Source organism: Bos mutus, chromosome 1 (assembly GCF_027580195.1).
Source record: "Bos mutus isolate GX-2022 chromosome 1, NWIPB_WYAK_1.1, whole genome shotgun sequence".
In the NCBI taxonomy this organism is placed as follows: Eukaryota; Metazoa; Chordata; class Mammalia; order Artiodactyla; family Bovidae; genus Bos; species Bos mutus.
Window position 1 is genome coordinate 79,060,300 of NC_091617.1, and position 144,179 is coordinate 79,204,478.

Consider the following 144,179-nt stretch of genomic DNA (forward strand, 5'->3'; position numbering starts at 1 on the left):
ACTGTCAGTTTCATCAGGACAGAGAACCGTGTCTGTTTCATTCAGTGTATCCATGGTCTTTGGAGCAGGGAGTGGTGCAAAATAGGCTGTCAGTGCATATCTATCAAATAAATAAACCCTGTGGGACCACAAAAGGGAGATATTATCCCCATTCTAGATTTAAGGCCCAGAGATTCGCAGTTAATAAGTGGCAGAGCCAGAGCCAGGCAGAGCCTCCTAACCTAAGGTCATTGCTAGTCATTTGGTCCCTTGATGCTTCTAGGTCACTAGCCTAAGGAAGTAAAGAACACTAAAGCCATGAGTATGTGTAACAGCCATCCAGTGCACAGAACAGGCAGCAAAGGTTTTCCAGCACAGAGAAAGATATTCAAAGAAAACTCAGGACAGAGATGTGGGCATATAGCTGACAAAAAGCTCCACGCCCTCCTTGTGCAGAACAAAGTGTGTTCCAGCAGGCAGAAACATGTGCAGCTCTTCAGCATCCCCTGGAGCAGAGCTCCAGAATACAGCCTTTCTGCAGGGCTCAAGTGCTCATAAGAAACCCACATCCAAACACACCTTAGTTATATCTAACTGATGCTTCATGGTCCACTATTTCGTTTTTAGCTATTAGCCATAGTAAGGCTCAGGATTCATCACTCCTTCTATTTCTTCTCTAGGGAAAATAACCAAGAGTTTAGTCTAACCACAAATCAGAAAGCAATACACATAGCTGCCCATGCTCAGTTGTTAAGTTGTGTCTGACTCTTTGTAACTCCATGGACTGGAGACAGCCAGGCTTCTCTGTCCATGGGATTTTCCAGGCAAGAATACTGAAATGGGTTGCCATTTCCTCTCCAGGGATTATCTCAACACAGGGATCAAACTCACGTCTCCCGCATCTTCTGCGTTGTCAGGCAGATTCGTTTCCACTGAGCCACCTGGGAAGCCCAGGACAGCTGACCACTGAGAGTGAATACATGACCTTAGGTTCTTAAGGCTGAGAATTCTGAGTGGTTCACAGCCTGGGTCCCTAGAAACAAGGTCTGAGAAGCTGCTGAAATAACATGTGTGTCATGAGTGTTCTCGGAGAAGGCAATTGGAGAAGTGTTCTCGGAGAAGTGTTCTTGGCTGGAGAATCCCAGGGATGTGGGAGCCTGGTGGGCTGCCGTCTCTGGGGTCGCACAGAGTCGCACACGACCGAAGCGACTTAGCAGCAGCAGCAGCATGAGTGTTCTGGAGGACAGCATCCATGGCTTCCATCAGATCCTCACAGAGTTCTCTGATTTCAATCCAGCCACTGGGAATCTGGAGTTACCTCCCGACTTCCCAGCTTTGCTCAAAGGCCCAGGGATGGGACATAGGTCCCTAGCAAGTTATCCCAACCATTTCTTTTCAATTTCCATTGCCCAGGTGATCAATACCTGGCCCCACAGAGACTGAGGTGTGGGCTGATTTTCCCACTAGGACCTGAACAAAATATCTCCCTCCAGTATCTAGCCCATGTTGTCAGAACCAGGGCTGCAACAGCAATGCCAGGACAACTTTCAGCAGGTATCAGGGGCTGCTTTTCAAAAGTGTGTATTTAAAGACAGCTAATGACAAGTTTCCCCAAAGTGAGGTATTTATATGCTGCTCATATATCTCAGAAGAGCCTCTTACATGGAAGCCACATCTGGAGCTGGTGGCGTCCATCAGGCCCAAGTCTAATGGACTGCCCCCAAACAAGATTTCAGATATGGAGGCAAGACCCAAGTTTGTGGGGGGAAAAAAAAAAAAAGAGATCCTCTCCTGCCATCTGGTGGCTAATGCTAATTATGCACCTTTTTACAACATGTATGTATATCAAGTTCAGTCTCAGATATTTTCAAGGGTTTCAGAACTGGACCTAGTATAAACTCCTCCCTTTACTTACATGAAGTTGCAGCTCAGGAATTGTATAAGCACGTGTCACACATCTTATCAGTGGCAGAGCCCAAACTGAGGCTTAAGCCTTCTTGCTGTCCTTCAGGAGCTCTTTCACACCCTGTGCCGTGTTTTGTGTTTAATCTTTCCTATCTTTTTGCCCTTTTCCTAGGACAGGCACTTTCCATCTGGAAACAAGGTCCGGTCTGGTTGCACCCCTCCATGCTTCCACAGCTCCCCGCACTTCCCTCTATAACAGATTCTCTCTCTACCCAGGGTCTCTCCATCGACTTTCCTATGTCCTTTACTCAACAAGAAACCCGTGAGAGCAGAGACGGTTCACAGCCTAGAGCCTAGCAGATATAAACTGATGAGAGAAGTCACCTGTCATCTTGCTCACCAGGTGGGCAGCACAGTCTGTGTCTGAACCAGGAGCATTTTCACCACACGTCTCACCACAGCCACTGTCTTCCTGTTCTCTGCTATGGAACCCCATGCTTCTGGGGTCCTGGAGAGAGCAGGTGTGGGTCCCTTATTGAAGAGCTCCAGGGGGTAGGAGGCCCAGCCAGGACAATACTGAGTTGGGGGAGGCTTACACCTGGGTGCCCAAAGGGCAAAAAGAGAATGTGGTACGGCTATCAGGCTCAGGGTAGTTTCGGTGAAGAATGTTCAGGGAAGTTTCTGGGACTTGAAGGTGAATTCAGGAGAACCTTGGTGGAGAGCAGCAAAACAACCAGGCCCAGAGGTGGAGCAGGCAGGTGTGTTAAGGGTACATCTAGGGTATGGAGAACTCTCGAGAGTTGTGGGGAGAAGAAGCCTAAGCCAAGAGCTGCACCAGGGCCAAATGACAAAGGCCTTAATGCCAGGATCTGGGAGCTTAGCCTCAGTTTCTGGGGAGAGAAGGCCATGCAAGACTTTAAGGAGAACAGTGAGATGGGGACTGGACAGCAGTGGGGCCGATGAGTCAGGAAACACTGGACTAAAAAGTGGGGCCCAGTGGACGTCCATAGAGCTCGTTGTTCTCACACTTCATCATGCTTTCGAATTCCCAGGACAGACAGCTTGAATGCAGATTCCCAGGTCCTCTGCAGAGGTTCTGATTCAGTAGGTCTGTGCATTTGCACTTTCAGCAAGAAGCAAACTTTTTGAGTGTTTCTGATACATATGACTTGAGGGCACACTTGAGGTATCACAGAGGAGAATGAGAGGAGAGAGCAGAGGACAACGGGCAACACGCAGAGGATGGGCAGTGAAGCTGGTGGTGGAGGGAAAGCAATTTGGCAACAGAAAGTGGAAGGGAGAAACGGAAGGAAGACTACTTTACGGAGGGGAGACTATTCCTTCCCAAATATAGGCAAGGGACTTGACACAGTAGGGGAAGGAAAGAGTGGAACAAATGAAGAAAGTGGCATCCACATACCATGTGTAAAGCAGCCCAACCTGGTGCTCTATGATGACCTAGAGGGAAGGAATAAGGGGAAGGGAGGGAGGTGATATATGTATAGTTATGGCTGATTTGCATTGTTGTATGGCAGAAACCAACATAACATTGTAAAGCAATTTTCCTCCAATTAAAAAATTAAAAAATAAAATAAGGACCAGTCACACATACAAAAAAAAGAAAAAAAGTAGAGACTATTCCTCAAAACAAACTCAACATGAAAGTTAAATTAGGTATGAATAGATAATGGGTTGATGGGATTTGGACAACTACACAGTCATTACTGACTCTATCCAGCAGTGGTCTATTGAACAGGGGGGACAAAAGCCAGACAACACAGGGTAGGAAGTCCCTGCAGGAGAGAAGCACCAGTACTCAGGGGATTTTCCTTCTGGAAGCTTGACTAGGAAAGAAAATGAGAAGGGGAATGGAGGCTGGGTGGGAAGGGACTGATGGTGTGGAGGCATTTTGGTTTTAGATGGGAAAAACTGGGATATTTTTCCATGCGCTGGAGGATGCATGGGCTGACATCAGAGCAGAGGGTCCAGGAGAGAGAGGTGGGGCTCCCAGAGCGCAGGCAGGATTGGGGAGCTGTCCTGAGCCCCCAGAGGCAGGACCCTCCTTTCTTGAGGTAGATGATAAGAGGAAGAGCGTGAATGCAAATAGGCTTGCAGGTTGACTAAATTAAGGGACAAAAGAAAACAAATAGTGTAAATATGTAAACTTACCTTGTCAAAATTTGAGTTGATAAATAAATCTGGGAGAAATAGAGAGTTCATTAAATAACTGGATTAAGAGTTAAAAAAATGTTGAGTCTCAAATGAAGACCTAAAAACTGACTTTAACCATGCAAATATAAATTCTGCACTTGGTTTAAAAATTAGCTTCTGAAAATACAAAAGGGTAACTTAACCTAATGGCAGCCAACTATTTTTAAAAACTAATAATTGATGATATTCTCCATTTAACTAAAAAGGATTATGAAGCTTTTAAAAGCTAAGAATTTGAGGTTATCACTGTAGGATCCAGGAATTTGCAGAATTCTAGATTAAGGCTGTTACTCCATCCCTTTCTAAAGGAATGAAAGTGAGAAAGAGTGGGTGGTGTGATTGTTGAGACAACTTAATCTATACTCTGCTTTACATTTAAGTCATTCATTTGCAAACTTTTATCTTTTAACTGTAACTGGAAACTAGTTCATTGTGTTCTATCTCAAATCTAATCACACTGATCTCACCAAATGAAACTCACAAATCTCCCTGACCACTTAGGAAGTCCTTCTAAGGCTAAAGAATCCTAAATCTCCACCCCTCGGATGCTCTGATGGCCTGGGTCTTGGGAGTGAGATGGGAAGCTCTCCATGAATCATTCTCATGATCCGTTAGGTTTGGAAGTCACTGAACTTATTAGGAAATCTTTGGGGGTGTCTGGTTGCCACACTAAGCTACTAAGGAGAAACAGAACTTTTTTCCTTGTGTTTTGCAAGTACTCAGAGCTATCATATTATGCCTTTGGAGAGTATGACAAATTACATACGTGAAACTATGGCTAATTATGGTCTACATCAAATCTAGTCAATCCTAAAGGAAATCAATCCTGAATGTTCATTGGAAGGACTGATGCTGAAACTGAAGCTCCAATACTTTGGCCACCTGATGCGAAAAACTGACTCATTGGGAAAGACCCTGATGCTGGGAAAGATCGAAGGCAGGAGGAGAAGGGGATAACACAGGATGAGATGGCTGGATGGCATCACTGACTCAATGGACATGAGTTTGAGCAAGCTTCGGGAGTTGGTGATGGACAGGGAAGCTTGTCGTGCTACAGTCCATTGGGTCGCAAAGAATCAGACACCACTGAGCAACTGAACTGAACTGAATGGCATTTGTTGGTGTTGCATAATGTTAGAAGACTTGCTCAGGCTTATAAACTCCTTAAAAAAGTTTTAGTGTTCAATATAAGCCTAATCACTCTATATCTAATCTTTTCATATGACTAGTATTCATAAGTAGTATATTTATGTGCAATGATGCTATGGAAGATATGAAGAGAGACTAATAAGGCAATAAGAGGTGGTCCAGAACTAACTCATCATGCCTAAAAAACAACACAATTGAATAAATCATGTATCATCTTTATCCTTCAGGTTTAATTTTATTAGTTGTCACATCTCTTTGAGTTATAATGTACATATTGTAAAGTTCACTCATGTTAGTGTACAATTGGATGAGTTTTAGCTCATTTACGGGGCTGAATAACATTCATCAAGTTTTAGAATACTGCTGTCACTCCACAAAGTTCCCACACACAGCCCTACAGCCCAGGAAAACCTATGATCTGCTCTCCGTCTCTAAGGTTTTGCCTTTTATAGAAATGTTATGTAAATGGAAACACAAAGTATTTAGTTTTCATGTTTGTCTTCTTTCACTTCACATAATGTTCATGAGGGTTCATCCTTGTGGTTAACATACACGCATAGTTCACTACTTACTTTTAGCCCTTAATATTTCAGTTTCTGATCCATTTTTAATTCACTTTTGTGTGTCATGTGAAGTAGCTGTAAGTGTACAGATGCATATATATATGTATGTATTTTTGAATATGGATAGCCAATTGTGCCACCACTGCCTAAAAAACCTGTTCTTATTTGTTGAATTGCCTTGGCACCTTGGGTGGAAATCACTTGACCGTAAATGTGTAGGTTTATTTCTGGATTCTCTCTGGTTTCCACTGATGAACATGTTAGTGCTTGCAGGAAGGGTAAGCATTGATTCGTGAAAACTTTGTTTCAGTTTTGTATACTAAGTTACCCTGGGAAATGTATTTCTTACTAAGGATTGTGGTAAAAATATTATCCAGGCATTTCCAGATAATATTCACAGTAAGACACAAAAAAAGGGTCCTAGAATAGTCTATCGGGATGCGTAAGGATGGTGGAACATGAGTATAGCCTCATACTTTGCAAAAGGGGAAACTGAGGCTGGAAGGGAGGAAGTAACTTACCTAAAGTTACAGCAGAATGCAACCCAGGTGCTCTTCCTGATGCCCCCATCTTTCCAATGCATCGGCTTTTCCTCCCTGTTCTTCAGCAACTCCTTAAGCTGTTTCCACCCCATCCTCCACTGAGGCTGTTCCAGCAGCAGCTGGCTGGGCCCACGTGGGCGTACAGCTGGACAAGAGTCTCCCTCTCCTCGGCCTCCTCTCTGAGACTTGCCAGTCTCCTCAAGGGCTGAGTTGCCTGCAGGATGGCCCTAGATGACTTGCCCCCGGTTCTCCTGCCCCTCCCTCTTCGGGGAGAGTAGAATTGGCTTTTCTTCAGGGACTCTTCTCAGAACAGAAAGAAGAAAGTCATGCCACCGACGTCAAATGGCTCTTACACAACAGCAGCATCTTGCTGAGTATTGTGCAAATAACTCCAGAACATATGGATTGAATTTCCCTTCACTTATTCAGGAATGTAATAAGTCATTGCCATGGAGGAAAGCTGCCACTGGGCCCTGACATTCAGAACACTTGAAAGAGTCATCTCCCCATGCCAGGGACCTCTTAGTCTGGAGCTCTCCCATCCATCTCAAGTTCAAAGGGCTCCTACCCTCAGCAAGGCACTGGCTGGGTGGGTCGCAGAAGCAGTGTCCCAGGCATACTGCTGCCACCCTCCTTCATAGGAAGGCTATGCTTCTAACCACATGAACTGGGCAGAACGTCTGCTCATTAGTTCATTCATCCATCCATTCATTCAACTGTACTTATTGAGCCCTGTGGGAGCAGGGGGAGTAAGAATATCAGAGTGAACAAGAAAGCACAGCCCTGTTCTGGTGTCCAGTGAAAGAACTTTTTTAGAACTCTAGGCTTTTGAATGGGAGTGAGTTCCCTTCAGAGGTTGATAGAAACTCAAGCATCAGATGAAGAATTGGGTGGCTGAGCTCTGAGATTCCCCCCAAAGGTTTCATGAACTTTTAAGTTCTTGGAATGCTGTCACTGCTCCCTTGCTACCAGTGTCCCTTTGGATGGCACCTGCAGAAGCTTAGACCCAGAGATTTTTGTTGGAAGGCATGAGTGGTCTCTGGAGAAGCAATAGAGGATCCAGGAAAATCAGATACCTGTTTTTCCTGCTGAGAAAACTCTTTCCTTTCTTATTTCTTTTTATATCCTGTCTTCTTTATCTACTCAGAAGAAATTTGAAAACTTTATCCTCTTTAACCACAGTTTGGGAGGTTCTGACTGTGCTCGGGAAGCAGAGCTGAATAGTCAGGTCCTCAGCTTCCTTTCAGAGAAGGCAATGGCACCCCACTCCAGTACTCTTGCCTGGGAAATCCTGTGTGTAGAGGAGCCTGGTAGGCTGCAGTCCATGGGGTCGCGAAGAATCGGACACGACTGAGCGACTTCACTTTCCCTTTTTACTTTCATGCATTGGAGAAGAAAATGGCAACCCACTCCAGTGTTCTTGCCTGGAGAATCCCAGGGATGGGGGAGCCTGGTGGGCTGCCGTCTATGGGGTTACACAGAGTCGGACATGACTGAAGCGACTTGGCAGCAGCAGCAGCAGCTTCCTTTTGCCTCATTTCCCTAGAACAGTAATTTTCATACTTTTGCTGCCTTGGAATTACCTGGGGAGCTTCTTACACAGAGCGCTGGGCCCTGCCCCTAGAGTTCCCTGATCTCTGTTCGTTTCCAAGGCAAACCATTCAATATCACAGTAATCCAAGCCTATGCCCCAACCAGTAATGATGAAGAAGCTGAAGTTGAATGGTTCTATTAAGACCTACAAGACCTTTTAGAACTAACACCCAAAAAAGATGTCCTTTTCATTATAGGGGACTGGAATGCAAAAGTAGGAAGTAAAGAAACACCTGGAGTAAAAGGCAAATTTGGCCTTGGAATACGGAATGAAGGGCCAAGGCTAATAGAGTTTTGCCAAGAGAACACACTGGTCATAGCAAACACCCTCGTCCAACAACACAAGAGAAGATTCTACACATGGACATCACCAGATGGTCAACACCAAAATCTGATTGATTATATTCTTTGCAGCCAAAGATGGAGAAGCTCTATAGAGTCAGCAAAAACAAGACTGGGAGCTGACTGTGGATCAGATCATGAACGCCTTATTGCCAAATTCAGACTTAAATTGAAGAAAGTGGGGAAAATCACTGGAGAAGGCAGCGGCACCCCACTCCAGTACTCTTGCCTGGAAAATCCCATGGATGGAGGAGCCTGGTAGGCTATAGTCCATGGGGTCGCGAAGAGTCAGACGCGACTGAGCAACTTCACTTTCACGCATTGGAGAAGGAAATGGCAACCCACTCCAGTGTTCTTGCCTGGAGAATGCCAGGGACGGAGCAGCCTGGTGGGCTGCTGTCTATGGGGTCACACAGAGTCGGACACAACTGAAATAATTTAGCAGTAGCAGCAGCAACAGAGAAAATCACTAGACCATTCAGGTGTGACCTAAATCAAATCCCTTATGATTATACAGTGGAAGTGAGAAATAGATTTAAGGGCCTAGATCTGATAGAGTGCCTGATGAACGGAGGTTCTTGACATTGTACAGGAGACAGTGATCAAGACCATCCCCATGGAAAAGAAATGCAAAAAAGCAAAATGGCTGTCTGGGAAGGCCTTACAAATAGCAGTGAAAAGAAGAGAAGCGAAAAGCAAAGGAGAAAAGGAAAGATATAAGCATCTGAATACAGAGTTCCAAAGAATAACAAGAAGAGATAAGAAAGCCTTCCTCAGCGATCAATGCAAAGAAATAGAGGAAAACAACAGAAAAGGAAAGACTAGAGATCTCTTCAAGAAAATTAGAGATACCAAGGGAACATTTCATGCAAAGATGGGCTCAATAAAAGACAAAAATTGTATGGACCTAACAGAAGCAGAAAATATTAAGAAGAGGTGAGAATACACAGAATAACTATACAAAAAGATCTTCACTACCCAGATAATCACGATGGTGTGATCACTGACCTAGAGCCAGACATCCTGGAATGTGAAATCAAGTGGGCCTTAGAAAGCGTCACTATGAACAAAGCTAGTGGAGGTGATGGAATTCCAGTTGAGCTATTTCAACTGCTGAAAGATGATGCTGTGAAAGTGCTGCACTCAATATGCCAGCAAATTTGGAAAACTCAGCAGTGGCCACAGGACTGGAAAAGGTCAGTTTTCATTCCAATCCCAAAGAAAGGCAATGCCAAAGAATGCTCAAACTACCACACAATTGCACTCATCTCACATGCTAGTAAAGTAATGTTCAAAATTCTGCAAGCCAGGCTTCAGCAATACATGAACCATGAACTTCCAGATGTTCAAGCTGGTTTTAGAAAAGGCAGAGGAACCAGAGATCAAATTGCCAACATCTGTTGGATCATGGAAAAAGCAAGAGAGTTCCAGAAAAACATCTATTTCTTCTTTATTGACTATGCCAAAGCCTTTGACTGTGTGGATCACAATAAACTATGGAAAATTCTGAAAGAGATGGGAATACCAGACCACCTGACCTGCCTCTTGAGGAATCTGTATGCAGGTCAGGAAGCAACAGTTAGAACTGGACATGGAACAACAGACTGGTTCCAAATGGGAAAAGGAATACGTCAAGGCTGTATATTGTCACCCTGCTTATTTAACTTATATGCAGAGTACATCTGGAGAAGGCAATGGCACCCCACTCCAGCACTCTTGCCTGGAAAATCCCATGGACAGAGGAGCCTGGTAGGCTGCAGTCCAGGGGGTTGCTAAGAGTCAGACACAACTGAGCGACTTTACTTTCACTTTTCACTTTCATGCATTGGAGAAGAAAATGGCAACCCACTCCAGTGTTTTTGCCTGGAGAATCCCAGGGACAGGGGAGCCTGGTGGGCTGCTGTCTACAGGATCACACAGAGTCAGACACGATAGAACGACTGAATTGAACCAAACTGAACTGAGGCCTAGTGCCTTCAGGGAATGTGGGTCTTCAGCAAGTCCTCAGATAATACTACTGCTGGCATGGGTTCTCTGCAAACCCAGAAGATGGCTACAGGCCCCATGTTCCAGAAAAAAAAAAAAAAAAATGCAGATTTGCCAAGGAGCTTGGCCCTGAGGCCTGAAGCCAAAGAGGAGAAAGAGATGCGGGCTGGGAGGAGGGTGACAGATGGGAGGGAGTCTGACAGAGATCAGAGCAGGGACCGGCCCTGCAAGAGAAGGTCACTCTAACTTTTCCTTTTTTTCTCCCTTCCCACTTGAAATGAAGCACTGCCCTCCAGCCCCTCTGCCCTCACTCCCACCCCTGGGAAGTAACCAGAATCAGGTGAGGATAGACCCAGGCTGAAGTTCTGAAGTTCTCCCTGGCAGAGGAAGGGAAAGGAGCCCTGGGGGAGGACCTCCAAAGCCCAAGACTCACAAGCTGGGAGGGGAGTGGAATGGAGTCCATTCCAGAATGGTTTGTTGGGGGCACGTTCCTGGTGGGTGGAGGACTACAGAAGTGGGAGCTTGCCTGTGGCTGTGCTTATGTTTGCCAAGACCCACATGTGCTGCAATGAAAAGTGAGGTGGGAGATGAAGAAGAATAGCTAACTTTTATTTAGTACTTAAGTAAGCGTCAGGCGCTGAGTAAGCACCTGAAGTAGGTATTATCCCCGTGCTCACATAGTGGATGCTCCCCAGTTACACAGACACCTGCCCCAACTGACACCTGATATCAGACAGTGCTCTCTGCATGGTCACGACCTGGGCCCTGCACTCCTACAAGCCATGAGACTTTGACCCAATCAATTTTTCTGAGTCCCGGTGTCTCTGCCAGTGTTAAAAAAAAAAAAAAAAAAAGTCAATATTGAGTGCTTCCAAAGGATGTTAGGACACAGATAAACAGCAAGATGAAACAATAAGGTGAGATTCAGTTAGCTGTGCTGTGTATATCTCAGCCCTCCACCTAACAGTTAGTAGCAATGACCCCACTGCTGGCCTCTGACATTAACTTAGAGGCCTTACATTTGGTTCTGGGCATCACCGGGTTAACATTTCATCTTGTTTTAAATAAAACCATTACTCACCAGTGTAACTAAAGTTTTATTATTACTAATTCCAAAACCATTACACTATGGAGCCAGAGTTTAAAAAGAATTTAATTGAAGACCAAAACATGCCCAGTAGCATTGCCTATTTTGTAAATAATTTCTGTTCCAAATCCTAACTTGGTGCAGCTTTTTTGGTATATTTCAGTTTTCAGTGTGTGATATAAAATGTTTTCATTGTATCTCCATGCAGAATCCTGAAACGTTCAGAAAAGTATTAACAGCAACAACAATAATTATCTTTCTCACTTTTGTAGCACCAAATGGTAGGCTGAACGACCACTCATGTCTTTTTGTTATAGATGAGGAAACAGGCCCAGGCAAGTAACATGGGATGCTCAGGTTCTTTGATCTGAATCCATCCATTCAGGTAGCATGTGTGCAGACCCAGTGTTCTTTGTCCATGCTATTTCCACAGAACATTTGAAAAAAGAACATGCTGCCCCACCCAACACTATTAGCGAGGCTGTCTTTTCATCTAAATGTGCGCAACCATCCATAGGGAAATGCCCTCTTAGAACCAACACCCATTCCAACCCCCAGCTGCTAATTTTATGGAGCCATTTCTCAGGCTCTGGGAATGATTTTGGGTGGCTTTGATCAGTAAGCTATGTCCTGGAGTTTTGTTGGTTGTGTTCTGTGTAAGTGTCTCTGGGGAGCTGTATGGTTTCACAGGGTCCCAGGAGTTTCCTGCTAAGACCATTGTCCTGGAAAAAGTCTGGAATGACTCTCAAGTGACTTAAGTTTTTTTCTCAGGACTACAAGCATGAAGCATTTCCTGGAGTGTATACTCATGTGTCCTTTATTTTCTTGATAGACAGCAGAATCTTGTCTACCTTGTTAAGATTAGAGACTCCGGAGTTGTGTAAATGTCGCTTTGTTGCTTGTTGGGTATATGACATTGGAAACCTTAAATTTTTCTGAGCCTCAGTCTCCAAGTCTGTATAATGCAAATAATAATGATGTTTAACTCAGAAGATTGTTGGCATAACCTAAGTGCTTGATATATGTATACTGTCATGTTAATTATGCCTTTCTTTGCACTCAAATTAATACAGACTCTTTTGCTTCCGTGAGAATATCTTTTTGAAACAAAAGAAGGGTAAAGACCTTTCCAGATACACAACTTTAAAGAACTGGAGGATAAATCCATTAAAAATATGCAATAGAGATATGTTGGGGGAAAAAAAATCAATGAAATCAAGAGCAGCCTCTCCGAGAAGGTGATAAAGTTGACAAACTTCTATCAAAACTGATCAGCACAAAAAGAGAGAAGATGCAAATTACCAAATTCAGGAATAAGAGAGGTGACATTACTAAAGATTTTATAAGTAGTAAAAGTACAATAAAGCAATACTACAGTAAACAATGTTACGCCATTAAGCAGAAACCAGCACAATATTGTAACGTAATTAACTTCCAATTAAAAATAAATTTAAAAAAAGACAGCATAGATAAAATGTACAAATTCCTTGAAAAACACAAAAATTTACTCAAGATGAAACAGATAACTTGTACAACCTTTTATCTGTTAAATAAGTGGAATTTGTAGTTAAAATTATCTCCCCACAGAGAAGAAGGGGGGGAAAGTCAAGCCTATATAATTTCACTGTATTAAGAAATGCTTAAGAAAGAAAGAATGCCAATTCTATACAAACTCTTCCATAAAATTGAAGAGAAGGGAATGCTTCTCAACTCATCCTTTGAAGCCAATGTTATAAGAAAACTTCATACCAGTATGCCTCAAAACCATATATAAAAAATTATTGACAAAATTTTATAAAATTGAATTCAACAATCTACAAAAAGATTAATATATCATAACCAAGTAGAGTTAATGCAAGATTAACTTTCTGGAAAAGTTGAGAAAATAAATCAATGTAATTTACCATATTTTTAAAGTGGTAAATTTTTAATACTGACATTTTAAATATTAACAAACGAAAAATCATATGATTATGTCAATAAAAGTAGAAAATGGAATTCCCTGGAGGTCCAGTGGTTAGGACTCTGTGCTTCCACTACCTGGTCGGGGACTGAGATCGCACAAGCCGTGTGGCATGGCCAAAATAAATAAATAAATAAAGGCAGAAAAAAATAACTGATAAAACCCAACAGCCATTCCTGGTATAAATTCTTAGCAAACTAAGAATAGATGGGAACTTCCTCAATCTGATAAATGACAACTACAAAAACCCCACAGTTAGCAAATAACGTAATGGCAAAGACTGAATGCTTTCTCCATAAGATCAAGAATAAAACTTTTATGTTAGTCTCCACTTCTATGCAATATTACACTTTTGGTTCCTGCCAGTGCAACAAAGCAAGGAAAAGAAAAGAAGTAAAACCGTCTTTATTCTTTTGATGATATGATCATCTATGTAAAAAATCTGATGGGATCTTAAAAAAAGTTATCATAACTAAAATGTAAATTCAGTAAGATTGCAGACAGACAGAAAGAAATCACTTATATTTCTATATTAGCAATGAGCAATCAGAAATCAAAAGTGTCATATGCAATGAAATCAAAATTTATGAAAGACCTAGAGATAAATATGACAATAGGTAGATAAGAACTATTCACTAAAAACAACAAATCATTACTGAGAGAAATTTTAAAGAACTTTATAAGTTAAGAGATATATGGTGTTCACTTAAGAATACTGAATGTTCTTAATATGAATACTTAATTATTCTTAAGATGCCAATTCTTCCCCAAACTGATGTTTAGATTCAACAGAATTCCAATCAAAATCACAGCAGGCTTTCTGGTAGGAATTAACAAACTCTTTCTAAAACAACTTTGAAAAAGAACAATGCAGGAGAGCTAACACTACATATTTCTAGTTTTTTCTAAAGCTACAGTAATTAAGACAATGTGGTACTGGCATACAGATCCACAAATAGATGAACAGAACAGATTGAGAAACCAGATACAAATTCACACTTAAGGACAACTGACAAAGGTGTAAAAGCAAATCAGTGGAGAAAGGATGGTCCTTTTAACAAGTGATGCTGAAACAATTGGATATCTATATGCTAAAAAATGAGCTTCAGTCCAAAAATTGTGCAATGTACAAAAATCAGCTCCATATGGATCATAGACCAAACTGTAAATCATAGTATCATAGGCCTAATGTGAATCTAAATCTAAAAATTTTAGAAGAAATAAAATTTTTTAAAAAAAGGAAAAACTATTGTGACCTTGGTGTTACAGACTGAACATTTGTATCCCCCAAAATTCGTATATTGAAGCCCTGTTCCTCGATAAGATAGTTTGGAGGTGGAAACTGGGAAGTAATTAAGGTTGGAGGAGATCATGAGGGTGGTGCCCATGATTAGATTAGCGTCATTATAAGAAAAGACACCCTTTCCCTCTCCCATATGAGGACACCACAGGAAGGCAGTCTGCAAACCAGGAAAAGGGTTCTCACCAGAAACCCAGTCTGTGGCACCTTGCTTTTCAGCTTCCCAGCCTCCAAAACTGAAAAATAAATGTCAAAAATAAATGTCTGTTGTTTAAACCCCCAGTACATGGTATTTTATTATTGTGAATACTTGGGTTAAGCAAAGATTTTCTTGATACAACACCAAAAGCATGATCTATAGAAGAAAAAAATTGATCTTGTACTTCATCAAAATTAAAAACTTTTCCTCTGCAAAAAACATTAAAGTAATGAAAAGACAAGCCGTGGACGAGGGAGAAATATTTGCAAATTACGCATCTCATATACAGTGGTGTGCTTAGACTCTTCATCATGTCAGACTCTTTATGACCCCATGGACTGTAGCCAGCCAGGCTCCTCTGTCCATGGGATTTTCCAGGCAAGAATACTGGGGTGGGTTGCCATTTCCTCCTCCAGGGTATCTTCCTGACACAGGGAGCAAACCCATGGCTCTTGTGTCTCCTGCATTGGCAGGCAAATTCTTTACTACTAGTGTCACCTAGGAAGTCCCATATACAGTGGATTCATATATAAATAAATCAATAATTAGAAAAAAAAAACACAAAAAATTTCTAAAAAGGCAAAAGGTTTGAACAATTTACCAAAAATGATACATGAATGAAAACACTTAAAAATGCTCAAAATCATTCATCATTAGGGGAATGCAAATTAAAATTCAATGAGATACCTCTACATATATATGATAATGGTTAAAGTTTTTCAAAAATAGAACTTACCAAGTTTGGGGACAAGTATGGCACAACTGGAATGCTCATTCACTATTGATGGTAATGTAAAATTGTACAACCACTTTGGAGAAGTGTTTGGTAGTGTATTAAAACATTAGACATACACCAACAATCTGATCTAGCCATCCCATTCCTAGAGATGGACCAAATAAAAATGGAAGCATCTTTCCAAATAAAGACACATACATGAATGTTTATAGAAGCTTTATTTGTAATAGCTGAAACCTGGTAATAATCCAGGTGTCCATGAACAGATGAATAAGCGAATCATGACATATGAAGTAATTACATGTGTAACAACATGAGGGAATCTCAAAATAATTATGCTAAGTGAGAGAAGCCAGACAAAAATGAATATATGCTATGTGATTCCATTGGCTTAAATCTCTAGAAAGTGCAAATGAACCTGTATTGACAGAAAAATAATCAATTATTTGCTAAGGAAGCAGGAGCAAAGTTGAGTGGGTAATTCTGAGTAAGAACATTTCCTTTTCTCTGTTTCCTATTCTCTAACAATATCTCATTGTAGAGGTTGAAGTAAATAATGCATATCACACCTAGAACGGAGCTAAGTCTCAGTAGTATTACTCATCCTGCATACTCCCTTCATCACTGAGTCTTACTTCAATTTTTGCCATTACTGTAGCTCTTGTTTTCCTTTCGGCCTGTTGAAAGCCTACTCATCTTTTCAGGCCCATCCTGAAGGCCACTTTCTTTGTATACCTTTCATGGTCCTTACTCTTACTTTCTAATTATATTAATAACAACTACTATTGGTTGAATCTCCACAAAGGGCCAGGAGCTTTGCAGGTGATTTATAAACATTACCAAAGATTGGTTTCTCTCATAGCTCAGTTGGTAAAGAATCCGCCTGCAATGCAGGAGACCCAGGTTTGATTCCTGGGTCGGGAAGATCCACTGGAGAAAGGATAGGCTACCCAGTCCAGTATTCTGGCCTGGAGAATTCCGTAAGAGTCGGACACCACTAAGCGAATTTCACTTTCACATCACCAAGGATTAATCACCAGTCTTATAAATATCTAGATACAGGAAAACTTTATACTTTTCTCCAGAGAAGGTCAACTTTTCTTAGAATCCCAAAGGTATCACTCATTTAAAAGACTTTAAGAACAACTGTTTCCTTGAAACAAGATGTGAAAAAAAGTGCTCTCATTTCTCCCATCTTGTGGGGAAAAACAAAACAACTCAGGCCCAGAGAGTTACCACAGCTTACCCAAATACCCTCACTGTCCTGATGAGTGCAGCACTGAGTATCATGTTAACTATCAGGGTCTGCTGGCATGTCTTCAGAAGAGGCATACTTCACAGTCCTATATGGTAAAGACACACACAGAGCTCGTGCCCCTTCCTGCTTCAGCCCCTTCATCTAGGGCCTGAAAATATTTTGAAGCCCACCACTTAAAAATCATTATCTGAGAGATGGCCAGCTTTCTTGCAATGCTTTTTTGTGTGTGTGAAGTACTTTTAGTCTTAAAATCCTGCTTTTAAAAATTCATTATGGTTCAGGTTCACTGTTTTGTGACAACTGAACATTTAAATTAGCACTGCGGTTTGGCCAGAGAACGCTGATGGCCCCAAGGCCCATGTGCTCCAAATGCCCCTGGGCTTCAGCCAAGCTGTGCTCTGGGCTGGGTCTGGCCAGGAGGTCTTTTCAGCTCTTTTCCAAACAGCTTTAGTTCCATTAAATTTTTCCTAGCCTGGGAGTGGCTGACAATCAGACAGCCTGGGTTTTTTAGGTATTATAGTTCCTGATTATCCTCCAATCTCTTGTGAACTCATTACTGCTATCAAATATGAATTTAAAAACAAAACAAAACGCTACCTGATCAGGTCATTCTCTGTTTAAAAATCTTGCCTTTCTGTGGCCTAAAATGTCAGTGTTCCTCAACCCTTTCAAGATTTTGGATGGGATCAAGTCTGGGAGCTGTGGCAGAAATTTGAATTTGTCAAGCTCCCCATGTGACTCTCGGACTTATCCAGAGTTGAGAAAATCCTCAGCCTGCCTAGTAGGTTTTCTGCATCTAGTGTGGCATGCAAGGCCCCTTACACCCTGACCCCCACTCACCTTCTACCTCTCTTCCCCCATCTCAGTAAGTGGCAACAACACAATCTTGAGTCAGAATTCTGGGAGTTGTCTTTGCTGTCTTCCTTTCCCTGAATTTCTCACTCTCAATTTACAGCCAGGTTCAGGCTTTTCTGAAAGACAAAATATATTTTGTCTTTATCCTCTGGGTTCCATGTTCACCACCACCAGTCCAATCCATCCAGGCATTCTCTCCCCTAACCTGGGCTTTATTCATAAAAATATAAATAAATAAACAAATGTTATATTTTAGTGTTGCATTGCTACAAAGATAATTGGATTCTTTATTATATATCCATTATCATTTTATTTTTTAATTCTGATTTTAAAAGAAATTAAAACATTTTCATGGGCCCCAGGCTCTGTGCCCAGAGTGCCTAATGGTCCTAAGTACTGCAACAGGCTCCAAACTGGCCTCCAAATCCATTTCCCTCACAATACCCAGAGTCCTCTTTTACCCTTAAAATTCCCTGCTTAAACAGCCTTGATCAGTCACTAAAAGTTTTGCTTATTATAAATATGAATAAAGCCTCTCACCACATCCTCCACACAAGTAACTAGTTATTTTTTATTTATTTCCTTCCACTTTTGTCAGTTATATATGGAAAATATATGCAAAATATCTATGAAATGAGCAAAATGTGTATTTCGTGTTGAACCTATTGCTTTTTCATTAAATAAATTGTATCCTAATGCATATACCATTCTTCAACCTGCCCATTTCACTCAACAGTAAATCTTAGAGATAAATCCAGGTTGATGCATATATCAATAGATCTTCCGTATCCCTTCTTATTGTTGTTTCGTGTTCCATAGTATGACTATATTATATTTAGCCATTATTCCATGGAAGCCCATTTTTCACCTTGACAAATAATGCTACAATAAATATGTTTGCAAATAGAAGTTTCTCTGAGACAGGTATCTCGAGGTAAGATTATTGGTTTGTAGGATATGCCCATTTTTCTTTTGTTAATATCCCCAGATTGTATTCCAAGTAGCCAGGCCACTTTATGTTCTGACAAGCATGATATGCGTGTACTTGAAAGTGTTGAAAGTGTTAGTTGCTCAGTCATGTCCAATTCTTTGTGAACCCAGGGGCTTTGTGACTCCATGATCACCAGACCAGTCCATGGAATTCTCCAGGCAAGAATACTGGAGAGGTTGCCATTTCCTTCTCCAGGGGATCTTCCCAAACCAGGGATCGAACCCAGATCTCCTACACTGCAGATGGATTCTTTATCATCTGAGACACCAGGGTTCTAGTGTGCTTATTTCTCCACAATTTCACCAACGCTAACCAGCTCCAACATCCTCCAGTAACTCTTTCTGAAAGGGCCTGCAAATGGTAGGCTTTTTAGAGTCTGAAAATGTCTTCATTATTTCAGCTTCATGTATATAATTCTTAGTAAAAAAATGATAAATTTAAAGGTATTTTCTTTTTTCACATTTGGATATTCTCTATTTCCCTTTTGTTTCCACGTGGCTGGTGAAAATGTATGAATGATAATCTAATTTAATTTTTTTCTCTTAAAAATTGGTAATTTTAAGATTCTAATTTTATTCTTAATACATTGACCTTTCATGACAAGGAATCTAGGTCTAATTTTATGTAAATATCTCACCTGGGCCTTGGTAGATCTTTTCAGTCTGAGAATTCTTATCTTTTCTCAATTCTGGGAAAATTAAGGCCAATATATCATCAAAGATTGTTTCACATTCCCCCTCTTTATTTCATTTTTAAAGAAAATTCTAGTAGACATATGTAAGAACTTCAGAATCTATATCCCTTTATTTTTTTCTATACTTCTGATCTCTTTATCTGAGAGAATTCTTCAGCTTGATTTTTCAAATCATTAATTAATTTTTCATTTGCAGCCATTCAGCTATTTATACTTACAATTGCATCTTATTTTTTAATTTCAATAAACATTTAATAAATGTAAATTGTTACTTTAATTTCATTAATTGTCCAGTGCTTCTTTTTTGCATTTCAACCTGTTCGTATTTCAAATCTTTCTCCTTTTCTCATAGATGATATCCCCTCCTTTAACTTTCTGGAGACAGTTATTTTAAAATTCTGTTCTTGTGGTTCTATTGACTCTATTTCCTTCCATGAAATCCTTTTCTTGTTGAGTTTAGTATCACTTTTCCATATATAGGCTTTGAGAAATATTTGTTGACTATTGTTTGGCAATTTTTCTGTGTTGGTGATTCTCTCTCCTTTCCCAGTGACTTTACATACAGTCTTGTCAGCCCCAGCGGGACTATGAAGACCTCCCACATGGTCAAGATGGGTTCCCACTGTGGGAAACTCACTGCCATAACTTCTCATCTACCGCCTTCCTTTTATGGACTTTCCCACTTCCTCATCCACAGGTCATTCCTTTTCTTGCCTCTGAGTGCAGCTGTTCACATTTCTATATCTTTATTATTTCTATGAACTGGGTTATAAAAATGGGGAGTTTCCACACATGTGATGTCCAAGTAGGGTAGTCCATCATTGAGAAATCACCAGCTCCTCACTAGCAAACTTGTACTCATCCTATTGATTTTAAATAACAGTTCACCATGACTTTGCTGACCACTCTGCATAAATTAAGCCCTTCTATTAGCCTCTCTCATAGCTCTCTTTCTGTGTAGCAGTCATCATAATTTATAATTATAGACTTAATTATATGTTTACCTGTCCTGATATCTTTCTAAAATTTTATTTAGACATCTATACATTCAATAAGCATTTATTGAGTTGAAAGTACAAAGGATATTGTTCAGACCCTCAAATTATTGTGATGAAAGAATGACACAAATCAACAAAAAAATTGCTCTATAATTTGACACATGCAATTTAAAGTAAAATTTAAAGTTTAAGTGTAAGGAACAAAGGTAGTGTTTACTTCCATGCTGAATGATTGGGGAAAATTTTCCAGAGAAGCTGATGTTTAAGAAAGATTTCAAATGATAAATAAGAGGAAGTTCTATAGACAAATGAGGAAGAAAACAGCATTAAAGACCAATAGAACCAAGTATGTAAGTGCCTACAGACATGAGAGAGCATGATAAAATCTGGAATATGAAACTAGTTTGGTACCAGTTCTAGACAGTAAAGTATGATGTGTAGGCGTGCTGGTTCTGGGGGAAAATACAGAGGTGAAAGAATAAACCCATATAAGAGTATTGTGTCAGTCAGAGCAGGCTAAATTATCTACAGTAACAAACAATACCAAGAGCTCAGTGGCTTCACACAACAGTTTCTTTCTCGCTTAGGCAGTCTGCTGTGGATCCAGGCCATTCTCCAGGCAGCTGTCCTCCACATGTTGGCTCAGCACTGTAGGCTACTTCAGTTTCACGGCAGCATTAGACTTTAAGGCTCAAAGGCTATTCTAAGGTATTTTTATTTTATTCTCTAGGCAAAGGAAGGATCTGAAAGGTCTATCAAAGGGAGAGAATTAATGAGACTTATATACTTAGAAGAGTGGTACTAAAGGTAAAGAAACCAATGAGAAGTTATTGAAATAATCCAATGAAAACTAATGAATCATTCCACTAGTGCAAGGGCAATGGGGAATGGATGTTATGCATAATGATGGATTTAAAGATACTTATATGTAAACAATAGGAGTTATTGATTGATGGCAGATGAGAAGAAAAGGAAAAAATAAGTCAGTGATGACACTCAAATATCTGGCTTGAATTTCTGATTTGCTAGTAGTTCATGAACATTGTTCATATGAGAAAATGAGCAGGTTGGATATAGAAAATGACTTCTGCCTAATGGAACCTTGAGATGGAGATGAGAATAGACATTTTACTTAAGCATGAGGAACTATGGAAAGACATTTAGACTAAAGAAGTAGTAGATTTGCTAGTGATCAGTATGTAATGATTTTTAAAACTATAGTGGGATGTATGAAAAATATTTGAGAAGACTGGTTACAATTGAGCTTCTGAGTTTCATTGTTTTAGGAGAGCCATCAAGCCCCTGAAATTATATCCCAAATTTGAAGAATAGTGCCTATTAAGTGTTTCTTGGAAGAAAACTCATTCCACAAATGTTTATTAAGGTCCTATTTTGTGCAAGCCAAGGGCATTATTCTTGGTACTGGGAATAGAGCAGTAAACAAAAAACATACAAAAATACTTGTCCACTCATAGACAGTGTTATTCTAATGGGGTAGAGAACAAGCAACAAACCAATGAAAACTTAAAATAAATACCATCTTAGCTGGTGGCTAGTGCCACAAAGACAAATGAAGCAGAATATGGGGAGAGCAAATGGGGGTGAGAATAGAAGTAATAGAGTGGCCAGGAAGGACCTCACTAATAAGGTGACATTTTTAGAAAGAATTGAAGGAGTGAGGGAATGAATTATGTGGTCTTGTTGGGGATATTCAAAACAGAAGGATCTGGCTTTCATTAGATTCTCAATGATTTACCAGAAATATTAAGAATCATTCCTCTTAAGTAAGAAGAGAGTCGAGAAACTGGTTAAAAAAAAAAGAATCCACTAAGGAGTGATGGTGCTTGTTTGTGGAATGCAGAAAAGATATAAAGCCAAGAGAATCTGATAGACTAGAATTGGAATGGTGTAAGAGGGCTAGCTATCCTGATGAGGTTGAATTCTAGAGTTATTGAAGAAGTCAGACTTAGAAAGATGGGAGACAGTGGTCAGGGAATGGGGTATCACAAGAGTGAGATTTCAGACATAGATATGGCTATAAGTAGAGTAGCTGGCTATGGTGAAATGGAAGAAATCATCATTAAACTAGGTCAAGCAATGAGAGACCACTGTCACTCAGGATGTCAGGAGGAATCGGGAAGGAGAGGTGAGCATAGTGTCACACGCCTAAGTTATGAATGAAAGGAACAGAGGATAGGATAAAGAAATTGGAAGATGACAGTAGTAGAGATGAGTAGAGTGTGCCAGAATGATAGAAAAGCAGGGGAATTTAGAAGGAGTTTGGAAAAGTAATGGTCATGAAACAGCACTAGAGAGTTAGGGAGGTGATAATCCTGAACCCCCTGACCTTTCACAAGGTCTGACCCCTGCTATTCATTTGCTTCTTAAGGCCTAATTAATCCTGTCTGATGGTTGTATCTTCTTGATCCATGTGGTCTTAGCATCTGAGGAACTTCTGGGGGAGGGGAGACCTAAAATGAGTGAAGAGCAACTATGATTTTTATCAAACATATTTAGGTGAGCAAAGGTAAGGCAAGTATAGATGGTGTATTAGCTTCCTAGGGCTGCCATACTGAAATACAGACTGGTCACTCAAGTAAAAGACATTCATTTTCTCACAGTTATAGAGGCCAGAAGTCTAAGATCAAGGTGTTGGCAGCTTTAATTTCTTTTGAGAGCCTTTTCCTTGGCTTGCAGATGGCTGCCTTCTTACTGCATTCCCTCATGGTCCCCCTACTGTCTGTGTTGTCTGTATCCTAAACTCTTCTTCTTACATTAATAATTAGATTAGGCCCATTCATCCCTATTTTAACTTGATCACTTATTTAAAGCTCCTGTCTTCAAATATGTTCATATTTTAAGATACTGGGAGTTAAGGCTTCAATATATGATTTTGGGGAGGAAATAATTCAGCCCATAACAGATGGTCTATTTTTCATGTACCTAACCCTAGGACACATCACCCCTCCTAGGACTGGCAGAAGACAAAAAAAAAGAAAATGTCCTCAGGCCCAACTTCTGCCTCACTTCTTGCTACACAAGGAAAATAAACTCTGTTTCAGCACTAGTCAAGGTTTCTCTTATCACCTACCAAACAAAACCTTAACTGACCCAGTGTTTGTTAATTCCGTGTATGTGATGCTTGAAATTAGCTTGACACAGGACGGGGAAGCCTGGTGAGCTGCCGTCTATGGGGTCGCACAGAGTCGGACACGACTGAAGCGACTTAGCAGCAGCAGCAGCATGGTAGTATGGGCTTACTTACGCTTTGGGAGAACTTCTATTACACAGTCTGTATTAGTTTGCCCAGCTTCCATGACAAAGGATCAGAGACTAGGTAGTTTAAACAGCAAAAATATATTTTCTCACAGTTTGGGAGACTAGAAATTCAAGCTCAAGGTGTTGGCAGGTATTTTAAGGAAGTTCAAGATCAAGGTTGTTCTTCTGAGACCTCTCTCCTTGGCTCACAGATGGCTGTCTCTTCACCCCATCTTTCCTCTGTGTTGTCTGTATCTTAATCTCCTCCTCTTATAAGGATACCAGTCATACTGGATTAGAGCCCACCCTAACAACCTCCAGTTTAATCACCTCTTTAAAGATCCTGTCTCCAAACAAATTCTGAGATACTGGGGGTTACGGCTTCAGTATATGAATTTTGGAGGAGCACAATTCAGCCCATAATAGAGCCTAGTTTATTTTTTGCATATAAATTATTTTTCCCTCCCCTAAAATCTTGCAGTCACATGACAGCATGGCTCATGAATGCTCAAAATCCACAGGCAGAATCAGGGGTCTACAGATGAGGAGTAAGAGAGCTGGATTTAGGGTCAGGAGTCCAAGGCTCTAGATGTTGATCATCCTCTTGTTGGCATACTTAGTCTCTCTGAACCTCATCTGGAAAAACATGTCAACATTACATGTACTGATGTACATGAAGGTATCTGGCAGATACTAAGAATATTACATCAAATCTAAGATGTCATTAATTATGACACACCATTATGTGTACCCAAAATGGGACACTTGTGCATGGGAGCTTTTAAAATTATAGATTCAAAAGCCCCTCCCAAGATTCATTGAATTTAATCTTCTGAGACGAAGCTCAGGCATTGTTATTTTTTTAATTTCCCATATTAGTCTGATGATCTGATAGTTTCTGAAGTCAGGGTTTCCAGCATTCTGTCAGTCAGTGTATTAAATAACCCAAAATTTAATTCTAAGGTATAATCTTTGGGGTCATTTATCAGTTTTTAGATATTCTATAGGAAGCCTGGATTTCACATTTGGTCAATAAAAACTTTTGCCCAAATATTTTACTTTTTCCAACGCATTCATGGAATTCCAGAAAGTCTGTGCTGAAGAGTTGTATATAATAAACACTTTGGTAGAACATGTAAACAAAGCCCTGTTCTAGTTGTAGGAATGCTGTAGTATTTACTCTGTTAGTAGTAGGTTTCTGATCCGTTTCCCTTACTATAAACGGGATGTTGAGCCAACATCCGTCATTCTACACTTTTATGATTCTAACTGACATACTGTTAGTTTCTTATATGTAAGTATGTGAACCTTTTCATCAACATTTTTTAAAACAAGTTGAATCTTCTTAGAAATTATCTTTCTAAATACCTATGATTGGATCCTGAGTGATGTGATATTATAACCACAGATAAAAGCAAGTGTCAAGATTAGAAGGCCACTCTGGGCTCTTTGACTTTTAACAGATTATTAGCAATTCACCTCACCACCCCCACTGCAATTTCATTCCATAGTCCTCACACACATTTACATGTGCTCTGTGCTCCCAATGGACTCCTACCCCCTGAGTTTATAGTAGAGCAAACTGATGTCCCTCCTTCCCCTCCTGCAGCAGAGAAAATAGGTGACTTGCCCAAGGTCACATATGAGTTACCCATGTTTGAGTCTATTCCTAGACCACTGTCTTTTCCATTCCTCCCACTCTTCATGATTTATTCATGTCGCTCCAGGACGTTCTTATCAAAAGATCAGGACGGTATCACCAGTGCAGCCCCACACAATGGGAAATTGCCCTGAATCCAGGCCAGATCAGTCCTGAGCCACGCAGTTTTCATGCAGATTCCATCTGAGCCTTGGCTAACTCCCAAGGAAGCACATATCAGCTCTGCTGTATATTGGCAGAACTTTGGCTCAGAACATATTTCAAATGCCTCCCATTGAGCGTTGGCAGCCTTAAAAAAAAAACATAGGAAATTATTCTGGGACGCTCAGTGGCTCTGTGACACTTTACAAGGAGAAGCTGATGGCTTTCCCTCCCAAACTCTCCCCTCTCTGCCCAGAACAAATGACTGCATTTCCCTGGATATGCCCTAAATTAGGAGAGGGCCAGCTCATCTGCAGCACTAATGGAGGGAATGTCTTTAGTGGGCAGGGCCCTCTGCATGGCGCAGGGTGCTTTGTGCCAAGTTCTTCCTCTCTTGGTTTTAAAATGCTTGTATATTCCAAGAGAAATGCAGTCCATGTGTTTCTGATTCATTTACACTTAAATCATTAAAATGTTGGTGAGAGTTATTTGATGTCTGAGGAGCCTGTGAGTCTTCTTAATGGGACTTTTACAGATTTTTTTTTTTTCTCTTGCCTAAACCAGAAAGCAGTATTTTGCAAAAACAGTGCCTAGGTTCAAACATTTCCTCATCGCATATACTTGCACCCACAATATCAAACACAGCTTCTTAATAATGCCCAGCTTAGCGAAGTTGACCTTTAAAGGTGATAAAACAGAGCAACTGGAGAAAAAATGGAACAAGGAGAACTTCAGTAAGATTCAAGGCACTGTTCCCCCAAATGTGCCAAAGCAGTGTTATCAGAGTATGGAGAATGCATGTGTTTGCCGCCTTGCTTGGAATGGGTGGGAGCCATCTCTTGAGTACACTGAACAGCTAAAAAAGCATAAGAATAATTTCCTTTAAGTCTCATAGCAAACCCCATTTTCCAGATGAGGAAATAGGATCAGAGATGTTCTTGAGTCCAAAGTACACAGTTCGCTTGAATAGAAAGGAAAGATTATAGCTAACTCTGAGTCTAATTGCTCTTTTCAAAAAATGCCTCAAATTGAGTTTCTCTGTGAATGTGGTATGTATTTGTAATGCCATATGCACTATAATATGTTAGTGAGAAGCAGCACAACATAGTGGATACCAGCTCAGATTTTTCCCCATCACTTTCTAGCTGTGTGATCTTGGGTAACTTACTTAAACTCTCTGAGCAGTTTCTTCATCTGGAAGCAGGAATAATATTACTTACTCAGCTCTGCAAAATGTAAAGACAATCAAAAGCAGTTAACTCATTACTAGACCAGTACCTGACACATAGTGCTCAGTAAATGTTAATTGTTAGCTGTGACAGCAGTAGGAGTAATAAGAGGCTGGATAATCTAGGCAAGTTATGGACCTCTCTTGCCTCAGTTTTCTTGTCTGTAAAATGGGTATGATAGTGTGACCCTCTCAAGTTTGTGGAAATAATTGAGATGACGTTTGCACCCAGCCCTGTGCCTAACACAGAAAAGGTCCTCAGTGAACTGTACTTTTTATAACCAGACATCCTTCTCCTTGTTCAGGACTGGTGGTCATGGTTGTGGAGAAAGGAAATTTCCTTCTTCAGCTCGGCTGAGATCCGGTGCTGCTTTTCTTCACAATCCCTGGGTCTAGCCACGTACACAGGCCCAGGTCTCTTCACAGCCATGGGGTGTGAGGCTCTTTGACTGCGGTGGGTCCTCCCTGGGCGGTAACAGGCCCCTGCTCAGCCTGAGTTGGTAAAAAACTCAAGCCTCACTTTCAAGTGGTGAGGAACAACTAGCCAAGTGAAGGACTGGCTGCTAGCTCACAAGCCCGGCCAGCTGCTCAGTTCACCAAAAAGCCTGTGGTTGTTTGTAGACAGACAAGCTTTGGGATTTGGATCTTTTTTTCCTGCCTAGTGTAGGATACTAGAATTGCCTTCTTAGTATTGTCCTTGGTTAACTGACGTCCTTTTGCCAGTGTCCTGAAGACGAGCAGAGAATTATAGCCATCTGGCAAGGGAGACTAGGGAGAGCTGACGTTGTCCCTCTCCACTGTCTACACACACACACACACACACACACACACACACACACGGTGATACAAATACCTATTTGAGCTGCTCAGTGATTCTCTCCCGGGAGCTGGAAGCAGCCGTACAGGATGAAGGAGGGAACTGGAGGAGGAGATCTTGTAAGGAAGAAGACGGATTCTGTTCTGTCAGGTTCCTCTGAGTGTGTGTAAGAGCAAGTCAGAGGAGAGAGAGAGAGAGGAGAAGGCAGAGGGAGAGAGGGGGAGAGGGGATCTGTTGCAGGCAGGGGAAGGCGTGACCTGAATGGAGAATGCCAGCCAATTCCAGAGTCACACAGGGACCTCAGAACAAAGATAAGGCTGATACCACACTGGGGACGAGCTCGCGGACGAGCCAGGCCAAGGGGACCAGGCAGCCAGGAGCACTCAAGGCAGGAAAATGAGGTGAGTGCCAGGGCAGAAGTGGGCATGGGGTGGGTGGGGGGAGGCTTTCAGGGACCAGACGCCAAGTAGCTCTGGAAGGTCTGACCTTGTCTCTGGGCAGACTCACCTGCGTGTCCTATGGTTGGTGCAGGGGCTCCTCATCAGTTCTTGGGGCTCTAAGAAGGGAGCCAGGCTGGGGCCTTGCCTGGGACTCCAGAGACTTGCAACTTGAAACGGGAGGCTGTGGCTGTGTGCAAATGCCGCCGGTGCCGCTGGAGCTCAGATTTCTCCTCTGCCAACGCAGGGTGCTGCCCGCCGGCCAATGTGACTTTTCTCCTGTTGCCTACAAGGTTGAGTTTTTGTTTTCCTCCTTTGAAAAGAGCACTGGTTTCTCTCTTCCAACACTCTGTGAGTTAAATATGTGTTTGTGTGTTTATTTGTTCTGACCGGAAAAGAAACCAGATTCCCATTGCTCAGCTCTGTGGCTTCTTAAACCTTCAGAAGTTTGCTAGTTTAAACCTCAGTTTAAAAAAGCAAAAACCTGTCCACATTTTACAGTCCCCTATAAATTTCTGCATTTCTCACTGAAATCAGAGGCCGCCAGTAGCATGAATCAGGCTATGAATTGCACCAAATGACTCTTAAAGGGATATTTCAAATTTAAAAAAAAAAAGTCTTCCTGATTCTGAACCTAAGATTTTAAATTGCAATTGTTTCCAAGCTCTTCAATATTTCCAATGTCTCAGCCTATACTTAGTTACTAGCTGCTTGTTACCAGACATTTCTTGTAAGTTTTCCTCTCTAAGTGTCAAAATCCAGCCACCATAATTATTTTTACTACTTATAAGTGCTAATACTGTTAAAAATACAAAAAAGAAAAAACGAACACTCCAGAGATGTGTTAAGTCTCTGAACACCTCTTTTCCCGTTAATTTTACTCTCAATTGGAAAAGGGTTTCTATTTGTTTCTCTTCTGCAGTCACCTAGCAACTTTTCAGGGTCTGGGGCCAATGAGGGGCTTCAGGCTGTGTTAACTCTTTGAACTCAGATTACCTGTGGTTTAGAGAGATAATCAGGTCTTTAAGGTTAATCCAATCACTAGGTTCTTTTTAAATCCATTGTAATGTTAAACCTGCCGTCTAACTTCATTTTCCTTTCTCCTAAGAGATGAGATTTATGCCCATCTACATGGAATGACAATTTGACTCATCTGTCCACTATTCAAGTCTTCACCCTACCACCCAGGACCCCAGCCATACAAACTACAGGGTCGATGACCAGTTCTGTCTTGGCATTTGCTCATCCCTCAACTCTTTTATTTCCCCTATTTCTAGAGTAGTGGTCCCCAGTCTTTTTGGTACCAGGGACTGGTTTCATGTAAGAAAATTTTCCAGGGATGGAGGGAAGAAGGGAGGGGTTCAGGCAGTAATGCAAGCTACAGGGAGCGACAGATGAAGCTTTGCCCACTGGTCTGCTGCTCACCTCCAGCTGCACAGCCCGGTTCCTAATGGGCGGCAGACTGTACCAGTCCTCGGCCGGCCCACGGATTGGGGACCACTGTTCTACAAGACTTGATCACTCAAGCTTGCTCAAACATCACCTCCTCTTCCCTGCTCAGCTTCCCCAGAGTCAGCATCTTATCCTTTGTGCTTTTTCTGTCCTTGGGAGTTATCTCTCTTAATATTATCATGTTGAAATGTCCACCTCCTCCTCCAAGACTGAATATTCCTTAAGGAATAGGATCTGTGGCTTGTTCACCTTTGTATGCCTCGTACCTAGCATAATGTCTGTTTCATACATACGATCATTTCTTTGCATACAATCTATACTGGCTGAATTGAATTCAGTTGTTCAATAGCAAAACTTCTCCTGGAAAAGTGCTCCACTACATTCATGCATTGGAGAAGGAAATGGCAACCCACTCCAGTGTTCTTGCCTGGAGAATCCCAGGGACGGGGGAGCCTGGTGGGCTGCCATCTATGGGGTCGCACAGAGTCGGACACAACTGAAGTGACTTAGCAGCAGCAGAAGTCTCCAAAAGGTCTTGCCTCATACAAGCACAACACTGTTTGCAAAGCACTTGTATAGTCACTGTTGCATCTGGTCTTCAGATTTTGGATGAGGTAAGGGTTTATGGAGACATGAGGATAAGAGTTAAGCAACTTGCCCAAAGCCGCACTGATGATCTTGAAAAAGCCGAGACCCAAATTTGGATCTTTGGGCTCCAAGTTTAGGATTTCTTTCTATAATACTGTGCCAGACTCTCAACCAAGTATATTATTGTACATCAGCAGCTCTCAACCCTAGCTGCACATTAGAACAATTTATAGTACTTTAAAAAAAATGCCAATGACCAGGCCTCACTCCAGACCAATTAAACTAAAATCTGACCAATTAAACTAAATACTTTTGTATTAGTTTTTTTTTTTTTTTTTAATTTTCAAATAAAGCTATGGGTTTTTGAAATTATTTTTCACAGGATTAATTGCTTTGGCCAGATGCCTAGGCATGATATGGGCATGGACCCAGCTTCCTCTGTGAGCTTTTGTTATTGCTTTTTTCTGTGGAAGCTAACTCACCATATGGCATTGGGCGTGACATGTCACCTCTTGGGGTATCCTTTTTGTCCTCTGTCAAGTAAGACTGTCAAAGAGATCTACACAAACCTTTTCAACTCTTCTATCCCAAAACAGTCTTGGTGTTGCGTAGGCTGAAGTGAGGAGTGAATGGAAAGGATAGAAAGTGCTACTCGTTCCACAACCATGGCTATATGCCGGCATTTTTTATGCATTCCTCAGAGCCTGTGCCTACAGTAGGGCTTATGAAATCCCGGCTTTATATATTACTTGTGACATTTCAAGCAAACGTAACTAAACTTTTTGATTAGTCGGAGAATAGATAGCAGGTGTCAGAATTTGTACAGCCGGTGCCTGGTGGATAAGAAGCCAAAAACACTCAGAGAGCGTGATGGGAAATGGAAGCCGCCACTTACATTCTTTGATTTGCAGCCCCGCAAGCAAGCAAGTGAGCATATGCTCAGGCTTATTATGTGAAAAGAGAGATTTGTTTCATATGTTTGAAACTGTTTTGAAATGCAAACAAAATAGAACAGAGTGCTTCACAGGCCTTCCTCCTACGCTGACCAGTTGCCTACTACACGTGGTCTGAGGCCTCTGAGGATAGATGGAGCCATCCGCCTGGGCCAGCCCATGACAGAACTAGCAGCAGGAAGCTCAGGGTCTTCTCCATGTGGTTTGAAAAAAGCAGAAGTGGAGAAAGCTGACCTTTCAGCCTTGCATAATCAGAGTGTTGCTATTGCAGGGAAGTCCAGTTTGGGAACCAAAGCTCATTCCTAACCCCTGCTTTTCGGGAAGCAGCCTGATGGGGTAATAGTAACTAATGTTTAACTAGGGCTGGACAGCTGACAAAGTACTTACTCTCCAATCCTCCTTTATTGTGACAGCAGCCTTGGGGGGTGTCATTACTATGACACTTAATGAATGAAGAGGTTGAGAGGGAGAACTTACATGACTTCCCTGAGATGGGTTAGATGAATGAAATAAAAGTCTGGACTGGAATCCAGCTCTTCCAACCCAAGACTAGTGCCCACCCCTGCTCAAGAGGCACTTAACCAGAATTTCCAGTGCAGGTTGGAAATATCAGTATATTTCCTCATTTCAAAGTGGGGCTGCCTGACCCCTGCAAGCCAGAGTTTTCAAACTTACCTTTCCTACTACTTCATCAGGGAGCTTGGACCCATGCCTGCCTTTCTCTCTGCCTTGGAGGCCCTTCCTCCACAGACTGGTTTATAACAATACTGACCCTGGCAAGTGGATGAAAACATTTTGTCTCCTCAGTTGCAGCTCATGTGTTGCTGTTGTAGGGGCCTTGGAAAAAAATATACCTCTATTTTTCTTAATTGAAAAAATAGCACAATTTGAACATTTTACATACACAAAAGTAAAATTGAAAGCACTCATTTTTATTGAGTGTAGTTTTATATTACCACTTCAGAGATAACCACTGTTAATACCCCGGTGATACCCTTCTAGGCCTTTTTGCACTTACGTATTTACCTTTTATGTAAATATTATATAAAACAGCTAGATAATTTCATTGCAGTTATCTCATTGTGTTCATACACTCAAAAATTCATATATGTGCATGTAGACACATATATGCATCTTTTTAATGAGCAGGGAGGGGTAGGTTGGGAGAAACAACTTTCCGATTAGCCAAATTCTAACTATTAATGTTAAAATGCTGGTATAGTTCCCCAGAACTTACTTTTTAGACTATATATTAATAAGGCTCTGGCCCCACATTCATGCTTTAGCTCATTCATTCATTCATTATCTATTATATACCAGGCTTTATATTGGGCCCTTTACATACATTATCATTAATATTCATGTGAGCTCTGTAAATTAAAGACTATAATCTTCACTTTACATTTGAGGAAACCTGAACTCAGAGACTAATTCCCCAAGATTTCACAGCCAGTAAGGAAGTGAACTGGGATTTGAACCCAAATACACCTAACTTCAGAGCCGTGCCTAAAGCATTGCTCTAATTGGAAGCATGTACAGGGAGCTGCAATCTGGAGTGAAGGATATTCCATGGTATCCTGGGAAGCTTTGAGCTGGATGGTGGAGGATAAATGAGATGACCAGGTGAGGAATGAGTGGGGCATGTGTGATGGCGTTGAGGCCCAGATGGGTGTGGCGTGCTTCCAGAATGATCTGCCTCAGGCTGGTATGAGATGAAGCTGGACAGGCAAATCAGTGCTAGATCAAAAAGGGCTCATCAGCCAGCCCAGTAGCAGATGCTTTGCCCCGCAGGCACAGTGAAGCCACATGGACACGTCTGTGTTTTAGAAAATCAAATTTGGCAGAAGATTGCTAAATGGTATGAAATGGGGGCCAAGGAAATCAGTTAGGATTCAGTAGCAATAGTCCAGATAAGAACGTTTAAATTAATTGACTGAGGAGAAACAGAGGGTTTCCAAAACATAGGAATCAGAATAAATAAGATTTAGGGGAGAAATTGACAAGCCAGGTTTGAGATGTTTGAGTTCAAGGTCCTCGAGTCTTGCAGGGGAACAATCTATTGGATGCCTTGGTTGTACTGTACATTGACCATTAGGTTTTTGGCAAGCCTTGGACATTCTGCCTCATTATTGAATCAGCCACTTGGGTGTGTTCTGTAAGTTTTAGTTGAATTTCCCATGCCCCTTATGCAACTCTTAACAGTCTGTTATCTTGGATTCCTACAACTGGAAATAGATTGTAAGTTTTTTATCCTTTTATAAGAACACTTGTCAAAGGAGGGGGGAAACAACTTGTTTTGGTAATTTCTTCTTAATTCAAAATTTTATATTTATTGATTAATTTTGTCAAATCTGTTTAAGATACTGCAGATCCCATCATTGAGTACAAGCCTTATCTCAATATTTCCATGTTACTATTACTTACTTTTTAGGAAACTGAATCAAGAGTTTATGATTCTTAAATTAAGCTGAGCTGAAGAAATTATATCAGCTTTTACCTAACTATGACATTTATACTTTAAACCAAAAAACAATATGTCTCAGAGTCCCAAATATGATATTTTCTGGGAAAGTTTAATACTATTATTGAATCTTTAAGAGAGTACAACTGGGAGTAACCTTAGAAATCAAGTTACTATTCTCCAGTATTATACAGTGGATAAGCAAGGCCCGTAAGGGAAAAATCATTACAGCAGGTCAGTGATGTGCTGGGAACTTTGTCTCCTGGCTGCTGATTTAGTTAAATGACAAGGACCGTTACCCGAGTGTGATGAATCCATTCATGTCTTTCAGGTGGCTCCTTCTCTCTCATGCTCTGTGCTTCTCCTTGTTGAAGGCCTCAGCCCACATTGTGGAGCTTAACAACATGTTTGGCCAGATCCAGTCTCCTGGCTATCCAGACGCCTATCCAAGTGATTCAGAGGTGACTTGGAATATCACTGTCCCAGAGGGATTTCGAATCAAGCTTTACTTCATGCACTTCAACTTGGAATCCTCCTACCTTTGTGAATACGACTATGTGAAGGTGAGATCCTGATGTTCCCTTGCCGTGGCCGGTTCTCTACTGGAGAATCTGCTGGGAGTTAGAGGAACCTAGATGAATTAGATCATGTGTTTGCCCCGCAGGCTGGCAGTCCAGTGAGGGAGACATACAGTATCATAACATGATAAATGAAGGTTGCGGGTGGTACACTAGGAGCAGGTTGAGTAGGAAGACCTAGAAAAGATCTTAAGGGAAGATGAAGTTGGCAACGTGTTACTCAAATACAGCCTTCCCTTTGCCTTTCTGTTCTCAAAGTCGAACATTTCTGCTAACTTCTGCTCCAATGTCACCTTTAATTCAACAAGCAAAAGAGACTCCAGAGTCAGCTATCATTATATCCAAAGCTGAGGCATTAGAAAGCATTGTCCAGTTCCCTAGGTAATGATCAAGGTAATAGAAGTGTAGAGTATGCCACAGGGGAAATAAGAGGTGAGGCTGGAAGGTTGGATTGGAGTGAGGTCCTGAAGGGCTTTGAATGTAATGCTAAAAAGTTTGGATTTTATTAACAAAGAGTTTGGGCAACAGTAAGGGGTCATCACAGAAAATGGAAGTGACAATGGATGTAAAAAACAAAGGAAAGAGGAGCAGGAAATGATTACAGCATCAAACAACAATTTCTCAGAATTTAGAAAGAATCCACAAGCAATGCCATAGATATGAAGCTGTTTTCTTTTAAAAGTGGAGCTAAGAAAGGTCAAAGTACTTCTGAGAAATGACACATATTACAGTTGTATCTGGTTCAAAAAGAGGTGAAGACCTAAGAACCTACTTATAACCTCTCTCTGGCTTCTTGGAAGAAGCTCTTATTAAACCACTCTAGCATAAATTTCCTATATTTTTGGTTAGTATAGTTTCATTTTTCTACAGCTGTAATTCAGTAAGAATTAACCTGGTATTAACCAGAATGTTTGATCATCAGCAAAGAAGTGAGTTGGCAAGGTGCTTACACTTATAATCTCATTCAACCTTTAAAACAATCCTATGAGATAGGTTTACTATCCCATTTAGAGGCAAAGACACAACCCCAAGAAGGTGAAGCAACTCACCCAAGATTGTACAGCTAGTAAATGATGGATCAAGATTCCAAATCCATGTCTTATGACTTTCATTCTTTTGGCTCCTCCAAACTGCTCACAAGCTGTACTCCACTGAGCCCTAGGATACTGCAGAGGCTGACAAGAGCACTGGGGTGGGGGCCGGGAAAGCCTGGTAACTGGGGCTGTGAACTCCTACCCTGATTAACTCATTTTGAATGGTGAGTGTTGCTGATTACATATGTTGGATATGCATCAAGTATCCCATTTAAAGCAAATTTTCTGTGACTAAAAACTTTCTAAAATTGGTCCTCCATGGCACAGTTTTTCAATTTTAGCACTATTGACATTTTGAGCCAGATAAGTATTTGCCGAAGAAAGCTATTCTGCAAATTATAGGATGTTTAGCAGCATCCCTGGCTTCACTTACTGGATGTCAATAGCACTCACATTCCAGTTGTGACAACCAAAAATGTCTCCAGCAGTTATCAATAGCCCCAGAGGAGCAAAAACTCCACATGTGAGAACCATTGCTCTCTCTCTGCTGCTGCCCATCTTTGAATGTCCTGTGCTAGGAACTGTGAGAATTTAAGGACCTAGAAATCTAGTCCATTACCAAAAGAGATGAGCCTAGAAAAAGAGCCATTGCACAAGGTGGAAAAGAGTAATGATGATAAAAGACTGACAAAGAAAGAATGAGAAATGTTGAAACTATCTGCTCTCAGAGATGATGTGGCCTGGTAATCTAGATCAAATACAGTTTCTATAAATTCATTACAAATGGAGCCAACTTCTCAGAGTCACAAGGAGCAAACAGGGAGTATTCACCAAGGCCCTAAGTGTTCATCATCGTAAATTGAAATTTCTAACAAACAGGCTAGTTATGTCTTCTAAGATATAATCTAGCCTCTGGAAGAACCAAACTCCAGGATCCCAGATGTATTATGGGTAAGGGGCATTTGGTTAGCAGAATCCCCCAGCCCATTCCCCTAGCTAATGCTGGCTGTACCACCATTGTATTCTCAGATATTTAGGTTGGAAAGTGAACTTAGCAGAAGGAAAATGACCAAACATTGCTTAATACAAGAGTAAATTCCATGGATTTAGACAAGGCTAGATGTGAACTTCCTAACTGCTTTTTATCTACTTTCAAACATGTCAAACATCTAGAAATTTTGCCAGTGGAAACATTTGCCTTTATTAGTAATTGAGGCTTCAAGACCACAGAAAATTGCAATTTTTTTTTTCTTTAGCTATGACAATGACTTTGTTTTTCATTATTTCCCATCCCTCCACTGCAAGAATTCACTCTCAATTCATTTGCAATTGTTTTTTTTTTTTTCTAACAAGTTTTCCTATTATTGAGACAGAGGTCAAGTCTGACCTTGTTAGGACACCTCTGGGGCTTCCCTGGTGGCTCAGCTTGTAAAGAATCTGCCTTCAGTACAGGAGGCCTGGGTTTGATCTCTGGATTGGCAAAACCCCTGGAGGAGGGCATGGCAACACACTCCAGTATTCTTACCTGGAGAATCCTCATGGACAGAGGAGCCTGGTGGCCTATAGTCCGTGGGGCCGCAAAGAGTAGAACACAACTGAGTGACTAAGCACAGCACGGCACAGGACTCCACTACCAAGATGATAAACACACAACAGAGGACGCAGCCCATTCCTTTGCTCCCAAATAAGTGGATTCTCCTGACAAGATAGATTAAGGGGTTGACATTGGCTATTTTGTAATGGAAACACACACACACACACTGTACTTTTCAAGGGCCACAACAGAATATGAAGACCTCTTCTGACCCTGAATTAGGGACACTGGAATACATAGATGCCCAAAGCTTGGCTTTTCTGGCTGGAGAATATTTTGGAGACTAATTGATGATTTCTATCCAGGGTGATATGACACCTTCCTGAAAATTCAAGGACATGGGACTAGGCCCTCTGGAAGGCAGCATGCTCTGGGTCCTTGCCTGGAGTTTGGGAACTTCCTGTTCTGGTCCCAGATCTGCCACTAACTCCCGAATGATTTGGAGTGGACAAGACAATAATTTAGCACTCTCTGCTCCAAAATTAGACCTCTGAGCATAGCAAAGAATCAGTCTGGGTGAGACAACACAGAGTTTGAGCCACCTATCTGAAGTGCCCGACAGTTTTCCCAATTCCTTTAGAAGGGATTAACATATTGGACAGAGAGGTATTTCTTTCCTCGGGCTTACACAGCTCTCTTCCTTCCAGAATGCTGTCCAGCATCATCACTGGCCCCTCTTCAGAGGTTTTAGCAGCCATGGGGCCTGAGTAGGCCTTCCTACTGCACCCTGATCGGCTGTCAACTGATGCTCACATGGAGACAGGCCCAGTGCCCTTGCTCACACGCCCCTGGCAGAGTTCCCCTCCTAGACTCAAGAACTTATGGAAAGTCAGACTGCAGAGGGCCACTGGAGACCCACCTAGACCCACGTTGTTGTTATTGTTTTTCAAATACTTTCTGCCCCATGGACGTTTTTCTCCTTAGAAATCCTCTAGTAGTCCTGATTCAGGAAACAGAAGTGGGGCTGTTGGGGCTGAAGATGGCTCAGAAGCTCACTCTGCTCACTTAGTCTTCTTGGTCCCCCTGAAGGTCACAGCTTGTAGGAATTACAGTCTGTATGCATGCATGGGCACATGCTAGATTGCTTCAGTTGTATCAGACTCTTTGCAACTCTATAGATTGTAGCCCTCCAGGCTCTTCTGTCCATGGGATTTCCCAGGCAAGAATACTGGGGTGGGTTGTCCTGCCCTCCTCTAGGGGATCTTCCCAACTCAGGGATTGACCCCTCGTCTCTTCATCTCCTGCACCAGCAGGCAGGTGCTCTACGACTCGCACCACCTGAAAGTCAAAGTGAAGCTCGCTCAGTTGCGTCTGACTCTTTGAGACCTCGACTATACAGTCCATGGAATTCTCCAGGCCAGAATACTGGAGTGGGTAGCCTTCCCCTTCTCCAGGGGATCTTCCCAACCCAGGGATCAGACCCAGGTCTCCCGTATTGTGGGTAGATTCTTTACCAGCTAAGCCACAAGGGAAATCCAAGAATACTTGAGTGGGTAGCTCATCCCTTCTCCAGTGGATCTTCCCAACTCAGAAACTGAATCAGGGTCTCCTGCATTGCAGGTGGATTCTTTACCAACTGAATTATCAGGGAAGCCCAACTGGGAAGCCCCAATTACAGCTTAAATACTCCCTAAGTTCTCAATTCAGGTACAAGACTAGTATTTCCATCTGAGAACTCAGAAGCTTTCAAACCCAGAAGTCTTCCACATATAGTTGAACCCAATTGAATTTTTCAAATTGCATTCTCTCCCTAACCCTCTGCCCCCAGGATATGTGGATTTTCTGGCTATGAATGAGAAAGAGGCTCTTCCCTTCTCATCTGAATGAAGCGTGAGCCTACTGGTTATATCACCCTCAGATAAGTCAATACGGCTTTACAAACTTCTGTTCTTTCATTTGTTCCATGAGGAGTAAGATGAGATGATCCCTAAAGTCCTTAAAATTCCAGAATTTTAATCTTAATTCTCCTTTCCAGGGCTTTCCAGATGACCTCACTAAATCCTCATTATCCTAGGTAGGATAATGCCAGAAAATAATAATATGGTACAACAGCCACTTCTCCAAGTTCCTTGGCCATAAGCACTCTGGTAAGAGACCACAGTCTGCTGGAGTTGCCTTAGTGACACATCATTTAAAGAGAACTTGTAAATATATCATTCTAGTGCTGTTCTTTTTCCACGGAACTGTGAATATCACACATTTCCTTCCAGTGAGATAATACTCCTGTCCTGGGGATCTTTCACTCTGTGACTGAATTCCCCTGGCAGGCCTGGGAGTGGAAGTAAAGGACCCTCCAGTTCACAGGAATCCTTTCTTCCCAGCCACAGTTCCACAGACTGCCCTTCCCATCCTGGCCCATCAGGGTCATGATGACGGAATTGCTGACACTGCACATCAGCAGCTTGAAGAAGAGCAGGACCCCAAGGCTGTGGTCCAGATACTCTCACTTTATGAAAATTCCTCTCCAGCCTAATCTCCCACAGTCCTTGGTCTTCAAGGCTCATGAGCATCTGCACGATAGTATTTGCCTCCTTGGAATGTGGCTGCAATGTATGGACTCCTGCAGTGCACAAACAAGCGTAGGAGTCCCATCTGGTTAATGCCACAGGCAAGGGGCAGAGCACAGACATGGGCCAGGGAACAGGAGGCCTGGATTCTTGTGGCCATTCTCTATAACTAAGAAACCCTGGGCAAGGGATTCCTCTCTCACATAAAGGAGTTAAGCCAGATGGTCTCTAAGGCTCATCTAGCCCTGATAGTCTATGTATCAAAGACCCCAGGAATCATGGTTCAACTTCATGATCATCACACTGAAGCCCAGGGAAGGGCAATTCTTGGGCCAAGGTCACACTACGACCAGAATTTATATCTCAAAACATTCAGTCTTTTTTTCCTTTAAAAATATTAAGTCATAGTGAAATCCCCCATCATATGGATGCTTAGGCTTTTAAGTGTAATGTAACGCAAGTGTTGTATGGATGTGAGAGTTGGACTATAAAGAAAGCTGAGTGCCAAAGAATTGATGCTTTTGAACTGTGGTGTTGGAAAAGACTCTTGAGAGTCCCTTGGACTGCAAGGAGATCCAAGCAGTCCATCCTAAAGGAAATCAGTCCTGAATATTCATTGGAAGGACTGATGCTGAAGCTGAAACTCCAATACTTTGGCCACCTGATGTGAAGAGCTGACTCATTTGAAAAGACCCTGACGCTGGGAAAGATTGAGGGCAGGAGGAGAAGGGGATGACAGAGGATGAGATGGTTGGATGGCATCACCGACTCAAGGGACATGAGTTTGGGTAGGCTCCGGGAGTTGGTGATGGACAGGGAGGCCTGGAATGCTGCAGTTCATGGGGTCGCAAAGAGTCGGACACGACTGAGCGACTGAATGGAACTGAAGGCAAATATTGTCTATAATCAAACTTAATCTCTTAAATACAGTAGGGCACTGTCTTTTAGAATGTCCAGAAGAGACTTTTTTTTTTCAGAAATGCAACCAATTATGGTTCCTTTAATTGAGCATCAGGTGAAGTAACTGATTTGTGCTGAGAAAGGAGCCCTGGAGCTATACTTACTACAAAAGGTACTCAGAAATCAGAACCACCAAGGGAACAGCAGATTGACACATCCTATTTTCGAGTTCACTTCATGGCATCTGTTCATTGGAAAAGGAGATAATAAAAACCTACATTTGGCTTTTATTCTCTTTCTCTCTTTTTCCTTCTCTTGTTGAATGCATACAACTCAACTGGCAACTGTTAAATGCTCTTATGATGTAACACCATTTTTCTCCTCTTAATCCTATATTCTTGATATATTCAACATTTTTTCCCCATTCTCTTCACTTTAGCCCCTTGTTCCAATTCTTGTTCTTCTCACCTAGTTTATTATAATAGCCTCCTAAATGTCTACCAGCAGTCAATCTCTCCCCATCCAATCCTCCGCTACATGTGTCCAGAGAAATGTTCTTAAATACCGCTTTGATTTTGCCACCCTCAAAACCTTTCAACGGTTCCCCACTGTCTATAGAATGAAGTCCAAGAATTCTATTGAAATCCTACTGTAAGTTGGACACTGCACCAAAGACGGGGCCCATGAAGATGAGTAAAACAGTACCTGCCCTACAGGAACTCACAGTTTCATAGTATTTCATGAGACAAGTATATAATTAATAAGCTAAAGCCAGGAAGAGGAACACAAGAGTATGAGGCAGTATATATGCTGTAAAGTGGTCATTTCTGGAGGTTCAAAAAAGGCTTTGGAAATGGTTGATGTTTGAGATAAGTCTTGAAGGATAAATAGGAATTTAACAATTTCTATTTAACAATTCTCTAAATACCTTGATCTCCCTAAGCATTGGTTTTTTGATTATACCAAAAAAAAAAAAAAGACTTAATAATACAGTACCTTCCTCAAAGGTTATATGAGGATTTAAGTGAAATGATGGCTCTGAGTGGAATCAATACTGTGAAAAGGCAAACATGTTCAATGGTTTGGAGATCAGGGCCTAGAACCAGTCAGACCTAGAGTCAGGTCCCATCTCCACTGCTGCTGCTGCTGCTGCTAAGTCGCTTCAGTTGTGTCCGACTCTGTGCGACCCCAGAGACGGCAGCCCACCAGGCTCCCCCGTCCCTGGGATTCTCCAGGCAAGAACACTGGAGCGGGTTGCCATTTCCTATCTCCACTACTTATGGTAAAATAGGGATAACAATAATGCCTGTCTCCTGGGCTTATTATTGTGAACGCCAAGTGAGGTAGATGCTGTATTTGCATGTGTCCAATGCCTATGTAATGAGCTCAGTAAGTACTGTTTCAGTGGTGATGATGGCAAGGGTGTGAGTACTGAAGCACCAGCTGATACTATCGGATGCTCAGTGAGTGTCAGTTTCCTCATCTCCTCTAACACTAACTGGTTGCCTATGACCTTGCTCAAGTCACTGAGTTTCTCAGTTTATGGGAAAGTACTTTGAACAGACTGATCAAATGCAAGAGGCTGTTTATTTCTTCTGTGTGTTCACCTTGTAGTAACACAAGTTTATGGCAACGTCAACTAAAAAATATAATTACAACCTGAAAACAGGGAGCTATTTTCTTTGGTGGGAATGTTTAGGACTCCAAGCTCGGGAGGCAGCGTCTCAGTAGCTCTGAGAAAACTGTTCCAAGGAGGCCAGAGGGGGAGTCCAACTATATACTGGTTTACAACAAACGGAGCAGGCAATCTGAACATCAAAGATCAGATTTCAAGTTAAGGAATTTAGTGTTCTATATATGGGAAGATACAAGCCTCTGGGCTCAGTGAATTCATTCCTTTCATATGCACCTCTGCTCTGGGGGGAGGGGGGGGCGCAAACCCTGTTTTCTTGTTCACCTTAAGGAGTGGCAGATGGCTGCTTCTTGCCTTCCCCCAACTCCTTAGCAATCACGGTAGAGGGTTGACAGCATCTGTTGGATGCCAGTTTTGGGAGCCCTCATTCACATTTGGAGGCCAGAAATCAACAATGGCTATGATATTTCCTGTTTATTGATATGGCAGGAGATATTTTCATTTCACAGCACTTTCTAATCTATTACTTTATTTGATGCTCATGGACTAGGGAGAGTCAGAATTATTATACCTAATTTACAGGAAAGGAAGCTGAGCATCAAGAGCTTAAGTGCATTCGTCTAGAACTTTATAGCAAAGCCAGATCTCAATCCCTGGTCTTCTTACTCCCAAGTTAAGATTGGGTCTCTCTGTTTGGACTTTCTCAGAACAGGTTTTATCCTGAACGGAGTATCAGGATTTTTATATGCTTCCTGGGTTACAAGAGAAATTTAGTAAAATTTTGTAAAACTGTGGGACCTTGAGGGTCCCTATGTTGTCCAGGTTTTGTTAAAGAACTTTTTCTCTTATCCTGACTTTGTGAGGAAAAAAATATATATATTTTTTTGGAAAAAAATATTTTATAAAAATAAGAGGAAATGGACTCTGTGCTATGAAGGATGGAAAGTGCTTGATTTATTTGTTTGTGGTACACAAGTTCTAACAGTAAACTCAAGGTCATTGCATGGACTGTCAGCCTCATGAGCTCAGGGCCTGTGTCTGTGTTTGTTTCTTGTAGTGAACACAGTCCTGGGGGGCAGAACAGGAAAAAGCATGGGTCTCCTGGTGGTGAGCATAAAGGAAAGGGCTCTGGTTTAGAGGTGAGCCACTGACTCCTGCCAAGACATTGGCAAGTCACCTGTCTGTTCTCAGCCTCAGTTTCTCCATCTGCTCAATGAGGAAATTGGACTGGCTGGCCTCTCCCAGTCCTTCCAGTCCTGATTCTCCTTTCACAAGCCTCGCTGGGTCAGTCTACACCCTGCTGTATAATTGAGAGATAAGTCCCTCTCATGGCCCTGCTTCAAGACTGACTCCTCTGACCCCCAGCTCCTAATTTCTGTGCAGTGCTCTGTGTTTACTCTGAACATGCCCTCGACCTTCAACTACTGATGCAGCTCTGCTCATTGTCTGGGAGTAGATAGGAGGCCTTGCCCCTGAAGGAAAAGAAGAATGAGCAAATGTTTCTCATGAGTTTCAATGGTATTCCCTAGTGGAATTCCTCCACTCCAGAGATGCCCGGTTCCCAAATCCATTCTAGTTGATTCAGAAGAATCAGGAAGTGAAAATGAGCTTCAGAAACAGTGTGACAAAGTCTTATTTTATGCAGGAGATACAAGCAGCACAGCTTTGGGAGTGATGAAAAACAGGAGTATGGTCCCGGCTCTGAGGCAGAAAATGTGGGCAAGAGTGAGGTGGAATGCTCTGGAGTGCCCTGGTGTGCAAATCTGTGAGTGTAAGTGTACACAGGCTGCTCTCAGACACACCTTAGTAAAAAGCAGAGGGTGAGTTTACTTTGGGGTGCTCATACAAGAAAAAGGGAAGTATTCATTTATTCAATAAATCTTCACTGAATGCCTACCATTTACTAGCACTTGGAGTATAGCAGTAATTAAGACAGAAATGTTTATTGGCACTGCTTACATTACACTGGGGGGAACAGACAATAAACACTAAACACAATCCAAAGCTAATTATATAGTGAGTAGTAAGATATGGAAAAGGAAATGGCAACCCACTCTAATATTCTTGCCTGGGAAATTCCATGGACAGAGGAGCCTGGCGAGCTATATAGTCTATGGGGTTGCAAAGAGTTGGACCTTAATTAGCAATTAAACCACCACCACCAGTAAGGTAATAGGCAAATAAATGAAATAGAGCAGGGTAAAGAAGGGTGAGTGTTACGACTGAAATGTGTTGGTCAAGGCAGTCCTAGATGAAAGGGTGATATTTGAGCAAAGACGAAGAAACTGAGGAAGTCAGCCATGTGGCTTTCAGGGAAAAGCTCTCAACCAGAGAACAGCCAGGGCTTTAGAGGGAAAATGCCTAGTGTATTTGAGGAATGGCAAGGAAGGCTGGCTTCCCTGATATCTCAGTTGGTAAAGAATCTGCCTGCAATGCAGGAGACCCCAGTTCAATTCCTGGGTCGGGAAGATATACTGGAGAAGGGATAGGCTACCCACTCCAGTATTCTTGGGCTTCCCTTGTGGCTCAGCTGGTAAAGAATCCACCTGCAATGTGGGAGACCTGGGTTCGATCCCTGGGTTGGGAAGATCCCCCGGAGAAGGGAAAGACTACCCACTCCAGTATTCTGGCCTGGAGAATTCCATGGACTGTATAGTCCATGGGGTCTCAAAGAGTTGGACACAACCGAGTGACTTTCACTTTCAAGGAAGGTTGTGTGGCTGGAGCACAAGGGAGAGGGGTAGAAGATGAAGACAGAGGTACACCTGGGAGCTGGATCGCCTCGGGGCCTGGGAAATAAGGGCCCTGCTGAATGCTCACAGGCAATGGCAGACTTTAGCTGCTTTTCTGCCCATGTGCCATTTGACCTCCTGACTCTTAGAGGATAGAACGAAGTTCCACCTAGTAGTATGTTTGTGAAAACTGAGCTGGAACCCAGCAGTGTACTTATCATAATCAGCAACTGAGTCTGGACTGGGGGGTGGACTGGGAGGGCAGACAGGAGCCTGCTCTTCACCACTCCAATATTCTAGAAGTTAGTAAACTCAACTGCAGAGATAATGGTAAAATTTTAGAATTGTTAGGAGGTGATGAGTTTGAGTCTGAGTGAACTCCGGGAGTTGGTGATGGACAGGGAGGCCTGGCATGCTGCAATTCATTGGGTCACAAAGAGTCGGAGACGACTGAGCGACTGAACTGAATTGATGAGTTTTTACATAATTTATTTCTTTTTAATATAATTTTTTTAACTGTAAGTTTATAAAACTGGATCTTTCATAATGGCTGTGTCTAACAAAAGCATAGCAAAAATCCCTGAGAAGTGACAGCTGGTCCCTATAGGTTGATATGAGCCAGCTTCAGGGCACGTGCTGGGGAGAGGTTGAAATAACACATATGAGTGGTAGGGTGGTGGCCAGAACCCAGGTCTTTAGGTCCCTATTCCAGGGACCTTAAAATTTTCCCTGCGAAGATTTGAGGATGTACTTTCAGGCGGGTGCAGGGCAGAGTCCTGGGCGATGTCCCTCTAATGAGCGACACACCAGCTTACACATTCCTGGAAAGTGCCTGGTGACGCTGGCCCGCGGCAGGTCCCTTCTCTCTGCTAGGCACTTACTTAATCACTGCTTTCACCCCAGTGCTGACTGCGACTGACTTGGAGCCAGGCTGCCTCTGCCATAGAAGAACACAACAAGGCTTTGTTTTTGCCTGTCCCCAGGCTATTTTCCTGCCCCTGAACCACTTGGGGCTCAGCCTCCCAGTCCCAAAGGAGATTTGCATGTGAATAGGCCTGTCTCTGAAGTCACAGAAGGGGTGTGTGGAGAGTCTAAGCCATTCACAGGCCAATGAGAGTAAAGTCCTTCCTGGCCCCCCTTCCCAGCCATGACTCCCAGACGATTCGGCCCACACCCCCAGCCCTGCCACACTGAGATGCTGGGCACCGCCAGTTTCCCACCTGCGGGATGCCTGCTTCCCACGCTGGAGGTTACCCCTCCCCAGCCAGCTCTTTCTTCTCCCCATGCTCTGCTGCCTGGAGACCATCTCCTTTTCTGCCCAGGGCCCTCCTGGCAAATGGGCAATCCTTCCTGGTAGCAGTGGGATTCCTGGATTCTAAGGACCTGCCAGCGTGTCTAGGCCCTCACACTGTTAGTGGCGTCCAGTACTGATGTCCAGTAATTGTATGTGCACAATACATACCTTGCTAGGGTTAGGGGGTTCCCCTATCTCCATTAAGAGGTTCTTACTTGAACTAACAAATATATAAGAACACTTTACTGGGACTCTCAATAGAGCTGGGCCTTGACAGTGGCTTCACCATTATGTGGCCATGTGACTTTCAACCAGGTACTTCACTTCTTTGAGCTCAGTTTCCTCATCTAAGAGAGGAAAAAGATAGCTTTAAAATCCTTTCTATCTCTGATCTGCTATGGTCTTGTAATTCCAGTTATTGAACCAGGGCTGACTCATGTCAGGACATTTAGGTTTTGTCTTAGGTCTGCTATTCCCAGGCTATGTGAACTTGGAGATTCATATCACCAGTCTGGTTCGGAAACTACAATCTACCTGAAGTACATTCATTACAAGACTACCTAAAGATGGTTGAAAATACCCTGTCAACTGGAAATCCACATGGAAAGTGGGGGTGGATTATTTCTATTGAGATCCAACCAGTCCATTCTAAAGGAGATCAGCCCTGGGTGTTCTTTGGAAGGAATGATGCTAAAGCTGAAACTCCAGTACTTTGGCCACCTCATGTGAAGAGTTGACTCATTGGAAAAGACTCTGATGCTGGGAGGGATTGGGGGCAGGAGGAGAAGGGGACGGCAGAGGATGAGATGGCTGGATGGCATCACCGACTCGATGGACGTGAGTCTGAGCGAACTCTGGGAGATGGTGATGGACAGGGAGGCCTGGCGTGCTGCGATTCATGGGGCTGCAAAGAGTCGGACACGACTGAGCGACTGAACTGAACTGAGCTACTACTATTACTGCTAGTGGGCTTCCCCAATAGCTCAGCAGGTAAAGAATCTGCCTAGACATGCAGGAGACATAGGAGATGTGGGTTTGATCCCTGGGTCAGGAAAATCCCCTGGAGGAGGAAATGGTAACCCCCTCCAGTATTCTTGCTGGGATAATCCCATAGACAGAAGAACCTGTTGGGCTACAGTCCACAGAGTTTCGAAGAGTTGGACACAACTAAAGGACTAAGCCCGCACTACTAGTTTAATTATTATTAATATAAAATATAATAATATATAAATATAATAAAATATAAACTATAATAATATAAAATATGTAATTATTAAGTACTTTAATTATTATTATCATTACTATTTTATAGCCAAATGACTTGGTCAGGACTGAAGTAACAACCTACAGCCCCTCTCAAATATGGCCAACTTGAGTCTTAACCACACCAGCTGTGCTATTTTTACTTACGTGGCTTTCAAGAACTTCTGAAATACAACACATACACACATCTCCTTTTTTTTTTTTTTTTAGTCCCAGGTTCTTGTCTAGCATCTGGTATTTTTAATTTGCTCCTTCTCATGGTCTTTGGGCTTCTCTGGTGGCTCAGTTGGTTAAGAATCTGCCTGTAGTACAGGAGACCTGGGTTCGATCCCTGGGTTGGGAAGATCCCCTGGAGAAAGGAAAGGTTATCCACTCCAGTATTCCAGCCTGGAGAATTCCATGAACTGTATAGTTCATGGGGTCACAAAGAGTCGGACATGACTGGGTGACTTTCACTTTCACTTTCATGATCTTTAACTGCAGTTTGGGCAGCTGAGTAAAGCAGTAACATTGGGCTGTTGCCCCTGGCTCAGTCCTTGGAATCAGGAGTTCTGGGTCCAGGACTGTCACTGAAACACTGGCCTAAATTCACACACCTAGAGAAATCCTTTGAAACCCAGGACAGTAAGGGGGAGGTCTCTAGACTTAATATTATTCTCTTGTGGATATAAGCTGTCAGAGATCCTTTAAATTACTCTGGTCCTCTCGTATAAAATTAGGAAAATATCTTCACTGTGCCACCCACCTCCCAGGACCATTAGGAAGCTTGTAAAGTACAGAGAGTCAAAGAGACCTAAGGTGCCACCTGTCAGATGAGGAGGCCGTGTGGTGAGGGCTCCCTCGGTTCCCTTCCCACCCCATTAACCTGTGATCTGGGGGCCTCATAAAAAGAGAGGTCTGTGTTGCTAGCTCCAGCGAGGTTAGGAATGAAGGAGTGGAACCAGAAAACAAGGCATCCAGGAATGGTTCCAATCTCTTAATTCTTCTTCAAATGTGTGAAATTACCCACACTCCACTTATCTGGGAGCCCAGAAAGATGTCACCTCAGTTGGCTCAGTCTTAGTGCTCCTGTTTTTCTCTCTGATTTACTGAGTGCTGACTATATTTCAGATAACTATCTACATAGTTTACATATACGTTCACCAAGTCCTCTGATTTACAAATACTATTATTTTCACTATTTTACAAATGAGAAAAACCTATTTACAGAGCATTTCCAATTTGTAGGGCTGTCATAATAAATTACCATTAACCTATTGGTTATATCATTCATAAATAAATAAATATATAGAGATTTCTTCTGTCACAGTTCTGGAGGCCAGAAGTCTGAAATTAAGGTGTCAGTGGAGCCATGTGACCTCTGAAGGTAACAGCACACTCTGAATATCTGCCTAAATTAAGCCTGAATAGCTCTTCAAGGGCCCAGAGAAGATGTCAAAGGGGCTCAAGGATGTAGCTTGGGAACATTGACAAGCAAATTTCTGAGGTATTTGGACTTATACCACAGCCTTTTTGAAAAAAAAAAAAATGAGGTAGAGTTGATATACAGTTGTAGTTCAGTCACTCACTCATGTCCCAACTCTTTGTGACCCCAAAAACTGCAGCACGCCAGGCCTCCCTGTCCTTCACCATCTCCTAGAGCTTGCTCAATTCATGTCCATTGCGTCAGTGATGCCTTCCAACCGCCTCATCCTCTGTCACCCTGTTCTCCTCCTGCTTTCCCAGCATCAGGGTCTTTTCCAATGAGTTGGCTCTTCCCATCAGGTGGCCAAAGTATTGGAGCTTCAGCTTCAGCATCAGTCCTTCCAATGAATATTTAGGGTTGATTTCCTTTAGGATTAACTGGTTTGATCTCTTGCAGTCCAAGGGACTCTCAAGAATCTTCTCCAACACCATGGTTCAAAAGCATCAGTTCTTTGGCATTCAACCTTCTTTATACATTATTATGTAAGTTACAGGGGTACAACATGGTGATTCACAATTTTTTAAAGTTAAATTCCACTTATAGTTATCATTAAACATTAGCTATATTCCCTGTGTTGTACAGTGTATGCTTGTAGCTTACTTATTTATACATAATAGCTCCTTCCTCTTAATTCCCTACTCCTATCTTGTCCCCACCCTCTCCTCTCTCTACTGGTACCCACTGGTTAGTTCTCTGTATCTGTGAGTCTGTTTCTTTTTTGTTATATTCGTCAATTCATATTATTTTTTAGATTCCACATATAAGGGATATCACATAGTAGTGGACAGCCATTTTTGTTCACCTTGTGTTTTGTGTGTGTGTGTGTGTATATGAAGAAAGCCCTGCTTTTTTTTTTTTTTTTAATTTTATTTTATTTTTAAACTTTACAATATTGTATTGGTTCTGCCATATATCAAAATGAATCCGCCACAGGTATACATGTGTTCCCCATCCTGAACCTTCCTCCCTCCTCCCTCCCCATACCATTCCTCTGGGTCGTCCCAGTGCACCAGCCCCAAGCATCCAGTATCGTGCATCGAACCTGGACTGGCAACTCGTTTCATACATGATAGTATACATATTTCAATGCCATTCTCCCAAATCATCTCACCCTCTCCCTCTCCCACAGAGTCCAAAAGACTGTTCTATACATCAATGTCTCTTTTGCTGTCTCGTTTACATGGTTATCGTTACCATCTTTTCTAAATTCCATATATATGCGTTAGTATACCGTATTGGTGTTTTTCTTTCTGGCTTACTTCACTCTGTATAATAGGCTCCAGTTTCATCCACCTCATTAGAACTGATTCAAATGTATTCTTTTTAATGGCTGAGTAATACTCCATTGTGTATATGTACCACTGCTTTCTTATCCATTCATCTGCTGATGGACATCTAGGTTGCTTCCATGTCCTGGCTATTATAAACGGTGCTGCGACGAACACTGGGGTACGTGTGTCTCTTTCCCTTCTGGTTTCCTCAATGTGTATGCCCAGCAGTGGGATTGCTGGATCATAAGGCAGTTCTATTTCCAGTTTTTTAAGGAATCTCCACACTGTTCTCCATAGTGGCTGTATTAGTTTGCATTCCCACCAACAGTGTAAGAGGGTTCCCTTTTCTCCACATCCTCTCCAGCATTTATTGCTTGTAGACTTTTGGATCGCAGCCATTCTGACTGGTGTAAAATGGTACCTCATAGTGGTTTTGATTTGCATTTCTCTGATAATGAGTGATATTGAGCATCTTTTCATGTGTTTGTTAGCCATCTGTATGTCTTCTTTGGAGAAATGTCTATTTAGTTCTTTGGCCCATTTTTTGATTGGGTCATTTATTTTTCTGGAATTTAGGTGTAGGAGTTGCTTGTATATTTTTGAGATTAGTTGTTTGTCAGTTGCTTCATTTGCTATTATTTTCTCCCATTCTGAAGGCTGTCTTTTCACCTTGCTTATAGTTTCCTTTGTTGTGCAGAAGCTTTTAAGTTTAATTAGGTCCCATTTATTTATTTTTGCTTTTATTTCCAATATTCTGGGAGGTGGGTCATAGAGGATCCTGCTGTGATGTATGTTGGAGAGTGTTTTGCCTATGTTCTCCTCTAGGAGTTTTATAGTTTCTGGTCTTACATTTAGATCTTTAATCCATTTTGAGTTTTTTTTGTGTGTATGGTGTTAGAAAGTGGTCTAGTTTCATTCTTTTACAAGTGGTTGACCAGATTTCCCAGCACCACTTGTTAAAGAGATTGTCTTTAATCCATTGTATATTCTTGCCTCCTTTGTCAAAGATAAGGTGTCCATATGTGCGTGGATTTATCTCTGGGCTTTCTATTTTGTTCCATTGATCTATATTTCTGTCTTTGTGCCAGTACCATACTGTCTTCATGACTGTGGCTTTGTAGTAGAGCCTGAAGTCAGGCAGGTTGATTCCTCCAGTTCCATTCTTCTTTCTCAAGATAGCTTTGGCTATTCGAGGTTTTTTGTATTTCCATACAAATTGTGAAATTATTTGCTCTAGCTCTGTGAAGAATACCGTTGGTAGCTTGATAGGGATTGCATTGAATCTATAAATTGCTTTGGGTAGTATACTCATTTTCACTATATTGATTCTTCCAATCCATGAACATGGTATATTTCTCCATCTATTAGTGTCCTCTTTGATTTCTTTCACCAGTTTTAAAGGAGCAGGAGACATCACTGATTGGGTAATCAGAAAGCTGCAGTGTGAAACTGAAGCCACCGCTCACTAGATAATGGCTTTGATTGAGTCACTGAAATCATCTCAGCTTCAAGTTTGTCACTAGGTGGATGTCGATGCATTGATCGTCTCTGATGGGATCGTTTTATGGACATGTGGAAAGAAGCCATAGCTGTCCTCTTACAGAAAGTTCACCAAGTTTTCTGCTGCCCTGCCTTAGCTTTGCCTAGGAGGTTTGTGCTATTTCTACTAAGATGGACAGCTCATAGAAAGCAGGCTCTGGTTTCTCCTCCTTCAATCTCTCTTTCCTGCTCCCTGTCCTCAAGAACCCCTTTCCTATATCAGGTAGTGGTGGGTAGGGAGGGGCAGCTGAGACTCCAAATGCCCTCAGAACTTTGCTACTCCCTCTACCTAGATGTCCTCCCTTCTGCCCCCTTCCCAGCCCTCCACCTATGATTTCTACCTGCCTACGTCCTACTCACCTTTTGGTCCCAGCTCAGAGACCATTCTCTTCTTCCTGTTTTCTGATTCCCTAGGCTGGAAATATTTTCCCATTTATAACCTGAGGAACTTCCTAGCTTTCATTGCAATAACTATAATCTGGTAATTCCCTAACACAGACACATGTGAGTACTTATTCTCCTACTAAGTTTTATATTCCCAGAGGCAGGGGGCTTGCTTATTAAACACATGCAACAAATTAGTAGTTTTTGGCATCCTTCATGTTATAATGAGGACAGAACTTGGTATATAAATATTTGTTGAGATGAAAGAAAGCAAATTGAGGACATGCATCCATATGTTAGTGCCGAAAATCACAATAGGACACGGCTGAAAGGACATGGCTGCCCATAATAAGTAGAAAAATAAAAGAGTCTGTGATCCCCAGCCAAATGGTTTTCTACTATTATGAATTTTTTGTTTTCATTTGATAAGGTATTTCCCCCCATCATGTTAATACAATGACCCTAGTACAGGGACAGTCCAAACAGAAGCCAGGGCTCAATCCTCCATCTGTACTCAGAAGTCAATGGGTTTTGTAGAATTTTACAGTCATAGCAAGGGCTGCAAATATTAAGTAGGGCCAGTGACCCCTCTGTTTAGGTTACGACCAGAGCTGTCACTGAGCCACATCCTCTCTGGGAGACAGTCCATGCATGCCAGATAAAGTTTCAAGAGGCCCTTGAGCCAAAAAGTTGTTTGGCAAAGTGCCTGTGTCATTTGCCTTGCAGTCTCTGGATTGGTGGGCTCCTTTCTCCAGGGTCAGAACTGTTCCAAAAGCAAATCTGGTATCAGGAAATGCTCGTGGTTATCTCTCTACTCTTGAGCAAGTCATTGCCCTTCTCTGGACCTCAGTTTCCTCTAGAAGGAGGGGATTGAAACAGCTCTTAAAGGTCCCTCCCTCCAGCTCCATTTGGAGCTACAGGCTGAATTCCCAGGGCCCTGGGGCCTTCTCTTTCCTGCTTCTAAAGGTCTATCAGACTCAGATTTTCCCATGGGTCTCAGCTGGGGCATGCTTACCTGTCCTCTGAAATAGTGAGGCACTACAGGTGAGGATTGTTTATCTGCCATCATAAACTTAGGTATCCTTAAGCCTGGAAGTTACAAGAAGGGAGGCTGTTTATCGTAGACCTTCATTAGGTCTCTCCTTGATCCAAAAGATCTCTGGTTGGTTTCACTTGAAAGTCTCATGCTACAGGTACTACAGAACCCTGGAGACCTCGGGGTTAACAAACGAGGAATGAGGCTGTCGTGTCTAGAAATGCTGATGCTCAAGGCTTGACTCTTCATTAGTAATTGCTTCTAGAACACATGGTATAGACCACAAACAAGTTCAAGTTCTTAAGTAGGAAGCACTCTCTGTGTTGAAACTCCTCCTCACCATTCTCTAGCTCAACGAATCCCAACTTTTTTGACACCAGGGACTGGTTTTGTGGAAGATAATTTTTCCACAGACCGGGGGTGGGAGATGGTTTCAGGATGATTCAAGTGCATTACATTTATTATGCACTCTGTTTCTATTATTATTATATCATCTCCACCTCGGATCATCAGGCATTAAGATCCCAGAGGCTGGGGACCCCTGCTCTAGTTGGTTTATTTAATGTATGGATATAATGCCTTGTTAGAATACTAGCATGTCAGGACTGGAAGAGAACGTAGAACTCAGCTTGTTCAAACCCCTAGTTTACCAGGTAGATAATTGAGGAGTCAGGAGTCAGCCATATACCACTTTTTGGTGGAGTCAGAAATAGGGGTCCGGACCTCTAACAGCCAGGTCCATACATTTCGCTCCAATGCAGAGGTCACCGAGATAGTGCATTTCAGCTCATGTGGTTACTCATAGAAGAAGCCTCCTCCCAGACCCTCACTCTTTATGTATTTAGTCTTATTCTCATAAAATTCTAATGATAGCAGCTTAATGAATTTCTGCTGCTGCTGCTGCTGCTAAGTCACTTCAGTTGTGTCCGACTCTGTGTGACCCCATAGACGGCAGCCCACCAGGCTCCCCTGTCCCTGGGATTCGCCAGGCAAGAACACTGGAGTGGGTTGCCATTTCCTTCTCCAATGCATGAAAGTGAAAAGTGAAAGTGAAGTCGCTCAGTTGTGTCCGACTCTTCGCGACCCCATGGACTGCAGCCCACCAGGCTCCTCCGTCCATGGGGTTCCCCAGGCAAGAGTACTGGAGTGGGGTGCCATTGCCTTCTCTGAATGAATTTCTACCTGAATTTAAAACAGTAAATAAAACCCTGTCTACATAAAGAAGATATAAGAATTGCAAAGGCTTTATAGTCTGGGGGCTTTCAATGCAGGGCAAGCAACATTACAAAACCCAATATCCCCAAGAAACTTGATGTTTATAATACTGTCCTTGGATCACCAAAAAGGATTAGTATATTTTCCTGAGAAAGCAGGCATTTGAATAAAGCGCTTTGAAAAGCATTACACTCACAAACACCCCAGTTTTTAAAAAAATCATAGGTAAAACTTCAGCTACCTGGAAAACTCAGATCATCAAAACAACAAAGCAGCTGAGATATTCAAGAAAGTGACATTTCAGCTGTGTGTAGGTTGGAACACTCTACAGCAATAAGGCTGGTGTGAGTTTGGCTAGTATCTGCAGAGTAGAGGAAAACATAGCAAAGCCATGATCTCATCTTCTGTTTACACTTCAATTCCCAAAGTTAGTGATTAATTGTCCTCATGTTTTGTTGCCAGGGCAAATTGTTTTCCTTTAAAGCTCCCACTTATTTTAAATAAATAAATCATTAGTTTCAAAACAGAAGTGTCAAATGTCAAGATACTTCTGACACACTAAGCTAATGAACAAAACAATTCATTAGAAGCTACTAGAGATAGGCAGCCTTTGAGAACTTTCCTTTAAAGGCTTTGAAAGGCAGCAGACATCATTCTTGGTCAGATTTTTCTCATGCATCTTGGCTAAAACATCAATCTGGAGGATGCAGATAGAAATGCTTCAGACGCTTTACCGACTGAGCCACGAGGGAAGTCCTAAAAGGATCGAGATAGGTATAAATGATAGAATGGTAGGTAAGCAAAGTATGGTAGTCATAAAAACATACCAGCCAGCTACAACACTGCTTCCCAAACCGAACACACAAAATCTGCTTTAGACAACCAGTTTAGAATCTCTCCTTGGGTCTCTGAATCTACCCAGGGCCCCCGGCTCTTGCAAAATAGGGAATTCTTTAGCAAATAGGCAATTTTTGCAGCTGAGTCTTAAAAAAATGCAACTATTTTGGGGTGATTCCAGTAGTTTCTGTATTAGTAAGACTACCTATTAAATATAGTTCTGATTACGTGACTTGCCTTTTTGTTGTTTAGTCGCTAAGCCGTGCCCGACTCTTTTGCAATCCCGTGGACTGTAGCCCACTAGGCTCCTCTGTCCATGGGATTTCAAGTCACTTGTTACATGATTCAAGGTCAATAATAATCTAGTTTCAACCTATGCCTCCAAATACATCTTTTCCTACAATCCCCACAGAATTTCTGGCTTCTCATTATTCTCAGAATAGGTCTTGCACTTTTAGTTCTGGCTGACAAATATTTATTGGATAACTGCTATATTCTAGGTCCTATTCCATGCACTGAAGATATAACTGTAAAGAAAAGAATCTGAAAAAGAATATGTATGTGTGTGTAACTGAATCACTTTACACCTGAAACTAACACATTGTAACTAAACACATGGTTTATTTACAATGTTTATTTACAATTTACATTTTTAAAAATTCCAATTCTGATATAGATAATGTATCATTTAAAAAATAAAGCTCAAATATACCAATAATAAAGTAATTAATTAACTAAAAGTCTCACCTTCCTGTAGCTTATATTCCAATGGTGATCTTTTGCCTCCTTCTGAGTACATCCTTCACAAGACACTTGTCACACTGTATGATAGCTCTGTCTGTTTTCCGCCATCTGAACACTGCTTCCCCATGGGCATGTGTGTGCTCAGTCGCTTAGATGTGTCCAGCTTTTTGTGACCCCATGAACTATATCCTGCCAGGCTCCTCTGTCCATGGAATTTTCCAGGAAAGAATACTGGAGTGGGTTGCCATTTCCTACTCCAGAGGATCCTCCTGACCCAGGGATTGAACCCAAGCATCTGTGTGTCTTGCATTGCCAGGTGGGTTCTTTACTACTGAGAGACCTGGGAAGCCCTTCCGCATGCACAGCTCAATGGCTTAGTCATCTCCCATCATCCCCATCCCACGCTTTGTTCCGTGGTTGGCACACACTGAATTCTCAATGAATGACTTATATTGTGTATAGTTTCTTTTCCTGGAAATGTAAGTTCCTGTTGTATCTAGAATCCATCTGTGAAATCTAACTCTTCTGTTTTATTAAATATGAAAATTTATTTTAACATTGAATTTTTTTTTAACAAATAAGCCATTTTGTTGCCAACAGGACTAACGTGAAGCTACTTCTGATGGACTTAAACAAAATGAATGAAACGGGGAGAGGACAGATACATTGGCTTAACCTGTAATGTGTCTTTCTTCAAATTCCAGAATTCCTAAGCCTCTTTCTTTGGGCTTCCCAGGCTGCCTGGTCCACTTGTGGGCAGCTCCTCTGTCTTTTCTCCTTGAGACCAGCAGAGAAGCTAATTTGGGAAGATGCACATCATGTTCCCTTTCTTTTTGACCCTAAAGGTAGAAACTGAAGACCAGGTGCTGGCAACCTTCTGTGGCAGGGAGACCACGGACACAGAACAAACCCCTGGCCAGGAAGTGGTTCTCTCCCCCGGCTCCTTTATGTCCATCACTTTCCGGTCAGATTTCTCCGATGAAGAGCGATTCACAGGATTTGATGCCCACTATGTGGCTGTGGGTAAGTTGGAGAAGTGGGTGACTCATCCCCACATCTCCCTTTCTCTCTCAAAATTAAGTGTCTTGTGCTCTCTTCTTTAAAATGAACACCTACTACATAAATTCTACCATTAATGTCTTACTGCATTTAGTCTATCACACATCTATCCATCTATCTATCCTCTATCCATCAATTCATTTTTTTTGACACATTTCAAAATAAATTGCAGACATCAGTACTCTTCTTCCTAAATACTTTAGCATGCATATTGTTTATCTAGGGTTCAACAGCTATTCACAATTTTTTCTTTTCATGTAAAATCTGTATATTCAATGAAATGCATAAATCTTAAGTACATTTGTTAAGCTTTGAAAAATATATATTTGTATATAACTGAATCTCTAACAAGATGTTGAGCTTTACCATTAACCCCCAAAGTTCCTTTATGCTCCTTTCCAATTACACCACACTCTGACCTCTTTAGAGGTCACCACAACAGTCCTGATTTTTTTCACCACCATAGATTAGTTTTGCCTCTTGCAAAACTTAATATAAATGAACACATACAGATTATATTTTGGAGATGAGAAATATTTTACTCAGCACAAAGTTTTTGATTTTCATTAATGTTACAATTCATTAGTAACTGTTTCTTTTCCTGGCAGAGTAATTTTCCATTATATAAATATACTACAATCTATTTATTCATTCTCCTATTGACAGACACCTGGGTTCTATCCATTTTTTGGATCTCATTAATAAAAATTTCCACAAACATTTTTGTACAAGCCATTTTGTAAACATATGTTTCACTTCTGTAGGATATATATTAATATCTAGGAGCAAAATTGCTTAATCATAGTGTAGGTGTATGTCTAGTTCTATAAGAAATTGTCTTACAGTCTTTTTCCACAGTGTTTGCACAATTTTGTATCCCTCCACCAATGTATGAGAGTTCTGGCTGCTCTATATCCTCACCAACATTTGATGTCATCAATTAAAAAAAAAAATTTAACCATTCCAGAGGACATGCGTTGGTACTTCATTATGGTTTTAATTTGCATTTTCCTGGCACCTAGTGATGCTGAGTATCTGTTCATGTGTAAGCTTCTTGGCCATTCCTGTATCTTTTGGGAAGAAATATGTGTTCAAATTGGGTTGAGAACATACATCTTTTTATCTTTATATTTCCAATACCTAAGATAGGGCTTGACCCACCTTAGAAACTTAGAAAGAGAGAAGCAACATGGAGGAGAGGTTAAAAACCCAGATTTTAGAGCCAGCCCACCTTGATTTGAACGAGGACTCCACTTACTATCTGTGTGACTTGGAGTAAGTTCTTTAATGGCTCTAAGTCTCAGTTTCTTCATCTATAACAAGGGGGTCATAACCGTCCTGCTTGCTGTCATCACAACTGTTAGAGAACAGTGGCAGCACCAGGAGTCAGGCTGCCCAGGTTTGACCAGGTTTTCTGTGACCTTGGGTAAGTCTCCTCGTTTGTAATTGGAGGCTTAGGTGAGGCTTAAATGAGACAATGCAGGTATCTCCCAACAAAGTGAGAGGCTCCACTGAGTGCTCTGTAAATGTTGGCTGTTCTCTTCACCATCACACTTGAATTGGTTGTGAGAGGCTCTACCTGCCCTACAGATGTGGATGAGTGCACGGAGCGGGAGGACGAGGAGCTGTCCTGTGACCACTACTGCCATAACTACATCGGCGGCTACTACTGCTCCTGTCGCTTCGGCTACATTCTCCACACAGACAACAGGACGTGCCGAGGTGGGGCCCAGCATTGATTCTGTGCATCACTTTTAGGAGTCATATTTTCCAGTAAGATGAGGGGAGGCTCAGAGGAAGGATGGACAGGCAGTAGGAACAATTAAAAGTACAATCGAACCACAAGAATAAAGATGTTGTAATGCCCACCAGCCTGGAAGTCGGGTTCAGATTCTCAGAGAACTGCATTTGAGAAGCCCCGGCCTCTAGGCCATCTTTCTTCCTGGGGAGCAGGGCTTTCTGCTCTTTAGTCCCTATTTCCTCTCCTCCTGTAAGTAATAGGCCAAGTCAAGGGAAAACCCAGGTTTCCCAGGTCTGAACCCTGCACTAGGTTTTACCCACCAGCTCCTTTTTTTCTGCTCTTCCCTGGCCTCTCACTTTTATATTGTGATAGAGGGAACCCCAGTGCAAGCGAGAGAAGGGGAGAGAGAGAGACAAAGATAAGACAGCAAGAAAACATCCCTTTCCTTCTTGCTCTCTTTGCTCTCCCCTCTCATCCACGTGCCTTCTCTGCCATAGTATCCAGGCTGAGGTGGGGAGGGAGAAGTAGGAGGACTAAGACATTTCCAGGAGGACCTCCTGGCTAGCAGGTAATAGCCACACAGGCAAATAATAAAATCTAGTAAGTGTTGTAAATGAAGTGTGGGTGTGGCACCGTCAGACCTGAGTCTGCGGCAAATGAGCAAGCACTTGCCAGAGACGATGCCCTTGATGAAGGAAAAAGGACAAGGAAAGGGAGGGCATGACAGGCAGAGAGAACTGCTTCTGCAAACATTCAGAAGCATGACAGGATTCGGAATGTTTGGGGAGTTGCCAGTAGATCAGTATGACTGCAGGGTAAGGATGTGGGTCCCAGAAAGACTGCTTGGAAGCTGAGTGAGGGAGCATTGGGGGAGGGCATGCTAGAAACAGGATGTCTTTTCCTTCCTCCTTCAAAAACTTCTACTTCTGAATAAAACCCCTCAGTATAAAGCAGGCACATACATGAGTGTTGAAGAGGGTTGTATTTTCCATGGTTTTCATTCAGTAAGTATTTATTGAGTATCTACCATGTGCTGACCACAGAGGGGCTAAGACTGAGCAATGTTTATGAATCCTGTTTTTCATTTTTGCTTCTGCCCCCCAAGAGCCTTTTTCTGTTCCTAATTGTCTCACCCATGAAATTTAATACCACAAATACCCTGTATATATGTTTATGTACTATATGTCTGCCTGTGTGTTATGCATAAAAAGAGTAACAACTTCCCCTCTCTAAGAACCAACTTTGGCCCCTCTGGGAGCAATGTCATCCCCATGAAAATGCTTGGGGTAGAATATTAAAGCACAGGGATTCAGAGACCACTCTAAACCTTGTTCTAAAGCTTGTAACTGAGGAACTTTAGGGTTAGCTATGCCCCCTTTCTGGGCCACAGTTTTCTCATTTACAAATGACCAGAAAGAACTGACATGCCAGATCCAAGGACAGTGGTTCAATGGCATATCACAGGGCCTTTGCAGGGTTAAGCCATGGCCAGGATACAAGATACTGGTTGCTGGGTTGCAACTGTGATGGGGAACAGAGCAGACTCCCAGAGCTCAGGGGATTTGTGGGGGCAGGAAAATCCACCAAGAAATACATTTCACAATGCAAGCAGTGGTCAACAGCATGAAGAGAAACAAGGCAAGGCCAGGGGCCAGAGAGTGAGGGTATGTGTGAGGGTCCTGTGTTAATGAGGGATCAAGGATGGCTTTGAGCAGAGATTTCATGGAGTCCTGGGCTGAGGGGAGAGCAGCACAAAAGAGGAGAAGATCCTCTCCCTGACCACACATCTCAAAACCTTTCATCTGAGACCCCTCACGCCCCACACCAAGATTGGAGAATTGGACAAAAAGGTATATCACACTCACTGCCTGTGAGTCTTAACCCTGAAAATTACTTGCTTGTGTGACCTTGCGTAAATCTCTTCCCCTCACTGAACTTCAGTTTCCCCATCTGTAAAATGGGGATAGTGACTCCTTCCCCCACTTGCCTCTCAGAACCACTGGGAAAATTGTGCCGTAGCAGATAAGAAACGGGCTGCTGTGGCCCTGAGTGTGGTGTACCACTTTGCTCCCGTGTGCTTCCCACAGTGGAGTGCAGTGACAACCTCTTCACCCAGCGGACCGGCGTGATCACCAGCCCCGACTTCCCCAGCCCTTACCCCAAGAGTTCTGAATGCCTCTACACCATTGAGCTAGAGGAGGGTTTCATGATCAGCCTGCAATTTGAGGATATTTTCGACATTGAGGACCATCCTGAGGTGTCTTGCCCCTATGACTACATCAAGGTAAGATAGCAGTGGCTATACGCCCTGGGGATACTGACAAATCTTGGCTGAATTGGGAAAATTGACATTCTCTACCTTCTTCCAGGATAGGGGGCCAAGCAGGTGGCTTCCTAAAAAGTAATTATTTAAAATAACATCCACCACCTTCATTGGACCCAGTCTAGGGAACTTCCCTGATCCCAAATCAGCCCTTTGCCCCACCTGAAAAATCCCTTCTGCCAGGTAACATAATATCATCATGAAGTGACACCAGGGTGAAGATCATGGGGACCATCTTAGAACTCTGTCTGTGTGTGTTAGTCATTTAGTCAAAAAATGTCTGACTCTTTATGACCCCATGGACTGTAGTCCATCAGGCTCCTCTATCCATGGAATTTTCCAGGCAAGAATACTGGAGTGGGTTTCCTCCTCCAAAGGATCTTTCCAAACCAGGGATGGAACCCGGGTCTCCCACATTGCAGACAGATTCTTTACCATCTGAGCCACAAGGCAGGCCCAGAACTCTGTCTACCATACATTATATCCCAGCTGCTATGCTATGAGCTTATCATTAGGCAGGTAACTCTAGGGGCTTCACTGTCCCCCTCACCACAGTAAGGGTGACAAGATGAAGATATACCCAGGATTACAGAAGTCATCAAATGAGGATTAAGAAGTGCTGGTCCTCAGAGGAGGAAGGAGAAAGAGTTAAAGCAGAGGCAGGACCCAGGCCTGGGGGCTGGAAATCTGGACCAGCCCAGAGTGCCTCTTCCTTCTCTCCATCTCCACTGCCTCTGCTGCTGCTAAGTCACTTCAGTCATGTCTGACTCTGTGCGACCCCATAGATGGCAGCCCATCAGGCTCCCCCATCCCTGGGATTCTCCAGGCAAGAACACTGGAGTGAGTTGCCATTTCTTTCTCCAATGCATGAAAGTGAAAATTGATAGTGAAGTCGCTCAGTCGTCTCCGACTCTTCGAGACCCATGGACAGCAGCCCACCAGGCTCCTCTGCCCATGGGATTTTCCAGGCAAGAGTACTGGAGTGGGGTGCCATTGCCTTCTCCTGAGTCCAATCCCTGCTCTCTCTGGTCAGCTGCAAAGCTACCTGGAGGGTTTTCTGGCATCCACTCTTGCTCTGCATGGTATGTTATCTTCTAGCATCCAGGGTAAATTTTATAAAAGTCAGGTTATATCAAGATTGTACTTGGAATAAACATGAATTCCTCAACACAGCATGGCTCATGGCTGCCTTCCCATCCTCAAGCCATGGCATTCCCTCTCCTCCAGCCTCACTGGCTTCCTTCCTGCTCTTGATACTTACCAGGCTCTTTCCCACTTTTGGCCTCAACCTTTATATACATTGTTTTCCCTGCCTGGAATGTATTCTCCCCTCCTCTCCAAATGACAAGCTCCTATTCATCCTACATGTTTCAAATCCAATGTTACCTCCACAAAGAGGCCTTCCCTAACTATTTAAAGTTATTATCTATTATACTGAAGCTTCCCTGGTGGTACAGTGGTAAAGAATCCACCTGCAATGCAGGAGACACATGCAGGAGACAGGGGTTCGATCCCTGGGTAGGAAAGATTCCCCTAGAGAAGGAAATGGCAACCCATTCCAGTATTCCTGCCTGGAAAATTCCATGGACAGAGGAGCCTGGTTGGCTGCAGTCCATGGGGTCACAAAAGAGTTGGACATGACTTAGCAACTAAACAACATCTACTATATTAATGATGAAAATTATAGAGACTACATAGATTTTACTACTTAAATTATAAACATATAGCATACATTTATATTATATATGTATGTTATATATCACCCTGATTATTTTTGTGATACTTACTACAGCTGGTAATTTTTTTTTTTTTTTTTTTTTTATCTATTAGTCTGCCTGGACTAGACTGCAGGATCTTTGCAAGCAGGGGCATTTTCTGTCCTATGTATCTGGACAGGGCTCTGCCCCTCTCTGAACCATAATATGTTCATCTCTGAGGAGAGGAAAATCAGCCTGCCTTGTCCACTTCCAAGGTCATTGTAATCTGTGAATGGCAGAATGGAGATGGAACCCATTGGTGAATGGTAATGCCCACTAAGAATGTGAGTGAACATCATGGACTCACATGGAAGCTTCCAGAAAACCCTGGGTGCAGAGTAGCGATGATCCCAGAAGCAGTCACTGCCACCACTCAGGTGTGACCCTGCTTTTTTTCTATCTTGCCCCTCACAGATTAAAGCTGGTCCAAAAGTTCTGGGGCCCTTCTGTGGAGAGAAAGCCCCAGAACCCATCAATACCCAGAGCCACAGCATCCAGATCCTGTTTCGCAGTGACAACTCGGGGGAGAACCGGGGCTGGAGGCTGTCATACAGGGCGACAGGTAACACAGTCTCTCCCCTTCTGGGTCACACCTGTCTTCCATGCTCAGCCCTCATGGTGTAGCAGCCAGGGAGTGTGAGGGGGTGCTGGCCTGGGCTCCTCCGGGGATGTGGCAGGACTCCCAACCCTGCCACTGAGCAGCTTGGGACCAAGGCAGATTCTCTCTGCTGACTAGTTTCTCATCTATAAATGGGATAAAGGGCAGCAATGATGGTGGGTTTGGATAAGACGTTTTCAAAACTGGCTGCACTTCAGAATCAAGTGGGGAGATTTTTAAAAACAAAAAACATATATGCATCAGTACATGATACTTGTTTTTCTCTTTCTGACTTACTTCACTCTGTATGACAGATTTTAGGTCCATCCACATCTCTACAAATGACCAAATTTCGTTCCTTTTTATGGCTGAGTAATATTCCATTGTATATATGCATCACATCTTTCTCCATTCATCTGTCGATGGACATTTAGGTTGCTTCCATGTCCTGGCTGTTGTAAATAGTGCTGCAGTGAACACTGGGGTACACATGTCACTTTGAATTATGGTTTTCTCAGAGTATATGCCCTAGGAAAAATGGTACAGATGAACCTATTTCCAGGGCAGGAAAAGAGATGCTAATATAAGAGAATAGACATGCAAACACAGGGTGAGGGAAAGGGGAGGGTGGAACAAATTGGGAGATTGGGATTCACATATATGTATTGCTGCTGCTGCTGCTGCTGCTAAGTCACTTCAGTCGTGTCCGACTCTGTGCGACCCCATAGACGGCAGCCCACCAGGCTCCCCTGTCCCTGGGATTCTCCAAGCAAGAACACTAGCGTGGGTTGCCATTTCCTTCTCCAATTCATGAAAGTGAAAAGTGAAAGTGAGGTTGCTCAGTTGCGATCCCATGTACTACCTTATCTAAAATAGATAGTTTGTGGAAACTTGCTATAAAGCACAGGAAGCTCAGCTCGGTGCTCTGTGGTGACCTAGATAGACAGTATGGGGGGTGGGGGGTGGAGGGAGGGGATAAATGTATACATACAGCTGATTCACTTTGTTGTACAACAGAAATCAATACGACATTGTAAAGCAATTAGACTCCAATAAAATAAATAATTTTTTTAAACTATAATTTTCAAAAAAATAGTTTCCAGAACTTCACACTGTGATTGACTGGGCCTGGAGAGGATCCTTCTGGCCCCAGGCCTTCCAAAGTCTGGGGCATAAATTTGGGTGTAGGCCTCTAGTACAAAATGCTTCATCATGGTGCTTTGCCTCCTTGAGCACCCAGAGTGACAAAGCCCACAGGCCTCATCGCCCAATACCTTGAGGCACCCGGTCCTGGTCCAAACCCTGCTGGAGTTACTTGACCAAGGGGTGTACAGTAACTGGAGGAAGAGGGGCAGCGGCAGGACCACAGCTGGGTGTGACTAACACAGTGCAAAGACGCTATATCCTGGCCTTGGCTCATCACCAGCTTCAGTGCCTGCTTGTGGGGAGAGGCAGGAAGAGGATATTAATGAGGGAGAATAATCCAGGAAATGCGTCAGGCATAGGAATTCTATCCAGTTTAGCCTTTTGAAGTGCAAATCACAGTCTCTCTGGCACTGTGAAGAATGATCTTGGGAAGAAAGAGTGGGGTCATCGTGAGTGGCCCAAAAGAGCCAACTACTCCCACTGAGTAAAAACTTGAAGGGTGTAAATTTCAGCGGAATATGAAAATTCTGTTCCTCTCATTGGAGGAGTCTAGTATGAAAGGTACACACTGGTGGGTACTGAGCTCCTCGTCCCTGTAGAAGTGTCCCACAGGCCTACTGTGGAAGATGGAAAGGAAACATCAGACAAGAGTTATGCTCAGACATTTAATGCCTTTTCCTACCCTGAGTTTTGATGAGATCATCTGGCAAACCACCTCATTTTACAGATGAGGAAATAAAGGTCCAAGTTGGAAAGTGACCTGCTCAAGTGTCCAAAGTAAGCCTTCTACAGGGCCTGGTAGGTCTAGGCCCCCATGCCCTGGGGGTGCGGTTTTCACGTGTTCTTTCCCACCTCCATCAGGCCTTGAATTCTAGGGAAAGGCTTCTCATGACCCCCCTTTCCTTTGTTTTCTCACCTACTCCTTTCATTGCTCCCCACCAGGGAATGAGTGCCCCAAGCTGCAGCCTCCTGTCCATGGGAAAATCGAACCCTTGCAAACCACGTATTCCTTCAAAGACCAGGTGCTCATCAGCTGTGACACAGGCTACAAAGTGCTGAAGGTACAGGGTCCTGCCAGGGGAGGGGTGGGTCTCCAGGCTAGAGAAAACTCCCCAGAGCCTCCCAGGGCAGATGGGCTTCCAGAGCTTGTCCTGGTCCCACCACGGTATTTCTGAGCTTTCCCACAATGCGCCAAAAATTCCAGCCTTCTGAAAATTCAAAGCATGTGTCCCAGACTCTCCCTTCTGAAAGTGGTACAAAAGTCCGAGCAAAATATCCATTTAGCCCGACAGTCAGTACAAACAGCCTTAACACAGTTCATCAGGCTTACCGACTAGCCCTGGGACAGAAGCTGAGCTTTTAAAGGTGGCAGGTGAGCATTGCTCATTCTCTGAAACAGTGGTTCTCCTAGGAATCCACTAGTTAACAAAACCACCTCCCAGGCCCCACCTGAGATCAAGTAGAATCTCTGGGGCAGGGCCCGTGATCATTTTGTCTGTTAAGTTGCCCAGGTGAGTTCAGTGTAAGCCAAGCTAGTGGACTGCTGCTCTCATGGAATGATAATCCAAGTGGGGTCCCCACCACACCAGCACATCACTAGTTAGAAATGCAAGGGCTTGGTCCCTAGGCCAGAGCCACTGATTCAGAAACTCTGGGAGGGGGCCTGCGACACTGATGCTCACTGAGTGAGGTTTCAGAACCACAGCTCTGAAGAAGGCGTCACCAGTACAGGTGTCCCTTCTCAGACAGCTGCCCAGCCCCCAACCAACACCCGCACCCCCCAGCCCCACCCTAGCACTAGGTGTCTCTCCAGAGTAGGAACGGGCGACATGAACTCAGTGTCTGTCCTCCCCTTGATTTCAAGCCCTTGGAGGCCCCCGTTGGGAAAGCCCAGCGGAGAACAGCCAGCTCTGGAGGGAGAGCTGGTTACACTGGGAAACAGTCACCAACCCACTCCCCCTCCTTTCCTCCCCTTCTTCATGCTTCTTCCTAGGATAATGTGGAGATGGACACATTCCAGATGGAGTGTCTGAAGGACGGGACGTGGAGTAGCAAGATTCCCACCTGTAAAAGTAAGAACACACTGTTGGCTGGTTATAAGGGTCATGAGCCCCCCAGCACTGGGGGGATGTGAGCAGAGCCCACACGGGGTGGGGGGAGCCTGGCAAGTGCACCCTGAGAGGGATGGGGCAGGAATTTTACAGACACAGTGCGGTTGGATGAAAAGCTCTCAAATGTTCCTTTCAGCAGGAAGGTGTTAGGATTTCAAAAGACACTACTTGTGAGTCCCAGTTTGCTTTCCAAATACTAATTTTACCTCTGCCTGCAGACAGGTTGCCATATTTGCTAGGTGAATAGCTTGTCTCCACGTTTGAAACTAGCTCTGGCATTTGCTAATATAGGACACTATTTTGGCACTGGTGACCTTGACCGTCTTTAAGTGGCCATCAGCTGTATCCGCTGTCTCCTGGGATGGCTGTGAAGGCAGGGTGGTGAGGTCAGCACAGTGGACCTGCGTGAAGCAGGGGTTCTTGGAACCCAGAGTTCTTGCCTTGGCTCTGCTTCTAACCCATGCTGTGATCATGGATAAGATCCTTCACCTCAGCTACAAAGAAGTTTGGACTAGCCTTAATATTCTAGAATATATCCCAGTGGTTCTGAAATAATGCAATCCATATAAATCCTTCAGTAAGTTTTGTAAAAATACAAACTGACCGCCACCACGCCCTCTCCTGCTACCCAGGTGATTTTAATGCAAGACTTGTAAGGACCACAGTTTTAGAGGACATCTGTGGCAAAAATGATGGGAGCAGGCATAGTGACAGAAAGTGAAAGAGAAGAAGGGAAGGAGGGGAGGAGGATTTATTTTTGAATGGAGAGGTGAGACGTCAAGAACTAGAGTGGTTCTTCACCCAGCCCCAGCCCCATTTCATGACCCTATATAAACTTTGAAATACTATTCCCTTCCCTAGTCCAGTAAGCAGGCAGATGCATTCCCAAGGGGACACTCTCAGGGTGGGGCTCCCCTGAAGCAAATCCCAGGCATAATTTTGGATCGGAAAGTGCTTGTTTTAAATTTTATTTTTAATGGGACATTGTGGCTGGAGTCAGAGCCCAGTGTAGGAAAGAGGGGCATTTTATGACTCCAACAAAAAGTTTCAACAGACGTTTAAGTGAAAATGAGTGAAATCGCGTCTGACTCTTTGCGACCCCATGGACTGCAGCCTACCAGGTTCCTCCATCCATGGGATTCTCCAGGTGAGAATACTGGAGTGGGTTGCCATTTCCTTCTTCAGGAGATCTCCCTGACCCAGGGATCGAACCCAGGTCTCCCACATTTCAGGCAGAGGCTTTAACCTCTGAGCCACCAGGGAAGCCCCTGGTTGCCTATGCAGAAGTCCATAGGGATTTCAGATGGAAAAGACAAGGTCAGACGGTAAAGAACTCAAATGCCAGCAGACATGTGTGCCACCTCCTCCAGCAGGTGGCTCCTGTGTGGTGCTGTGACTGAGGCCTTTGTGAAGCCCTCTGCAGGACAAGGCAAGGGAGCGTTCTGAAGGAATCGGAGGACAAGGGGTAGAAAGGACAGGATATTGCTTTGGAGACAAGAAGTTCTAGATTCCAATCCAGACTCCACCAGTTCAACATCCCTGAACCATTGGCTCGTCCTCATTTGGCCTCAGTTTCCAGCATTGTTGATTGTTCTGAGGACTAATTGAGATTCGGGCTCAATCCCTGGGTTAGGAAGTTCTCCTGGAGGAGGAAATGGCAACCCACTCCGGTATTCTTGCCTGGAAATTCCATGGGAAAGGGGAGCCTGGCAGGCAACAGTCCATGGGGTCAAAAGGAGTCGGACATGACTGAGCACAACTGAGTTAATGTACACATCATACCTAAGGTGCACCAGGAATAAGTGAAAACTCAGTAGAAGCTTGTTCATCTCCCCCATCCAACGCCCTTTATAAGAAGAGGTTTTGGTCTCTCTTTCATGCTTTTGGAAATTTGGGTAATAATTTTTCTTCCCTAATGAGACACATACTTTTTATGGTAACAGAAGTGTTGACAGAGCAGGGCAACTCATGTGTTTGATGGTACTTTTATGTGATATATTAATATACAAAAGTATCAGGAAAAGAGGAATTTTTTCCTTCCTAATATGGCCTGGTTCTCCCACATACCAGTTCTCAGACACACCGGCATCTCTGCTTGTTCACTGAGTAGGTATTTATTGAGCACTTTTGTTCCAGGCATGTGCTGGGTCCTAGGAGAGATGCAAAGGCAAAAAAGACTGAGAAGTTGAGAGTCCCCAGGGAAAGGGGTTGAGACAGACAGGAAGTGTACATGTGCAGTGAAGAAACTTGCATGGGAACAGGAAGTGGGAATTATGGGTTGTGGTCCTGGCCCTGCCTCCACCTGCTGTGGTGACTCCAAACAAGTCTTGGTCTGCTCTGATGCCATCTGTCAAATAAGGGTTTGGAACAGATGAATGCAAAGCTTGCTCAGGGAGCAGAATGTTACCATTGCCGCGAGCCAGGACTTATGACTGTGCGAGTTCTCAGAATGGTACACATCCCACAATCCCAAGCTGTCCTTCACGCTGACTACCTGCACTGTGCATTCTTAATCAATTCTGGTGGAGCAATTTCTGTATTTCCTGCATAAACTGTGTCTGCTTTGCTTGCTAATTTTTCTTTCTCTTCTTTTTCTCTCTCCCTTCTCTCCGCTTCCTTTCTCTGCACCTCCTAACCCCTCTTTGATCTTCATCATGGTGGCAGAAACGGAAATGAATGTGGAAAGCGAACCTGAGTCAGAGCAAGTGGCAGAGTGAATGCTGGGACCCCACACTGTGCAGACATCCAGGAATGGACCACTCACAAGACCCTGGGTCCCAGGGGTCCTCCATCCCTCCCTATCTTCCCAACACTCCATTTCCCATTTCAGTGCGGGTTAGAATGGATGCTGAGCAAGGCAACTCAGGCCCAAGCAGTTGAAACTGCCTAGTGTGTGAGAACAACTCTCCTTCTGAGGGTTCACCCATCATTTAAACATTGTGCTGGAAAATAATGAAAAGACAATGGGGGATTTCTTTTTTAGCACTTCTATGTGGACTATACTCTTCTGAAAGGAAAAAATGGCTTTGATTCTAGAGACACTTGATTTAATTTATATTCAAAAGCTTAGGAGGACCAGGTCAAAGTGAGCCCTGATTTCTACTCCACACCTCAAGGTTAAATGGGCCAGAGTCACTTTGTGACTTTAATATTTGTACCTGTTGCTACTTTCTTAACAACCCTGAGTAGGTGAAGTTAACAATAACTCATATAGTGTGGGTTTTTAGGAAACCTAGATCTAGTCTCATGCCCAAAAGTTTCTCTTCCACCTGTACCTAAAATGGGGCTAAAATCCCATCACCAGGAGATCTTTCCTCTGGGGCTTACAAAGTTTGCATTTCTGAAAATTTCCTAATTAAAGTTTTTCAAAAGATAGGCATCAGACTTGAAAACAGCAGTGTTCAGCTTTGGAGTCATGGGACATCACTGGGTTATGAACAATGATGAAGAAGGGGCTGCAGAGGTTGGGAGTCTCTGCTTCAGCCTGAACAAAATCTAGGTAGACATATCAAAGAACCCTTGCATTACACCGTGACTGCTTATTAGTTTATTCCCTGATTGAATGGCCTCTTGATGAGGGCAGAATCCTGCAAAGTTGGCCAAAGAATGGTCCAGAGACTGAAGTGCCATTCTAGGTCAAGGGTGCCCCTGAGAGAGGAGCTGGGGCAATCACTAAAAATAATCATCAGTTGAATCAATATTTTTAACAGCACAAAGGATAACAGGCCTTGCACTCAGTGTGATAGAGGGGATCATCATTTAGGCAGAAGATGTGATATGAACCCAAATAATTACAATACCAGGAAACAAAAGATACATGCATCAGAGGGTGAAGAATAAAGGGCCATGCAAAGAAAAATGTGGAAGCAGCTGTACCCAATTAAAAGAATGAGAAAATACTTTCAAGAAGCAGCAATATTTGATCAAGGTCAAAGCGTGGGCAGAGCATGAACCACAGGGTTTCCCCGAGTGGGAAAGCAGCAGCACAGTGAGGGGTCCTTGACACTGGAGCACAAGGGCACCACAGGAGGGATGCCCAGAAGATGGGGCTGGGGGCTGGGTGGGCTGGGCTGGGCATTTCCGGATCTTGAGGGCCAGGTGAGCCAATTGTGTGTGGTTGCCTAGGACTCCCCTAGACTCTGTCAAAGCATCTTCAGGATGGCGGATCAAGAAAAACATGTCTGAAGGGAAATAAACGACAGCAAGAGTGAGAGTGAAGACAGGGTCTGGGTAGCAGAGCCCCATGCAGAGATGCAGGAGAAAGGGGGGCCGAGGGAATGGAGGGAGGAAGCGTATTTTGATTCCAGAGTGCGGAAGTGACCAGATGCACTTTAGAGAAGACGTCAAGACCCTTCCTCAAGCAAAGAAGATAGACTGAGAAGACAGGGCCTGATCTACCATCTTGGATTGTGTCAGGCAGAGCTCAAAGGGTTTTGCTAAGGGAAGTTGTCTCCATGTCCCACAGAGATACAGTAATTTGCCTACTACTGTAGACCTGGAGAGAAGGTGCACCTCTTCCCCACTCACTATATCCAAGCTGCAGTGATCCTCTGTTTTCCACTATTTGTCACACCCTCTGTGTGGCTGTAAGAGCAGCTTCATCAGTGGGCCAAGTGACTTCTCTGGAGGGAAGTGAAAGCAGACCCTCAGTCCAGACAATTTCTGCTAGTGCTGGACACGTACAGGCTCTCAGGGGCTTGAACACCTAGCCCTGGAACTGCTCCACCTAATACTAGATACTAGGTTTTGAGGATAATTTGGGCAAAATAAACTGCTAGACCTAAGTTAAGGGAGACAAGGCTCATACAAAGATCCAGACACTAATCAATGATATTTCCTAAAAAAAAAGGAAGAAAAATCTGCTTTGAGACTCATCAGGAAAATACATGTAAAATTGTTTACAGTTTTAGATAGTAAATATTATTCCCTCTTGCTATCGTAGTGCTGACCCTTACACACTTTCCCCACCCCTGCCCAGAGTAGAAGGGTGTCTCTACTTTTGGGCGATCAAAACAAATGGGAGTGATTCATCCAGGGGGATTGGAGGCCAGGAAACACCACTAACCAGTTTTCTGGGTGTGTTTGCCTTTCTTGTGGATAGGAGGTACCTACCTGCATTTACTTCCATCCTTCATCCCTCTCCTCCATGCTGGAGGCTCTTAAGATCACCTATGTTTTAAGCTAGATAACACTCTATTCAGTAAAAAAGATAAATTTGGAATTCTAATATTAAAAAATCACAATTTCTGAGTAGCATCTCACAGGTAAATTGTCCCTGTTTCTGTTTTCCAAGCAAATTCAGGAGGAAGGAAACTGGCTTTAGAATGTGATCCTCTGACATCAGACAGCTAATGTCTAGCCTTACCCAGAATATTGATTATAGGCCATTTTCACTAGAAAACAGATTCTAATAACTGTCAGTCTGGTTTACTTATAAAAAGCATTGAGTTTAAGATCAGGTCTAGTTCTCTGACTAATTCACTGTGTGACCTTAGACCAATCAAGGCTCCTCTCTGGCTCATCTGTAAGTAAAGATGATGTTCTAGATTGCCTAACTTCAGATTCCATTCCCCCTGGGAAGTTCTGAGCTCCCTGGGATTCTTCAGTTCTGACAGAGGCTGTTTGGTCTAAGATTATGATTTCCTTAGAATGGAGCATCACCCCCTAACAAGGCCCTTGAAGAGATATTGACAAACTGGCTCCTCAGATATTGCTCCTGGCTCCTGGCAGACTCGTGCTGGCAACTCCCAAGACTTGCCTGGACTGGCAAGCTCTCCTAAGACCACCTCTGAGGAGCAGGTATCTTTGGTCTTGTCCTTCAGCCAGCCCCCAGGAGCAGCCACCCACAACCAGAGAAAATGTGCAGGTGAAGATGAAAGTTTGGTTCACCCTAGCCGCCCCCATCCTGCCTTCTGTGCCTGCGGGGAGCCAGCAGGGTGGGGCTGTGCAGGCATGCAGGAGCTGAGTTTTTGTTTGTTTTTGTTTTTTCTTAAATGCCAAGCTTCAAAGTGAACACAGTAACTGCTCTTACTCAGCATGTGGTTGGGGCTGGAAGAAGTGAAGGTTCTTTAGTTTATATGAGCCAGAATTTTCTCACTGAGCCACGGGTTTCATATTTGGACAGAAGAGGATAAGAGGATTGCACAATAGAACTGGAAGTCAAGGAGAGGGCCCTGGTGGGGAAAAGTCTAGGATCTGCTTGAATCTCAGCAGACCAGCCCCTGCCCTGAAATTGACACCAGGCCAGGTGAGCTGACCACCCAGCAGGACTATCACAGATGGGAGAGACCCCAAATGCAAGGCTGTAACATTGCTCTCTGGAGCTGTGTGCAGTGGACAACCTGCACTTCGTATGGGACAGACCCACCACGTGGCCCCAAGAAGAAGGGGCAAGGCCATCTGAGGGGTCTGCTCTCTTCCCTCTCAGTTGCGGACTGTGGAGCTCCGGCAGAGCTGGAAAATGGAGTGGTCACCTTCTCCACCAGGAACAACCTCACCACATACAAGTCTGAGATCAGATATTCCTGCCAGAGGCCCTACTACAAGATGCTACACAATACCACAGGTGAGCCCTGCATCCTTACCCAGCCCACTCCCTCCTCATACTTTGGGCTCAGGGTTAGGCTGGGGGCTAACACAGCCAGTCTGCTGGCCATCGCTTGAGAGGAACTGGGAGGAGAAACCCTTGGAGACGTACCTCACCTCTCCCTGCCTCAGGCCTGCACCCTGAGAGTTAAGCTTCATGACACCCCAGCAGCATGACATACTGCTAGGACCTATATGACATACCCACACAGACACACTCACAGCCCCAGGCAAAAAAGGAACCCTCAAAAAGATGTGAAGGCCAATCAGTTCTGCCTCCACCACAGACAAGAACCAAGAAAATGCTCCAAATTTCCCAGAGCCTCCAAGTCCTCTCTTTCGAAGAGGAGTAGTGGCAGAGCTCACAGAGCTAGTGTAAGCCTCATGGGATGGTGGGCACGACTGTGGTTTATGAAAGCGCTTATTAAGTGGGGAAGCAGGGGCAGGGCAAGTGCGCCACCAGAGCTGTGTGACTAATGATGAGAAGTGCCCTCCAGGGTCTGGGCGGGGCCCCCACAGGCAGGAGTCAGATTGCTCAGAGACACCATACTGAAGAGCATGCCATTTATTTTGGGGGCCAATGGGGAGCTATTGTGATTTTGAGCAGAGACAGGACGAAATCAGATTCCCATTTTAGAAAGATGCTTCAAGTTGCAGACCAGACTGGCTCAGAAAGAACAGCATCAGAAAGACTCTTTGGAAGACTTGCAGTGATTCACAGCGGAGGAATTAAGAGCTCAGATCTATTTTCCATGTGCTATGAATCAACCACGTTCTCCTTTTTCTTCAACCTTTTTTCCCTCACCCAGGTGTATATACCTGTTCTGCCCAAGGAGTCTGGATGAATGAAGTCCTGGGGAGAAGCCAGCCCACCTGCCTGCCAGGTACCTTGCTCTCAAGTTCTCTGCCTCAAGGTCCCATGCAAGGCACTGGGTCCACGGGTGCTCTGGCTGTTAATGGAGTAAGGGGTAGGGAGCATGATGCTTTGATTGCTTTTGAAGAGATATCTTTAGATGGTCAAAGGTCAGAAAAGCCTAGCCTCACATCTTCTCGAACAAACCAGCCTGTATGTTCAACCTGTTCTATCACAACAGGACACTTCCTGCCTCCTCTCTCTGCCATTCTGCTCTCTTCCTGCCAGGCTTCTCATCTCACACAGTTGGTATTTGTATCGGCTGTGCACCAGGAAAAGTGAGAAAGTGGGCACCTGCTCCTCGAGCACTCGCTGTGTGGTAGTGAAGTGAAGTTGCTCAGTCGTGTCCAACTCTTTGCAACCCCATGACAGTAGCCAACCAGGCTCCTCCGTCCATGGGATTTTCCAGGCAAGAATACTGCAGTGGGTTGCCATTTCCTTCTCCAGGGGATCTTCCTGACCCAGGGATCGAACCCAGGTCTCCCACATTGTAGGCAGATGCTTTACCATCTGAGCCACCACGGGGTAGAGGAGGTGGAAATCAGACAAGCACCAAATAACCACAGGACATAGCAACAAGTTCTTCCAAAAAGCAGTATGCTCAAGTCTTAGTGACTGCTGTCTCCCCTGAGCTCACTTACTGACCCTACTTTAAAATGAACAAAGAGTTTTGTGGTAACAGGAAGTGTCCCTGTGCATATAGATTTGGGGGCTATTTTATGGATATCTGCATTGGTATTAAATGGATGAATGATTTACATCGTAATCATGATGTATGCACATATTCAAATTGACTTAGAATAGTATAGCCCTAAATGCACACTCTAGGGTTAAATAAATAACCCACCAAAAATTAAATATTCACAACACAGAAATTTACACTTCAAAAAGAAATAAGAATAGTGATTCAATCAATAGTGATTGAAAGATATAATCATTCAAGAAAAGCAGTGTTGATTTCATCATTTGGTTGAACAGCAGTAGCTTTACCATATGGTTCAGGGTTGAGTGGCATTCATATTTTACTGAATTAGAGTGTTGGGTAAACTGAGATAGTGTATTGTTTGAATGGTACATTGTAGTAACCTCCAATATTCACTCAGTAGATTTCTAGATTTAGGCATTAAAATGGAAAGGCTATGGAGCCGTCTACCAGACCTGAAGAAAGTTTTAGCATTTGGGCATCAGCTTTGGCCATCACAACTGCTACAAGATCTCAGAGAAGGAAAACATTCCTACCTGTGGTTGTCTGGGAGCAGAGAAATGAGGACGGGTTAGGAAGACTTCACTTAAGAGTGCTTTCAATCTAAGCAAGAATTCAAAGAATTCATGAGGATCTGGAAGAAGGAAAAGGTCAACCCATCCACACTCTGCTGGCCCCCGTCATCTCAGTTAGGCTTAGCCAGGAGCACACCTAAGGGCCACAGCTGGGAAAGCCTTGGAGAAGATGGGGTATGGTACAGCTGTGGCAAACTAGAGATCAATTCCTCATTTTGCTAATACTATGTGGGCCAAAGAAAATGGCAGTGTAGGTGGGTTCCATCCTGGGCAGTACTGTTGTGATGTCTAGAAGGGATGAGGTACTACGCTGGGAGTCAAGGGCCCAGCTCCTAGTCCTGGTGTTGCCTTTTCCTGATCTCCATCTTTGTTAAGTCATCTGACCTCTTTGGGGCTAGGATTTCATACCTCAGAAGTAGGGGAGCAGAATCAGGTGATCCATGACATTCTATGACTCTTGATGGTCATCATCCTCTAGATTCATACAAAGCATGTTGGATATAATGAGTCTTGAAATTCTGGTAACACCTAGTCTTGAGCAGAACATGGTGTATCATTGGACCAGGCCAGGAAATTACAAATTCTCTTCTAAAACACTGAGATTGAATGCAGAGACAAGTCAGAATAGAGAAAGCCATTTCATCTGGCATCATAATATCCACCTTTCCAAGTAAACTATTAAGCAAATATTATTTTCCCCTTATTTTACACTGAGAAAACTAAGGACCAAGAAGGTATAATGATTTAACCACAGTTATCTGCAAAAAGTTAAAGGCAAAACTGGAAGGTGGACTCAAGACTTCTGATGTCAACACAAGCAATGCTCAGCCATTCTTGACTCTGCCATCCTCAGGAACCCAGGATTCCAGAATATCACAATTTTGTTTTTAGGGCCCTCCCTCAGTACCTCCAGTCTTCTAGAGCCCAAATCTGATTTCAGCACAGCTGAAGCTCTAGTATTTCAAGTCAAGTCTTCTGTCCCAGGAAAGACTGGATGGAGAATGGTAGCAGATAAAAAGAATGGCCCCATTTCAATGAGCACTCTCGAAGGCTTGTGGCATCATTCAACGTCTTGAAAGGACAAGAGCATATCAAGAAGAAAAAAAGACTTTAGTGGAAAAAATGAAGCTAGAATCCAAAGAAACAGGCTCCACTCCTGGCTCTGTCACTAATGACTTTGAATATATCTCTTGCATTCCCTGAACCTTAATTTCGCCATCAGTAAATTAGCCGTTCTCCAAGCTTCCCCAGCTTGGAGACATTCTGTGACCTGGGTATGCCACAGGCACCTTGGTTGGAAAAGGCACCATTCAGTGCTGGCTTTGTTCTGACCATGGATTGAGCCATAGGCATGTCCTTCATCAGATGCGGGTCTTTCAGCACTCAATAAGTTGCTGCAAAGGGCTAGTCACAGACCGACCTTGAGAAGTCACTCTTTAGGCTGCTGCTTATAATTGGGATTCTGGCCTTCAACTCTGAAAGGCTCGGCCACAGCCAATTAGCAAAACCCAGCTCACATCTGGCCTGGGGTGAACAGCAGGGTGCCTCAGGATCACATAAAACGTCCGGAAGAAGAGCATCTGAAAAGCATTAGGTTGCTGGAAGCCTGACCTCTCAAAGTTGCCAAGACAACTCAAATGCTCCTTGGTCTTTAAAGGATTACTGAAAGTATCCAGGGCCAAGGGGTGTAGCCCTGGCAATTTGCAACCAAGAGGAGGTCAATGCTCATACCAGGCTTACCTACCAGACCTAAGCACTCTGCTGAGAGGGGCCCTTGTGAGCTGGTTCTTAGCCAGCAGGGGGCTGGTACTGAAGACCCTCTGCTCATGGGCCAAAGGCGTATGGCTGCAGGAGACTGGTGGTGCATGTGCATGCTCGGGGTACAACTCGGTGGAATGAAGTTTGATCAGACCTTTCTTCTTCCCCTGAAGGTACTACTGGGCTCCTGGGTGCAATGATGGATGGCTCAGAGCAGAGCCCATGCATCATTGCTTGTAGATTACGCCACCTTTCTCTAAGCTCGGATGCCCTGGCCATCCCTTCACAGCATGTGTCCCATAGGCCAGAGAAGAAGAGGTTACAGGGCATGAGACCACGCCCTTCATATGTAATGAGGCATTGTGGAATACAGGATAAGACATTCATCTTAGAATCTAGTTAAGCCCTTGCTAACCAGCTTAACAGCCATGTGACCTTGGGTCAGTCACTTACCCTCTGGAGAGTTTTATTCACCTATAAAATGAGAGTGGCCAGGGCAAATGAAATAAAAATCAAAGGAATTTGTAATTTAAAGGATCCTTGAAGATCATTTTGACCAACAGTCTCATCTAGCAGATCAAAAAGTGAAATCCAGAGAAGGAAATTTACTTACCAGAGTCACACAGGACAGAGTGGAGAAAAGCCAGATCAAGACCCCAAGTGTCTTGTTTTCCACTCCAGTGTTTGCTGTGACCTGCTAGACAGTCTTTTAATCTCCTGTCTCTCAAAGCCATTGACCTGTGGTTCTCAGAAGTTTTCCAAGTGCCCACAGCATGGACCATATCTGGGTTCTGAGATGCCTTTTCTAGAGAAGAAAGGGGCAAAGGGACTACTGCTGGAGATAGTCCTGGTAAAGATGATCCAGACCACAGGTGGTCTTGGCTGGAAGGGTTCAGGATGGTGAAGGCCCACAAGTAAACGTGTCTGGTCCATAGAGGGTCCTGGCTACAGAAGGGTCAGACTACAGAGGAGCCAGGCTAGAAAGACTTAGGCCAAAAATGACCCCATTCAGAGCTTTCTCAGGCCAGCACGGCCCCCAAACATAGGCCAGGGTCCACAGTGGCATAATCTACAGTGGGTGAGATGTGCATTTCTTTAAGAGGCTCTTTGCACCTGGCTGACCTGACCAGTCTCCTTCTCTCGTCCCTCCCCCTCCTTCTTACAGTGTGCGGTCAGCCCTCACGCTCGCTGCCAAACCTGGTCAAGCGGATCATTGGGGGCCGCAACGCTGAGCCCGGCCTCTTCCCGTGGCAGGCCCTGATTGTGGTGGAGGACACCTCAAGGGTGCCCAATGACAAGTGGTTTGGGAGCGGGGCCCTGCTCTCCGAGTCCTGGATCCTCACGGCCGCCCACGTGCTGCGCTCCCAGCGCAGAGACAACACAGTGACACCGGTCTCCAAGGAGCACGTCACCGTCCACCTGGGCCTGCACGACGTGCGGGACAAATCCGGGGCTGTCAACAGCTCGGCCGCCCGAGTGGTGCTGCACCCGGACTTCAACATCCAGAGTTACAACCATGACATCGCCCTGGTGCAGCTGCGGGAGCCCGTGCCCCTGGGGCCCCACATCCTCCCCGTCTGCCTGCCGCCGCCCGAGCCGGCAGGCCCGGCACCCCACGTGCTGGGGCTGGTAGCCGGCTGGGGCATCTCCAACCCTAACGTGACAGTGGACGAGATCATCGGCAGCGGCACGCGGACCTTGTCAGACGTCCTGCAGTATGTCAAGCTACCCGTGGTGCCCCACGCCGAGTGCAAGACCAGCTACGAGTCGCGGTCAGGCAACTACAGCGTCACCGAGAACATGTTCTGCGCCGGCTACTACGAGGGCGGCAAGGACACGTGCCTAGGAGACAGCGGTGGCGCCTTTGTCATCCTCGACGACGCCAGCCAGCGCTGGGTGGCCCAAGGCCTGGTGTCCTGGGGAGGCCCTGAAGAATGTGGCAGCAAGCAGGTGTATGGGGTCTACACGAAGGTCTCCAACTATGTGGACTGGGTGTGGGAGCAGATGGGTTCCCCGCAGGGCCTGGGCGAGCTGCAGGTGGAGCGGTGAGCTGCCGGACTCCTGCCTGCCAACCTCCCTGCCCAGCCCCAGCAAGACTGCACCCTCCTAATGACAACGCACTCCACTGTTACTCACAAGACCAAGGGATGGACACACTGTTCCCACCCTCCCCAGATGGCTCCTGGCTCCCTGAGAGGCAGCAGTGTGGTACAGGAAAAGGCCCTACATAAGAAACCTGGGTCCCTGGCCCTGGGGCAAGTCCCTTTCCCTCTCGGGGCCTCACTCTCCCGCAGGACGGGGAGGGAGCTAGACTCGGGCCAGTGCCCGGACTCCTCTCCTGGAATGCCCACCCCAAGGGCCTCATTCACTCCTAGTTGTGCATCAAATCCAGTGGCACCACCATCGGTGTAACTGAGCTTGGACCTGACTGTTAGAAAATGTTTCCTTGCCTAGAGCTGAGTCCATATATTTTCCCCACTCTGCCCTCTGGTCTAGACCCTTTTCTATCAGAAAAGCCCTCAGATTTGAGGAGACAGGGATGACACCCCAGAGGCCCCTCTCTCTAAATATAAGGCCTTGTGGTACTTTCATCCCTGGGTTTTCTCTCCCCAAAGCTTCTTGTAGTCCAAGTCTTATCTCTTCTATTCCCTGTTAAAGGAATCTCAAAGGACAAAGAGAAAGCTGGGAAACTCTATGATGACCGGGGGGAGAAGAACAGTGGGAAGCTTTCCAACCCCATTAAATTCCTATCATCAACGCAAAACACGTATCTGGGTACATCCACACCTGACTCTCCAGACAAGCACGAAGCAAGCTTCCAGTCTTGAAATGTGTCGCCTGAAAGGGCTATCCGAGCCCCAGCCCTAGATGTGGAGACTCAACCCGATTGCTTGGAGAAAGAGAAGGCTCACACCATGCTGCTGTGCCTCTGGGCAGGGAAACGGAAGAAGGGAGGATTATATGAGTGACCTCCTCACACCAGACCTTGTTCCCCCCACAGCATTCCTGCAGTCTGAGCTCTACAGAGAATCCACCTGGCATGAATGTTCTGAGGGACCCACTCCTCCAGCTTCCAGGAGCCAAGTCAAGAGAAGCATGGACTTGCCCAAGAAAGGCAGTAAGAGGAGAAGGAGAGCCCAGGGTCCTGGGTTCAAGCCGCAGCTCTGCCCCAAAACTGGCTTGTAACTTTTGACAAATTGCTTTCCCTCCCTGGGCCTCAGTTTCCCCATTTGTAAAAGGAAGGCATCGGATCCCCCTCAGGGTGCTTCCAGCTCCAGTGTTCACTGCTTCCAATGCCAGCAACCTCTCCCTGGCTATCCCCAGCCTGACCGTCCTCCTCCCTGGGGTTTGCTCTCCTGGGGACTCCCCACCAGAGACAGAAGCCTTGAGAAGGATTCCAAGAGAGCAGTTGGGAAGCATCTGCTTTTCCAGTTGGGTCCTGACAGCACACTCCTGTGTCTGAGCGGTGCATGTAGAGGATGCTATACTTTGTATATTTATATCACAAGCTTCACTCCTCTGTAAGGTTCCTCTGAGCTGTTTCCTCCATCAGGGGGCCAAAATGGAAATAAATCCTCTGTGGATAACCAACAGCCTTTGTTTGGGGGTTTGGTTATTGTTGGTGTTTGTTTGTTTTGACCTTTTGAAGAAAACCTGACCCTTCATTAAGCCACAATCTCTCTCACTGTGGAAAGGGTACAGTTTTTGTCACCTGGACATTATCCAAGAAAGGGTGATGAGAAATGGAGATGGTTATGGACATGTGTTCTCTCAAAGGCTACCTGTTCCATCATAGAAGTGCCTGCCATTTAAGTCCTTGAGTTCAAAGTGCCCAGATAAGCACAGGAAGCAAGATCGTGTGCACCCAAGTCTCACGCAGGCAAGGGGAGTTCAATGTCCTGAGCGGAGTGGAGATTGTAGTGTTATGGGAATTTAAGGAGGGGGAGGTTCACACAGCCGAAAGGGGTCTGGGTAACTTTTCAAAGAGGTTACAAAGAATACACTGGGAGATGGGAGGGCAGGGCAGAGGGGACAAAGGTCAGGTAGGAAAGTGTGCCCCGAGTGGATGGGAACAGAGGGCGTAGGGGAGAGTGGACAGTCTTGAATGTCATATTTGTGTTAGTGCCCTGTCCTGTAGCCAGTGACTGCCTAATTTGGGGCATATCAGAATCACTTGTGTTTATTAGGAATGCAGGTTCCTAGGTCTCACCCATGGCAGGTTCTGAATCAGTAGGCTGAGTGTGGGCAGCAGGCTGTGGCAAGTGGAGGGGGTGAAGGGAGGGACCAACCTAGAGAGTGATAGGAAATCAGTGCAACCATTCTGGAGAGAGGTGGTGCAAACCACCAGACCAAGGCGTGACACCGAAGATGTGGGGGTGCAGTCTGAAAGCGTTCAAGTAGTGTTGTGGGTAGAACTTGGTGCAGAGGCATTGTGTGAAATAGTGCAGACAGGAGATGTAGTGGAACACAAGCTAATATGTTAGTGAGGGCTCCCATGTCATACGCTCACAGTTTGTGTTTGGGGTTTGTATCATATTGAAACTGTCATGCTTTTTACACTACTGAGAACTAAAAGAATCCTACATTATACCTTACACTTTATGTGCAGCTGGTTTCAGAGATTATCAGTCTTGTGTTCCATCACATCCTCTAGGTTTTTGGATTTATATTGTTGATGTATTGAGACACTGAAGTGTCATGGGGTTGCATGAAGAGCACACGGCGACATTACTCTCTGCTTCTCCTGGTAATTTTTTTTTTTACCAGTAGCTGATTAAAGATGGTGGCTGAAGAAAAGGGAGGCAACAAGGACACTGTCTGTGCAGACATTAACAGACATATGGAGTAACAAAAGGGAGATGGCTGGTGAAGGATGGAGACCAGGACTTGGTTTTGCTGTGTTTGAGGAGTTTATGAGCAATCCAGCTGGAGGTATAGAAAGGAGGAGTCCAGAGGAGAAGGCAGATTAGAGACACTGATCTGAAATTCATCAGAGTCTAAGTGTGGTGTGATGGCATGGGAAGAAGTGGCATCATCCACTGGAAAGGAAAAGAAAAGACGAGGGGGCTGAGGACTAAAGAAGGGGAACACCAGCATGGATTGCATGGAAAGAAGAAGAAAAACCCCAAGAAAGACATAGAAAAGGGAAATCAGAAACACGGGAAGAAAAGAGCTTCAGAAGCCAAGGAGAGAAAGTGTCAAGAAGAAAAAAGTGATCAACAATGCAAATGAGCCGGGACAGTCCAGAGGACACTTCCAGGCTGGATGTTCCTAGGCACCAGGACCAACAACTGCCATCAAGTCTGGAAGAGGATCCAGGGGACAGACCCATGCTCATATTTAAGTCCCTAGCCCTTCCTCCCCCTTCCTTTATGCTCCATTTCCCTAATCCTCCTCCTCTTCCTCCTCCATAGCCTCTTCCTTCTTTCCCACTTTTCTCTTCCTTGCTCTCTCCCTCCCACTGTCTCCCTCCTTCTCTCTTTCTCTCTCTCAAGCTTTTCCTAGGTTTTTTATCTCTTTCCTGAGGCAGCCTCTCTGGGACATCTTTGCCCAGTTCTCCAGGTTTTGCTTCCCTGAAACCAATTAATACAAACCTCTTGTTCTTGTCTGACTCTTCAAATGAGTTTGTATTTTCAGACTTTGGTTTCTGTTTTGCTCTTTCATGAGTCAAAGCTGTATCTAGCCTCACCTAAAACAACAGATGCTCCAGCTTTAACAGTGGTTAGCTGCAAGGTGAGGAGAATTCTTAGAGATGAAGAATACATGAGAGAAAATTTCAGAAATAGTGTCCTCCTATACATGTAAATATCACCACTGAAGTTCCAGTTATGGGTCCAGAGCCATTCTGTCATATGATTACAAATCTATTAGATTGTCAAATGGCCACTTTATGTCCAAGTTTGTGTGAACCATGGTACTTTGTTCTTTTGAGTCCACCTCCAAAGGACAGGGAAGGATGTGAATACTGAGTGTCAATTTTCTTTCCAGAAGCTTGACTATGGAAGAAAGGACAGGGAGAGACTATGGAATGAATGAGAAGCTGAGAAAATGAAAATGCAATTTTTAGCATGAAAAGTCTTGATCATGTTTTGGAGGCATAAAGAAAGGAGAAGTGCAAGATAGAGGAGAAGGGTATGAATCCTCAAAACCAGGTCCCCAAGAGTTTGGAAGTGAGGGGATCCAGAGCCCAGAATCAGTTCTGAAGAGATGTTTAGAGAGGGAGTAGATACAAAGGAGGATGGTTTCTTGTGGGCTTTGTGTTTGTTTGTTGAAACTTTTTCTACAAACTTTCCATAAAGTGATGATTGGCAGGTCTGGGCTTATAGTCCGTAGTCTAGCAACCCCAACTGAGAAGGACCTTCTAGCAAAACTCCCAAGGCAGGCTTTTATTGGCCTGTCCAGGGTTACATTCCCATCTCTGAGCAATCACTGTGACCAGAGTATAAGAGGCTTTCACTAGTCAGGTCATGGTCACATTCCTACCCCTAGAACCAGAGGTAAGATCATTGCAACTCAGGCTAAAGGGACAAGAAATGGGGGAAGAGAGGACCCTAGAGGAAACTTCGGGTGCTATTAGTGAAAGGGGCAATGGGTGCTGGGAAATCAAAAATAACAGATATTCCTTACAGAGGGTGATGAGCTAGCAGCTTTTGCAAAGGGCAAGGTGGAGCCCAGAGTGTGACCTATCCTCCTTCCCTTGGCTGCAGTGTGTGGGATCCCCAAGTTCTCCCGGAATCTGTTGGCCAGGATCATCAATGGACGCCCTGCCCAGAAGGGCACCACCCCCTGGATTGCCATGCTGTCACACCTGAATGGGCAGCCCTTCTGCGGGGGCTCCCTTCTAGGTAAGGAGAGGTGGAAGGGGTGGAGGATCCAGGATTAGAGGGTGGGGTAGAGGAAAGGGACCTGACCCTCTTCTTGGAGACTGACAAGGTTTCTTCACTGAGAAGCTTCCACTCTAGCAGCAGGGCCCAGAAGCACAATGTGGTAGAAAGAGCCCTTAGCTGGAGCAGGGAGACACTTGTTCTGTTCCAGCTGGCTCCTTCAGGCAACACTTCCTGAGCCCTGGTCACTCTCTGGCACTGAGAAGGGTCAGGGAGTCAGACCCTTAAACATGGACTACAACACAAAGCACTTCCATGCAGCTCAAAGTCAGGGTGTGCCAGTGCCCTGGGCCGAGGGAGAACCAGGAAACCCACCCTAGAGGAGTCAAAGAAGGGAGATTTTCAAAGCTTTGAATGCGATGCTTGGGAATCAAGATGCATCTTAAATGCTACTCCAGGTTTATAATCATGTTCCTAAAAGTCCTCTCCCGAGACAACATGGATTGAAAGAAGGGTTAATCTGGAAGCCAAGAGTCCAGTGAGGTGGCTAGATTGCAGTAGTGAGGAGGGAAGTCATTAGCCTCAGAATAAGAATAGGGGATGAGGGATGGAAACAGGCAGAGTCAGATTCAAAGCCATTGGAAAAGGGAACTGCCAGACTTTTGTAATGGACTGAACGTGGTTGGGAGTGGCAGCAGAGGCAAGAAAGAAATGATTTATGGCTCTTCCTATCACAGTTCAGCTAAGATGAGCTAAGGTCCATCCCAGCTCTGACATCATAATAAAAATTAATAGCAATCTAGAGTCCCTCTGACCCCATTACAGAGGAGGAAGGCATGGACGGGTCCACCTCTGCTTGGGCAGCTCTAGGGTTGCTGGCCTCGCCTCACCCTGACCCACCCTCTCCTCCAGGGTGCGCTCAGGGGAGGATAGCTCCCTGACAAGGGACCCCTGAGGGAAGGTGCGGGGACTGGTGAGGCTGCAGCCTGGACATCTGGGTTACGTGAAGTGGTAACCCAGCAGAGGGGCTGATCCTTATATTCCCACAAACACAAAGACAGGAGCTCTCACTCTCTGGAGCCTCCCAAAGGGTCACAGTGAGTGAGCACAGGTTAAAGGGGAGCCCAGTGGGGAGCAGGCAGGGGAGAGAACCAAGAATGAGAGGGGTTAGAAGGACAGAGACAAAAATAGCGTAAGAGGGCGTGTCAGAGACCTAGAGAGGGGAGTGAAGGGAGACGAAGGGCGAAATGAAAGAAAACAAGTACAAACAGAGAAAGAGAAACTGGTAGGGCAGGAAATGAGAGATAGAGAATCATGAAAGGAGAAAAGCAGGGGGACCAGAGGAGAGGAAGGCATCAGAAAAGAAGCAGAGAGGGGAGGAGCAGACAGGGAGAGTGGACGAGAGCAAAGACACTTCTGATTCTGTTAGAATGTATTATATGTAAGAGAGATGGGTTAAGTACCCACTGTTTAAGGGTTAGACTCCTGTTCTGAAGCCTTGGGTGTTTCAGCTCAATGATGTTCAGTGCTCACTGTGTCTACTGCACGCTTGTTCCCACTTCCCTAACCTCAGCCAAGCTACAAGAGCTCTGCAAGGTATCCTCAGCCTTGCCCAGAGCCCTTCTCATCTAGAATCTCCTCCTCCTCCTGTTGTCTAGTTTTGTAGAGGGAAGGAAAGGCAGGAGAGGGCGTAAGAAACCGAGAAGAAGCTGAGGGACAGACAGAGGGAACCTGCCCGTTCAGTGCCCACTATGAAGCCTGTGCAGAGGGGTCCTGACTCAGGGACTCACTATCTGCAGAGCTGGGAGATGAAGCTATGTCTTGGTCTCATCATTGCTCTCCCCAGCCCTGTTCCATGGCAGGCTTCCTAATCTGGGTGCCTCATTCCACTTTATCCACTTGGAAAATTATCCAGGAGCCCCTGGCTGTAGACAGGGATCAAAAATACCACCAGGGGAAAGAGGATGGCCTGTGTAGGGCACTATCTGGAAGCCAGTAGCCGGAGCACATGGCTGCCCCTGAGAGAGTCAGGAACCTGCACAGAAAGGGACCTCTGCCCGCAACTCTGAACTCTGCTATGATACCCACACTCCAAAGCCCTGGTACCTTTCTTTCTGTTTGGCTCATCCCAGTATGTCTCTGGGCTCAGCTATTTACGGGTTTGTCACCTGATTCACCTTGGGGATGAACCAAGCCCTGATCCTATATTAAGCAAAGAGCAGGAATGTGTCCAGCAAGGGAAAAAGAGCCAAGATACAAGAGATGTGCTAGGCTGATCATCAGGAGACCCACGGTCAGCCCTGGTCCTGCCACCCACCTGCAGAGCTGCCCTAGACATCCCCGCTCCCCTCAGGCCTCAGAATCCATGTCTATAAAATGAGAGGTTTGGGTCAGAGCAGTGGTTCCCAGCCTTCGTGACAGCAGAACTTTGGGGGCACTTTTAAAGTGTGTTTGTACCTGGGCCTCACTCCACGACTTAGATGGTCTGGCTCAAGCCCAGACATTGTCTGGGGAGGATTTCTTTGTTTGTTTTTAATTCCCCACATGATTCTATTATAAATGTGTACTCACATTTGAGAAGAATCATGTGCAACAATACTTTTCAAACTTTAATACGCCTAGAAGTTACTTGAAGTTCTTTTTAAGATTCTCAGATTTTACTACTGAGTACAGATTCTGATTCAGTAGACCTGTGTGGGGGCCTGAGAGTCTGCATTTCCAAGAAGCTCCCAGGTGAGGCTGAGGCCGCTAGTCCAGGGACCGCACCTTGAGCAGCAAGGCCCAAGGGGCAACTGGTGAGCAAGACTATGGACGCCTTGGGCTGTCTGGAGCTTGCCAACCCCATGCATTTAAGGGAAACCTGGAATCGTTTTTAAAATGTTCAGTGTTGACCTAGGTTGGGGAAGTAGATGAAATCACAGATTCAACTCCTCATCTTCAGATTAAGATCAATGAGTTTCTGCCCTGGGGGCTGTGAAATGCAAGGGAGTAGGGTGCTGTGGAGAGGGGTCTGAAGCCCTCAGCTTGAGGTAGTGGGACGCAAGGTGGGGCCATGAGGACAGGGTGTGTTCACAATTCTGTTCTCAGGCTCCAAATGGATTGTGACTGCGGCTCACTGTCTCCATGAAGTGCCGGATTCAGAGGATGTAACTCTCCGTGATTTGGACTTGCTCAGCCCCTCTGCCTTCAAAATCATCATGGGTGAGTGTGGGCCAAGCTGATTCCTGAATCCAGCTGTGGTTCTGGGGATGGGGTGTATCTACTCACTCAGTCATCAGGGAGGGAGTCATTGGAAACGAAGGACAAGCCAGGACAGGAGTCCAGGGACCTGCCCAAGTCCTGGATCACAGTCGAAGCCCAAGGCAGTGATTCTTGGATGTTAGGACCATGAGCAGATCATTGAAGGTGAGGCCTAATATTTTATAATAAAGACTCCCATCTGGATAACTTCCAAAGATGTCTCAGGCTTCTATGAATCCGTGGTTTCAAGTGATTCATACACAAACAATCCAAGCTTCCCTTCTCCTTTGTAAACTGGCTGATGGAGTTCAGTTCACCACATATTTATGTCCTGACATTATGTCAGATCTAAAGACACAAGTTCCTGCCCACAAGGACTGATAGTCTAATAAAGGAATAAAATATGAGCACAAAGCCCTCTAATAAAATGCAGGAAGCAGTAAGTTCTGTAGGAGAGGAACAGGGGGAGTTCATAGGGAAGAGATTCCTAACTGAAGCGTCTAACTCAAGAATCTCCGAGGTTTCACGGAGGAGGCAACACATTACCCGGGTACGGAAGGGTGACTATGGTTTGGACATATGGTAATGGGCCCTGGAATGAGTATTAATTACAAGGCGATGGGATCAGATCAGATTATGAAGAAAGATAGAGGTTCGAGCCCAGGACAATATGTGGGGAAAGGCAAATGGGGAGGGATGGCTTAAAACAGGTACGTGAAGGGCACTGTAAGGGTTAGGGCTGGAAGCATGGGCTGCATGGCAGGGGCTGGCAGGGAACAAGGTGGGACTTTATCCTCCAAGCTTCCTATGCCCTCATGCCTCACATGCCTTCTTCTTGCCCAGGCAAGCTTCGGAGGACCCAGTCAGATGAGAATGAACAGAGTCTCAGTGTCAAACAACTCTTCTTCCATCCCCTGTATAACCCCAACACGTACGAGAATGACGTTGCTCTGTTGGAGCTGTCGAGGGGCCCGGTGCTAAATGACTTTGTGATGCCCATCTGTCTACCCCAGAGGCCACCGGAGGAAGGTACCGCACCCACCTGATTCCACCTCGGCAGAGCCTCCATGGAGGCTTTTACTCCAGCGCTGGTCAGGCTTCAGTGCCAGCTGAGTCAGCTGACTGTGTCTGCCTGATTCCTCAGCCGCCTTCCCTAAAACAGCTAAGCCAAAACAAGTTTCAAGGCGGTGCACAAAAGCAGGCAGGCTTGGTCAGTATTTCAAGCAAGTATCCGTCAGGGTCCAGACAGGAAAACAGAAACCAGACTAGTTACTGTAACAAAAAGAATTTAATACAGGGTATTGGAGGGCTGGAGAAGTAAAGCAGGATGCTGAGATCAGAGAGAGAGCACTTGCAGGGAGGAACTGCCAGTCCTGGGGGTGGAGGAACAAAGGGAAGAGGTTGGAGTTACAGAGCCTGGAAGTTTAGGCAGGGGCTCTGTGAAGTAGGAACTCAGACTCTGCAGAAGAGGCCCTGTGCTGACGGTGCCGGGAAGCAACCGCCACTGCTGGGGTGGGGAGCCATCACTAGGGTGAACAGCAGGGCTTCCTGGAACTGCCCCCTGTTTTCAGGAATGTTCCTGATAAAATGGATCTGCCATTCCAGAGTCTCATTCGCAGCATCACAAAGCAGAGCATAAAAGGGTACGCTGGAGCTGAGAGATAATGACTTAATCGCTAACACAGGCTCAACTCTCCAGGCTGCCATCTCCTAGCTGGACAACCTTGAAGAAGTTGCCTAACTTCAAGCCCCTTCCCTTTACACTAGGAATAATAAATACCCCATGGGTGGTTGTGATGTTTCAGTGAAATAATAATCAAACATATTCAGCATAGAGTGAGAGTCCAACTCAGGGAAGTTGGTTTTTGTTTCATCCTGTTCTAAATTCAGTGGTGCCATGTCACAGCTAACCTTCTTTAGTTCAACGAAGTTATTTTTAAAAAAATGACTGAATGGAATATGAGAAGTATTGAGGGGAAGTGAGCCCACAGGAAAGGCTCTGATGCATCAGATACCATGTGTCTGCCATGTACCACTTGATTTACATTAATTAATTTACGTGCTACTTATAAAAGCCTTGTGAAGTAGTATTGTAGTCCCATTTTCAGGTGAGAAAACTGAGGCTTGGCAAAGGGAAGTGCTTTACCCGAGGTTCAGCTTGTAAGAAGTAGATCTGGGGCTGGAATTCAGATCTTCCAACTTAAGGCCCAGAGCTGTTTTCAGTATCCAGGCTCTTTTCAAATGATGAAACAAGTAAGTGCTCTATCAGTGCCCAGCCCATGTTCACATTGCCTCAAGATTTGCCAACCTTACAGACTTCTAGAACATCAGAGCTAGGAGGGGTTTTGGAAGTACCGAGTCTGACCTCTTCGTTTTATGGATGAGAAAACTAAGGATCAGAAGGGGAGGGAGCACATCCTGTTGTGGGCTAGGCTGGACTTTGTATTTATTCAGTTATTGACTGAGCATCTACTCTGTGTCAGCCCTGCTGTAGGCATAAGGATACAGCCCTGAATAAGGCAGATGAGATTACTGCTCTCACGGAGCTGAGGTTCCAAGCTAGTTGGGAGTGGGAGAGAACAGACAACTAAACACATAAACCAGCTAACATCTCATAGAAACAAATGCCCAAACCACTGTCTCAGGTAAGCTCCAGCCCAAGTCTTCCTCCTCACCATGCTGGCATTTTCTCAGGGGGAACACTCAGTGCTTCCTCCACATGCAGGGGATGAGGGGGTTGCAAGGTGCCACCCTCCAAAAACCTGCAGACAGCCTGTCCGCTCTCACTGTGTCTTCTCTCCTCCAGGGGCCGTGGTCATCGTCAGTGGTTGGGGGAAGCAGTTCTTGCAAAGGTTCCCAGAGACCCTGATGGAGGTGAAGTTCAATATATACCCTTCAGAGGGTGACACTTGTGCCCCACATTGGGCATTTCTGAGCCCCAGTGTCTCTCAGGGGTTTGGAGGTTTGGACTGGGGATGAGTGAGACAGGTACGAAGGGACCAGACTCACCTTCAAAGTTAAGTGAGATTGAATCCCAACTAGTTTGATCTATTTGTTCTACATGTCATAAGACTCTAGTCTGTAAACATTGTTTAGTATTTCTGTAGCTTATTAAAAGCTCAATTTATGGAAACACTTCCAGAAAAACAGAAGGTTTGGACCCCCTAAAAGGTGATCCATCTGTATACATCAGGAAGACTCACATAGCAGTAACCAAGAATGGGTCAAGGGATGGGCCCTGAGAGCCACAGTCCTTGCAGCAATGAACTTGACTATGGCATTTGAAAGTTTACATTTCTCATCATTTCAGAAAAGAACACTGAACCAGGAGTAAGAAGCCACACTTCCAAGTCCCAGCCCCTAGTAACCTACTGGGTGATCTTAAACAAGTCATCTTGCCTCTGGACTGCAGTGTCGTTTCTCAAGCTGCAAAGCCACCAGCAACACTAGATGTCCTCCAAGAGCTGTCTGGCTTGGACATTACCAGGTTCTACGAGAGCCACGGCTAGTTTCTAAACTGTTCAATGTACATTATTTTAACCACACTTTAAATTTTGGGGTTTGCAACAACCATTTACCCCTTCAATCATTCACTCTTGAGTGTTTATTCAGTGCCTCTTCCCAGGGGGCATTAGTGGTTAAAAGCTCACCTGCCAATGCAGGAGACATAACAGACGTGGGTTCAATCCCTGGATTGGGATGATCCCCTGAAGAAGGAAATGACAACCGTGGAGAATTCCATGGACAGAAGAGCCTGGTGGGCTACAGTCCATGGGGTCGCAGAGTCAGACACGACTGACATTGTATTAACGACTTTGTATTGTATTAACTACTAAGTATGCAGGGGGATAAGAGGACAGATCTGGCCCCTTGTCTTCTTGGCTTATAGGGACAGACAGAAAGTATTCATCAGTGTGATCATCGGAATGAGGAAGAGGTGCAGGATGCTTCGGAATATATAACCAGGCTCTGACTTTGTCTTGGGAGTGCAGAAGGCCAGAGGAAGTGACAGTTAAGCGATGTAATGAGTGGTGGATAGAGGTTAGTCAGACACTAGATGGTTTGCTGAGGACAGGTGCTTATACCACCCTGCCTGGCTTCGCCTCCCCCACCTCTCTGGGAAGGCCATGCCTCAGAGGGACGTGGATACCTCTGGTACCCTCCCAGCAAGGGCCAATAGAATTTGTGCTTTGTGGGAGATGTGACTCATTCAGTTCTTGGTTTGGCTGAATGAGACTCATGCGATGCCTCTTTTTATTCTAGGCACCCACTCCAACATTTACCCTCAAGCTGAATCAAGGGCAATAAGAAACGCAATACCTTACCTTTATGTATCAATGCATCATCTCAATTCAAAATAACATTTCCTGAGTAGTGACCATGTTCCAAGCTATATAAGATAGAAATGTGCAACATACAGTCTGAGGGTATGGAAACTCAAACCATGGTGAGGGAGAACATAAGTGAAGTTTGCTGCAAGGTGAGCCTCACGAACCTCTATGTGAGTGTGTGTGTGGCTCAGTCATGTCTGACTCTTTGTGATCCCCACGGACTCCACTGTCCATGGAATTTTCCAGGCAAGAACACTGGAGTTGGTTGCCATTTCCTACTCCAGAGAATCTTCCCAACTCAGAGATTGAAACTGCATCTCTTGTGCCTCCTGCAGTGGCAGACAGATCCCTTATACTGCGCTGCCTGGGAAGCCCACACCACCCACTGTGCATGCAGGGTTTGTAGTTCACAGAGCATCTGCTCGTTCAACTCCTCTCTTCGTAACAACTCCATTTAATTAGCATGTCAAATATTATGATTCCCATTTTTCAGATGAGGAAACAGAGTCTCAGAAATCTGAAAAAACATTGAAGGCTACATGTCCCACATCCCACAACCAGTAATGTTAAGGGTGGGGAAAAGAAGACTGCCCATAGGTTTTGCATATGCTGATGTGTTTGAAATAATGCATATGCTAAGCAAAATTATCTCCATTTGACAGATGAGAAAACAGGTCCAGAGGGGCAAATGACATGTGCAAGGTCACACCGCAGGTTCATGACTAAGACTGTACCAGAACACAGACCTCCTGGTTCTGCGTTCAGTACCTGTACCAGAGGGCAGTTTCTGAGGCGAGGTCTAAGGCAGACCCAGGTTTGTCCAGGAAGGAGACAGAGCGGGGGATGGGGTGTCAGAAGAGCAGGGCTCAGCCAGGGTTGGGGACTGACAACGGTCTTGTGTTCCAGATCGAAATCCCAATTGTTGACCACCACATCTGTCGGGAGGCCTATGCTCCACTGAAGAAAAAAGTGACCAGAGACATGATCTGTGCTGGGGAGAAGGAAGGTGAGTCAAGACGCCTGCCTACAGCAGGGCGCCACCAGCCAGGGCGGGGCACCACGCCCAGCAAAGGCGGCCCTGCAGACCTTGGAGCTGGCAGGTTGAACAGCAGAGGAAGGGGAGGAACGAGGCTGGGGACGGGGAGGAAGATCATGAGAGGAAAGATTCCACTGGAGAAGTTACATCAGAGAAAAGTGTGCCAAGTAAGGGATTTCCATACTTCCCTTCTCCCAGCCCGGGTTTCCCCCTATGTAACCGAGAGTCCTGAACCTAGGCTTTCTAAAATCACAGAGGTAGGAGGAGGCCTGACCACAACCCTCAGAGCCCAAGTTTCAGTCCAACGGTCTGCTGCGCCCCCTGGTGTCCAATTCTCTGAACTACATGTCAGTCGTAGGGAGAGGGAGGGCCCTCTGGATTTGGGTCTAGGGAAGGAGTCACGTTAACCCGGGTCACTTCTTCCTCTAGGGGGCAGGGATGCCTGTGCGGGTGACTCTGGAGGGCCCATGGTGACACTGGATACACAGAGAGGCCAGTGGTACCTGGTGGGCACGGTGTCCTGGGGCGTGGACTGCGGAAAGAAGGACCGCTACGGAGTGTATTCGTACATCTTCCACAACAAGGACTGGATCCGGAGGGTCACCGGCATGAGCAATTGAGTTCAGTTCCTCACCCTCTGCCTCACCTGCCCATGGTCAGTCAGCACCAGAGGATAATTATCTGATGCCAGACGGCCCTCACCCTACACGCATCTCATTCAGCCCACCTATTACTGGCCAATTAAGGGGGCATCTCAGCCATCTTCTCACTCTCCTTAAAGAAGCAGAGTAGCAGAGTGATCAGAACCCAGGTTGTATCGCCTACTAGCTTTGCAACACTGGACAGGTGACTTCACCTCTTTGAGCCTCAGTTTCTTCATCCCTGTGATGGAAATGGCCTACCTTACCTGCTCAGAAACATATGATGAAGATCAAATTTATTTCATAGCACTTAGCGACTTCACTTTCACCTTCCACTTTCACGCATTGGAGAAGGAAATGGCAACCCACTCCAGTGTTCTTGCCTGGAGAATCCCAGGGACGGCGGGGCCTGGTGGGCTGCCGTCTAAGGGGTCGCACAGAGTCGGACATGACTGACTCAACTTAGCAGCAGCAGCAGCAGCACAATGCAGGTATAAACTAAGTGCTGAATAAATGTGACTTAGTGGAAGGCCGGTGTGTCTACCAGGCACACTGCATTCGCTTATAAATCCTGGCTGGGCCTTAGGGTTGAGCAAGTGTGTACCTGTCCCCTCAACCTTGACCATAGCCTTCGCCTGCCCCCAAATGCACTATGCTTCTTTGCTGCCACGCATTCCCCAACCCCAGTTCCCACCCCTCTCCATGAAAAGGTAAAAGAGACAGTCTGAGTCTCTGCAGGTCCCATAGTGATGCACTTATGACTGAGCTGGATACCGAACTGTGAGAGTGCCTGAGAGAAGCAGAGACAGGGAGAGGGGAGACTGGGAACCAGCTCGCCCCCAGCTCCCTGTGACTCTATGCAAGTCCCTTCCCCTCATCCCAACAAAGACCCTCCCAGCTCTGACAGTCAAGGATCCAACAAAGCCATTTCTCCCTGATGAGATGAGTTAAAGCCAAAATTACCAAAAGGTCAAAAAGGGCCAATAGAGCTTTGAAGTGAAAGTGTTAGTTGTTCAGTCATGTCCAACTCATCGTGACCCCATATGCTCCAGGCAAGAATACTGGAGTGGGTAGCCATTCCCTTCTCCAGGGGATCTTCCTGACCCAGGAATTGAACCCGGGTCTCCTGCATTGGAGGCAGATTCTTTACCACTTGAGCCACCAGAACCCGCAGAGCTTTGATGCAGACCAAATCCTGCTGCTACTGCAACACCTACCCCGTGCACCACACCCTGGCTCCCCAGGATGTAGCCCAGGCAGAGTGCAAGCCTAGGGGCCTTTTCTTATTCCTAAGCAGAGCCTCTGTTCTAGGTGCCCACCTCCTTTTCTTCCTGGGAACCTGGCATGAGGTGGGCCCTGGGAGGCCAGACTCAGGCCCCTGTACTCTCGCTCCCTGTGTCCACAGCTGACCCCAAGCACCGTTCCCCTGGTTCCTCACCCCTGTTCCTCAGCCAGAACACCCCAGCCCTGCAGGGTCATAAAATCTTCCCAAGCAGAATGCCTCTTCCCTTCAGGAGCCACCTTCTCTCTCAGGAAGATTCCAGGGTCCTCCTCCCCTCCAGAACTCTGAGATGTGAGGCCTTCAAGGGATCAGAAGCTCCAAGTCCTGTCTTCTGTTCTGTCTTCAATTCTGTTCCAAAATTGGTCTTCATGGGAGATTTCAGTTCTTGACCTGCACTGCAGCCGCCAGAATCATTCAAGGTCTCTTGCCGAAAGAAGATACTGGGAATGAGAACTTATGAACACTAAGCTCTAGGCTGACCACTCAGGGACAGCAATTTACAGCCAGTTTTTGATTCTCTGAGCAGGGCATTCTACCTCTCTGTGCCCTGCTGTTTGTTCTCTACAAAGAAGGCGGCCTTCATACTCAGTCCCACCAGACATTTGTCAAGCAAACTGGAGCTCTATTTTAGATACCAAAGAAGAATCACAATGCAAAGTTTTGGAACTACCTAAAGCATTCCAAACATCATGCCTGCTCATTTCACAGCACTGCCTGAGTGTCCCTCCCTGTGCCAGGCTGTCATGACTGCTATGGGTACCACCATGATGAAGGGAACATGATTCATACTTTCCAGGAGCTCCTGCACAAAGAACTGACACCTACACAAGTATCCACCATAACAGAATGAACCCTACTGCGTGCTATGTGTCAGAACAGCACAGATGTGAAAGAAAGGCCATTCCTGTATGCAGGCATTGGAGGAGGGGACACCAGGAAAGCATCTCAGAGGAGACGGTGTTGGAATTGGCCTTGAAGAAGGTGGGCATTTCTACAGGTAAGACAAAAGGAGGCCTTCTAGACACAACAATAAGAGCACATGTCCATTCTTCTCTCATAAAAATGACGTGTCCAGCAGACCAGTGCTCTGACTCTGGAATCAGAGTCAATATCTAGAAGAACTTTTCTCCTTAAATTCAGGCAATTCTAGGACTTGAAGCAGCCTCGAGATTTGTGTACAAATGCCAATTTCTGGCTGGATGAGTTTATCCTGTTTATTCCAATTGCAACTTCATCCTTATCTAAGGGATGTCTAGATGTGCTGCTGGACTTTACCTTACCCTTGATCTATGAGCATTTACTAGATATGCCAGCCCCTGCACTGCTGCTAAGGTCCAAGAAACCCAAATGTCTCACAGGGTTGTAGAAGCAGAGGGTTGGAGGGTCTGTTAGGACCATATTGTCTAACTCTATGACCTCATTCTTGAGCATATCTAAAGATATGACACTAGCTACCTCCAAATATAGCCAATTTCAACGTCAAAATGACTATCTCTTAGAGAGGTCTCTCTTCTATGCAACCACAATTCACCTCCCAGAGAATAGTTAGTATATCTAAAGCTAGGATTCTGTACCATGGAATGTTGTTATTAGCAACACTGATCATGCCCAATTTCATCAGAAACAGAAACTGTTGCTCTACAACATGTGTAGCTGTAACTGCACATTTTTTCCAATAAACATCTGTATTGAGTCAAAGCATCCTATTTGGCTTGTATGTTTTTCATGGACTGATGGTTCTGGTGAGTTGCATTGTCATTTATCAACAGTTCTCTGTATCCAATTAGGATCCCTGTACCATGGAGAGAGAGAGAGAGATTATGATGGGAAAATCAAATCATTGATACCAAAGCACTTCTTAGGCTTCTCAGGTCAGTTCTGATGAAATACCTTATTCTTTTGTTCCTGTAAGTTATCAAAATATTCCAGGAAGACCATCTTTCAATATCCAAGTTACATTTCTTGATTCATCCACACCTAGAATAGAAAAAACATTTTTTTTTTTTTTTTTGGATCATGTGTTCAATTGTTTGGTTCAGAGACTATGGTACCAGGTTGATGAGTAGCCTATTCTGAATTGGAGTACGTACTTTCCTTCTGCAATGAATTAAACTTATTACCAGGTGACAGAATCAAAGAATCAGCACCACCAAGAAGTCCTTAAGTAAAGGTAAGCAAGAATCAGGGAAGGAAAATCTATAGCCTCTTGCAGCAGAAACAGTAGCCAATCTGGGTCTAGAGTGAGTCTTGAAATCAAGAGACTTAGGTTGTAATCCAAGCATTGGTTGACTTCTTTATTCACTTAATTTTCCCATCTACACACTGGCAGAAAAATCTTTGCCCTACCCTTGTCTGAGGGTTGTGCTATCAGATGAATTAACATACAGGAAAAAAATTTGGAAACTAAATTAGATCAATATAAATAGTTCTATGGGAGATTATAACACTTTGGAGTATTTCCCAAGCTTGGGTCTTCAACTCAGGTCACACATCTGGTGGGAGGCAGAGGCGAGGCAGACACCCTCCTGCTCTGGCCCTAGATCCAGAACTACTCTGACTCAGCAGCAGCACCATCACTAAGACATTCCACTTTAGTGTTTTCCTGGAAAGAACCGTGTTCTTTTACTTTGCAAACTGAAGAAGAAAGCATCCCAGTCTCTGAACCAAACAACTGAACAATGGACAATAGGATATGAAAAAGCAGGGAGATGAAAGGGTAGTGAACAGGGAAGACTGAGCGGCCCATTGTCCCTGGAGAGCCAGAGAAATCAGGAGAAAAAAGATCACCTTCAGGAAGTCCCGACTGGGATGCTTAGCGTGGTTTGGGGAATTTGAGGATTGTAGACCAAGGAGAGACGTGATCGGCTATATCTTTCAAAATCAAGTTTACTGCAGAGAGTAAACTGAGGGAGAAGAGCCTAAAGATAAGGAGACTCAATATGGCTTCTGAACAACAGGCGAGGGACCCCCTGGCCCTGAACAAGGGCAGGCTGAGGAGAGGGAGGAGAGGAACCCGCTTCCAGGGGCTCTGAGGACCTAGGGCTGGGCCCTGAGAAGCCTGTTTAGAGAGGTTCAAACGTCTGTTCATGTGTGAGAGTGAATAAGTAGAGAGCACAGAGGGGAAAGAGCAGAGGCCAAAACCCAAAGGCAGTCATCGTTTTCAGGTCCCTGGATGTTTTGTGACCCTCCGGCATCAGCGCGGTCTCCAGAAAGAAAGCCAGGGCATTCTCTGAACTTGAGAGAGAGAGACAAACAGAGCCTTTGTGGCCCCCTCCTGTGTCTGGTATGTGCTGACCTTTTTTCAAGAAGATAAGGAAAATGTTTTTTGTATGCAAAAACACAGGCTCTGTTCTCAGCAATGAGCCCCTGATCACAGGAAAAAGAGCCAGGACCCTGCCAATATTTAGGCAAAGGCTCCACGGGAGGCCCCTGTGAGGAAGGGGCGTTAGGACAATACAGTGCTCTGACAAGGGGAAGATGTGCCAAGCTGGGCCTGTGCCCAGGGCGAGCGTGCAGAATGATGAACAGATTAGTGTGGGTGGGAACAGAACGCTTCCTCTAATATCCTTCAGTCCCAGGGGAAGACTCTGCAAAGTAACATGCCAATGGGCCAGCACCAAACAGAACAAGCCCCAGGCATACGAAAGGCACAGCAGAGATGCTGACCTACTTTAACAGTGAGGATTCTCGCCTCCCCCTGAGCTATTCATCCTATGCCACTATTCCATCTTGCCCATCTTCTGGCATTATCTGGCTTATTTAACCCAGGCCCACTAAACACTCACATGTGGCCCAGACCTGTTGACGGGATCCCAGACAATGGAATCTTTCCAAAAACAACTCCCTTTGGTCTGAGTTTGTATGCCCAAGGCCCAAATCCATGTTGGCAGTCTAGGCCTCCCATTATGTCTTTTTATTTCAGTGCATTTCAACATTATGAAATGCTTTTAAAAAAAAGAAAAAAACAGAGACACAAATCTGTGTCCAGCTCAGACCTGCCGAAACAACACACCCCACACGGAGGACGTGGGCAGGATTCCAATCTGAGGAGTAAGTTGGTGCCACTGGGAGAGAAGGCACTTTAGACTCATGGGAAGAGCCCTGGACCCTGACCCTGAAGACTCGGGCTCCAGAGCCAGCTCTGCCACCTGATAGTTCCAAAAACTCAAGTGGTTCATGCTCTCTGTTCAGTTTCCACTGTCTCCGAGGGTGTCTCCTTTCCAGCCTCTATACTCAGACAGCCCCGGGACTCAGTCTCTGGGCCTCCTTTCTGGACTCTCAACTCTCACTCCCTCAGGGATCTCATCTAATCTCATGACATTTAATATGGTGGGAATGCTAATGACTTGACCTGCGTCTCTAGCTTGGTCCTTGCCTCGGAACCATAGGTATGGATATTCACCTGCCTTGGCGTTTCTTGTGTTCAATATCCAACAGGATGCCTTCAGCATCTCAACCTTCATGTGTCCACAGTCAAGCTCCTGATATGGCCCCCACATCGGTTCCTCACACAGCCTTCCCGTCTCAGAAAGCAGTAACTCTACTCTTCCAGATGACCTGACCCAAAATCTTAGGGTGTCTTTGACTCCCCTTTCTCTTAGACCCCACATCTGAGTCATCGACAAATCCTCTCAGCTCTACCTTAAAATATAGCCAGACTCAATCCCAGTTGCTGCCACCCTGTTACAGGCCCCCACCCTGGAACAGGCCACTATCCCCTCTTTGCTGGATTGTTGCACCAGCCTCCTGGCTAATCTTTCCTTTTTCATTGTTATCCCTCTGTGGTCATTCTCAACACAGTGACAGTAAACTGAATTACATCACCCCACTGCTCAAACCCTCCAATGGCATCTTATCTTGTTTAAGTTAAAAATCGATGTCCTGATAATGACCTATATGGATTCTATGCTCTGAATCCATCACCCCATTCCCACTTAGTAATGGCTACTAAGCCTGAACTGCATTCCAGCCACGTTGGCCTCCTCATGGTTCAGCATTCCAGGCTGCTGCCACCTCTGGGCCTTCATATGCCCTTCCCCTTCCCCTTATAGTTTCTTCATCTTTTTTTTTTTTCCAAATGTCACCTCTTAGTGAGACCTTCCCTAGCTACCTAATCTAAAACTGTAACTCTGTCCCCTGCCCTTCCTGTCCCCCTTGCCTCTTTGATTCTTCTTAGTCCTTTAACTAGTGTACCACACAGCCTACTTATACTGTTTTCTGTCTAGTTCCTCTACTCTCCATAAAGTCAGTGATTTAGTCACTTTGCTCTTCCATGTATCCCAGCACCTAGAACAATGACTGGCACATAATATATACTCAACAAACATTCATTGAGTGAATGAATCTTGAAAATACTGAGTATTTTATTATGTCCTCAAAATAAAATTATAGGCCTATTAAGATGGAAGTGAAGAAAAACTATTGGGCTTATTTTAGAAGAGAGAGAATAAGACACAGGCTGAAATTTCATCACTACCACACAAGTATTTGTATAAGGTGACACCTTTCAAAATAACTACCTTTCAAAATGTGAATACCTTTAAAGAGAGGTTGAGTCAAAGTAAGACATATAACAGTTTGCTGCCAGAAAGGAAAGGAAGATGCTATGGGCATTCAGATAAGAAGGTCCAACTCCAAGCTGACCTAAGCAGACAGAAATCTTGGTGTAACAACTAGATGACCTATTAGAGGGATCAGGGTCAGGGCACCATCCCAAATGCCTGAGGACAAAATAAGGCTAAGCAGAAGTTTTTGAGTGATGTCAGAGCTAGTAGGGACTCTTCAGATCATCTTACCTTTTTACTTGATAAGTGAGGAAACTGAGAGCCAGGGAAGAGAAAAGACTAGGTCACCCAATGTCAGCAGCCTAGATGCCTAGATAATGGCTAAGCCAGGGCTGAAACCCGGGTTTCCGGCTCTCAGGTCAATGAGTTTTCTATACCACCACCCACCCTCACAAGGTCCTGTCACAACAAAGCCATAAAATAGGCAGCTTTCATTCCCCTGACGCATGCAGCAGTACCCACGCAAACGCCGAAAACGTTCCCAAAGGACATTTCTTAGCTGGGAGTCCTACAGAGAACCAGAATGGGACTTGGAAAAGAACTAAATTCCTTCTTGGCTATTTCAGCCAATGGGAATGGAGCCCAGAAATCACTGGTGTTTTCTGTTTGGGGAGACTTTTTTAATAGCTATCTTTGAAGAATGAGGAGTGCTACCATGCTGCTGGAAAAATGAAGTCATTGCTTTGAGAGATATATGAGGAGAAGAAAATAAATCATACTACATATATTAAAATAAACCAGTTTCCAACTCTTGGGCTGGGAAGTTAACTCTTGTTTTCCTAAATTATTTAGCAACATAACCAAAATCACAAAGAGGAAGAGCCCTTGAAGCCTCAAAGGGGAGGCTGCCAATTGAAAGGGAAAGGAGAAGAAAGATAAGGATGACTGTTTAATCCCATCAGAAAGAAGAGAATGAATATGGGGTTTGAATCTGGAATGTCGTAGATAATGTATTATTTATTCCTTATAATAGACATCCATGGCAAATCTATTATTCCCATTTTGATGAGGAGGAAAATGGGGCTCAAGGAGCTTAACTAATTGGCCCAAGGCCATGTCAAATACAAAGGTTGAGCACTGAAGAATTGATATCTTCTAACTGTGGTACTAGAGAAAACTCTTGAGAGTCCCTTGGACAACAAGGGGATCAAATCAGTAAATCTTAAAGGAAATCAACACTGAATATTCATTGGAAGTACTGATGCTGAAGCTGAAGCTCCAATACTTTGGCCACCTGACGTGAAGAGCCGACTCACTGGAAAAGACCCTGATGCAGGAGGAGAAGGGGGCAACAGAGAATGAGATGATCAGATGGCATCATTGACTCAATGACATGAGTTTGAGCAAACTCCAGGAGACAGTGAAGGACAGAGAAGCCTGGCATCCTGCAGTCCGTGGTGTCAAACAAGGCTTAGCAACTGGACAACAACAATACAGCTAGTAAGTAGCAGAACCAGGACTTAAGTGTTTCTTCCTCAGATTTCATGATCTTGCCTTACTCCAGAGTGTAACTTTGGTGCTTTCTCTAGGCTTCAGTTTCTTCTCCATAAAATAAGGGCACTTAATCAAGACACCTCTAATGTGTCTTATAGCTCTGACGGCCTATGGACTTACTAATGTTAGAAGTTGTCCTTAGTCGGTGATCTTCTGGAGCCCCCTCAAGAACCGCAGGACTCTTGAGCCCCAAGAAGAGTGAGCTGATCCCCTGACCTGCTGAGTTTGAAGGAAGTGATCAAGGCAGCACTTCTTGCTGACCCTAACCAAGGATTGCAGCCTCTCCAACCCCAATTCAGTGTCTACAGTTCTCCTCCTGGCTTGAACATCAAGACAAATGCACAGAACCTCTATTGGGAGAGGCCTGGGATCCTGAAACATCCCTGAGGTGTGTATTTATAACACCTAGGGTACATCTAACAAGTTCATCATGTGGCATGTGGCCATGTTTGCAAAGAAAGAACTGTCCCTGAGAAGTCTTTGCTAAGACAAGGGCTAAGCTGTGAGCTAGCCTAGCAAGTATAAGGGACAATAAGGGAGACAGAGGAGGTGTTCATAGATTCTAGACATCTTTCTACAGAGCAGTAAGAAGCCTAATGCTTTAGCAAAGATCTCTGGACTAAAACCAGGTGAGAGTTGGACTCCTTGCTCTGCCACTGCCTGACAGTGGGATCTGGAGTAACTTTGATCATGCTCTAGCATGCAGTATAGCTATAGACCAGTATTAAATAATTGCAACAAAGTTTGACAAGCATCTGGCAAGGGTGACAGAGATTAAAAAATGGAGACTCTCAGAGCAAGATAAAGCCATGGTCACAGGTGGACAGGCAGGAGCAGGGAGGTTTGAGGGAGGGTTAAGTTCCCAGCAGGGAGGGGTAGTGAGTAGGGAAACTGTGCCCAAATCCTAAAGAATCCAAGCGAGGTCATCAAGGAAGATCTCAGGGCTTATAATCATAAGTCTGGGTACAGAAGAAAACCTATTCCTCAGGTAGGCAGCATTACCCCAGGCAACTCAGGTGGGCCACCTGGGGGTCTGATTCTAATTCAGATCCTCAAGTGCCACCCAGGAAGTCTGATTCTATGGGTCTGAGGTAGTGGCTGAGCACTGACATTTCTCTAAAAGCTCTCCAGGATTTCTAAACAACAGCCAAGTTTGAGAATATCTGCTGTAAGCAGAGATCTCTGAGAGACAGAGCCCATCCCTTAGTGGCCACTGCATCAAGCCTGGCCAGACAGAAGGTGCTCAGGTATGCTTCCTGGATAAAGGAAAGAATACTGTGTACGTGAAGCAGAGGAAGTCACCAGCCAGTTATTAGAATCAGAGCAAGGCCGAGAATAAGACTGATCTTATGCTGAGTCCTCCCCTGAATGACTTGCCAAGGGCTGCCTGCATCCCTCCTGATTATGTACATGATTGGCCCTGACCTGGAAGCTGGAGCCAGATCAAGTTTATGTGAGGACCCCAGAAAGGGGAGAGAAGGGATCAGGGTATCCAACAGCCTATTACAGATCAAGGACACTGGTGAATCTCAAGCACACATTAATGACTACAAAGCCTGATTGAAGAAATCTCATCTTTATTAAAGCACCCTGCCTATATATAAATGGCCCTCCTCCTTCCACCACTACAGATGGTGGTGACTTTCTCTTAGAAAGGGGAGTGGTGAGGGAAGAAGAAGGAGTCGGTTATTAACAAAAGTGAGGTGAATGAGGACCATCAGAAATGAAGGTGGTTCCTGCTTCTTGCTCTCTGCCTCCCCCATACCTTATTCTATACCCCTACTGTCAGAAATCATCTCTCCCCCCTCTCCAAACCATATTGCATCCCATTTGAAAACTATCAGGATTCTTGCACCGACCTATGCACTTCTCTATGGGCAAAACCCTTTGCATCTTTAATGCTCCCGCTCTTACTAATGAACCCCCAACCCTGTAGTTCTGGGTGCACTGCTGACTTTGGTGAGAGGAACCAAGCCTGGCCAGTATGGGAAAGTCTCTCAACAAACAGCCCAGGAAGCCAGGTCTCTTTTCCTGTATTCTGACCATCAGAACCGCTGAGAATCAGTTGCACTTGGTCCCTGAACTTTGCAGACTCTTCACTATAATGAAGACACACTGATTTGTTTCCTAGGAATTTTGTGCTTTACTTCTAACACTCTACCTTCTAAACCCCTGCTAAATTCTCTGATGGTTCATATGTAGCAGGTGGGAAGCCAAGAGCTATGGGACTCCACCCTAATCCCATGACTTCCCTGAATGGAGGGAAGCTGGAAACTGGGAGTGTGACCCTGACATACCCAGAAAAAAAGGGCAGCCTAGTGCCCCCACCTCTCTCTCTCTCTCTTTGAGAGGAACCTCTGCTGTTTGTGTGGAGACAGAGCTCTGGAAGAGACTCATACACTAGGCAGAGGCTAATTTAAGGCCGAAGCTCCGGATGTGGGCGATAATGAGGGGAAGGGGTAGGGTGAACCAGAAAGCAAGGGTGAGCTCATCACTGGAAAGGCCCTTTAAGATCACCTAGTCCTGTAACTTTCAAACTTTTTAAAACCAGTTGGACCTTTTTCCATCCAAAACTCTTAAATAAAACTCCATCTAACATGGAGCTGCTCTGATTAAAGCAAGAGGAGGAAATAGGAGTTGGGGATGGGGATGGGAGGTAGGACCAGGGTGGGAAAGCCACTCTCTCAGTCTCCCTTCCAAATGCAAAAGTCCCTAAGGCACCATGTAGAGCATTGGGGGCCTGGGTCTCACTTTGAAAAGCCAATGATTAAACCCAAACCCTTAATTTTATAGATGGAAAAGCTGGGTGATTTGTGCAGGGTCCCTGTGGAGTCAGTGGTGGCACCAGCGCTAGAACTTAACCCCACTCCCAACCCAGGTCTCTCTTCACCCCCTCCCACCAGCTGGCTGGCCCCTCGGGCCTTGGGCCCCCAGCATCGCCCTGGGCCCAGCAAGGGAATCTTAGACGGAGCTGCGGAAGGAGAACTGCAGGTAGATGATCAGCAGCAGGACCGTGGCCCAAAACAAGCACCAGGGGATGGAGAAGAAATTGCAGCCAGAACCCTCCTCGGCCTGCGGCTTGGTGGGGCTGGGCGCCCGGGAGAAGGTATAGGTGGTCGCCTCCTCCTCCAGCAGCTTCTCGCTGGGCTTCCAGTGCACAATGCCCTCCTGGCAGGCCTCGCAGAACTCGCCGCGGTGCCGCCGGGTATCTTGGCGGCTGGCCACGTGGATGCGGTACTGGCCGCCGCGCTCTCCGTAGCACTGCTCGCGCAGGCTGGTGATGAGATTGTCCACGAGGCATTCGATGTTCTCCTCCAGCATGCTCGACTCGTCCAGCCGCGCCGTGCCGCACTCATAGCACAGCTGCTTGAAGACGCGCATGCGCACCGAGCCCGCCCGCTGGGCGCGGTCCAGGTACATGTGGAAGAGGATGACCAAGTGGGGCGACTGCCAGGTGTGCCAGCACCAGGAACAGTGGAACCTGCGGGGACGAGGAGAGGAGAGGACAGAGTGGAGACGGTGGAAACAGATTGCAGGAAGGAGGTATGGGGCAGGAGGCAGAGCTGGGAGGTGGAGGCGGTGTGTTTACGCCTCCCTGAGTTCATTAGCTTTCCCCAGGTGACTGCTCAGCCCGCCCTCTTGTGGACTCTGCTAGGACCAGAGACCCCGCCTCAGGATGCGCTTGGGATCCAGCAGTGCTCAGCCATCTCGGGGCCCTTCTCTGTGCCCTGCAGAAGCCTCAGTGCCCTCCATCTCAATGCCCAAGGGCCTTGCCTCTAGGAGAGTGGCCCTGGGCAGCTTTCCTCACATGGAAAACGTGCACATTGTACGAAAGGAGTTCTTCCTGCTCAAATATCCTTTGAGTCTGATAGCAGGGATGGCCCACATCACCTAGAAAACGCAAAATCCATCCACACGCTCTTACCTGTCAACACTGACTGTGAACAGGCTAGACCCAAATCAGGAGAAAATGACACCATTATCGCTTCTTAGCCTCTGGGCCAGTGCCAAGATTAATGTGTCTGAAGTCCTGGATATGGAGGCAATCTTCACCCAGAGTGAGCTAACTGGAGCCAGCTGGGGCTCTCAGGCTGTCAGCTGGGTCAAGAGGAGAAACCAGCCCTCCCCACTCAGCCCCACAAGCCCTGGGCCCTGTCAACGAGTGTCCAGTACTTTTGCATCTGTCCTGTCAGCTGGGTAAGGGGTTCCACATTTTCATTTTTTATCTATTTTCTTTTACTCACATCCTTTGGGGACTGTTTCCCCTCTCTGAAACAAAACTACAAAACTTGGAATGGAAAATGTCAGAACTAGAGGGACTTTAGGAGTCACCTAGTTAGCCCTTTGTTTTACTCTGAGGCACAGAGAATAAGAAAGCGGAACACACAGTGAGTTAGAGGCAGAGCTGGTATCCAACACATAACAGGTGCCCAGTAGATGTTTCTTGAATTAAACTGAGTGACTTGAACCAGGAAAAGTAGGAAGGAAGGCCTTGCTTCTGACCCCCAGGCTGCACCACTCAGCCTCCAAACCTTGTGCCCCAGCGGCAAGACTTTACATAATCTACCCACGGACAAGAGTGCTGGAAAGTCATCTTGGACATTATTGTAAGTACGAATCACTTAGGAACCTTGTTGAAATGCAGGTTCTGATTCAGTAGGTCTAGAATGGGACCCAAGATTCTGCATCTTTAACAAGTTCCAGGTGATGCCGATACTACTGTTCTCTCTTTCTTCCACCAAGTGGGGAAAGAGATCCAAGAAGGAAACTGGATTGTTCAAAGGCCATGAAGAGTAGAGCTAGTTTCCAACATACTTCATGTGTTCAGTATTTTATATTAAGTCAAGCTGAATTAAATAGATTGAAACTGAATTGGTACAGGACCAGAACATAAATCTCTCAACCCACAAGCACGTCCCCCTTCTCTTGGCTTTCAACCTTTTTAAGAGGTTGAAAGTGAATGTTGCTTAGTCATGTCCTACAACTCTTTGTGACGCCCTGGACTATACAGTCCATGGAATTCTCTAGGCCAGAATACTGGAGTGGGTAGCCCTTTCTTTTTCCAGGGGATCTTCCCAACCCAGGGATCAAACCCAGGTCTCCTGAATTGCAGGCAGAGTCTTTACCAGCTGAGCCATAAGGGAAGCCCAAGAATACTGGGGTGGGTAGCCTATCCCTTCTCCAGTGAATCCTCCCAACCCAGGAATCAAACCGGGGTCTCCTGCATTGCAGGTGGATTCTTTAAAACTGAGCTATCAAAGAGGTTATTAAATATAAAAATAGATAAAATATCAGCACTTAGAGCTATGACTCAGAGAGGGAAAGTTACCAGGTGCTCAGTGGAAGAACTGGGGTCAAACTCACATATCCCAACTCCCAGTTAGCTCCTCTTCCTCTGTCTCCCAGTCTACAGTGGCCTCACAGCAAAGCTGACCCTTAGCACATGGGTTCTCCACGTTTCTGTCTCTTCTGGAAAGGTATCCCTGGGGCTGCCTGCAGAGCCTGTTTCCTGGGCTACTTACCTGCCTGAAGCATGCAACTCCAGGTACTGCTTCCAGCCTGGAGCTAGCACATTGTGCTTGAGGTTGGGATCTATGATGAGGTCCCAGCTGTCCGCTGGCTTTGCCTCCTCCATCTTCTCATAGAAGATTTTCTTCCATTCATCTGTGGTCACACTTTTACACATGGTCTCGTCAGGGGCGAGGGAGGGCAAGCTCCACTTGAGTGAGAACACAGGGAGTGAGGGCAGGTGCAGGGCAGGGCAGCGCAGTCTCCACGGTCTAAAAATCCTCATCAGTAGGACCGGGAGGAAGCGGGACCCAGCTCCCTCCTTTGTCCGCAGTGGAACCTGTTTCCACGGCAACCAGGCAGGGAGCCAAGAGACAGAGGTTGAGAAGGAGGGAGTCTCTGAAGGGGTGTTTCAGGGCCCCAAACTGAGGCTGCGGAGGCAGAGTTTGTGAATCTAAGCGGCCTTAGACAGGGTGGGGGGCCTGAAAGGAGAGTGAGCTTCAGATCATCTCACTATGGCCTGCCAAGGGCATGCAGAGGCGAGGACCTGGGAAATGGCTCAGCTTTACCTTGCTGTCCCTGGAGGTATCATCAGCATCTGGCTGCTGTGGTAACCGTGATGCCTTTGGGAGCTAAAGAGAAATAAGGGATGGGAAGATGCAGACCTGTTAATAGATGCAGCAATAATAATAAACCCTTTCTCTGCACCCTCACCTGTCTTGCAACCAGCACTTTGCCATTTACAAAAACGATTGGAGGTCTCTTGACCCACAACTGTTATTGCCACTATACAGATCAGGAGACTGGGACTCACCTAGCATATAAATGGCAGAGCTCCTGGCAAAATCCAAGCTTTTGAGCCTGTACCAATCCATCAATTCGTTTGTCAAACATACCCATGTGCCAGGCTCTGTGTATGCCAGACAGTTGTACCAGTAACCAGAATGCAACAGAATCTGTGCTGTGACAGCCATGTAGAAGAGCAGCCACCTGTGCACAAAGGTGGGACCATTGCATCAGCCTGGCAGACGCAGAAAAGATAATCTTCAACTTGTTTATAGAAGCGGAACATAATACCCATGGGGAAAACAACCTTTACTATTGGTGCCTCTTTGGCTAATCTTTAATACATTTTCCTTTATAAAAGTCATACAGGTTTTTTATAGAAAAATTGGAAAATATAGATCAAACAAGGCAAAGATAAGATTCTTCCTAATACCCGTGCTCAAGATAGTCACTGTTAATATTATGATGTGCACACCCTGCCTGTTATTTTTCTGTACATGTACAAGTGTATATATATGTGTGTGTATGTGCATGTGTATGCATATATACACACATACATCATTAATATTATTCCATCTCAGAAGCTGCCTATATGCTGTTATATGGTTGAGCATAATTTATTTAGGAAACCCTCTTTGCAGGGGCATTAATTTTTCTCAACATTTCACAATTACACTCACTTCCTATTTGAATAAAGCTTATTGCTGACGCTCACGGGCCTGCATTTCAGGCATGAGAGATGATGCTTCCTGCAGTTGGAAAACACGCTTGTGGCTCTACTCCTGTAGAAGCTTGATGTGGCTAGAACATAAGCAGGCTCTTGCAACAGCATAACTTGTAGACCGCCTACAGATTCTGAAGCTTAAGGATGAAAAAGAAGGGCCTAAATCGCCTATGTGATACCCGAGACTGTCTTCCAAGTGATTCTTCTGCTTTTGCATGAATGCTTGATGCTTTGGCATCCTTTATTTTAGCCTCAGTTTATTCAGATAGGCAGTGGGATAATAACGAAGCAGTGTCTCTGGTGATTAAAAGCAGGAGCTCTGAAATTGCTTGCCTAGGTAGTTTTTTTCTCTCTCTCTTTTTTTTTTTTTGAATGCTCTTATATCCTCTTGGGTATCCTAATATATTTATATATATCATTTCAAAATGTATGTTGGTGTTTTATGTGAATACATTTTAAATTTGCACAGCAACAGCAATCACTCGCACTTAAGCGAGGTATCAGGCATTTTCCTAAGTACTGTATATGTCTTAATTTATTTCATCTTAATAATAATCTCTATACAGAGGTAATATCAGCAGCTTCACCATTCCTGTGATGCCATAGACATTTGATGAAAGGCACCCAGGTTCAGCGGAGAAGGAAATGGTAACCCACTCCAGTACTCTTGCCTGGAAAATCCAGTGGGCGGAAGAGCCTGATAGGCTGCAGTTCATGGGGTCACAAAGAGTCTGACACGATTGAGTGACTTCACTTTCACTTTTCACTTTCATGCATTGGAGAAGGAAATGGCAACCCACTCCAGTGTTCTTGCCTGGAGAATCCCAGGGACAGCAGAGACTGGTGGGCTGCCATCTATGGGGTCACACAGAGTCAGGCCCAACTGAAGTGACTTAGCAGCAGCAGCAGCAGCAACCCAGGTTCAGTGTAGAGAACACTGAACTGGAAGGTGGAGATATCAACATATATCCTCAGCCCTTTTACTGGCTTCCTTTGTGACCATGGTCAAGTCACTTCTCTTAGCCTCAGTTTGTTCATCTGTTCAGTGAAGAATTAGAGTAGAGGGCAAGGCTAAGGTCCCCTTTGACTGTAGGCACATATGAATTCATGGAGCTTTATACTTAGAAACCCGAATCCTTGGAGGACAAGATGTAGGCTGGAGGCCACTGGATGGCAGAAGGACGCTTCTCATGAGGCATCGCAGGTAGTGCCTGGGGCCAGGGTCTGTCTGTCTGGGGGCTGCTACGTAGTTAAAGGTCTCTGGGGAGGTGTCAGTCCACTAGCTTTGTATAGGACATAATAAGAAGGACAGAAATTAAGTCAGAACCACAGCACATTCATGCTGGAAAGGATTTTTAGGCTCATTAAACTTTTATCCTTCAAGTCAGTGTTCTTGTCTCTGAGTTAAGGCAGTTGATATCCAGAGAAGTACATAAACTGACTAACCAGCCTCAGAGGTGTGATGGGAGCTGTCTTACATTGCAGCCACAGGCCAAGGAGAGAGTGGAAACTGAGGATATTTCCAGGAAGTATGTGAACTCGTTGTGAAACCAAAGTGTGTTACCTGATATCAGGAACAAATTCTCTAGAAGTATTTTGCAGTTGTTGCTACAATAAACATTATGATGAAAGACAAGAACACAGAAGGTAAGAAGCACCAGAGGTGTGTGTGTGTGTGTGTGTGCGTGTGTCCACATGTGTGTGTGTAACCAGCTGATGCAATTCCCACTGGCACAAATTAAGTTTAATTTAGAACCTGAGCTTACTATTGTGGAGATCTATGTAGTACATCCTTCTGTATAGGGGAATATTTTCTCTAATATAATAATATTTCTATCAATGCAAATAACCCTACTGTATTGCAACTTGCTCTCTATCAAATGAACTCTGATGCCATGAAATCCACAATTTAGAGATTGCCAGTCTTTTAGCATCAGGATTCTTGGGCTCTAATCAATATAAATTGATAAGAGGCCAGAGGAAAAATTCAGGCAAGGCTTTGCTGGGACTTGTGCTGCAGCAGGAAGGGGTGGAAACAAGTAAGGGGTTCTCTTGCTCATTCCCTGAAGGGAGCAATGAGCTAGTTCTTTGTATGGGGTGGGTCCAGGGGTCGTGCCAGAGGGGTAGCTTAGGTAGTTTGACCCTTGTACTAAGGGCAAGGGGCATGCACAGAACCTTGTTTTTGCTTTGAACCCGTCTGAAGTGGCAGTGGGCTTTTGGTCTTTTCATATCCTGATGTTCTTAATTTGCCCCAACTGCACATGCCTGCAATTGTTTTTAGCCCCTTATAGTTTCTTCGTTTTTTGTTTTCTGTTTTTTTTTTTTGCTTGAGGGTATGTTTGTCCAGCTGCAAGCACTGCAGCAGAGGGGCCCTTGTCCCAGCCTGTCTCAAATATAGATGTCTTTAAAGCCAATGACATCACCTTGACCAGTTTCTTAAAGTTTGTGATCACAATTTAAACCCATTAAATAGTTTAAAGCTAAATCCCCAAGTAGAAAATAGTGTGGCAGTGCGGGAGAAAGAAGGAAGAAAACCATGTGTCTAATTTGGTATTTGGCTCAATCAGAAATATTTCCTGAAGTTTATTATTCTATTATTGCTTATCAAAATGTTATAAAAATAAACATCCTCGCTCTTAAAATAACACACTAATGACAAGTGATTCTCAGCCATGAACAATGCCATATCCCTAAAGGGCAAGGGGGTATGTTTGCTGGTTGGATCAATGACTAGACGTTTCTGTTGGCACACAGTGCCTGGAGACCAAGGATCTAAATACACCTGACATTTCCACAACAAAGAACTGTCCTTCCTAAAATGACCTACATTTTCTGAACCCAAATAGTAAGCCCCTCCATGATCTGTTGATTTGCTGGTATAAAGAGCCCAGGTGGTAATCTCAACTTCCACCTAATTAAACGATTTTTTTCTTCCTTGATGGAAACATTCCTCCCTTGGAAACCAAAAGTTGTGGCAGAAAGGAAGCAAAGAGTAAACCAAAAACAAACATACAAAACACTCTAACTAACTAACTGCTAAGTCACTTCAGTCGTGTCCGACTCTGTGCAACCCCATATACGGCAGCCCACCAGGCCCCCCCATCCCTGGGATTCTCCAGGCAAGAACACTGGAGTGGGTTGCTATTTCCTTCTCCAATGCACAAAAGTGAAAAGTGAAAGTGAAGTCGTTCAGTCGTGTCTGACTCTTAGTGACCTCATGGACTGCAGCCTACCAGGCTCCTCTGTCCATGGGATTTTCCAGGCAAGAGTACTGGAGTGGGGTAACTAATCAGTAACTAAAATCTCAAAAACAACCGAATGATCTCTGTTCATTTCCAAGGCAAACCATTCAATATCACAGTAATCCAAGTCTGGCCCCCAAACAGTAATACTGAAGAAGCTGAAGTTGAACGGTTCTATGAAGACCTACAAGACCTTTTAGAACTAACACCCAAAAAAGATGTCCTTTTCATTATAGGGGACTGGAATGCAAAAGTAGGAAGTCAAGAAATACCTGGAGTAACAGGCAAATCTGGCTTTGGCGTACAGAATGAAGCAGGGAAAAGGCTAATAGAGTTTTGCCAAGAGAACGCACTGGTCATAGCAAACACCCTCTTCCAACAACACGAGAGAAGAGTCTACACATGGACATCACCAGATAGCCAACACTGAAATCAGATTGACTATATTCTTTGCAGCCAAAGATGGAGAAGCTCTATAGAGTCAGCAAAAACAAGACCAGGAGCTGATGGTGGCTCAGATCATGAACTCCTTATTGTAAATTCAGACTTAAATTGAAAAAAGTGGGGAAAACCATTAGACCATTCAGGTATGACCTAAATCAAATCCCTTACGATTATACAGTGGAAGTGAGAAATAGATTTAAGGGACCAGATCTGATAGAGTGCCTGATGAACTATGGATGGAGGTTCGTGACATTGTACAGGAGACAGGGATCAAGACCATTCCCAAGAAAAAGAAATGCAAAAAGGTAAAATGGTTGTCTGGGGAGGCCTTACAAATAGCTGTGAAAAGAAGAGAAGTGAAAAGCAAAGGAGAAAAGGAAAGATATAAGCATCTGAATGCAGAGTTCCAAAGAATAGCAAGAAGAGATAAGAAAGCCTTCCTCAGCGATCAATGCAAAGAAATAGAGGAAAACAACAGAATGGGAAAGACTAGAGATCTCTTCAAGAAAATGAGAGATAACAAGGGAACATTTCATGCAAAGATGGGCTCAATAAAGGACAGAAATGGTATGGACCTAACAGAAGCAGAAGATATTAAGAAGAGGTGGCAAGAATACACAGAAGAACTGTACAAAAAAGATCTTCACGACCCAGATAATCACGATGGTGTGATCACTCACACTCACCTAGAGCCAGACATCCTGGAATGTGAAGTCAAGTGGGCCTTAGAAAGCATCACTAGGAACAAAGCTAGTGGAGGTGATGGAATTTCAGTTGAGCTATTTCAAATCCTGAAAGATGATACTGTGAAAGTGCTGCACTCAACATGCCAGCAAATTTGGAAAACTCAGCAGTGGCCAGAGGACTGGAAAAGGTCAGTTTTCATTCCAATCCCAAAGAAAGGCAATGCCAAAGAATGCTCAAACTACCACACAATTGCACTCATCTCACATGCTAGTAAAGTAATGCTCAAAATTCTCCAAGCCAGGCTTCAGCAGTACATGAACCATGAACTTCCAGATGTTCAGGCTGGTTTTAGAAAAGGCAGAGGAACCAGAGATCAAATTGCCAACATCTGTTGGATTATCTGAAAAAGTTCCAGAAAAACGTTTATTTCTGCTTTATTGACTATGCCAAAGTATTTGACTGTGTGGATCACCACAAACTGTGGAAAATTCTGAAAGAGATGGGCATACAAGACCACCTGATCTGCCTCTTGAGAAATCTGTATGCAGGTCAGGGAGCAACAGTTAGAACTGGACATGGAACAATAGACTGTTTCCAAATAGGGAAAGGAGTAAGTCAAGGCTGTATATTGTCACCCTGCGTATTTAACTTATATGCAGAGTACATCATGAGAAACGCTGGGCTGGAAGAACCACAAGCTGGAATCAAGATTGCCTGGAGAAATATCAATAACCTCAGATATGCAGATGACACCACCGTTATGGCAGAAAGTGAAGAAGAACTAAAGAGCCTCTTGATGAAAGTGAAAGAGAAGAGTGAAGAAGTTGGCTTAAAGCTCAACATTCAGAAAGCTAAGATCATGGCATCTGGTCCCATCACTTCATGGCAAATAGATGGGGAAACAGTGGAAACAGTGACAGACTATATGTTTTTGGGCTCCAAAATCACTGCAGATGGTGATTGCAGCCATGAAATTAAAAGATGCTTACTTCTTGGAAGGAAAGTTATGACCAACCTAGACAGCACATTAAAAAGCAGAGACATTACTTTGCCAATAAAGGTCCATTTAGTCAAAGGTATGGTTTTTCCAGTAGTCATGTATGGATGTGAGAGTTGGACTATAAAGAAAGCTGAGAGCTGAAGAATTGATGCTTTTGAACTGTGGTATTGGAGGAGACCCTTGGGAGTCCCTTGGATTACAAGGAGATCCAACCACTCCATCCTAAATGAAATCAGTCCTGAATATTCATTGCAAGGACTGACACCGAAGGTGAAACTCCAATACTTTGGCCACCAGATGTGAAGAAATGGCTCATTGGAAAAGATTTTGATGCTGGGAAAGATTGAAGGAGGGAGGAGAAGGGGACGACAGAGGGTGAGATGGCTGGATGGCATCACTGACTCGATGGACGTGAGTCTGAGTGAACTCCGGGAGTTGGTGATGGACAGGGAGGCCTAGTGTGCTGCAGTCCATGGGGTCGCAAAGAGTCGGACATGACTAAGCAACTGAACTGAACTGAACTAAAATCACTAGTGTACCATCAGAGGTAATTTTGAGAGAGCTTTTCCACCTCTTAATACTTGAGGCTGAGGAAAACAGCACTAAACCTTGGTTGCTAATTTAGAGTATATGCCACATCCTGGAGAATAATACCCCAGTCCTACAAGGTCAGCTGTGTGTTAGTCGATCAGTTGTGTCCAAGTCCTAGTGACCCCATGTATTGTAGCCCACCAGGCTCCTCTGTCCATGGAATTTCTCAGGTAAGAATACTGGAGTAGGTTGTCATTCCCTTCTCCAGGGGATATTCCCCACCTGGTATCAAGCTCAGCTCTCCTGCATCGCAGCCAGATTCTTTACCATCTGAGCCACCAGGGACGCCCTGCAAGGTCACCTAGATGGCTCTATAAATGAGTCTTCCAAAGGCCTCCCACTGTTTATTCAGGTCAGTCACTTTAGAGTGATGGGATATGTAGTAAGACAAATGAATTCCGTGAGCATGAACCCAAACAATGCTATGCAGAATATCATAGTGGCAAATAAGGTATTCTCTAGGCTCACTGCTGAGTGTCCAAATGACAAGATGTCAATGATCAGCATTGAACCCTTTACTGGGGGGCACAATCCCATGGGGAACCCGCTAACCACCTGGTGGCAGTTTGATTATACTTGACCATTTCCATCAGGGAAATGAAAATAGGTAGAACTTTGTTTTTAACTGAAATAGACAAGTACTATGGATACAGGTTTCTCTTCCTTCTTCATAATGCTGTGGCATTTGTGGACTTTCAGAATTCCTTATTCACTATTATGGCATTCCTCAGCTACTTAGGTGTCCTCATTGCATGGTGGATGGTTTCCAGGAAGGAGCATTCCAAGAGGAAGGAAATGGAAGCTGCCAGTCCTCTTAAGTCTGGGGTCAGAAATCCCAGAATATCATTCCTATCATATTCTGTTGGTCAAAGCAATCACAGGGCCAGAGTGAAGGAGATAGAAAACGAACTCCGCCTCTTTTTAAAATTGAAGTACCATTGGTTTACAATGTCGTGTTAGTTTCAGCTGTACAGCAAAGTGATATAGTTACACATATATATCTGTAATTTTTCAGATTCTTTTCCACCATAGGTTATTACAGGATATCGAACATAGTTCCCTGTGTTATACATAGGTCCTTGTTGTTTATCTACTTTGTGTATAGTAGTGTGTATCTGTTAATCCCAAACTCCTAAGTTATCCCTCTCTCAGCCCCTTATCTGAGTGCCCATGGGGAACAAGTCTAGAAGGCTCAAACAGATTAACACACCAGCCCGGAACTAGCCAAGTCTGCCCCAGAGTGAGCTCATGGGTTATAGTGACCCAGGCATCACCCAGACCACTTGTGCCTGACTGAGAAGGATTTTGGCATACATAGCCATTTTAACCCAAGTGTTACCTTCACTATTTTCTTTGGACTCTTTGCCATTGTTTGACTGAATTGCATTTTAACATCTGGGACACCTCACCTGCTTCTGGAAGCAACTGGCCTCTTGTCTAACTATATGGTGCCATATACCCCTGCATATTATATATAATATGATATTCAGTACATATCTACATATATAAACTCTCAGAAACTACAAGGAGAGAGAGAAGTATAAAGAATTGTGGAATGAATGAGAGCAAGAAAAACTGAGGTGGGGGGGCGGTCTCCATTCTGTCGCTGACTTGCTGTGTTACCCAAAGAAGCTGACCTCTCTGGTCCTACATTTCTGTAACCCTAAGGTTAATAGAATTGTACCACATATCTGTAAGTTTCTTCTTTGTCCTAACAATTTACGGGCCCACAGTTATATGAAACACCTAAAGCTCTGGCAAAGGTAGGATTTCCCTCTTCAAACGCCACCTAGGAGAATAAGATGGCAGAGGAGTAGGTGGATATGGAGTACATCTCTCTCCACAGATACTTCAGGAATACACCTTCACACAGAAGTGCATGCAGAACACCAGCTGAGAGTGGACAGGAGTACCTGATGAGTGGAAAAGAATATATAGATCCATGCAAAACTCAGTAGGATGAAGGAACTAGAGGGAAAAACAGGTATGTTAGTAGGACTGGACCTGCCCTCGGCGGGTGGGGGAAGCAGGGGTCTGATTCCCACATCGGGGCAATTGTCTGAGTCAGAGGAGAAACATTTAAGGTTGAGAGTGAAACAGCTGATCTGTGGCAGCCTAAATGGAATGAGAATCAAATAGTCCTTGCCTCAGACATACATACCCCGGACAGGGATGCAGGTCCCCTGGAAGGTGCAGTGGCTGGGAGTTGGAGTTTAGGGATTGTGGAGCAATCCCAAGGTGAGGGCTGCTGTTCACTGTGGAGAGATGGATTGAGGGTATGTGAGGGAGGAGGTTGTGGTGGGAAATGCCTGTGGAGGGAAGCCAGGCAGCCATGGAAGCAAGGTGATATGCTGAGTCATGCTTAGGAGGTGGAGCCATCACCATATCCTTTCTCTTCCCACAGGCCAGCATCAGCAGCTGAACAATAGAGAGGCTGGACCATCAAACACCTGACGCACGGAACTACAGAGTAGGAACCCACCCAGAGTGCCCCTTTAAGTGCCTGACACACCAATCCACAGAGTAGGACCCAAGCCAGGGGGTCCCCTCTATGTGCCTGATGCTCCAGATAACAGAGAAGGACCCCAGGCAAGGCAGCCCTCTAAATGCCTGAACAGGCGAAGCTATGGAGAAAGACTGGCCAAAGAGGTCTTCTGATCGCCAGCTACAAAAGGCTAGAAAAAAAGACTCTGATAGGGCCATAACTTCTGCTATGGAGACAGTCCATGTCCCTGCATACTTGGCACCACCAGGGTCCCCACAAGCCAAGCAGCTGCACCACCTTCACGCTCAGCCCTCACTCGGGCAGAGCTACCACAGGCAAAAAAAGTCTTATGTCTGTGCATGCAGGGTTGTTTCAGTCGTGAACAACTCTTTGCAGCACTGGTGACCATGGCTTGCCAGGCTTCTCTGTCAGGCGGGTTCTCCAGGCAAGAATACTGGAGCATATTGGCCAATACTGGTTGCCATACCCTTCTAGAGCACCATATTTCCTGCTGACCTAGCTGCCAACTCCCCTGAGTACCTGGTGTTGCCAGAACCTCTGCAACCCCAGCATCTACACTACCTCCACACCTGGCCCTCAATGGGACAGACCCAAGTCCTCCAGGGAAGCTTCAGGAGCAAACCCTAGTGGACGACCCACATGCAGAGGTGGAAATAAAACCCAGGGGCAGTGTGACTAAGGAAGAAGACCCAAAACCTTCCCACCAGCTGAACAAGTTGCAGATTAAATCCACACGATCAACTAGGCAGACTCTGTGTATATGGATATACAAAAGGACACTGAGAGCTCCCCCAAAAGAAAACGCACTAATTCTGATAGCTGTGGACTTTGGAGGCAAGAAAACACAGGAGTAGGACCAGATTAGAATCTGAGCTGCCCCCACAGCAGGTCCAGAGATCAACACAGTGTTGGAGGGCATCTTAGGAAAGTGAGGTGGACTGTGACTCCCAGTGAGGGAAAGGATTCTGACAGCAGTGACTCAAGAAAAAATTTACTATTCTTACATTTCTACTTGTTCTATAGACCTTTGGGTTTTTCCCCCCTTTTTTTTGTCCCCCCTCTGGTATAGTTGTCGATTTTATTGGCACTATGAAATCTAATTAAGCTTTTGAGCATTTTTTTTTCCTCAGTCACATTTTTTATTGTTGTTATAAACCTCTGCCTCTATGTTGGGCTTTTGCAGTTGTGTGTTTTTTAATTTTTTTCTCACTTCTTGCCCTTTTTTCTCTTCTCTTTTTTAATTTTAATTTTTTAAAACCTATTATTATTTTTTCTACATTTATTCTTTTGTTTCCTTTCCTACTGTCCTTTTCCCATTGCAGTTAATCTTTAATGTATATAAATCTTCTTTGCTGCTGCTAAGTCACTTCAGTCATGTCCGACTCTGTGCGACCCCATAGATGGCAGCCCATCAGGCTCCCCCGTCCCTGGGATTCTCCAGGCAAGAACACTGGAGTGGGTTGCCATTTCCTTCTCCAATGCATGAAAGTGAAAAGTGAAAGTGAAGTCGCTCAGTCGTGTCCGACTCTTAGCGACCCCATGGACTGCAGCCCACCAGGCTCCTCCGTCCATGGGATTTTCCAGGCAAGAGTACTGCAGTCGGGTGCCATTGCCTTCTCCGAAATCTTCTTTATCTACCTCTATTTAACTTTGCATATCTATTATTTCTTTCTTTCCTTTTCTCTCAGCATATTGTTTTATTTTACTGCTTTACTCCCCAATGGCACCTTGCTTTAGTTTTGTTTTCCAATGTGTGCTTTAGTTCAGTTTAGTTCAGTTCAGTCACTCAGTCGTTTCCAGCTCTTTGCGACCCCATGGACTCCAGCACACCAGGCCTCCCTGTCCATCACCAACTCCCAGAGTTTACTCAAATTCATGTCCATTGAGTCAGTGATGCTATTCAACCGTCTCATCCTCTGTTGTCCGCTTCTCTTCCTGCTTTCAATCTTTCCCAGCATCAGGGTCTTTTCAAATGAGTCAGTTCTTTGCATCAGGTGGCCAAAATACTGGAGTTTCAGCTTGGGTGTCAGTCCTTGCAATGAATATTCAGGACTGATTTCCTTTAGGATTGACTGGTTGGATCTTCTTGCTGTCCAAGGGACTCTCAAGAATCTTCTCCAACACCACAGTTCAAAAGCATCAGTGCTTCAGTACTCAGCTTTCTTTATAGTCCAACTCTCACATCCATACATGACTACTGGAAAAACCAGAGCTTTGACTTAATGGACCTTTGTTGGCAAAGTAATGTCTCTGCTTCTTAATAAGCTGTCTAGATTTATCATAACTTTTCTTTCAAGGAGCAAGTGCCTTTTAATTTCATGGCTGTAATCACCATCTGCAGTGATTTTGGAGCCCAGGAACATAAAGTCTGTCACTGTTTCCACTGTTTCCCCATCTATTTGCCATGAAGTGATGGGACCAGATGCCGTGATCTTAGCTTTCTGAATGTTGAGCTTTAAGCCAACTTTTTCACTCTCCACTTTCACTTTCATCAAGAGGCTCTTTAGTTCTTCACTTTCTGCCATAAGGGTGCTGTCATCTGCATATCTGAGGTTATTGATATTTCTCCCAGCAATCTTGATTCCAGCTTGTTCTTCATCCAGTCCAGCGTTTCTCATGATGTACTCTGCATAGAAGTTAAATAAGCAGGGTGACAATACACAGCCTTGACGTACTCCTTTCCCTATTTGGAACCAGTCTGTTGTTCTATGTCCAGTTCTAACTGTTGCCTCTTGACCTGCACAGATATTTCTCAGGAGGCAGGTCAGGTGGTCTGGTATTCCCATCTCTTTCAGAATTTTCCACAGTTTGTTGTGATCCACACAGTCAAAGGCTTTGGCATAGTCAATAAAGCAGAAGTAGATGTTTTTCTGGAACTCTCTTGCTTTTTCAATGATCCAGTGGATGTTGGCAATTTGATCTCTAGTTTCTCTGCCTTTTCTAAAACCAGCCTGAACATCTGGAAGTTCATGGTTCACGTATTGTTGAAGCCTGGCTTGGAGAATTTTGAGCATTATTTTACTAGCGTGTGAGATGAGTGCAATTGTGTGGTAGTTTGAGCACCCTTTGGCATTGCCTTTCTTTGGGACTGGAATAAAAACTGACCTTTTTGCTTTAGTTAGTTTTTTTTTTTTTTTTTTTAACTGGTAGATATAATTTTTGGTTTTCTTTGTTCACCAGGTCAATCTATTGTACTTTTTTTTGTTGGACTGTTTTGATTTTACTTATGGGTGTATATGTATATGTGAATATTCAGTCACACTTTTTATTGTTATAAACCTCTGCCTCTATGTTAGGCTTTTGCAGTTCTGTGGTTTTCCTTTTTTTTTTTTTTTTCATTCTTCCTTTCTTTTTCTTTCTTCCTTTTTTTTTCTTTTATCTTTTTTAAATTCAGTTTTTAATCTTTTAAAACCAATTATATTTTCTCTACATTTATTCCTTTGTTTGCCTTTCCTACTGTTCTTTTCCTCTTCTATTTAATCTTTAATGCATGTAAATCTTCTTCATCTACCTCTATTTAACTATGCATATCTATTCTTTTTTCTTTTTTTTCTTTCCTTTCCTCTCAACATATTTTAAAATTTTGTTTTCATTGCTTTATTCCCCACTTAGGACCCTGCTTTAATTTTGTTTTCCAGTTTGTGCTTTAGTCAGTTTTGTTCTTAACTGGTCAGAGAAGGCGATGACACCCCACTCCAGTACTCTTGCCTAGAAAATCCCATGGACGGAGGAGCCTGGTAGGTTGCAGTCCATGGGGTCGCAAAGAGTCAGACATGACTGAGCGACTTCACTTTCACTTTTCACTTTCATGCATTGGAGAAGGAAATGGCAACCCACTCCAGTGTTCTTGCCTGGAGAATCCCAGGGACGGGAGAGCCTGGTGGGCTGCTGTCTATGGGGTCGCACAGAGTTGGACACGACTGAAGCGACTTAGCAGCAGCAGTTCTTAACTGGTAAATATAATTTTTGATTTCCTTTGTTCACCTGGTCAGTCTACAGTACTTTATTTTTGTTGGACTGTTTTGATTTTGCTTATGGGTGTATATCTGTATATTCCATTATTTTAATCATTATTTGTCTGATTTTGTAATTGTCATTTGTCTGGTGTTCATTTTGGGGTATTTGTTTTAATTTCACTTAATATCATAACAAACCACTTGTGGAATCTTCATTTCTGACCAGAGATCAAACCCTGAGCCTTCGGAGTGGGAACACTGACTTCAAGACCCTAGACTACCAGAAAACTAACCCTGGGGAGTATCAAGTAGTGAGAACTCACACAAAGGAAACCACTTGAATACAAGACTGGGCATCACCCAACCACCAGTAGCACCCTGTGCAGGACACCTCATCTAAATGACAAACAAAACAAAAATACAGACCCAATCATTAGCAGACAGGATTACCACCTCACTCAGCTTCGCCCATCAGAGGAAAAACAAGCAAACAAACTCAGCACAAACTCACCCTATACAAAGCTTACACAAGCCCCTGGACCAACCTTAGGAGGGCAGAAACCAAAAGGAATAAAGAATTTAACCTTGAAGCCTGGGGAAAGGAGACCTCAAACACAATAAGTTTAAAAAAAAAATAATGAAAAGGCAGAGAAATACTACACAAATTAAGGAAGAAATTAGAAACACAGAAGTCCAAATAAATGAAGAGGAAATAGGCAAGCTACCTGAAAATGTATTCAGAATAATGATAGTAAAGTGGTCAAAAACCTTGAAAACAAAATGGAGAAAATGCGAGAATCCATTAACGAAGACCTAGAAGAATTAGCGAATAAACATACAAAGAAAAACAACACAATTACTGAAATTACAAATACTGTAGAAGGAATCAATAGCAGAATATCTGAAGCAGAAGAAACAATCAGTGAGCTGGAAGATAAAATGGTGGAAATAACTACTGAAGACCAGAATAAAGTAAAAATGAAAAGAACTGAGGATAGTCTCAGAGACTGCTGGGACAATATCAAACACACCAACATTCAAATTATAGGCCTTCCAGAAGAAGAAGAGAAAAAGAAAGGGTATGAGAAATTTTTTGAAGAGATTATAGTTGAAATTTTCCTCAGCATGGAAAAGGAAATAGTCAATCAAGTCCAAGAGACACAAAGAGTCCCATACAGGGTAAACCCAAGGAGAAATATGCCAAGACACATACTAATCAAACTAACAAAGACTAAACACAAAGAAAGAATATTAAAAGTAGCAAGGGAAAAGCAATAAGTAACATACAAGGGAAACCCCATACGCTTAACAGCTGATCTTTCAGCAGAAACTCTGCAGGCCAGAAGGAAATGGCAGGATATATTTAAAGTACTTAAAGGGAAAAATATACAACCAAGATTACTGTATCTGGCAAGGATTTCATTCAAAATTGATGGAGAAATAAAAAGCTTTTCAGACAAGCAAAAGTTAAGAGAATTCAGTACCACCAAACCAGCTTTACAATAAATGTTAAACAGACTTATATAGTCAAGAAATACAAGAGAAGAAAAAGACCTACAAAATCAACCCCAAACAATTAAGCAAATGGCAATAGGAACATATATATCAATAATTACTTTAAATGTAAATGGGTTAAATGTGCCAACCAAAAAACACAGACTGGTTGAATGGATACACAAACAAGACCTATATATATACTGTCTACAAAAAACCCACTTCAGACCTAAAGACACATATAGACTGAAAGTGAGAGGATGGAAAAATATATGCCATGCAAATGGGAAGCAGAAGAAAGCTGGAGTAGCAATCCTCATGTCAGACAAAACAGACCTTAAAATAAAGATTACAGGAGATAATGGAGGACACTACATAATGATCAAGGCATCAGTCCAAGAGGAAGACATAGCAATTGTAAATATCTATGCACCCCACATAGGAGCACCTCAATACCTAAGACAAACACTAACAGACATAAAAGGAGAAATTGACAGTAACACAATAATAGTAGGAGACTTTAACACCCCACTCACACCAATGGAAAGATCATTAAAACAGAAAGGTAATAAAGAAACACAAGTCTTAAATGATACATTAGATGAGATGGATCTCATTAATATCTTCAGGACATTCCATCCAAATGCAGAAGAATACACCTTCTTCTCAAGTGCACATGGAACATTCCCCAGGATAGACCACATTTTGGGTCACAAATCAAACCTCAGTAAATTTAAGAAAATTGAAATCATATCAAGCATCTTCTCTGACCACAATGCTATGAGACTAGATATCAATTACAAGAAAAAAAAATGTAAAAAATGCAAACACATGGAGATTAAACAATACGTTTTTAAATAGCCAACAGGTTACTGAAGAAATCAAAAGGGGAAATAAAAAAAAATTCTAGAAACAAATGACAGTGAAAACACATCAACTCAAAACCTGTGGGATGCAGCAAAAGCAGTTCTAAGGGGGAAATTTATAACAATGCAATCCTACCTCAAGAAACAAGAAAAACATCAAATAGACAACTTTAGGTTGTCTAAACCTAAAGTTATTGGAAACCTAAAAAAACTGGAAAAATAACAAAAAAAAAAATAGTAGAAGGAAAGAAATCATAAAGATAAGAGCAGAAATAATCGAAAAAGAAATGAAAGAAATAACAGTAAAGATTAATAAAACTAAATTCTGGTTCTTTGAGAAGAAAAACAAAATTGACAAACCTTTAGCCAGATTCATCAAGGAAAAAAGAAGAATCAAATTAACAAAATTAGAAATGAAAAAGAAGAGGTTGCAACAGACAATATAGAAATACAAAGGATTATAAGAGACTATTATGAATAACTATATGGCAATAAAATTGATAACCTCAAAGAAATGGACAGATTCTTAGAAAAGTTCAATCTTCCAAGACTGAACCAGGAAGAAATAGAAATTATGAATCACCCAATTACAAGCACTGAAATTGAAGCTGTGATCAAAAATCTCCCATAAAACAAAAGCCCAGGACCAGATGGCTTCACAGGAGAATTCTATCAAACAATTAGAGAAGAACTAATGCCTATCCTTCTAAAACGCTTTCAAAAAATTCCAGAGGAAGGAACACTTCCAAACTCATTCTATGAGGCCACCATCACCCTGATACCAACACCAGACAAAGACAACACAAAAAAGTAAAACTATAGACCAATATCACTGATGAACATAGATGCAAAAATCCTCAACAAAATTTTAGCAAACAGAATTCAGCAACTTATCAAAAAGCGCACACACCATGATCCCAAGTTGGGTTTATTCCAAGGATGCAAGGATTCTTCAATATATGCAAATCAATCAATGTGATACACCATATGAGCAAATTGAAAGATAAAAACATATGATAATCTCAATAGATGCAGAAAACACCTTTGACAAAATTCAGCACCCAAAATTCAGTTTTTATGATTAAAACTCTTAAAAAAATGGGCATAGAAGGAACCTACCTCAACATAGTAAAGGCCATATATGATAAGCTTACAGCAAACATTATTCTCAATGGTGAAAAACTGAAAGCATTCCCCCTAAGATCAGGAACAAGGCAAGGGTGTCCACTTTCACCACTATTATTCAACATAGTTCTGGAAGTCCTAGCTACAGCAGTCAGAGAAGAAAAAGAAAGAAAAAGAATCCAGATCAGAAAAGAAGTAAAGCTCTCACTGTTTGCAGATGAAATGATACTGTACATAGAAAACCCTAAAATAGTATCAGAAATTACTAGAGCTAATCAGTGAATTTAACAAAGTTGCAGGATACAAAATCAATACACAAAAATCACTTGCATTTCTATATACTAACAATGAAAAATCAGGAAGAGAAATTAAGGAATCAATCCCGTTCACCATTGCAACAAAAAGAATTAAATATCTAGGAATAAACTTACCTAAGCAGACAAAAGAACTGTACACAGAAAAGTATAAGACCCTAGTGAAAGAAATCAAAGATGACATAAACAGATGGAGAGATATTCCATGTTCCTGGGTAGGAAGAATCCATATTGTGAAAATGACTATACTACCAAATGCAATCTACAGAGTCAATGCGATCCCTATCAAATTACCAATGGCATTTTTCTCAGAACTAGAACAGAAAATTTCACAATTCATATGGAAACACAAAAGACCCTGAATAGCCAAAGCAGTCTTGAAAAAGAAGAATGGAGCTGGAGGAATGAACCTTCCTGACTTCAGATTATACTACAGAGCTACAGTCATCAAGACAGTATGGTACTGGCACAGAAACAGAAACATAGACCAATGGAACAAGATAGAAGCCAAGAAATAAACCCATGCACCTATGGGGACCTTCTTTTTGACAAAGGAGGCAAGAATATACAATGGAGCAAAGGCACACTCTTCAATAAATAGTGCTGGGAAAACTTGACAGCTACATGTAAAAGAATGAAATTAGAACACTTTCTAACACCACACACAAAGATAAACTCAAAATGGATTAAAGACTTAAATATAAGACCAAAAACTATAAAACCCTTAGAGAAAAACATAGGCAGAACACTAGATGACATAAATCAAAGCAAGATCCTCTATGACCCACCTCCTAGAGTAATGGAAATAAAAACAAAAGTAAACAAGTGGGACCTGATTAAACTTAGAAGCTTTTGCACAGCAAAGGAAACTATAAGCAATGTGAAAAGACAACCCTCAGAATGGGAGAAATTATAGCAAATGAAACAACTGACAAAGGATTAATTTCCAAAATATTCAAGCAGCTCATACAACTCAATACCAGAAAAATAAACAACCCAATCAAAAAGTGGGAAAAAGACCTAAACAGACATTTTTCCAAAGAAGACATACAGATGGCTAACAAACACATGAAAAGATGTTCAACATCGCTCATTATTAGAGAAATGCGAATCAAAACTACAATGATATATCACCTCACATCAGTCAGAATGCCCATCATCAAAAAGTCTACAAACAGTAAATGCTGGAGAGGGTGTGGAGAAAAGGGAATGCTCTTGCACTGTTGGTGGGAATGTTGATGCAGCCACTTTGGAAGATGGTATGGAGATTCCTTTAAAAACTAGGAATAAAACCACCATATGACCCAGCAATCCCACTCCTAGGCATATACCCTAAAGTGAAAGTGAAAGTGAAGTCGCTCAGTCGTGTCCGACTCTTTGCGACCCCATGGACGGCAACCTACCAGGCTCCGCGGCCCATTGGATTTTCCAGGCAAGAATACTGGAGTGGGCTGCCATTTCCTTCTCCAGGGGATCTACCCAACCCAGGAATCGAACCCAGGTCTCCTGCATTGCAGACAAATGCTATACCATCTGAGCCACTAGGGAAGCCCAGGCATTTCCACTAAGGAAACCAAAATTGAAAAAGACACATGTATCCCATTGTTCGTTGCAACACTATTTACAATAGCAAGAACACAGAAGCAACCTAGATGTCCACTGACAGATGAATGGATAAAGAAGTCATGGTACATATACACAATGGACTACTAGTCATAAAAAGGAACTCATCTGAGTCAATTTTAATAAGGTGGATGAACCTAGAACCTATTATACAGAGTGAAGTAAGTCAGAAAGAGAAAGATAAATATTGTATTCTAATGCAAATTTTCAGAATCTAGACAATGGTACTGAAAAATTTATTTACAGGGCAGCAGTGGAGAAACAGACATAGAGAATAGACTTATGGACATGGGGAGAGGGCAGGAGAGGGTGAGATGTATGGTAAGAGTAAGACAGAAACACATTACCATATGTAAAATAGATAGCCAATGGGAATTTTCAGTATGGCTCAGGAAACTCAAATAGGGGCTCTGTATCAACCTAGAGGGGTGGGATGGGGAGGGAGATAGGAGGCAGTTTTAAAGGGAGGGGATATATGTGTACCTAGGGCTGATTCATGTTGAGGTTTGACAAAAAACAACAAAATTCTGTAAAGCAATTATCCTTCAGTAAAAGAATAAATTAATTTTTAAAAAGCTACTTAGATACTCAGAAACATATAAGGAGCTACTTTCTATTTTCCCAATGAATAGATATTGCTATGCCCTTAGTTTTCTTCATGAAATATTTTCTGAATAAACAGGAACTGGTGATTATTTAGAAAACTCCTCAGATTTTTAAACGGCCAAAGTTATGAAATAACTACCCTCACATCCAGATAATTCAAGATTATGTATTTACCTGAGTCAGTGTATCCTCCAGGTCTTTTCTGATTCCACATAAACTCAGCAGAGCCTGCAAAGGAGGATGGATGTACAAGTGTGGAAATAAGTCCCCATGGGACTCAAGTTCTCCTATCACCTGCTCTCAGTCTAATTCACCAAGCACAGCTCCCACCACATCAGCCCTTCTCAACCCCCCTTGCCAATGCTTCTTTCTCCAGAACAGGACCTGGAATCCACCTCCTCTTTTGTTCTTTCTGTTTCTTCTACCTGACATGCCTTGTTGCCATTTTCATAGAGCACCAGTTTACCCAGCCGGGTATGCTTGTTCCCCTATATGGTGGAAGGGGAGAGAGCGCATATGTTCTCGGTAGCAGCCCACATATTCCATACTGCCACATTTATAAAGATTGCTGGCATTTACTGAGCACTTACTATATGCCAAGCAGGCACCCTGCTAAAGGTCCATGTTTTACTCTCATATCAACCCTATAAAGTAAGCTCTTGTTTTTCTGCTTTTCATGGATGACTCAAGCAGTGAAATGGTTCAGCATCTTGCCATGGGTCACTTGGAGGGATTTGAAATCTGATGGCAGTGCCCACTGTCTTATCCACTGTGCTGGGTGATGGCAGGATAATCCGTCTTCTCCAAGAAAAGCTGAGCTGAGAACAAGTTCCTCCTCCAGCTTAGCTCACTGATGTGTAAGGCATAGCATCAGAGAAAGCTGAATGAATGAGTTAAAGTCCTGCTTGCCCTGGGAAGCTTCCCCACTCTGCCCTGTGAGAAAACGCCCTTTGTCTTCTAAGCCACTGCAAACTCTTTTCTGATGCCTCTGTTACACTTGCGATGTTATCTTAAGTGTGAGTGAGTTATGACTGTGACAGCAATTCTAATAGTTCACAAGCCCCTTAAGAGTAGGGTTGTGTCTGCCAGAACTATCCAGGCTTGGTGCTCTTGTCTGGGAACCCAGGCTGACTCAAGAGGCAAGGCCCCACGAAATATGCTGGGCCTCAAGAAATATGGCTACACTTCCTGCCCACAAGGACCTCCACTCGAATAGGACAACTGGGTCATATATTCTTGGTCCCCCTCTAAGCTCGCAAGAGAAGCAAAGAAATGCATCTGCAAACTTACTCTCCACTTGCTGGGTAACATCCATCACTTAGAGGCTGTCAAGGGCTTGATTATCTTATTCCTGCCTCAGGTAAATAGCAGTGATATGACCCCTCAGTTCAGTTCAGTTCAGTCACTCAGTTGTGTCCGACTCTTTGCGACCCCATGAACTGCAGCACGCCAGGCCTCGCTGTCCATCACCAACTCCCAGAGTTGACTCAAACTCATGTGCATCGAGTCGGTGATGCCATCCAGCCATCTCATCCTCTGTCTTCCCCTTTTCCTCCTGCCCCCAATCCCTCCCAGCATCAGAGTCTTTTCCAATGAGTCAACTCTTCACATGAGGTGGCCAAAGTATTAGAGTTTCAGCTTTAGTATCAGTCCTTCCAATGAACACCCAGGACTGGTCTCCTTTAGGATGGACTGGTTGGATCTCCTTGCAGTCCAAGGGACTCTCAAGAGTCTTCTCCAACACCACAGTTCAAAAGCATCAATTCTTCGGCACTCAGCTTTCTTCACAGTCCAACTCTCACATCCATACATGACCGCTGGAAAAACCATAGCCTTGACTACATGGACCTTTTTTGGCAAAGTAATGTCTCTGCTTTTTAATATGCTATCTAGGTTGGTCATAACTTTCCTTTCAAGGAGTAAGCATCTTTTAATTTCATCAAGGTACCATTGTTTGTGGACACTTTATAGATGACTGAGTTAAGTAATTCACTGAGTGGAGGGGACAGAGTGGAGGGGACATTTACTAACTCATCAGAGTCTATCACTGTTATTCCTGGGCTTTTCCTACTGATGTGGGGTGGTCAATGACGCCACAGGCTCAGACTTGAAAGCAGATTCTAGAGTCAGCCTTCTGCATTCAAATCTTGGCACTACCTCTTCCTAGTTATGTGACAATTGGCTAAATGACTTATTTAGATCTCCCTAGTTTCAATTTCCTATATATAAAATGAACCATAGTGCCCACTTTATGAACTTGTGAGGATTAAATTAGGTAATACATTCAGAGTGCTTGGAAGAGTATTTGGTATATAGCAAATGTTGAATAAATGTTTGTCATTCTTATATCATCTCTGAGCTGGCATCTGTGTCTGGCATCAGTTGCTCAGTTGTGTCTGACTCTTTGCAACCCCATGGACTGCAGCCCACCAGGCTCCTCTGTCCATGAGATTTCCCAGGCAAGAATACTGGAGTAGGTTGCCATTTCCTTCTCTAGGGAATCTTCCCAACGCAGGGATCAAACCCACACCACATCTCTTATGTCTCCTGTGCTGGCAGGTGGATTCTTTACCACTGCACCACCTGGGAAGCCCCTCTGAGCTGGAATGGGCTTTAAAGTTTATTTAGATCAACTGCCAATTCCAAAGAAAGAATCTTCTCTCTAATATTGTCTCCAACTTCTTCTTGAATATCTCCTCCTATAGTCAACTCACTACTTCAAAACCTACCTAATTCTGAAAAAACACTGTCTTCCTTTAACCTCTTTCTTTCAATGCAGTGAACCATCTGTTTTCCTGTTTCATCCATTAGTGATCTTAGGTTTGCCTTATGAATTCACATTGAGTAAATGATAGCCATTTCCCCACTTTAAGGCACCCTTCAGATATTTAAAGGCAGCTGCAGTTATGACCCTTGGAACTTTTCTAGCACTCACTTCAAGACACAAGCCTTAGAAATGGCTCTGTAAATAAACTTCTATTAAATAAAAGATGCTAGAAGCCTTTGGGAAACATCTGCATCTTCCTGCCATATTTGAAGTATTAATATATGAAAACACCTCCAGGACAAGGTCTCTTCTATTCCATTCTATCCATTCTATGCTTTATCCAAAGTGTCTTTAAAGGACATTATCTTTGAGAAATTAGATCCTCTTTAGTCACAATAATCTGGGACTTGACGACCTGCAAAGACTTGAACTCCTTCCAGATAACTCTCTGCCTACATTCTTGCTACTTACCCCTCATCTCTAACTATCAAAATCTGGCCTTTTTCTCAGGCCCAATTCAATGCTACCTCACCTAGGACCCTTCTTGCATCATCCCCCAAAGATGATATGTCCCTTTTGTAGGCTTTTTCTTGCTCCTTTATTAGTTTGGTTATTATCTTTTTGTACCTTGAATGAAAGGCCAAACCCCTGTCTGAGTACCCTGCATCTCATTCATCACTCTGACTACAGAAGTATATTGGATGGGTGAATATATATTATGCCCATCCCCAAGATATCACTCCAGCTCTCCACCTAGATGCCCTCCTCTCTGCTGATGCCCCAGGCATCCCTCACCTAGGAATACTGGGACTGCTGATGGCTCATTGGGAATTGCCCTTCACAGTAGGCTTCCAAAGGGCAATGACTGGCTGATTCAAGGATCCAAAGTGCTGCCCCTGCCCCCCAAGCCTGATTCGAGACAACTCTAAAGGACCATCTTACTGCCAGAGCCCCACATAGGACAGACTATTGCTCAGTTGCAACCATATTGCATGTTCCTTTCTTATCTATCCAATCCTGCCTTCCTCACCTCCCTACAGGTATAACTCCTGAGAGCACTTCCCAATAAACTCTGCACACAACTCTGCAACTCTGAGCTTGTTTCCAGGAAACTCAATCCAAGGCACCCTTGGACTCTGCATAGGGCATCATCCTGCCACACACACCTGGTGCAGCTTGCCTTCCCTAACAAGCCTCAACAAGTGAACATAGAGCCAAGGGAATCTGATGTAAGATGTGAACTTAAACTCTGAAAAGGAGGTAACCACAGGAAGAGACATTCCCCCCCAACCCCAGGTGTCTCAGGGGCTGAGATGACCTGGGACTTCAGATCCCACATGCCCCCCATGACACAGGATAGAGAATGGGGGGAAGAGTTAAAGATGTCCACCTTGTCATCCTTAGAAAGGACTATGGAAACTTAAAAGGATAATGGGAAAACAGGAAACATTAGAGAGGGAGGAAGAAAGAGAGGTCATATGGACAGGGAGGAAGAGAAGAAAAAGAATATGGAACAGTGAAAGATTATGAGAAACAAGGGAGTCACAGGAAGAAAGAAAAGGAAGTTGGAGAGGAAATAAGGGAAAGCTGCTGCTGCTGCTGCTGCTGCTGCTAAGTCGCGTCAGTCGTGTTCAACTTTGTGCAACCCCACAGACAGCAGCCCAACAGGCTCCCCCGTCCTTGGGATTCTCCAGGCAAGAACACTGGAGTGGGTTGCCATTTCCTTCTCCAGTGAATAGAAGTGAAAAATGAAAGGGAAATAGCTCAGTTGTGTCTGACTCTTAGCAACCCCATGGACTAAGCCTACCAGGCTCCTCTGTCCGTGGGATTTTCTAGGCAAGAGTACTGGAGTGGAGTGCCATTGCCTTCTCCAATAAGGGAAAGCAGATTACTCTAAAGCAAGCTTTTGTTTCCTATAGTAACTTCTTTTAAATTTGTATTTCGTTTGCAACTGTAGAGTATTACTATGCTTTTTTGTGGCTTGTTTTGTAGATTCCACTTGGATTGTGTTTTTATTTTTATTTGGCTTTATTTGAGGCTTGTTTGTTTTTCTCTTTGCTCAAATTTGAAAGGAGATCCATGAAGGCTCCGTGTTTTCCAGAAAATTGTTGGTATGGATACCCTCTTTACCGACTGCTTGCCTGAGTTCTCCTCATTCAGGTCACACGCATGAGGGAGGTGATTGTCCTGTAGAAAATTAGGCTTCAGGAGTGACCCACTCTGACTAAGAAGGAATATTTTGATTCTTCCACTGTCCATTTGTCTGACTGTGAAGGGAAGGTAACTTTGGACTACCATACAATCATTCATTACACAGCGCTACAACCAAAAGAAGCACAGTCCAAAAGAGGCAATGAAAAATAATTTATATTTTTATTGACATTACTCAGAGGGTTGCCAGGTAGTGAATTATATTGTGTAACACAAAGCAACATGTCCTAAATGTTCTTTTCACTTATCCACCTCTTGTTTACCATAGCATATTCCTCTAAAATCTTTTTCTTTTCCTTTCTTCGAAGTAACATAGAAACCTAACCCTTACTGGCTCTCCTGAGTGCCTCCCTCAACAAAACCTGTTAAATCCCCCTCCCCCCACCCCACTGAGATCTCTTGGCCTCCTTCCCAAGCAACCTTATGCCCATCTATTACTTCTCTTGGCACAAGAAAGGGAGGGAGAGGCAGGGCAGTGCTGTCTCAGGAAACAAAGCCCCTGAAGGCGCTGCCCCAAGGCTCTAGATTTTGTGCCAGGAAGAATCTAACACATACACTTTCTCCATTCTCCCTCCACCCAGGGAATTGCTGTCCAGTAGATGTGACAACTTAGAGATGAAGGGTTGCTATGGCCTGGAGAGAGGACCTCCGGGAGGGGAGTGTCAGATCTGCTTTGTAGCATCATCATGGCTAGTCCTGCTGTTCTGTGTCACAGGTCAAAGGGAAAGTTTGTCATTGTAAGCCCCTCCACATCTCACTTAGTGGGGAAATCTTCTCAGACACTAGCAAATAGTCCATTACTATCCTTAATTTGCAATGCTTTTACAATTGTGTCCTTTGTGTATTTTTGCACATTTTGGTGGGAAGGAGGGAGATGGCATATTAAGGATGGTTAGACTGGTGCTGTCTTAGACAGCCATGTTCGAAAAGGGACAGTTGGTTAGCAGCACAAAAGGTGGATTGACATGAAGAAAAACAGCAGAGTGGCCATTTGAAGGCCAAGGTCATAGTCTATCCCTGGGAGGAGTTGGCAGGAAGCATGGTGGTTTCGAGCATGCACTTTGTAGTCAAACAAACAGGACTGAAACCCACAGCTCTGCCACTTACTATGAGTATGAGTTTGAAAGAATGTATATCCTCTAAAGCCTGTAGCCTCATTTGGCTGATTTGGGGGTCATGGTAGGGGCCAGGATAATAACCTCACAGAATGTTTGTGAGCATAAATTAGTTAAGTATATGGAAAGTTTGCATTTCCTTTTAAAACGTCAAGCTTAAACTAGTGGTGGGCAGAAAAAGAGAGAGGCTCTTTGGCAATTTACCAATGTGTATCAGTACAATAATCCAGAGAGAAACTCTGAGCAGAAGGAAAGCAGAATCAACCCAAGGTTCCCAGATGAAGCCTGGGACAAGGAAAGAGGCTAAAGCAGTCACAGGTCTGTGACTTCCCCAGGTTGCTGCAAAGAGAAGTTTAAAAACTAAACTCTCTGGAAAAAGAATTCAGGCCCCAGGTCTTCCACAGATGGAGATAAACTAAGTAGAGGATTATAAGAACGCTACCCTTGGGGAATGGGTCCCAATCAGCCCTCAAGGTCACCAGGGACAGGCCCAGAAGGCTCATTTCCCATGAAAGAATCCTGTGCAGGACAGATGTGGCAGCTCCTCGGGCACTGATCATGGAAAACGTGACTGCAGGAGTTTCTTATGTGACAGCCACACTTGCCAACGTCTTGACAACTTGGCCTATCCTGTTTAGTTAATATGTTGGCTGTGCTTAGAGTCAGGCTTTATTTTCTATTGATATATTTTTTCTTCTTTTTTAGAAACTTTGCCAGGGATTCACACAGTTTCATTCCAGAAGACCTGGATTCAAGCACTAGGATGTAAGTGGACGTGTGGTATCTGGTAGGACCCAGCCTTGCTTTCTAGGTCTGCTCATAGCTAGAAGGAGACATATCTACATTGCATGCGGTACACCCAAGCACATGGACGGGTTTCAGTTAGTACATAGTCGGTACATACATATTAATTCACACATAACTGATTGCATGCTCACAGCCAACTTAAATCTCAATCTGGTATTATCTGCAAACACATTAGGTGCTTACATTATGAACACGAAGTTATAGTCCATAAAGTTTCATATCTACATGGCACTGTGTTCAAGATACATATTATAAAAACCAAACAATTACAGAAGACTTTTATTTACTTGCTTTGCCAAAATGAGACAAAGTGATCAAATGCACCAACTTAGCACCATTTCACATATTCCCCTCCCCATCTTCACCTCCTGTGTCCCCTAGCACCTCTCATTTACTGCCCCCATCCTGCCACCACACTGCCCGCCTCCAGCCTCTGTAGCCTCAGTTTTCTCATCTCCCAGTCCTCCATTTTTCTCCTTAGGTCATTTCCCTCTGTCATAAAATCTGGAAACTGGACTGGCAATGACAAGTTTAGAGTACAAAGGATGGGAAAAGCCTGTGGAAATGGAAAAGGTTGACCTGGCAGTGATGGCGCTGGCTTTGGTGGACTGGGGGGAGAGGGAAGTATATGGATAATCCCTGGTTAATACTAGTATTCACAACAGAAAATTATGCCCATAGATAATAGATATACATACAATCATAAATCTATTTATTGCATCAAAAAGTATTATTATAATAATGAAAATAAAAATTAATTCATGCCCCAAGTTTCTTAGAAAAAAGTTTAAAACAGCATTCAAATATGCACAAAATATGACAATAGTTTCTATATCTTAAGACACCCAAAATATATAACAGAATAATACATGCATTTCCCTTCAACTCAGCAATCCCAAGTTTAGAAATCTTGGCCTAATACATACTGGCAAAAATATAAAATGATATACACCAAAAGTTATTGGTTGCAATGTTATTTTTAGTATCTAAAGATTAAAAACAACCTAAATGCTTACCAGTAGGGCACTAGATGAGTAAATATGCAACACCCACAAAATGGAGAACTATGGAGCTGAACAAAAGAACAAGGATTGTCTCTATAGACTATTATAGTCTCCAGGATATATTCTTGACTTAAAAAGAGAGAAAAGAAAAAAATCAAGGGGCAGAAGAACTATACATAGAGATTGCTACCTTTGATCTGGTGGTGCAGTGGTAAAGAATCCACTTGCCAATGCAGGAAATGCAGGACACCAGATTCAATCCCTGGGTTGGGAAGATCCCCTGGAGTAGGAAATGGCAACTTGCTCCAGTATTCTTATCTGGAAAATTCCATGGACAGAGGAGCCTGTCCATGGGGTTGCAGAGAGTTGAACACGACTGAGCAACTGAGCATGCACACTTTTGATTTAAAGATGAGAGATAAATATTTGCATACAATAAAAATAAATGGAATAATAAATAACCAAATAAAATTCTTCTCGGGAAAAAAAAACAGGACAGGGTGAATCAATCATGAAAAGAAATACAACCAGGTGTTATGTGCCTCTTGATATAATGCTGGAGGAATTGTACAATACTAATCATGAAATATTCATGTCAGAAAACTAAATCTGAATCTAATCAGGCCTCTAGTCTAATCAGAATTCTTAATTTTGTTGGGTATCATAGGTCATTGTGGGCTTCCCTGGTGGCTCAGCTGGTAAAGAATCCACCTGCAATGTGGGAGACCTAAGTTCAATCTCTGGGTTGGGAAGATCCCCTGAAGAAGGGAAAAGCTACCCACTACAGTATTCTGGCCTGGGAGAATGCCATGGACTGTATAGTCTATGGGGTCACAAAGAGTCAGACATGACTGAACGACTTTCACTTCACTTCATATATCATTGTGGATTTTTAAGAACCTGTCCAAAATTTTTAGAGGTACATACTGAAGTATTTAAGCTCAAAATGACAAGGTCCTTGGACTTGCTTCAAAATTCTCCAAGCATGAACCAAAAGAAAAAGGAACCAATAATGCAAATGTGGCAAAATCTTGATAACTTTAGTCTGGGGGGTGGATATTGTTGCTGTTGATCACTTTAGTCTGGGGGATAGATATGTGGAAGCTTATTATACTATTCTCTCTACTCTAGAGTACATTTGGAAATTTCATACTGAAACAGTTTTTAAATTAGTAAATACAAAAGAGAGGGTAAAAGAGAGCAAACTGAAAGATGGATACAGAACTGGAGTTGGTGCACAAATGAATTCCATGTACTTCTACACACTGCATATAATCCTGGCTCAATGTTTGTAGCCAACAATGTGAAAAAGGCAACAGAGTAAGACAATTCTCCCCACCTACATAGCAGAAACAAACCAGGTGTTCAGGCAGAGCACCCTCCCTGATGCTGAGTCCTAAGCAAATCCTCTCCTATGGGTCTTCATTAAGGAGCCACTGAGAGCTGCGTGAAGAGCACCATCCTCAACAACATGTTCAAAACAAACCAGGAAAGCTTCCCTGGGGCTGTGACTGACCTCCCCGGCTGCACTGCACTTCACCACTGAGCTGTCTTAGTTCCGTGAGAGGGTGACCCTCAGAAATGCCTAGAGCTCAGGCCAAGGAAGCAGTGTAGACATTATCGCCCACTCACACTGTTTTCTCTAAAATGTTCTGGACTGAGGATGGCTCTCTGCTCTTCCCCTTTGGGTAGTTTCTGTGGAGGTGGGAGTTAGCCCTTTGTATCAGTAACACTCTTGGAATGAGAAAATGAGAACTGGGTTATTAAGAAGCCTCCTCAAGGGCTCCAAGCTATTGATTTTTCAATGGTTTCCAAACTGAGCCCTGTTTGAAATACTCTGAACATGCTCTTTTACCTGCAATAACGTGTCCAGCCATATTTTCTATCTTTAAAATTGCAATTAAGGTTCTGTCTCTTAAGAGAAACTACAAAATTCAAATCTAAGTGGACAAATTTTCACCAAACTTGAATGCTATATTTGAAATGAATGTGAATGTGAAGTCGCTCAGTCATGTCCGACTCTTTGCGATCCCATGGACTGTAACTTATCAGGCTCCTCAGTCCATGGAATTTTCCAGGCAAGAGTATTGGAGTAGGTTTCCTTCTCCACAGGATCTTCCCATAATTTGATCTAAATTAGAGACTATGTGGTATGTATAACAGTTATGAAAGTCGCTGAGTGACAGCAGGAAGAAACAATTATCTTTCAGGATGGCTGAAACAGAAATATGATAAAAAGTCATGATGAACACTAATCTGGAGAAGCACGCTGTGCACACAAAGACTTTGCACAGAGAAAACATTCTCGTCACTCAGAAATACATCAGTAATTTGGAAGCAAAGATGTATTTACTTCAGATTGATGATGTTTCCAGGAAAAGCTGGGCAGGTCAGTCAGATCCAAACTCTTCACTTCCGGAATATGCAAGCCCACAACATGCCTTTGATTGTGCTCTTCTTCCCACCCACCGCCCCAGGAGTTTTTCTTTCAATGAGGAAGTTGCCATCCTGAGAGGTCAAGTGACTAACCAAGGTCACAGACCTACTACAGGGCAGAACTAGGATTCAGACCCTAGATCACCTGACCCTGAGAACATCACTCTTTGCACAAAATCAAGGTGATTCTGGAAGCAGAGGGCTTGAAGCAGAATGGAGACAGGGTGAGAAATACCGTACAAGGTAGAAGAGACTGAAGAGAGAGTTGAAGGGCATCCACTATTTTGCCGAGTCCCACATTATGAGAAAGCCTCAGCAGCATTCCTCATGAGTCAGGATCAAGGATGCTTCCTGAGGGGGTAGCAACAAGGGTTGAAGAGAAGAGTATCACAAGGTTACTCCCACTCCCTAAGGCGACCCAGTGATGTCACCTCCCTTGTCCACCTTTTCCGAATATCAATTCTTGAGTTTACCTGTCATTTGGCATTCTGCTAGCATGGACAGGATGGAGTTGACGAGTTGGAGCTTTGATATATCTGCCCCCATAAAATTGACTCAGAGTTTTCCTAGTCTCTATAGTGGGCTGGGGGCTCTGGAGGATAGAGAGGGAAGCCTGGACAACCTCCATTTGTCTGCTTTCCAAAGACTACAGCCAGGTCTTCTCTGGTGTCAGTCAGGTTTTCTGAGAACTCCTTCCTGCCCCCTCCAAACACTGGGGACTCCCTCTTTCATGGTTTCCAGACATGGCCCCTCTGCTCTTTAGCTCTTTAGTGTCTTGCTCAGCAACTTGCAATCTGTCCTGTAGCTGGGCCCCTTCGCTTACCAACTGGACATTCAGTCCTGCCTCTGCTTGTAGAATCAATCTTTTGCCCTTTTGGAAGCAGGGAAAGTTTGGGCAGTAGATTTATAGAGGCTTCTATATTACTTCTGGAGAAGGCAATGGCACCCCACTCCAGCACCCTTGCCTGGAAAATCCCATGGATGGAGGAGCCTGGTGGGCTGCAGTCCATGGGGTCACGAAGAGTCAGACACGACTGAAGCGACTTAGCAGCAGCAGTAGCAGCTATATTACTTCAAGTAAAAGAAATTCTAAGTCAAATAGTATAAACAATTAAAGGAATCTGTTTAAAAGTCAACCTTTTAGATACCCTCAATCAGGGATAGGTTGAGTTTCAAGAAGCCTTGACCAAGTGGCTCAACAGAATCATTGAAATCCATTTAATTCCATTTCCCCCTTTCATCTTTCTATTCTCACTTTTTAAGACAGGAATTTAAACTATGTCTGGCTTCCCTGGTAGTTGCAAGATGGCTGTCAACATGAGCCAGACAATATATGTTTTCTCTTTTCACGTCCAGTGGAAGAAGAAAAGCTTATTTCTCCTAATCTTGAAATAATGGTATCCTGCCCCTCACCTTTGATTAGACCAGCCAAGGCAATCACTTATTGGTCCAACCACCGTGCAAAGGGGCTGAAATTGCATCACTTGTCTGGCCCAATCATGGCCCACACTGGAGCTATGAAAGGTAAGAGATGTCAACCGGCTTGAACAGCATGACTGCAATCAAAAAGGGAATGGAGGATGCTTATATATATATATATATATATATATATATATATATACACACACACACATACACAATATATTAAAAAATAGTGGCTCAATCATGTCCGACTCTTTGTGACCCCATGGACTACAGTCTCTCTAGGGTTCTCTGTCCATGGAATTCTCCAGGAAGAATACTAGAGTGGATAGCCATTTCCTTCTCCAGGGGATCTTTCTGATCCAGGAATTGAACCCGTGTCTCCTGCATTGCAGGCAGATTCTTATACAATACATACAACAGTCTTCATAGCTGGTTGGGCCACAGTCAAGTCTTTCCCACTATGGGCCTTTGTATTATCTGGCTGCAAGACCAGAATTCTCCAGGCTATTTATTCCTAGGGCTGAGGTTTGTAGTTCAGTGGTGCTGCCAGTAAGGGTGGCGGCGGGGTGGGGGGGGGGGGGCGGGGGGAGGAGGGGGGGGAGGGGTGGGGGTGGGGTTGTTATGCCTTCCTCTAACCTTATGTTCCAGAATTACAAACACATCAGTAACTACATGGGTCAGCTAAAAAATGATCACTTCCCTGATTTAAAAAAAAAAAAAAATGTTAGAACAGCTTTTAAAAATAAAGAATTCAATAGTTAAACAGTTTTTTAAAAGTTACATTAAATAGGTTAGAAATAGGCGGTTAAAGAGAAAATTAAGAATGAAAAAGTAAGAGGAAACAAATATATAAGGTTATTAAATTTGCATTTTAAAGGAGATCATGAACAAAATCTCAGCCATTGATTGGTACGCCCTCCTGATCCACACCATCACCATGATGATGTCACATATCTAGTTGGTGCGCTGTCTTCTGCTAATGCCTAATCTAGGGTGACTTTGTGTTTCTACTTCACTTTTACACCATTTAAATGCAAAAGGGATTTCTTCAAAATGTTTCTGTTGTTTTCCTGTCACCAAACCATGAAAGCTTTTTTTTTTTTCACTTTTTTTTCTTTGCCTACCTATGGTATAACAGATATAAACTCACAATACACAGAAGCCCTCTGAAATATTCATTAATCTTTATAAATTCAACTTCATATGAGCATGGATTCCATTTCTTAAAAACTTCTTGAATGTCTTCACACAATATCTCATCTCTCCCTCTAGTCTTTTTTTTTTTTTCCCTCTAGTCTTAACTCAATTCTTTCCAATCAAGCTTCCATCCCATCAGCCCTACTAAGGTCATTCCTTGCCAGAGTTACCAGTGACTTCCTCCCAGAAAATCAGTTGTCAATTCTCAATTCTCATTTTACTTGACCTTTCAGCATTTTCAGGGGTGAAGGGGAGGGCAGTTTATACTTTCCTTTTTTTAACCACTTTTAGAAATTGGCTTCTGGGGTACTAAACTCTCTTGCTTTTCCTTCTTCCTCACTGCCATTCCTGCGCAGGTTCCTTTGCTGGCCCTACCTTTCTTGGAGCTGTCTAAATGTTGAGTGTCCCAGAGTTTAATCCTCAGCCATGCTTTCTTCTACTCTCACTCCTTGGTAATCTCATTCAGTTCCACAATGGTTCCCACAAGTATTGTAAGGTATAGCTCGGGCCGAGGCAGAAAGGGGAAAGATGACTTCAACAGAAGTAGGTTACCTTTATTCAGGCAAGGGGGGGGCGACAGTCGGCCTAACGACCAGGCTGAGCATGGAGAGGGATCAGGGAGGCTCCATATTTATAGTGAGGTTTGTGGACGCGATAAGGGAAACATTAATCAGGCAGGATGTTTTGGGTATTCTTTAGTTGAGATGGCATTTGTAATTGGGCAGGGGGTGATAAGTCTTCTGGGCAGGTGTGGGGGGGGTGGAAGGTTTCCGGACAGGGGGTGATAAGTCTTCTGGGCAGGTGTAGGGGGTGGAAGGTTTCTGGACAGGGGGTGGTAAGTCCCAGACAGATGCAACCGGCCTAGAGCATCAGGGCAGGACCTAAGTTCTGTTTTGTTTTCTCCGAAGTTAGATGATTCAGCAAGGGCCTTTGAAACTGTTGTTTTCTTTTCTAGGCCCAAAAGACTCCTTCATGTATACCTCTAGTCCTAGTCTCTATCCAAGACTTATGTACCACCCATCTACTGGACATGTCCCCCTGGATGTGTAATTGAAGGAGGAAACAGAACAGGCTCTATCTTGAAAGCAGGACTCCATCTTGGGCCGGACTGTGGACTTTGAGCTATATGCCCAGTACCTATGGTAACGACATACCAACTGGAAAACCAGGCCCCCAAATGAAGAGCCCCAGGGCTCTCCCTCGCCTAAAAGAATACCCTAATTATCTGTGTAACCAAATAGAATCATACATTCTATTATGCTTATTGTGGTATGACCATAGCCCTATTGATAATTGTCCAGTGTTAACTACCTAGGCTTAAGGCATATGATCATGGGTTAACTTGATTGTATCTTTCTTTTTCCTTTGTTCAGACTAGTTTCAGGGAACCTTATACACTTAGGGTATATAAGGTTTTCACAAAAACTGGTCGGGGTCCTTGGCTAAGAGGAGACTCTGCCTTGGGCCCGCCGGTGTAATAAACTGCACTCCACTATCTGCATTGTCCTTCTGAGTGAGTTTGTTTCCCGGAACACGTGGTTACAACAAAATAAGTATCTCAAAGTTAATGCACTCCCACTAGAACTTGAGATGCGTCTCTTCCCCTGACCACTCTGATCTCCACCTCTCTATTACCTGCTAAGCCCAAACCAGAAATAATCTTGAACTCCTGTTTTCCTCATTCACTACAACCAGTTCATCAGCATGTCCTGTGGGCTCAATCTTCAAGATACACCCTTCATATGACCACTTCTCACAACCTCCACCATTTCACCTAGTCCAAAGTTATCTCATTTCTGGCTAGGATTTTTTGCAACCGTTTTCCCTTTTACTGCCCTGTTTACACTTTTGTACCCTTCGAATCACTTTTATACCCAGGAGCCATAGGGGTAATTTCAAAGCATAAATTAAACCACATCACTCCCCACTTCAACTCTCCAGTGGATTTCCATCACTGTCAGAGTAAAATCCAATTTTCTTCCCATAGCTGCAATGTTCTACCTATCTCTCCACCTCGTCTCCTGCTAATCTCAGCGTCCCTCCTCTGTTTTCATCAAACTAAACTCCTCAGTATTCTGCAAGCATAATTAGTTCTTTCCTCCTCAACGCTTTTGGCTTTGTAGTTCCCTTCACCTGTGCTCCTCCCCTGGACCCTCACGTGGCTTGCTCTGTTACATCATTCACCTTTCTGCATGTCACCTTCTCTGAATGGCATTTGAAGAACCAGCTGGTTATCCTTTATTTCGTTACATTTAATTTGCTTTCTTTTTAATACTTGTCACTAACTTGTGACAAAAAAATAACTTACAAAGTTATGTGCCTGTTTACGGTATTTGTTTAGTTTTGTATTCTAATACCTAGAACAATGTATGGTACTCAATAAACATCAGGTGAATAAAAGAATAAAATGCCTATTGAAGTGAATTTCCCCAGCCTGCTTTCAGAGTAAGACTTGGTATCTGAGTTAATAACATTGTAAAAGATATCTTTTTGAAAAACATTCTTTTAGGCACCTGGGCACCTCCCCACTTTCAGACCTGGTAACTCAAACCTCAAGAGTTAGCACTGAGCTTTGTGCTGGTCATAAAGGCCTCTCCCTCAGAGCTCTTTGCAGCTGAAAGGTGTGGTCTCCTCAGCCCCCAGGTGTAATTTGAGCGAGCTGGCCTGGTGAAACTCTGATTTGGGGAGCTTTGCCAGTGAGGAGTAAGATCTATACAGTGATGTGGTTATAGTTGTTGAAAGACACAAGGGGACAGCAAATCCGGCCCTCATTTTTAAAGGCAAACCACGTCATCTGAAAATTACAATTTGATGTCAGATAGTTAAATAAATCTCAGCATGTCCATCCAATGAATAATAAGAATCAATGTAAATGAATGAATTACAGCTACAGGCAGCAATACTGATAAATCTTACAAACCTAACGTGAAAGAAGAAAGACATGAAAGAATATATATGGTATGATTCCATGGCGATAACATTCAAAAATAAGCAAAACTAAACTACACGTTTGGGAGACACACAGAAGTGCTCACACTCTAAAGAAAAGCAAGAAACTGATATACAAAACCGAGGCTTGTGAAGATTGAAGTATTTGTGGTCAGGATGGTACATACTGAAGGCTGTGAATCCTAGCATTAATCTATTTGCCACCTTTGCAGAAGTTACATAGGTGCCCAATTTATAATTACTTGCTAAACTTTAAAGGTTTATGCCCCATTAACCACAAATGGTTAATGATTTATACCCTTCTTTTACATATGTTTATGTTTCACATTAAGGTTTTTTTCAGCAAAAGGAAAAGAAAAGAGGTTAAGAATGTGAGCAAGAAAGAGAAACACACAGAGAGAGGCAGAAAGAAATAGAGACTAAGAAATAAAGTAGCAAAGAGAAGTTTGAACTTATAGAAGAAAGGAAGAGAGACTGAAAGAGGGGATAAAAAGAGAAAGAACCAGGAAAGTCCAGAAAGAAATGTTTAAAGGAAGTAGTGTTAGAATAAGTACTGACCTCCTAAGGTCAGTAGTCAAGAGAGAAAAAAAGAAAGAAGGGAGAAAAGATGAAGGGAGTAACAGAAAGAGGTGAAGAGGGTTGAAGACAGAGTGTAAAAGGAAACCAGAGTTCCTAGGAAGAAATATGAAATAGCAAATCTAGAAGAATAAGAGGAATTGCCTTTGGCCAGGGGAACTGAAGGGTTGGGCAGTCAGCCCTGAGACTTTGGCGGGGGGTGGGGGGCTCAGCCTTACAGTGGGCTGCAGCTAGAATATGACAGTGGAAAAGAAAGAAATCAAGAGACATTTGGTGTCAGGAGAGAGGTTTTTACCTGAGGGCTTTCATAGACAGAGCTATGAAAGGCAGGACTGCGGCCCAAGCAAGAATTGTTGTTGTTCAGTCATTCAGTCATGTCCAACTCTTTGTGACCCCATGGACTACAGCACTCCATGCTTCCCTGTCCTTTACTATCTCCCAGAGTTTGCTCAAACTCATGTCTGTTAAGTCGATGATGCCATCCAAACATCGCATCCTCTATTCACCCCTTTTACTCCTGCCCTCAATCTTTCCCAGCATCAGAGCCTTTTCCAGTGAGTCAGCTCTTTGCATCAGGTGGCCAAAGTATTAGAGCGTCAGCTTCAGCATCAGTCCTTCTGATGAATATTTAGCGTTGATTTCCTTTAGAATTGACTGGTTTGATCTCCTTGAAGTTGAAGGGACTCTCAAGAGTTTTCTCCAGCACCACAGTTCGAAAGCAGCAGTTCTTCGGTGCTCAGCCTTTTTTATGGTCAGACGGAGAGACATTGAGAACAGTAATGCTAATGTAAATAAGCCAGTCACAGAAATAAGCCAGTCACAGAAATAAGCCAGTCACAGAAATGATGTGTGATTCTGAAGCAGGAGATAGATGGGCCCCAGGCTAGACATTTGCAACTGGCCACCTGTTTACATTGGAGCAAGAAAAAGATGGGCCTCAGGCCAGACACTTACAACTAGCCTCCTGTTTACATTTCATGAAACAGGGCATAGGTGGGCTCCAGGTTATATATTTACAACCAGCCTCCTGTTTGCTCTCTGAAACGGAAGTAATGACTGAAATAAGGTAACTAGCCAGGCTTTGTCTCCTGTGGACACCTTAAGATAGCAATCATGGCAAGAACAGAGAGGCAAGAACCTTGTTTCAGTAATGCATCAGGAGGTCAT

The 144,179-nt window shown here is 44.0% G+C and overlaps 2 protein-coding genes and 1 long non-coding RNA gene across 4 annotated transcripts; 1 reads left to right on the forward strand and 2 right to left on the reverse strand.

The window, feature by feature from the left end:
• Positions 1-17,793: 17,793 nt before the first annotated feature.
• Positions 17,794-27,384, reverse strand: LOC138988194 (uncharacterized). The gene is made up of 3 exons (XR_011464442.1): positions 26,579-27,384; positions 25,261-25,558; positions 17,794-24,245 (listed from the first exon to the last, which is right to left on the reverse strand). It is a non-coding gene; the product is annotated as an uncharacterized lncRNA (long non-coding RNA).
• Positions 27,385-27,580: 196 nt separating this feature from the next.
• Positions 27,581-80,234, forward strand: MASP1 (MBL associated serine protease 1). Of its 2 annotated transcripts, XM_005899647.3 has the most exons (11): positions 27,581-27,856; positions 33,678-33,909; positions 56,218-56,395; positions 58,022-58,153; positions 60,260-60,456; positions 62,667-62,814; positions 64,939-65,057; positions 65,990-66,068; positions 72,535-72,672; positions 73,502-73,576; positions 77,807-80,234. In XM_005899647.3, exons 1-11 carry the CDS (start codon positions 27,852-27,854, stop codon positions 78,688-78,690), a joined length of 2,187 nt encoding a protein of 728 aa, XP_005899709.1. In that variant the 5' UTR covers positions 27,581-27,851; the 3' UTR covers positions 78,691-80,234. The 2 variants fall into 2 exon arrangements, with proteins under 2 accessions (XP_005899709.1, XP_005899711.2); XM_005899649.3 differs by lacking the exons at positions 72,535-72,672; positions 73,502-73,576; positions 77,807-80,234 and adding an exon at positions 68,772-70,154.
• A 23,780-nt stretch (positions 80,235-104,014) lies between these two features.
• RTP1 (receptor transporter protein 1) lies at positions 104,015-106,847 on the reverse strand. Its single transcript, XM_005899646.2, has 2 exons — positions 106,576-106,847; positions 104,015-104,534 (listed from the first exon to the last, which is right to left on the reverse strand). The coding sequence occupies exons 1-2, from the start codon at positions 106,845-106,847 to the stop codon at positions 104,015-104,017; spliced, it is 792 nt and encodes a 263-aa protein (XP_005899708.2).
• Between the last annotated feature and the right edge of the window lie 37,332 nt (positions 106,848-144,179).

Excerpts from the sequence above, each read along its gene's own strand:
- MASP1 (XM_005899647.3), top strand. Across the intron at positions 60,457-62,666 it reads GCCCCTATGACTACATCAAG|ATTAAAGCTGGTCCAAAAGT; the intron begins GTAAGATAGCAG and ends TGCCCCTCACAG. Across the intron at positions 73,577-77,806 it reads CCAGCCCACCTGCCTGCCAG|TGTGCGGTCAGCCCTCACGC; the intron begins GTACCTTGCTCT and ends TCCTTCTTACAG.
- RTP1 (XM_005899646.2), bottom strand. The coding sequence starts at position 106,847 with ATGAGGATTTTTAGACCGTGGAGACTGCGCTGCCCTGCCCTGCACCTG. Across the intron at positions 104,535-106,575 it reads GAGTTGCATGCTTCAGGCAG|GTTCCACTGTTCCTGGTGCT; the intron begins GTAAGTAGCCCA and ends TCGTCCCCGCAG.